The 144,179-nt window shown below is 40.2% G+C and overlaps 4 protein-coding genes and 1 pseudogene across 4 annotated transcripts in view; 2 read left to right on the forward strand and 3 right to left on the reverse strand.

Annotated features, from left to right (window-relative positions):
• The first annotated feature begins 4,100 nt into the window (after positions 1-4,100).
• Vamp7 (vesicle associated membrane protein 7) lies at positions 4,101-29,531 on the forward strand. The gene is made up of 8 exons (XM_032886355.1): positions 4,101-4,228; positions 10,886-11,040; positions 14,992-15,049; positions 16,234-16,371; positions 18,102-18,192; positions 24,114-24,181; positions 26,340-26,432; positions 27,438-29,531. Exons 2-8 carry the CDS (start codon positions 10,895-10,897, stop codon positions 27,504-27,506), a joined length of 663 nt encoding a protein of 220 aa, XP_032742246.1. The 5' UTR covers positions 4,101-4,228; positions 10,886-10,894; the 3' UTR covers positions 27,507-29,531.
• Positions 29,532-50,927: 21,396 nt separating this feature from the next.
• LOC116885150 (cytochrome P450 3A9) lies at positions 50,928-82,339 on the reverse strand. Its single transcript, XM_032886357.1, has 13 exons — positions 82,163-82,339; positions 79,745-79,838; positions 78,280-78,332; positions 75,981-76,080; positions 71,896-72,009; positions 71,591-71,679; positions 70,058-70,206; positions 67,093-67,220; positions 64,919-64,985; positions 60,853-61,013; positions 59,406-59,632; positions 52,569-52,731; positions 50,928-51,334 (listed from the first exon to the last, which is right to left on the reverse strand). Exons 1-13 carry the CDS (start codon positions 82,231-82,233, stop codon positions 51,239-51,241), a joined length of 1,512 nt encoding a protein of 503 aa, XP_032742248.1. The 5' UTR covers positions 82,234-82,339; the 3' UTR covers positions 50,928-51,238.
• Positions 82,340-102,939: 20,600 nt separating this feature from the next.
• On the reverse strand, positions 102,940-103,871 carry LOC116885886 (olfactory receptor 2AE1). The gene is given in 2 exon segments (XM_032887205.1): positions 102,940-103,043; positions 103,046-103,871. Coding segments are annotated over 2 exon segments (930 nt in total).
• A 31,612-nt stretch (positions 103,872-135,483) lies between these two features.
• Gjc3 (gap junction protein gamma 3) overlaps positions 135,484-144,179 on the reverse strand; it is an 11,065-nt gene continuing 2,369 nt past the window's right edge. The window contains exon 2 of the mRNA XM_032886980.1: positions 135,484-136,709. Within this exon, the coding sequence (XP_032742871.1) occupies positions 135,935-136,708 (774 nt within the window). The 5' untranslated portion in view covers position 136,709 and the 3' untranslated portion in view covers positions 135,484-135,934. The remainder of the gene's footprint in view (positions 136,710-144,179) is intronic.
• LOC116885670 lies at positions 142,089-142,852 on the forward strand (annotated as a pseudogene).

The following is a 144,179-nucleotide window of genomic DNA, read 5'->3' on the forward strand; positions in this document are numbered from 1 at the left end:
TTTCACTTATATATAAATTGAATACAATTATTAACATTCTACAATTTATAAAACATAGGATACACTCAACACCCAGTCCATCAATTTTGTCCATTAACTAAAGCACCTTGTCATATATCCTTAAAGACTATAATTCTATACCTGACTTCTATCCTCATTAGAGATTGTATACCACCTGAAAAACCACCCTTTCAAATTTAATATTTCTCAATGCTAAACAGCTTAGGTTGTCTACAAGACTACCAATCTTCAACCCCATCAGAAATCTGAGAATGACCAAATATTTATACACATAGGAAGCCTAACATGGTTTCCAGAACTGAGAGGTTGTAGAGAAAAATCTCCATTAGCACAGTCCCCTGTTAGCAACATGTGAGCACAAGTCTTTAGCCTTCTGGCCCAAGATCAACTGACAAACTCTTGAAATGCAGATTTTGAAGGGCTGATCACCCTGTCTTGGCAGAGTTTATCAGTCAACTAGTCTGCATAATTTGCCCTTTTCTGGACAGTATTAGTCTGCAGATGAAACAGGCAGTTTTGTCCAGTGGCTGCCTAGCCACAAAGTATTGCCTCACCTGGAGGTAGAGATGTTCAAATTCTTTGTTAAATCCACCAAAGGGGAACTGTTAGGAGCAGATATGTCTCAACAAAAGATAAATAACTTTAAATCTCAAATATTGTGGATTTCTGACATTTTTGAAAACCATCTACCTATATAAGACAAACTGTACTGTTGTCTTTATATCCTAATAATATCTTGAAAGTACTCTCACAAAGTCAGCAATATGTTTGCTATTTGGCCCTTAGCTCACATGTGTAATCAACTCAGAAGTTTGTAATGACATCAATAGAAGGACTGGCTCTAAACCTTATACTTTTAAACTTTTAACAAGTAAATTCTATATCAAAGCAAAGATATGATTTTAGCTTAGTTATCAAATGAGATTATGACTGTACAACTCAATCTAGCTAATTCCTCCCTGTTAAATTACAACCATTTCTAAATTCCTCATAAAAACAACTTTAGAATAACCACTTTCAGCCCCACAAAGTCCAGGGAATTGGGGTGACGACTCCTCTATAACTTCTTCAAGCTGTACATGGGCTTTGAGAAATCCTTAGAGGTAGGGGGTAGGAAGAATGAAGCAAATGCTGTAGCTAATGTGTCCTGGCTGGACCCAGCTGAGAGTCCTTGAGACCAGGATTCCAAGTAGGCACACTTTGTAAACTACAACTCTCAAGACCAAAGTTTAGAATTGAGATATCTTTTTGTTTGATTCTCCTGAATAAATTTTTTCAGGCAGTCTACCTCTATCACATCTGATCAATATGACTCTGTGAGGTTTCCAGAGCCTAATCATACTTTTTAAACACACAAAGACAAAATCTTTCTCCCAAAATACTGTGTTCCTTAGTCTGTAACCAGAAAAGCTTGTATCTTGCACTCTCTCCCAGAGTAATAATATAACCATAAAACTCAAAGTCGCACCCATTATGAAGATTAAACAATTTTTTAAAAAGGAAGCAAGCTAAACAATGAGCCTGATAGGCTTTTGTACCCTATGATATCAAGAAATGAACCCAAAATTCCTGTGGAGCCCACGTTAAGAGAATTCGGAGCTTCCTGTTGTGGTAAATGTCAAAAGTAACCACAAACCCTCGCTAGCCGGCATCAACGAGCCATATGGCCTTTAGCGGGGTAATTCATAAAACAAACTAAACACCTTTTATCAATTCCAATATCAATAAGCAACATATCAAACCAGGACTTTAGTCCAAAATATATCCATCTGTTAAGTTCTCTACCCAGAGCCACAGATTTTTCTTTAACCTTAGTAACTTCTATACTATATGTCTGCATTCACTGGTGTTACAGACATTTATCACAACTCTCTACTTGGAGTTAGTGACCAATTTTTCCCTATCTAAGTTCTGAACCATGGATGAAAATCCCCACCTGATTCAGGTAATCTCTTTACTCTCTTCTTTCTAAAAACAAACTTAATCACCTGTTAATAATACCTGTAATTAAGAAGTAGCTTGTCTAACTAGGATTTCAACCCAAAATTCCTGTGGAGCCCACGTTAAAAAGAATATGAGTATCCTGAAAGACTTTCTAAACAACTTTCTTTAAAAAGCAGCTTTTAATCTCTAACTCTCTGAACTGCCATTACTTATCACAGAGCAGGGGACCTACAGCCTGCCAGCCCAGGCGGCTTTCCTGTTTCTTTGTTTGAATTCCCGCCCTTGAGATATCACATGACTTAACATGGCACCGGCCTCCTCCTACTTAGAAAATAAAAACTTTCTCTCAACTCTTAGGATTACTAGTGGATTCTAATGTCATTCTAATGTCATTCTTGTGATGACATTGGTTCACCATCCATTGTTGTAAAAATGTCTTTTACCTCACTTGGTCCGGCACCTCAGTGTCCCAAGATATCTGCTGGATATCTTGGCAGAAACACATCCCAACTCCACGTCGGCCCAGAACAGCTGCGCACACCTTTTCCTACATTCAAACCGTCACGTAAAAGAACACACAACACAATAATCTTAGATCCAATTGATAAGATATAATTGCCCACTTAAACATACAAAGCCCACTACCATCCATCCCTTAAGAACATTGAATACATGGGATTTTTTTTTTTTTGGTTCTTTTTTTTTCGGAGCTGGGGACCGAACCCAGGGCCTTACGCTTCCTAGGCAAGCGCTCTACCACTGAGCTAAATCCCCAACCCTTAAGAACATTGATAACAACCTGTAAATACACAGAGCAAGATCTTTACGTCAGCCTCCATTGTCCTGCCATGGCTTCTCTCTCCCCAGTTTCCCTTCTTAAAACACCCTATACCAGCCTCCCTCCCTCTGCTTCTAATCACACTCCCCCCACCCCTATGTATCTACGCACTGCTTGCTGCCCTAGCCTTCCCCTATACTGGGGCATCAAACCTTCACAGGACCAAGGGCCTGACCTCCCATTGATTACAGATACATACGGCCATCCTCTGCTACATATGTAGCTGGAGCCATGGATCCCTTCATCTTTATTTACATTTCTAAGGTTATTCCCTTTCCAGGTTTTCTCTCCAGAAACTCCCCTATCCCACCCCACCCACTCCCGTTCTTTGCGGGTGCTCTCCCACCCACCCACCCACTCCCTCCCACCTCCCTGTCCTGACATCCCTTACACTGGGGCATTGAGCCTTCACAAGACCAAGGGCCTCTCCTACCACTGATGCCTGACAAGGCCAATCCTCTGTTACATACACAACTGGAGCCGTGGGTCCCACCATGTGTACTCTTTGGATAGTGGTTTAGTCCCTGGGTGCTCTGAGGGATCTGGTTGGTTGATATTGTTCTTCCTATGGGGTTGCAAACCTCATCAGCCCAAAAGCTCGGAACATCCAAGATGCAATGCACAGACCACATGAAGTTCACGAAGAAGGATGACCAAAGTGTGTGTGCTTCAGTCCTTCTTGGAAGGGGGAACAAAAATATTCACAGGAGGAAATATGGAGACAAAGTTTGGAGCAGAGACTGAAGGAGCGGTCATTCAGATCCTGCCCCACCTGGCAATCCAGGCCATATGCAGTCACAAAACCCAGACACTGTTGCTGACGCCAAGAAGTGCATGCTGACAGGAGCCTGATATAGCTGTCCCCTGAGAGGCTCTGCCAAAGCCTGACCAATACAGAGGCGGATGCTGACAGCCTTCCATTGGGCTGAGAACAGAGTCCCCAATGGAGGAGTTAGAGAAAGGACTGAGGTAACTTCGGGGGTTTGCAACTCCATAGGAAGAACAATATCAACCAACCAGATCCCCTAGAGCTCCCAGGGACTAAACCACTACCCAAAGAGCACACGTGGAGGGACCCATCTTCTCGTTTCCTGGGATCACAGTACAGCGTTCAATGTTGTATATGAGTTGTTGATACGACCTAATTCAGACGCGGCGCCATTACACTCAGAACTACAACTCCCAGAGTGCAGTGCGGGTCCTGGGAAGTGCGGGGGATGGGAACGCCTCGGATCCTGCACTCTACTCTGCTCCCATTGGAGGAGAGCTCATGTTCCCAGGAGGCCACGCGTAGGCGGGGCGCTTTACCCGGAAGCTTGCGGCCTCGGGTCCGGTCCATTTCTTGTTTCAGGCAGTGGACGACCCTGGGGGGACCCGCGCCCATCAGTCCGGAGCGCGAGTGCCCGCTAGGGGGTACCCGGCCAGGTAACTGGAGTGGGATGAGAGGGAGGGAGGCTAAGGTGGGACACGGGTGGCTTTGGTTTCTCTGGTGTCTAATTTTCGAGCAGATCCAGTTTGGGCAAAGTGTGTTTTCACACTGCTGTGGAGTCTCGGGTTGGAAAAAAAAAAAAAAAAACAACAACAACAACAACAAAAAAAACCTCCTGTCACCCATGTTCACCGATATCACTTCCTGCTTCATGTTTTCCCTTTGCTTGTTGGTGCTTCATTGTGAGTTCCTACGCCCCCCACCTTACACCCTTAACAAATATATATTCAGGATTATTTTCCAAAACTCATCAATTTTTCTATAAATATTTTCTGTGTCTTTAGTATTTTGAGGACGATTTTCCAATCTTCCAATTTTTTTCAGAAATATTTTCTGTGTCTTTATATTTTCAGGATTATTTTTCAAAAGCCATCAATTTTTCTATAAATATTTTCTGTGTCTTTAGTATTTTGAGGATTATTTAAAAAAAAAATCTATCCTAGAGGGATCTCCATTCAAACCTATTGTCTGAGCATGTTACTGGGTTTTTTTCCTTGATGGCCAATATTTACCAAGTTGATCGTGATCTTGGCTCTTTGGCTAATATGGCTCTGACTCTCATAACCAATGAATTATCAAGTTTTTTCCTTTGGATTTTATTAATAATACTCTGACTTGTATCACCATTCCCTTTGGAAAATTTCTTTCCCTTTGAATAACTACATCTGGAAGCCATGGACTTAACATGTATTTATTAAAGAATGAATCCATACGGGGCGCTCCCTTAGGTTCATGGGATACATTGGTAGCAAACAAGGAGGTGACTAATACAGGAATTTACATGTTTGGGGAACTGGGATAAATAGGAATAATACATCAATATGGTGGTGTGTGTTGGTAAAAGCAAAACTTAGAAGGTTTTACAGAAAAAATCCTATCCTGACCAAGTGAGAGAGATATAGTTGGACTTCAGATCATTTTTCAGGAACAACACTTGTGATAGCAACAAGGGTAATCTTAGTTGATAGCCACACTTTTCATAAACATTCTCCCTCCTTTCAAATTGTCTGGCTTGACAGCGTTTTTCCTTTGCTATCAGTTCTAAGGTTATTGCATCAAAATATGCAGTTTATTTGCCATTGACTTATTTCCTGCAGAGTCTCTCTGTCTCTGGCTTTTACTGCTGTGAACAGACACCATGACCAAGGCACCTCTTAGAAGACAACATTTAATTGGGGCTGGCTTACAGGTTCAGAGGTTCAGTTCATTATCATCAAGGCGGGAACATGGCAGCATCCAGGCAGGCACCGTGCAGGAGAAGCTGAGAGTTTACATCTTGTTCCAAAGGCAAGCAGGAGAAGACTGACTTCCAGGCAGCTAGAATGAGGGTATTAAAGCCCACACCCACAGTGACACACCTACCTACTCCAACAGGGCCACACCTCCTAATAGTGCCACTCCCCAGCCCAAGTATATACAAACCACCACAGTCTCAAAGTAAAGAGTTGTCGATTGAATAACTATCAATGAACTGTGTTACCTGAATTAAAGAGAGAGTTTGATATTAAAAATAAATACTCAGAGACACACCCAGAATACAGCAAATACATAGGCGAATGCCAGCAGCAAACCACTGAACTGAGAGCGGGACCCCTGTTGAAGGAATCAGAGAAAGGACTGGAAGAGCTTGAAGGGGCTCGAGACCCCATATGAACAACAATGTCAACCAACCAGAGCTTCCAGGGACTAAGCCACTAGCCAAAGACTATACATGGACTGACCCTAGGCTCCAACCTCATAGGTAGCAATGAATAGCCTAGTAAGGGCACCAGTGGAAGGGGAAACCCTTGGTCCTGCCAAGGCTGGACCCCCAGTGAACATGATTGTTGAGGGGAGGGCGGTAATGGGAGAGGATGGGGAGGGGAACACCCATGTAGAAAGGGAGGGGGAGGGGTTAGGGGGATGTTGGCCCGGAAACCAGGAAAGGGAATAACAATCGAAATGTAAATAAGAAATACTCAAGTTAATAAAGAATAAATAAATAAATAAATAAATAAATAAATAAATACTCTTTTTAACAGGTTCCGTATAATATAAAGTTATCTCCCAGTTACAGTATTTTAAGTGCACCCAGTGTTCAGTTAACTGTTCAATAAATATTCCTTGTCAGGTATCGTGCTGAGAATTGGGAGGCTAAGAGTAAAGCAAACATTTTAACCTCTTTTAAGGAGAAATGTTAACAATATACTGACTAAAATGCTGACAGATTGGTACCTACTCATTCCTTTCTTTTAGAATCATATATCTTATCTAATTTGATCAATTGTGATTATTCCTATATTATTCATTCTTTATACTTCATTGCATGTTTTAAAGTCTGCCTCCCTTTGTGTTATAACTTCCCTCAGTAGGAGTCCTCTCTTCCTGAGTTTCATATCTCCATTGTCCACTGCTTTGGCCATCCTATCCAGGCTGACCTTGAAATCACTTTACTGCCAAGACTCACCCTGAACTCTTGATATTCCTGCCTCTGCTTCCCAAGTGTTAGTATCACAGGTGTACACAACCACATCCGACTACAACAGTTTTCTCTAAATCCAAAAACCATAGTAGATTGCCTCATAGCTATAAGGACGAGTCTCTAATATCAGTGAGAAAAAAGACAAGGTAGCTGATTTTACACGTAGAAGGGATGTGAATTATGTGAGAAGGGGAGACTAAAGTGAATCCTGTTAATTGTGTCCTCCATAAAGTTATATTGAAGTCCTGGCTTCTGATGCCTGTTAAGATGTGGCCCTACTGGAGTAGAGTGGTCATGGTTTTGTTGATTCTTTGTATGGTCCTTTTTGTTTCTACTTGGTTGATCTCAGCTCTGAGTTTGATTATTTCCTGCCTTCTACCCCTCTTGGGTGTATTTGCTTCTTTTTGTTCTAGAGCTTTTAGGTGTGCTGTCAAGCTGCTGACATATGCTCTCTCCTGTTTCTTTCTGCAGGCACTCAGAGCTATGAGTTTTCCTCTTAGCACAGCTTTCATTGTGCCCCATAAGTTTGGGTATGTTGTGCCTTCATTTTCATTAAATTCTAAGAAGTCTTTAATTTCTTTCCTTATTTCTTCCTTGATCAAGTTATTGAGTAGGGTATTGGTTTCTGTTGCTTAGATTCCTGCGCTTGCCTCTCGCCATCAGGTTGTCGCTGGTGTTGGCTTGTCTTGCTGTCTCTGACAGAGGTTTGACCCTCATGTAGGCCTGGGTGTCAGCACTCCTGTAGACCTGTTTGCTTTCAGCTGGAAACAGTGAGCTTCCAGGTTTGTGTGTCCTGAGGCCTCCAGTTGGGTTGCTTGGAGCAGAAGGGTGGGTCTTACCTCTGCTCTCAGGTGTTTCAGTGCTCCTGGAGACTGGCTTTCAGCTCTCGGCTCTGGCAGGAACCAGAAGGATGCTGCTCCCGACTGCTCCTAGGTTCCTGTGCCCAGAGAGCACAGAGGCACTAGGCGGGTTCCTCTTGGGTCAGGAACATGGTTGTCTCCTCTGAGCTCTCAGGATGGTCCCCACTTCCAAGAGTCCAGCTCTGTACGGGATTTGGGTACAGAGAGCTGTGGGAGTGGTTCAGCCCCAGGCACATCCAGAAACTGGAAGGGCCCTGTCCTGGACTGCTCCTGGGTTTGTGTGTCCTAAGGCAGGTCACTTGGAGCAGAAGAGTTGGTCTAATCTCTACTCTCAGGTCTGTCGGTGCTCCTGGAGACTGGCTTTCAGCTCTTGGTGAAGGCAGAAACCGGAAGTAAAAACATTCCTATTAGTAATATCTGGAAAGAAAATCAGACTTGTGTTAGTATAGATGCAATATTTAGCAGTACAGATTTTAATACTTATTGAGGGGGGAAAACGAGCACTACTTTTCTGTAACTTTTATCCGCTGTACCCAGTTTTACTCTGAATAGTGTTCTCTGCTCCAGTACATATATACTTTCTATAAACTTAAAAACTATTTCACATTCCCCTTTCTTCTCTTTTTCTTAACTGTTTTTCCCCAAATCATCCTTTGTATGACATCATCTCAAGATTTCTCACATGGAGTCTCTTCCTTCTGGTTTGAATCCACTGTTCTTTGTACACAAAGAACAGCGTGTCTGACCAGCACAGCATGGAATAGTAACAGTACTTAAAGAGAGCAAATTATCCTACTTTTAAGCACAATTTAGGATTACTTAGGCGTTTTAAACAGTTACCTCAGGCCCTTGGCTCATAATAAAGTTACATCTGATGAAAGCAATCTTTTTTATATTGCTGCAAAGCTTGGTTTTCTTCTTGAAGTTTCAGAGTGACCAAAGCCATTACTTTCTCATCTAAGTACCAATTGAATTCTTATCTTTGCATCTCTCTTTGCTCTTGTCTGTTTGACTCTATGTCTCTTTCACTGTAGGCAATTCCTTATAAAATTGAAGTCATGATTTTCTAGTCATTCTTTGTGAGCTAGCACTTCCAACTGCTAACACCTGTTCCCCTTTGACCTCTTGGTCCTCTGGAGTTTTATTGGTGTCTTTACTCTTTTATCTTTCCCTCAGTTGTTGGTTGTGTCTTGGATTTTATCATTAACCCTATTCTTTTACATGCAATGTATCTTTTACAAATTGTATTTTAAATGTCAAGTCCACATATGCTCATCTGTGCTAAAAGGGCATATAATCAGTCCCCTGGGGAATCCAATATTTACTGATGAGGTAGGAGAGAAAAAGTCATCAAGGAGAAAGCCAAAGAAGCCAACTACATGGGAATAGTTAAAGAACGAGAATTAGTTAGCACGTTGATGGTTCTTGAGAGACAAAGTAAGGTGATAATAGAAACGTGACTATTATTTATTCATTTCTTATTTATTTTTCCCCATAACAAGCCAGATTTCCCTTCTTCATGGTTTAAGCTATAGAAATTAACAAATCAACTCTTCAATGTACTATAATTTAACTTCTTTGGCTTAATTAATTAACTTGACTAATTTGACTTCTTTGGCTGTCGGTGATTTGAGGAAGCATTGTACTTTGAATTGTTAAGATCAGAAGCCAAAGTGTAGTAATATAAAAGGAGGTAGAGAAGCAAAGATAACATATAGACATATGACGACAGCACAATAATACATGATCAAGAGGGGACTTTTGGGTCAAGGGAGATAAAAATTATGAAACGTTGGTTTGGAAACCAACTTCCTATGTATAGAGGAGTCAGGGGGAAAACGAAGACTACTGAAGACATAACCCTAGAGAAGAGATTTATTGAGGCAGTAGGAATGAAGAAGAGATCCTACTAGAAGACCAGCTTTTGTTCTTCCACACTGAGATTGCACTCGGGACGCAGCAGACTACCCGACCCCAAGCACTTCATCACCTTCTACTTTGTGTAATGAAGAATGGTTACGTGAATTAAGTTTTTTTCTAGGCTTCTCCAGGCCAGATTATTCGACTATAATTTTCAGAACCTGACCTCTGGTTTAAAAATTGTATTTTAAGAGATTACATTACCCAATACAAACCACTTGCTATAGTTTGAGAACCATTGATTTACTTAGTGAAATGAACATGTTAAGTTATATTACATTGAAGAGTTGATTTGTTAATTTCCATAGCTTACACCGTGAAGCAGGGAAATGTGGCTTGTTATATGAGGAAAAATCAGCATATTCCTATCCAAATGTCAGGAAAGTAATTTTGAACTCATGCCCTTTTGTTTGATAATATTTCTGTTTATGAAGATCTAACATGAATTATAAATCGCTCTTTTGGAAGTTTTGGGTGAATTTCATTTGGTTGCTTTTATATTAGAAGTAATTATCATATAGGCATAGATCATATAATATTCATATTATTAGTTCTGTACCGTCATGTGGGTTCTAGAATCACACTGTCCCCGTTTAAGTGACTATTGTTCCAGCTCTGTAATCTTGTATAAAGTAGTTAAGGAGTCAGTGCCTCAGGTTTTTTTCTAAAGTACTTAAACTAATATCTGTTACAAGGTGAGTGCTTAATAAATATGAGTCGATGTGATTGTTAACAGTGATCTCTGTGAATCCGGAGTCTAGTCTCTGCTGAATTATTTCCCTAGGATAAGTTTTCAGGATGAAATTATTTCATCGAACTGTGGTGGCATCTCTAAGCCGCTTTGCTATATATGATCATTGCTTTCGAAAGAGCATTGGTTTCTGCTATATAATCTGTAAATACAGCCCATGTGCACATTAATTTGTAACTAGAAGCAGTTTAAGTCACAAACTTGTAGAAGGTCATTCACTTTTCTCCTCATTTAAGAGGTCAAAACTTGGGTCTACAAGTGCAGGAAGCATACTTTATACCACCGAGCTGTGCCCCCACTTCCTATTAAGTTTGCATTAATTTCTGTGCTATAATGATTTTTGTTCAATGCTTTCTCTAGATGGATGTAGATACATGAGTGGGGGGAAGGTGTTCAGGATGGGGGGTTAAGGAGGGGAACAGCCTTATAAATGGGGAGGGGCAGGGATTAGGGAGCTTATGGACAGGAAACCTGGAAAGGGAATAACATTTGAGATGTAAATAAGAAATGCACAATTAAAAAACAATTAAAAATTTAAAAAAAAATTCGTGCCTGAGTAATATTCTAAATCTGTGTCCTTTTTTTTTTTTACTCTTAATAGATTGAAGTCATGGCCATTCTTTTTGCCGTTGTTGCCAGGGGAACCACTATTCTTGCCAAACATGCTTGGTGTGGAGGAAACTTCCTGGAGGTGACAGAGCAGATTCTGGCTAAGATACCTTCTGAAAATAATAAACTAACTTACTCTCATGGCAAGTGAGTTCTGACCTGCATGAGGTTGAGGGAAGGAATGAATTTTACTATGGTCAAAACGGTAGAAAACAAGGTTCTAGGTAGATTCATTTGACAAAAACGGTAACTTGACTAGCTTGAGAAATGTCTAGTTTTAGGCCAGGCATGGTGGCTCATGTCTCTAGTCCTACTGCTAGATCCCACTATGAGTTCAAGGCCAGCCTAAACCACAGAATGAAACCCTATCTCAAAACAATAAAAAGTCTGGTTTTGTTACCAATTTAACTTACGATTATTATTCTATTTTATTTATTTATTTATTACTTTATTCTATTACTTGAAATGATATATTCAAGAAAGATATGGAAATGTTAGCTATAAAAATTGCTTTTCTAAGATGTGTGAAACAATACAGATGATAACTCCTTTCATTCATTTAGTAAATATTAATACAGTATTTAGCTATCAATAGGCACTCTAGCTGGTGAAACTGACATAAGAAGAAATGCAGATAATTAATAATGACTAGACTGTAAAAAATTAATAATAATAATGATGATGATGACTTTCTTGACTTGTGATATAAAATTATAAAGTCTGGTGGGGTGGGTGGAGGTTGGGGACATCTTGGATACAGTGGAGGAGTAATGGCATGGGGACATTTTGGAAGGCAGACTAGTAGGGGGAATGACTGGACTGTGAAGAGAAGATAATAATAATAGTGATGCTGGTGGTGGTGATGATGATGATATTAACTTTCTAGACTTATCATATAAAATTATAAAGGTATTTTATTATTGCAATGTGATTCCTGAATGACTATATAAGTTAGGGTTCTCTAGAGTCACAGGACTTATGGGCAGTCTCCACGCAGTAAAGGAATTTGTGGGTGATTTGCACTCCGTCATCCAACTCACCAATAATCGTGAGCAGCAGCTGTGAGTGTTAATCCAGTAAAGTGTAAATCCAAGGTTCCAGAGCTTCAGACGCTAATAGATGGGAAAGCCTAGTAATGGTGTTAAAAAGTACCTTAACTCTCCATGTTGATGCTTAAAATATTTCCATACTTAATCTCCACATCATTACTTCTTTCTTTTTTTTTTTTTTTTTTTTTTTTTTTTTTTTCGAGCTGGGGACTGAACCCAGGGCCTTGCGCTTGCTAGGCAAGCGCTCTACCACTGAGCTAAATCCCCAACCCCCACATCATTACTTCTTATGTCAGGGGATCCGTATTGCTTTTCAGAGTTAAGCCCTTTCACACCTTAGTTAAAGCTACCGTGAGAAGACACTGAAATATAAAATTAATGTGTGTGAAACAGCCAGAGACAAGGGGTCCAGAGCTACTGCGTTGGCTCTGCCATCGACGCCTTCCAACTTTTGCCAGAAACAGTTTCTCTTATTGTCATCATGGCCACGTGATTTACCCAGTGTTTCTAAAGGCACAGATCTGAAGTTTCCTTCCTTTTTACTGTTTCAAGTTTCCGCTCTCGTTTTTTTTTTCCTCCTCATCTTATAGTCAGGTAGCCAAGTTAGTTAGAAGGGAGGCTAGGAACCATCTGCCATCTGTGTGGTCTTAGGCTGAAGTAAAGCTCTTACTCTGGAAGAATTTATTATAGCAGAGGATTCCTTTAAGTCCTCCATTTTACTTCTCTGGCCGTCAAAAAACCCGGATGAACTTTCCTTCTCACATATTAAACATACCCAACTCTGAAGACTCACCTGGTTGCTGTGTTTTGCTGTATGTCCGTAGTTCCTGGGTGATGTACAGTCCTTTGGTCCAGGAGTCCTATGGCCTGGCGACCATAAAAACAACAACAAAGAATGAAACAGAACAAGTCATCTGTTTTTCCTGTTGTCATCCTCCTACCAACAATGAGAACAGGGTCACTAGGATGAGAGTTACAAACGTTTATTTTAAAAAGAAAATAACAAACGTAGAAATCATTTCTTATTATCGGTGACCAGATACTTCATGGCCATTTGGAATGGGGTGTAGTTGGTAATTCTACTTTCTCAGAGAAACTCCTGATCATTCCTATCAGACTGCTATAAATGTCAGAGGATGTGTTGTCATCTTTGGGAATGTAAGCGGTTTTATAGTCTACACCTTAACAGTTTAGATTTAGGGGCCCAGAGATTGTGATAGAGCTTAGATAATCTGTCTTGTAAGTACGGATTTATAGTTTATTCAAAACACTTCATGCTTATAATGTATGCGTTGCTAATCAGTGCCTAGGAAAATGCTGGGGAAACATGGAATTCTTTCAGAGCGAGGAAGGGAATATTTCTTCCACTGGTGTTATTAGAGCCAAAATTTAGTAACACACCTATATCTAGCTACAAGGGAAGCTAGGAAATATAAGCACAATGTATGTTTTAGTAGAAGAAAATATACGAGGGATATACATTATATAATTGGATTCACATAAGTGTGATCTCTAAGTCTTCACCTGCCCCTCCTGTGTTTGTCAGATGGGGTTTAATCACTGACATTTTTTCTTTTTAGCTTTCCACCCTGATTTCAATCACATAATTACATTTGTCATCTCAAGATGACTTTTACTTCTGTATAGCAAAATAAAAACATCCACATCGTATATATGGGATATTTTCACTGGACACCCAGCCAGCTAAACCTAAAACTTAAGGATTATATTTCACTTCCTCACCAAATATTTACCTGTCCTCTACACGTTTGTCAGCCCGTCCTTCCTCTTATATCTCCATTTTTCTCTTCGATGACTTTGTCTTCTACTATTCCAGTCCTTGATTTGTTTTGCATCCATACATAAAAAATTTATTACTCAGTGTTAATTTTTTTGTCTCTTCATAATATTTGTAACAGTTCTTACCTTTTATTGGAGTATGGTTATCGTACCTGCTTTTAAAATTCTGTTCAGGGAGACAAAGCAAGTTTTTAAAATATTAAGTGTGATAGAAGCATATGGAGCACTGGAGCTCAGGTGGTGGGGTACGGATTGATTCCATACTGATTTTGGATATTATTATAGAATAACACTCCCCGCCCCAGGCAAAACCGTTTTGAATCTTTTCATTTTTCTCAAGGCAGTTTATCAAATTTTATATAATACAGTCTCTACTTCCTTTCCAACTGGCATCTGTCCAGGCAATTACTTTTTTCCGTATGTTCTGAACTTTCGTCATGTGAACCGATTTTGCTTTCTGATATTTATGATGTGCTCTTTCAAATCCACGTCCTTACAGTGCCTCATTCTGCACATTTGTATATTCTCGGCCGACCCCTTGCATGGCTGTTACTTATTCTTTAGGATTCAAATCATACGTCACCTTTACCCTTTGTAAATGTCCTTACCTGCTTCCTCTACGCCCCTAGGGTACTATAGAATACCCTCAATTTCCTTATCAGTCCTCAATTCCAATGCTTAAAACCACAACGTATCAACTTATTTGCCGAACTGCATTGTAACTCCTTATACTATGATCCCAAAAAAGCAAGAACTGGTGCTTTTACAATGCATGTCCTCATCATCCTGCACATTCGCTTGCTCAAAGCAGATGCTTGAATGCAGGACAAAAGCACAGAGAATTCGCTACCAAAGGTGTTGGCCAGGGAAAAAGCTAAACAAAACCGGAAAGGGGGGGAAAAAAAAAGCCTACGACCCCCTGGGAATTAATTTTAATTGTGTGTTCCTTCTAAGACGTCATCTCTCCTCTGGGCCTTAAGAATCCATTTGTTCTTTTCTAGCTGACATTTTAATGGTCGGCACACATGATTATATTCAGGAAAGAGAACTTTTTTTTCATGTTTTATTCATTCCTGTGAGTTTAACTAAAGACAGAAATGCATGAGGAGGGGGGAAATGGAAACGGATTGTATTTGTAATCGCTATGGCGAAGTTTGACACACTGAACCGGCTCATACGTGGCTAGAACTTAGAAGTAAAGCGGGTGATGCTTAAAACCACAATACGTTTTCTGTCTTTTCTTCTGCAGTTATTTGTTTCACTACATCTGCCAGGACAGGATTGTGTATCTTTGCATCACGGATGACGTAAGTAACCTGAAGATCTACTGCTGTTTCACTGTGTGTACAAATGTAGGCGATTACTAATCATCTCTACAGAAGGGTGGGTAACAGCGACACAAAAAGTACAGGAGTTTTTTTTCTTTGCTTTGCATTTGTTATAAAGAGAATCTTAGGACAAACACCGATACTAAAATGTATATAATTCAGCTCAGTTTTGATAGTTTTTGCTCAATCACTCTGAATCTCTGTCAACAAACAGAGTGTTGAAATTGGCGTCCGTGGTGGTTATTTTTGTTTTCAGACCTTTTATTTTTTATATTTTTGACTCCCATTTTTAGGAGTCCACAAAACCAAGCGCTAACCAGTGTACCGTATATGCAGAGGACCTAGCAAGGTTAGCTAGATTTGGTTTAAACGAAGCGGAAACAACTTTCAATGGCATCGATCATCACAATGGTTTGTAGCTCAGGTTTCACGACAAAGTCCCGCGTTATCTGAAAGGACTGATGCGAAAACATTGGAGTAGATGAAAATCGTCACAGAACCTCCAATGGTGTGAGTTGAGCGGCAAAATGCTTAAGCTGTGATTTCAGTCGTGAGCTGCCGGACCTGAGTGCTGGAACCTGGGTCTTCTCAAGGAGCGACGAGCACCTGTAACCACTGAGCCGTCTCTCCAGCTCTCAACCTATCTTACTTTTCTGGATTTATTGACTGTCTCCTGATGTCGGTTCTCACGGTCGGTTATCTGAAGGGACTGGAAGGATTAAAAGTCAGTCCATTATCATCAAGGCGGGAGCACGGCAGCCTCCAGGCAGGATGGTGCAGGAGGCGGTGTCAGTTCTCCATCTTCACCCGAAGGAAGCCAGGGACAGCCTGAGCACCCTCAGGCAGCTAGGAGGAGGGTCTCCATGCCCACCCCACAGTGACACACTTCCTCCAACAAGGCCACACCTTCTAATGGCGCCACGCCCAGGGCCGAGCTTAAGCAAACCATGACGGGCTCTCAGCTTTTCAATTTACTACCTGTTTGATTGATGGCAAGTTCGTTGTCTTTTGGAATCTTTGGTTTCTGATCTACGAAACATGGTTAGGGTTAGGGCTAGGGCTAGGGTCAGGGCCACGGTCAGGGGTCAGAGGTCAGAGGCATCAACCTGCCACATGTATGTGTTTAATTTGTAAATATGAGTACAATCTTGCTCATTCTGTAGGATTTCGAGCGTTCTCGGGCCTTCGGTTTTTTGAATGAAGTGAAGAAGAGGTTCCAGACCACATATGGCTCGAGAGCGCAGACCGCACTTCCCTATGCCATGAACAGTGAGTTTTCAAGCGTTCTGGCTGCACAACTGGTAAGGTTTCTCTCAGGTCGTGGTGATTTAATTTATGTTATATTTATATTATTTATTATTATATTATTTATATTTTATTTTTCTTCTTTACAACCTTCACACATTGTGAATCCAGGGGCTCTGACCTGGAGAATGTAATATAAGAAAACTTTTATATTTTATATAAGAAAACTTTTATACTTTATATAATGCACCAGACATGTCACCTGGCCTTTTAACCTATATAGAAAACTTTTTCACATCCATGAAGCAAGTTGGATTTTTGAGGCTCAAATGAATCATGGGAAAATCTGTTCATCTGCATAACTTCCTCGTTGTCAACGGAATTGATGGTGTGTGTGTGTGTGTATGAGTGTGTGTATGTGTGTATGAGTGTGTGTATGTGTGTATGAGTGTGTGTGTGAGTGTGTGTGTGTGTGTGTGTGTGTAACTCTGAAATGCTACCACAGTAAAGATAAAAAACCCTTTGATTACCATAAACTTTCCCCCATCTCCGTTCCTAGGAAGTCGCCAAACCAAATATTCTTACCCAGCAAATCACTAATCTATATTTTACTTCTGTAGATTAGTTCTGCCTTTCTAGATTTTTCTTTAAGTACAGTCAAAAAGTGGGTGCCTTGATGGGTCTTTTACTGCTCTACCCATTTGTCTGTTGCTAGGTATTTGTGTTGCCATTAATTTTTAACAATAATGAGTAAAGCTCTGTGAATCTCAAGTCTTTGTGTGGACAAATGTTTTTATTTCTCTGGGAACTCGCTAGGGATGAAATTTCTGGGCCATATGGTGAGTGATAAGTAATTTAAAAATTTATCACACTGTTTTTCCCAAAGTTATTGTAGCATTTTAAATTCTCATTGGCCGTTCCCGTGTTTTTCAACTCTGTCAACGTTTACTGTGTCCGGCATTCATTTTCGCCATTTTCTCGGGTGTACATTGGCATCTTGCTGTGTTTTTAATCTACATTTTTATAATATAAACTGTGGTCAGAGTCTTTCAAAACACTTTCCTTTTCTCTGTGAGATTATTTGAGTGCAGAGACCTGACCTCTGACTATAATTTCATAATTCATATAATTCATATGTGAATATGGAAAACTATACATTTTAGTTAGTCTTTCTCTTCCTGTTTGTAAATGCATTCTAAGCAGCAGCAAAGCCAAGCCATTCACTGGTTTGTTATTAGCTCCAAATCTCTGTGACCCTCGGAATCACTAATTTCCGCCCTGTACAGAATGGAGACAAGGAAAATATCGATATCAAAAAGTCTTATAATGGATTGAATAATAACTTCTCCGAGTCGCCTTTCATAGTGAAATATCTGTGATGTTGTGTATGAAGCACTTTATAATTGTCAGTATCGCACGACGATGTCAAACTCTATATGATCATTGGTGTTTGAGATTCGTGATCTTGTGGTCACATCCAATAAAAGAACAGATTTTTTCTAAAAAGTGAGCAAGCGTCTATGTCACCATATTAAAGAGGCGAAGAGTCGAGGGTATCTATCCTAGCCTGCCCCTCCCCACCCCAACCATAGTCATTTTCAAATTTCTCCTTCTTTTATAAGCACAGATTATATATGTCTCCTCGCTTCTGTCCTAAGAGTCTCATATATTTTATAGATTGTAACACATTCACTGAATTTCACTTAAAAGCATATATTTATACTAAAATGCATTATTATCATAAATAACACCTTGATATCATACGTTCAAACTTAATATCTCACAGAAGCATCACTCCGAGAATCAGAGCCTGGACAGAGTGACAGAGACTCAAGCCCAAGTGGACGAACTGAAAGGCATCATGGTCAGAAACATAGGTATGTTTCCATGGTGTGGTTTCACTCACAGGAACACAAACAACCTTCACTCTACAAACACAAATAACAATGGCGTAGATATCAGTCGGATTATTGTAGAGAGACCATGTAGCTCAGTGGTTATCAACCTTCTGCATGCTGGGACCATTTAATACAGTTTTTCATGGTGTGCTTACCACAACCATAAAATTATTTTCGCTGCTTCTTCCTACCTGTCATTTTGCTACTGTTGTGAACTGTAATGCAAATGTCAGATATGCCGGGTCTCCAATGTCAGATATGCAGGGTCTCCGATTTATGACCCCACAAGTTGATACCTGCTGACCTAGGGACTGATATCTTGTTGTGCCTTTGTTGGGTGTGGATTTCGTTCCTTAGTTTCTGTTGCTTTCTCTGGTTCTTAGGAGGGTGGGGTGACTATATGTTGCCTGAGAGAGAGAGAGAGAGAGAGAGAGAGAGAGAGAGAGAGAGAGAGAGGGAGAGAGAGAGAGAGAGAGAGAGAGAGAGAGAGAGAGAGAGAGAGAGAGAGAGAGAGAGAGAGAGAGAGAGAGAGAGAGAGAGAGAGAGAGAGAGAGAGAGAGAGAGAGAGAGAGAGAGAGAGAGAGAGAGAGAGAGAGAGAGAGAGAGTGTGTGTGTGTGTGTGTGTGTGTGTGTACGTGTCACTGGTTGTTAGCTCACTTGTTTTTTCCATTTCCGGTGTCCTTGTGACACAGGCTTCTGTATCCCTGGCTGATCTCAAACTCATTCCTTAGCCAAGGAAGGCCTTGCACTTCTGATTCTCCTGAATTCTTGTTTCATTTCTGTTATTTTAATAAATCCTCCAACAAAAAGAGCTTAGAGAGGAAAAAGGTTCTTTTACCTTTAATCCCTTATCATCGTCTATCACGGCATCAAAGTCACAACGTCACAAAAGTGTGAAACACTCAATGACATCACAATGACATTACACCTATGGTGAAGAATATAAAACAATAAATGCATCAATTAAAGCAATCAAGACAATTCCCCACAGAAATACCCACAATGCAATCTTACCCATAATGCAGTCTGGTCTAGCAAATATTTCATTCATAATATAATTCATAATATAATAATATAATATAATTTTTGGGTGACTCTAAGTTGTGTCAAGTTGTCAATTAAAACGACTGTACCCTGATTTGACCTCCATGGTGTTGGGGTTGCAGGAGCGTGTGTGTGCGTGTGTATATAAAAAAATACATAAATAGATAAATTGGGATATATTTTTCATATTTTTATAGAATTCATCTTGAAAAGCTGAAAAATCTTTCTTTTTATTTTTTTTTGAAAAATTCCTGAAAAATTGGCATGTATTTTTCTTAAGATATATTTTACATAGAATTCATCTTTAAAGCTATTGAGGCATTGATCTTACTCAGTTTTGAAATTATTGAATCCGGGGTTGGGGATTTAGCTCAGTGGTAGAGCGCTTGCGTAGCGAGCGCAAGGCCCTGGGTTCGGTTCCCAGCTCCGAAAAAAAAAAAAAAAAAAAAAGAAATTATTGAATCCATCTCTCTTTTTTCCCTATTAGGCCATGACCACAAAGCATATAGAATAAAATCTATATGCTTCTTTGTGACCCTTGTCCTTCTCTTATGTCTAGTTTGTTTTTTATTTTTTACTTATTTTTATTGGATATTTTATGTATTTACATTTCAAAATATATCCCCTTTTCCCTCTCTCACCCCCTGTTTCTGTGAGGATGCTTTCACTCCCACCTGCCCCCACCTCAACACCCTACATTGCAGCATCAAGCATTCATTCCTAGGACCAAGGGCCTGTCCTCCCATTGGTGCCCAACAAGGCCCATCCTCTGCTATATATGCAGTGGAGCCATGGGTCTGTCCATGTGTGCTCTTTGGATGTTGGCTTAGTACCTGGGAGCTCTGGGGGGTCTGGTTGGTTGGTATTGTTGCTCTTCCTATGGGGTTGAAAACCCCTTCAGCTCCTTCAGTCCTTTTTCTAACTTCTCCAGTGGGGACTCCATTCTCAGCCCAATGGTTGGCTGTGAGCATCCTCATCTGTATTGGTCAGGCTTTGGCAGAGCCTCTCAGGAGACAGCTATATCAGGCTCCTGTCAGCATGCACTTCTTGGCATCAGCAACAGTGTCTGGGTTTGGTGGCTGGATCCCAAAGTGAGGCAGGCTCTGAATGGCCATTCCTTCAGTCTCTGCTCCAAACTTTGTCTCCATATCCCCTCCTATGAGTATTTTTGTTCCCCTTTTAAGAAGGAGTGAAGCATTCACACTTTGGTCATCCTTCTTGAGCTTCATGTGCTCTGTGAATTGATCTTGGGTATTTCGAGGTTTTGGGCTAATATCCACTGATCAGTGAGTGCATACCGTGTGTGTGTGTGTGTGTGTGTGTGTGTGTGTGTGAGAGAGAGAGAGAGAGAGAGAGAGAGAGAGAGAGAGAGAGAGAGAGAGAGACCTCATTCAGGATGATATTTTCTAGTTCTATACATTTGTCTATGAATTTCATGAAGTCATTGTTTTTGATATACTCCATTGTGTAGATGTACCACATTTTCTGTATTCATTCCTCTGTTGAGGGACATCTGGGTTCTTTCCAGGTTCTTGATATTATAAATAAGGCTGCTGTGAACATAGTGGAGCATGTGTCTTTGTTGTATGTTGGAGCATCTTTTGGGTATATACCCAAGAGAGGTATAGCTGGGTCCTTAGGTAGTGCAATGTCCGATTTTCTGAGGAACCTCCAGAATGATTTCCAGAGTGGTTGTACCAGTTTGTAATCCCACCAACAATGGAGGAGTGTTCCTCTTTCTCCACATCCTCGCCAGCATCTGCTGTCACCTGAGTTTTTTATCTTATTCATTCTGACTGTTTGAGGTGGAATCTCAGGGTTGTTTTGATTTGCATTTCCCTGATGACTAAGGATGTTGAACATTTCTTTAGGTGCTCTTTGGCCATTCAGTAATCCTCAATTGAGAATGTTTTGTTTATCTCTGTACCCCACTTTTTGATACGGTTATTTGGCTCTCTGGAGTCTAACTTCTTGAGTTCTTTGTATATTTTGGATATAAGCCCTCTATCTGTTGTAGAATTGGTAAAGATATTTTCCCAATCTGTTGGTTGCCGTTTTGTCCTAACCACAGTGTCCTTTGCCTTGCAGAAGCTTTGCAGTTTTCTGAGATCCCGTTTGTCGATTCTTGATCTTAAAGCATGAGCCATTGGTGTTTTGTTCAGGAAGTTTTTCCCAGTGCCCATGTGATCAAGACTCTTCCCCACTTTTTCTTCTATTAGTTTGAGTGTATCTGGTTTGATGTGGAGGTCCTTTATCCACTTGGACTTAAGGTTTGTACAGGGTGATGAGCATGGATTGATCTGCATTCTTCTACATGCTGACCTCTAGTTGAACCAGCACCATTTGCTGAAAATGCTATCTTTTTTCCATTGGATGGTTTTGGCTCCTTTGTCAAAAATCAAGTGACCATAGGTGTGTGGGTTCATTTCTGGGTCTTCAATTCTATTCCATTGGTCTATCTGTCTGTCTCTGTACCAATACCATGCAGTTTTTATCACTATTGCTCTGTAATACTGCTTGAGCTCAGGGATAGTGATTCCCCCAGAAGTCCTTTTATTGTTGAGGATAGTTTTAGCTATCCTGGGTTTTTTGTTATTCCAGATGAATTTGCAAATTGTTCTGTCTAACTCTTTGAAGAATTGGATTGGTATTTTGATGGGGATTGCATTGAATCTGTAGATCGCTTTTGGTAAAACGGCCATTTTTCCTATATTAATCCTGCCAATCCATGAGCATGGGAGATCTTTCCATCTTCTGAGGTCTTCCTGAGGTCTTTCCTGCATTTCTTTAAGGGAGTTCTTTATGTCTTTCTTAAAGTCTTCCATCATTATAAAAAAAAATGTGAGTTTAAATAAATCTTGCTTTTCCAGTATGTTTGGATATCCAGTATTTTCTTTAGTGGGAGAACTGGGCTCTGGTGATACCAAGTAGTCTTGGTTTCTGTTGCTTAGGTTTCTGTGCTTGCCTCTAGCTATTGGGTTGTCTCTGGTGATTGCTTGTCTTGCTGCTTCTGAGAGTGACTTGACCCTTGGCCTCTGTGTCAGCACTCCTGTAGAACTGTTTTCCTGTTTTCTTTCAGCCTTTCCTGAGAACATGTGCTCTGATTTCAGCTGTGTCGGCACTCCTGGAGACTGTCTTCCAGCTCTAGGCACAGGCAGGAGTCAGTGGTTCCTGCCCCTGATTGCTTGTGTAGGTCCTTAACCCTCATGTGCACAGTTGGCACTATGCGATTCCCTCTTGGGTCTGGACTCTTGGCAGAGGGTATTCTCTGACTTCTCAGACGTATCCACACTTCTGAGGGTGCACACCAGAACCTCGGGTACCAGCGGCTGTCTGTCCCAGTATCCCTGTGTCCAGAGGCACTGTGCAGTTTCCCCTTGGACCAGGGATGTGGGCCGAGATGTGCAGAGGTGGTAGTCTGTCCTGCAGCCTCAGGATGTCTGCTGTGTTTTACATTTTCTTTGATGGTTGTGTCAATGTTTTCTATGGTATCTTCTACCTCTGAGATTCTCTCTTCTATCTCTTGTATTCTGCTGGTGATGCTCGCATCTCTGACCCTGATCTCTTTCCTAGGATTTTTATCTCCAAGGTTGTCTCCGTTTGTGCTTTCTTTGTTGTTTCTATTTCCATTTTTAAATCCTTGATGGCTTTGTTCAATTCCTTCTCCTGTTTCATTGTGTTTTCCTGTAGTTCTTTAAGGGATTTTTGTGTTTCCTCTTTAAGGGCTTCCACTTGTTTACCTGTGTTGTCCTGTATTTCCTTAAGGGAGTGATTTATGTCCTTCTTAAAGTTCTCCATCATCATCATGAGATGTGATTTTAAATCTAAATCTTGCTTTTCAGATGCTTTGGGATATCCAATATTTGCTGTGGTAGGAGAACTGAGTTCTGATGATGCCAAGTAGTCTTGGTTTCTGTTGTTCTGGTTCTTGGGCTTGCCTCTCGCCATCTAGTTGTGTGGTGTTAGTTTGTCTTGCCGTCTCTGTCTGGGCCTCATCCCTGCTGTGAGTCCACGAGTCTGTGAACTTAGGAGTTAGAGGAGTCCTGGGAGACCTGCTCTCTCAGGGCAGGCTCTGGGTCCAGAGAGCTGTGGGATAGCCTTAGATCTGGGCACAGATGGAGACCTTAAAGGTCTGAATCCATCTCATTGTTATATTCATATTTTAATTTAATTTTTTCAATTATTATTCATATTTTAATTTTTCAATTATTTATGTGTGGTACCCAGTCCACCATGCCACAGTGTGGATGTGAAGGTCAGAGGACAAACTCTGTGGAGCCTGTTCTCTCCCACCTTTCTGTGTATTCTGGAGATTGAGTTCAGGTTGTCCTGCTTGGTAACAAAAAAACAAAACAAAACAAAAAAATCCCTCACCTTCTGGGTTGTCTTGCTGGCCTCCAAATTGTGTATGTATTTTAAGGTGATAGAATGATTACGTTTACAGGAACAAATAAAAAATGGGAATTTAGACGATCTCAGAAAACTAGAGTGGGCTTCATGTAATGACAAAGAGCTGCCCTCTTTCTAAGCTCACTATGATCAATGACCAGAGCTGCAAAGAACACAGTTTATATTCTCCAATCTGGGGTGGGGTGGATAATGACAGGGAAATGTCTGTGTTAGGAGCAGAAAGGGCAAGTTACCCAACTCCAAAAATAAGCTGACTGGGAAACAGCTTGTCTGTTGTCTCCTTTTGCAACTTCCTGTTCTGTTGAATTGGCATCAGCTGCTTTTCTTCTGTAGTCAAACAGCGACATCCTAGGATTTTATTCTCAGTTTTGGGGCCTTGACATTGGTAGCTGGGTTTCTTCATTTCTAATATAAAATATCATTTTCATTTCTAAATGTATCTCCAGATCTAGTTGCTCAGCGTGGAGAAAGGCTAGAATTGCTGATAGATAAAACAGAAAACCTCGTAGATTCGGTAAGTATGGAAGACATTTTCCCTGGGTATCAGAATAATTGCACTGATGGTTAAGAGGATACAGCAATGTCTTAAATTTTATACCAAGGCGGTTTGCTTCTCTGTTTCCTGTGTCATGTCCGTGGTGCCATTGTATTCTGATAAGAAAGGTAGCAGTGAGACACACAAAACGACCAGTTTCTCAGTAGCCATTAGTGAAGCTTTGTTAGAAAATATATCCATTCTACAGAAATAATTTCCTTTTTTTAGAAAATATACAGAAAGAATTTTCTAAAAGTTTGCATTGAGGCAACATTTTTTGATTGATAATTCACCTCTGCTGAGGTTCCGGCCAGTTCTGACTGGTTTGGTGTTTATAGCGTTAGCTTAATCTTTTGCTTACATCAAGCCAAAGGTGTAGGTTGGAACGCACCATTAATTACTTTTTTCTACTTTCACAGATTTCTTTAGATTTTCTATGTAGTTCATTAGAAAAGCATTTTGAAAAAAACAGATCTTTAACAGATTAAAACTTTACACATTAAAAGCAATTGGTGATTGATTAATCACGGCGTTGATTACTTTCTTCCTGGCTGTGACAAAATGCCCGATAAAAGACACTTAAAGAACAGCTTGTTTTTACTCACAGTGTGGGGTTCAGTCCATCATGGTGAGGAAATCATGGAAGTAACATCTCGACGAGGGGGCTGACCATATTGTGCCCCGTATTCGGGAGGCAGAGAGCGATGAACGCTAAGTCTTTGCTTGTTTTTTCTTCTTTATTCAGAGCAGAACTCCTGGTCAGGGAGTAATGCTACCCGTATTTAATGTGGATCCTCCATAGTTAATTCCCACTTCAATTAATTTAGATAATTTGTCACAGGCATGCACTGTACTGTAAATATCACAGCAACTGTAAACCATCACGATCATGTTGTTTGTTTTGAGCAACAAGACTGCAGTAAACTTTAGAATCACACTGTCTGGATTCTAAAAATCATTTTCTAGTTGTGTGAAATAGAAGCACATGACTTAACCTCTTTCTGCCTCAATTGTCACAACCTGTAAAGTGGCAATATGCTTTTTTCCATGGAGTTCTGAGAATTAAACTATATGTAAATATATATATATGTGTGTGTGTGTGTGTGTGTGTGTGTGTGTGTGTATGTATGTATATATATATGTATGTATATATATTAAACTATATGTAAAATGCTTGACACAATGCACGTTATATTCTGACTTTAATATTGATACCGACTAATGGCAGGTTGTAGGAGTTTGTGTGGCAACTTGGGTTTTGTGGCATTTTGTAAGTTTTTCATCAAAGCGTGTGGTGACTAGAAGAATGATATAAAGATTTTTAATTTTTAGATTTTTAGGTTTTTCTTTTATTTATTTACTCTTTCTTTTTTTCTTCTTTATTGGATTTTTTTTATTTACATTTCTAATGTTATCCCCTTTCCCGATTTCCCAGCCATAAGCCCCCATCTGCCTCCCCCTTCTTCTATAAGGGTATTCCCCTTGATTTTTATGTAATAATTTGTTATGATTTATGAATACTTTGGTAGTTCCCACTTGTAGATATGAAAAGAATGGCCCCACACCTTTTTATACGGCTCTTTTGAGCTTTCACGTGATGTCTTCGATACAATACACCTAGGAGTAAGATTGTAGGTAATTAGTGCATCTCCTTGTGTGTTTACCTGTTTGCTTTAAACTGTGTGTCGTGGTGAAAATGCTTTACTCACTGGAAAATGGCTGATTTAAGAGAAGACGGATGCATGAAGGAATTATAACCCTGTGGACTTTTGACAATAAGTAAATACATATGTTCCCAGGAAAATCAAATATTTACACATGTGCAACTCTGTCTCTGTTTGTCTCTCTGTATCTCTGTCTCTCTGAGTCTCTATCTATCTCTGTGGGACTCTGTCTCTCTGTCTCTCTCCCAATCTGGTGCCCTGGGTTCCATCCTTATACTCATAAAAAATGAGAGAATCGATTAAAATTAAAACTCACAGAGACACAGAGACACAGAGAGACAGAGACACACGGAGACACAGAGAGACAGAGTCACGCAGAGACACAGAGAGACAGAGTCACACAGAGACACACAGAGACACAGAGAGTCACACAGTCAGTGTGAAGAATAAAGCGATTGATGCTTGTTTTCCAGTCCGTCACCTTCAAAACGACCAGCAGGAACCTTGCCCGGGCCATGTGCGTGAAGAACGTCAAGCTCACTGCCATCATCGTCGTCGTATCGATTGTGAGTTTTTCTCTCTTTTGTACATGAGCTCAATTTTGACTCTGAGACATTGGGGGCTGGAATTCTTTATGATGGATTAATTAATTTATCATATATGAGTGCAAAGATTTATTTATTTATTTATTTATTTATTTATTTATTATATATGAGTACACTGTGGCTATCTTCAGACACACCAGAAGAGGGCATCAGATCCCATTACAGATGGTTGTGAGGCACCATGTGGTTGCTGGGAATTGAACTCAGGACCTTTGAAAGAACAGTCAGTGCTCTAACCATTGAGCAACCTCTCCAGCCCTACATTTGCCTTCTCATCATAAAATGCATGGCCAACAGGATCTAAACCCAAATCTGCAACCCCTACCTAAAAGCATAGGCCTAGCTATGGATGCCTTCAATCCAGCATGTGCAATTTACACACATACGTCCTGGGTGCTTGTTTAGTGATACAACCTTGTTGAAAAGGCAAGCTTCACGGTCAGTCAGAGACAGGGTCTCAAAAAATATATAGGAAAACAGCAAGGGAGGGCACGGAGGGTTCTGACTTCTGCGTGTGCACAGATAGGTGTGCACACCAGACTTCTGCGTATACACTCATAGGTGTGCACACCTGTATATTCACAGACACATGCTTAGTGTGTCAAATTTCCAACCAGTTCAGTCTATTGACAGAATTCTATAGGAATCAATGTGTGATTTCATCCACTCAGCTCACATTTATGAGGTGTGTGATGTGTTGTGTATTGATCTAGGCATGATTGGAGAACCGTAGTGTGTCCATACATGTCATAGTATGCACATACATGTCATAGAGTGCACATACACGTCATAGTGTGCACATACACGACATAGTGAGCACATGCATGTGTTTGATAGTCTATAGAACTGTGACACTGCATTTCAGACACTGACAATTTTTAAAAGACAATAATAAAACCCATCTTCATAATTGTGATTTCTCATGATGGGGTCGTGGGAGTGAAATCCCTTCCTCTCTCCGTCCAGGTGTTCATCTACATCATTGTGTCTCCACTGTGCGGTGGCTTCACGTGGCCAAGCTGTGTGAAGAAATAAAGGAAAAAAATCACTGTTCACCAAGGATGTGAGCATGGAAGGAGGAAAAGCCAATGCGTGTGGCCCTGGCTTTCACTTTTCTCAGCAAACGCCATTTCTTTCATCCTCTTTCCTTTTTCTCTTTGCCCATCACACGGTTTGTGTTAACGAATTTCACATCGAGTCGTTGTGCACAGGAGAAAGGACATCGTTTGTTCCTCCGGTTTGTTAAGTAGAAGCTTCTAGAAAGACATCTTTGCTTCTAACATGCAAAGCTTTTGCCAAAGTGGAAACGGCTGAGCTCGCGACCTGTCTGTGAACTCACGACCTGTCTGCTAAACCTGTCTGTGACGTTGTGTGTGGACACAAAGCACTGGGAAACGGGTTGCATCGCTGACATCTCACTTTAGTCTCTTTCGTTGTGGGAGAATTTTGAGTGCTTCACAATAATGGAGAAATTTGGGAATTATAATAAATTACAATAAATGGTAGGTGCTGCTTATGTCCAGGAGCCCATCCGGGTAACGGTTAACATTGAATTTTTATCTCCATGAGGTGGGAAATGCCTTCAATACCTCAAGGACCATGGGTTAGCTGGATCCTATGGTCCAATGGGTAGAGCAGCCTAATGGCAGCCCAGACCTGTTGAAGAGCCGTGGGTTCTAGGCCCCACACAAGCGAGCATTTTGATTGACAGACCATTAGAAGCACAAGGATGACCCTTCCTTCTCCCAGCTTTGGCTTTCTGAAATGAAGTCCCGGACATTATTTATTCACTCTGCACATAGTTTAACACTTTCTGTTTATCCATTACCAATTCGAACTGAGATTAAGTAAAGGATTGTGGGTTTTACATATTTTCCTTCCATACATATTTGGGGCAAACGTGGTAATAAAATTCGTAATGGAAGAGAGGGGAGGCCAATGCCTCTGTGTCACCAAAGACAAAGAATGGAGCCATACTAGAAGTGCACGCATTTAACCTCACAACATACAATAATGTGGGATTTTTTTTTTTTCCCATTCTGGGAAAAGCCCAAACTGAACACGGTCAGAAGTCAACTCCTCGATTCAGATTTGACTTTTTTGAATGATGGTTTGATCTTTCTTTGTGATTTACCTAATCCTTCAATCTGCCTACTTTTGAATAATTAAATTTGAATTCAGATTACTTTTGAATTAAAACATGAAAGAGTTTTAATACATAGTATAATAATATAGAAACAATATATAATATCTTAACATATATTTATTGTCATAAGAAAATCGGAGTGTGATGTTGCTCCCTCTCCTTTGCCATCATTCAGTAGTCGGTGATTATCTGAGAAGAAGAAAATTTTTTTCCTGCCTATTATTGAATTTATTTATGAAAAGGTGAAACTGAACAGAAGTGATGTCTCATTTTACTCTCTTCCCAGTGAAACAATAAATTAGTATCTTGAACTCAGCCCACTGTTAGCCTAGTCATGTGCCTTGAATATCTGTGTCCTATAAACAGGAACCTTCCACGTTCACAATAACTGCTTGATTTGTTTAGTAATCGAATGCACACAGGAACTCTTTTGTTCATAGGGTATAATGCTGTTGTTCTTTCTAGACATTTTTATGAGCGCTGTTCATTGTAATTATGTAATTATTTCCTATTAGGAAATACATTCACTCTCAAAAGAAAAAAATTGACATTCCCAAACAATGATTTCAAATAAAGGCTTAAAATTTATTTCTCTTTCTTATAAAAACTGAATAAGATTTTTGTGCATGCTTTAGGGTTTAATTACTTAAGAGCTTCTTGTTCTATTTATGAGTAGGAATGCTTTCAAAGGCACAAGTATCCATGTGAATGATACACAAATTAAAGACTTAATAAAATTTAAGAATACTACATCGAGTTTCTTCTTGGCCAAGTACGTTCAAATCACGATGCCTCACTTCACATCAAACCACAGATAATTTGTACTTGAAGAAAGAGGTTGAGCTCAATGTTCTGATATTTCTAAGTTAATTATTATATTTCTATAATAGCAGTAAAAATTTTATGTAAAATAATTATTGACAGTTGTTGTGTAATTTTTTCCTTCTGGTTAGAAATCATGGTAAATATCAATGTAACACTTTAAGAGCAGATAAACCTGGTCCCCTGTATAACAAAATTAATTTCTGCAAGTACTGAACCTGTGAAAGTTAATTTCAAACCAGTACTAATGAGCATTCACCTTCTTGGTAAGATTAAGATTATCACCATTTCAAAAACTGATAGAACATTTGATGGGGGTAAAAATAGATGAATTTCTTTCTCATCGTGTCAAATTATTTTCAGGTCAAAATTTGCAAAGTTCTGAATCCTCAAGTCTCTGCCATTAAAGAATGGATTACAGATAACCCAAAATATCGTTTCTCAAACATATTTTGCTACATCTATCAAGGTGGATATTTGATCAATTATAAACTTCAATACCTATTGTCATTTACCCATGAGTTGTCGCTTCAAATTATTTACAAACTCCCTATATTGTCAAAAAAAAAGGACATAGAATAATTCATTAGAGTCATGATCCACTTCACAGTAGGTCACACAGGCATTTTAAACATTGACTCAGACTAATGCGAAAGAATATCTGGATCGAGAAAATTTTGGCATGCGACGTAAATTCTACATAGAAAGTTATTTAAACTTCTGTGATACTTCTTTTATTAAACCTACATAAAAGCCATATTTTTCATTGGTCTTTAAATTTTTGGAGAAATATTAAAACAGATAAATGGAAACAAATCAGGAAAAAGTTACTTCGTAAGTGTTAACTTACGAAGAAGACATTAATGATGAATTGTGAAATATAATAAGAAAATTTGGGCCGGTATTTAAAATCGGCACATTTGGCTTTAGCACGTTTATGATTAAAATTGTAAGGATTCTATTTTAGGTTTTAAGATTGAATAATATCACATAAAATGATTAAGTTAAAAGTCAAAAGACAGACAGTGGTTACAAAATCATAGGACATGTTAGAACCAGCCTGTGGCTCTGGTCCTCTAGATTTACTTTGCATTATCACAGATGCTGTGAATTAGCAAATTTCCTTATCTATTATGGGATACAAAATGATATGACCATGTTGAGCTCACAGTAGCATCTTTGATGTAATATTCCTCAGAATTCAAACTCAAAAATGGTTCCACAAATTGGAATTTAAACGACTTTCAAAAGGGACGTGCACTGCATATCTAGATATCAATGAATTCCTGTTTCGATTTTATCTCCTGTATTCTATGTAATATTAGGAAACTGAAAGAAGGCATTAAGTTTGAGTGGGTTATACTTTTTCCATACAATAACAATTATAGAGACTAATGGGGAGATATTTTATGAAATCATAATACACTTCAATGTAAGACCATCATGATCAAAGTTTTAAATAAATACTACACTATTCTAGACATATGTGGAGTGTGTCAGATATTCCTCTACAATTTACCCTTCTTTAAATTGGTTATAGAAAGTACAAGGGCTAATTTGATAGCAATTATGTTACAAATTAATGGGTCATATTGTTCTTTTTGCATATAGTCATTTGTTTATTTTTAGTGGATTCATATTATATGCAGGGTACAAAGTTGCTACATGCACAAAGGAACTCCCTAACTTCCATAAAGCCACAAGGGGAAATTTTTATTTTTCATTTTTTTATTGGATATTTTTTATTTACATTTCAAATATTATTCCCTTTCTTAGTTTTCCATTTATAAGCCCCCTATCTCATCCCCTGCCCTTCTTCTATCGGTGTTCCCCCTCCCCAAACCACTGCCCTTCCCACCTCCTCGCCCTGACATTCCACTACACTGGGGGGATCCAGCCTTGGCAGGACCAAAGGCTTCTCTTCCCACTGGTGTCCAACAAGGCCATCCTCTGCTACATATGCAGCTAGAGCCATGGATCAGTCCATGTATAGTCTTTAGGTAGTGATTAAGTCCCTGGGAGCTCTGGTTGGTTGGTATTGTTGTTCTTATGGGGTTGCAAGCCCCTTCAGCTCCTTCAATCCTTTCTCTAATTCCTCCAATGGGGATCCTGTTCTCAGTTCAGTGGTTTGCTGCTAGCATTTGCCTCTGTATTTGTCAGGCTCTAGCTGTGCCTCTCAGCAGACAGCTATACCAGGCTCCTCTCAGCATGCACTTCTTGAATTCATCAATATTGTCTAGGTTTGGTGGCTGTATATATACAACCCCAGGTGGGGCAGGTTCTGAATGATTATTTCTTCAGTGTCTGCTCCAAACTTTGTCCATATCTCCTCCTTTGCTCCTTTGAATATTTTTGTACCCCCTTTTAAGAAGGGGTTGCACTTTGGTCATCCTTCTTGAGTTTCATCTGGTCTGCGGATTGTATCTTGGATAATTTGAGCTTTTGAGCTAATACCCACTTATCAGTGAATCCAAACAGTGTGTGTGTGTGTGTGTGTGAGAGAGAGAGAGAGAGACAGAGACAGAGACACAGAGAGAGACAGAGAGAGACAGAGACAGAGATTGGGTTACCTCACTCAAGATGATATTTTCTAGTTCCATCCATTTTCCTATAAATTTCTTGATGTCATTGTTTTTGATAGCTGAGTAGTACTCCATTGTGTAGATGTACCACATTTTCTGTATCCATTCCTCTGTTGAAGGGCATCTGGATCCTTTCCAGTTTCTGGCTATTATAAATAAGGCTGCTATGCTATGGAGCATGTGTCCTTGTTATATGTTGGAGCATCATTTGGTTATATGCCCAGGAGAGGTATAACTGTGTCTAATTTTCTGATGAACCTCCAGACTGATTTCCAGAGTGGTTGTACCAGTTTGCAGCCCCACCAACAATGGAGGAGTGTTACTCTTTCTGTACATCCTCAACAACATCTGCTGTCATCTGAGTTTTTGATCTTAGCCATTCTGACTGGTCTGAGGTGGAGTCTCAGGGTTGTTTTGATTTGCCTTTTCCTGAAGACTAAGGATATTGAACATTTCTTTAGGTGCTTCTCAGCCATTCGATAATCCTCAGCTGAGAATTTTTTGTTTAGCTCTGTACCCCATTTTTAAGAGGGTTATTTGATTCTCTGGAGTCTAACTCCTTGAGTTCTTTGTGTACGGTGGATATTAGCCCTCTATCAGATGTAGGATTGGGAAAGACCTTTTCCCAATCCGTTAATTGTTGTTTTGTCCTAATAACAGTTTTCTTTGCCTTACAGAAGCTTTTCAATTTTATGTCCCATTTGTTGACTCTTGATCTTAGACCATAAGCCATTAGTTTTTTTTTTATCAAGAACTTTTCTCCAGTGCCCATGTGTTTGAGGCTCTTTCTCACTTTTTCTTTTATTAGTTTGAATGTATCTGGTTTTATTGGAGGTCCTTGATCCACTTGTGTCATAAATTTTAGTAACAGAGCATGGAAAATTATTTGTCTCCACCATTCATAAGTTTGATTATAATAATCTGAAATAATAGTAATTTGAATGTTTGAACCTAGTGTGTGTTCATGGGCTAGAAAATTGAATAAACTTCTATATTCAAATATAATGCTTTGCTAACCAATAATATCTCTTGAGATACTACAACTACATACATATTAATATTCCTACAAAGTAAATTACCATCTTTATCTGCATAGCTTCTATGTGTAGTAGTTGAATAAACTTGAATGACATATGGATTGTATTGCCTAATTGAAGATATGATGATTTTTATATGATTTGATATTTAGAAATAAAAGGCAAGCAGTTGTGGAATAATTATCAGTGACTCAGTTGAGAATGATTTAAGATCTAACAGTTTAAATCCAAAAGAATTAACACTGTGAAGTAATGTGCTATTATTTTTGGTTTACAGTTTTGTCTTCATATAGGCTTAGAATTACTTACATATCAAATACAGCCATGTTATTTCTACTAGGTTATACTCATGAGCAATGAAGGGTCATAAGACTGTATGTAGCATTGTGTAAATACATCTGATTTTGCATTGAAGAAATTAATGGGTTTTTTTTCTAGATTTTTTTCTTAATTTACAAGATTCTTTGTGTATTTTAATTTCAAGAAATTTATTGGCACAATATACTTATATGTTTTAATTCCAATCATCACATGATAAGTATTTCATTTTCTCCTTCCAATAAACATGTAATTCTTTTATGGTACCTTTAAGTATCTTTACAAAAAAAAAAAAGGTTCACCTACTCATTTTTTGCAGCAGGATATTACTGAGGTTATCTTAGAGATTTTATCTTTACAGAGGTAAGCATTATGTCATTAAGTGTAATATAAATTCTCACAGCATATATATGTGTGTGTGTGTGTATATATATATATATATATATACTGTACTTAAGCAGCACTCATTTGCATAGAAATATATAAGACAATATTAAGACATCAATATTTTACCCAGTGATCATCTCTATCATTTAATCTAATTGCTTCAATTTTCTTGAAATTGTGTGTCCATGTCTTATATACTGAGCATGAAAATTATTCTTAGATACAAGACAAGCAAATCAGTGGGAATTTTGGGCTACATGATGAGTTCACATTAATTATGTTCTGAATTTGAAACAAGAAAAAAAAAAGAATCTTCATCAGAGAAACCAATAACACAACTGGGTATGTTATTGTCACCTTGGAAAAGTTTTAGCAACATAATGATATGCTGTGAATGGTGTTTATCAGATTTATGGTATTTTAAATGATATGTTGTTAAAAATTGGCATAATTGACTACAATATCCTTAGCACTCTATGAGGAATATAACGATAAATTCTGGAAGTGTTCCCTATACCATGACACAAGAGTTGTGTGACTAGTATCAATAGAGTGTGCTGAAGCTTGCAAAAACATGGAAACTTACCCATATACAAAGAGGTTTGAAGAATCTTCAGTGTAAGCAGGTTCTCATTGGTAGCTCATGTTTCTTATCCACCTTGAAATGTAGAAAAAAAAAAAAAAAAAAACCCACATCTTACTGAAGAAGTGAGGGAAGAATATATCATCCTAATAGAGAGGCGAAAGATTCCAAATGAAAACATCAAAAATATATATTTAGTAGATAAATTCAATGTTGTTGCCAATGGAAAATTGGAGGGAAAAAAAAGCTGTCAACAAGAATCTCATTTCCCATTTGCATTTCAGAAAAATAGCAAATAGGATTCTGTAAAACACTGGAAATGTGAATTGACCTTTTATTTTTATTATTTGCATTTCATAGGTCTATGTCCTAAATGGAAGTCTTTGTGCAATGAGTAGAGTCTTGATAATTACTCCTCGTGAATTGTTTTAAAATGCTTTCTGGTTAACTCTTTCATGTTATCAACATTTAAAATATTTACATTTGATGACTTGTGTTTTTATTTTTTTTTAATTATTTACTTCCATGTACTTGACTAATATAAGAATCTCATTTGGAATAAATAGTTGAGTTCATAAAATGTTTTAGAAGTTTAAAGAGTGATCTTGAAAATTAACTGTGAAAACCTCCCAACCAAAAAAAAAAGTCCAGGGACTTAAGACTTTAGTGAAGAATTCTACCAGACCTTCAAGAAAGAGCTAATACCAACATGCCTCATAATAGTCCATAAAATAGAAACAAAAGGAAGACTACCTAATTGATTCTATGAAACCACATTTACTCTAAACCACACAAGGACTCAACACAAAATGAGATCTTCAGACCAAATTTGCTTTTGAATATCAATGCAAACTTAATCAATAAAATGTTAGCAAACTGAATCCAAGAACACATCAAAACTATCATTCAGTGCAATCAAGTAGGCATCATACCAGGAATGCAAGGTTAGATCAATAAAGGAAAATAAATTAATACGATCCACTATTAAAACAAACTCAGAGGGAAAAAAATCACTTTATTGTCTCATTAGATGATGAAAAGGCATGTGACAAAATACAATACCCCTTCATGTAAAAAGTATTGGAGATATGAGGATTCAAGGTGTCTACATAAACAAAGTCAACCACAGCAAAACAGTAGCAATTATCAAATTAAATTAAGACAGGCATGTCCCAATAAAAGAAGGAACAAAACAAGGATACCCACTCTGCCCAGTTCAATATAATATTCAAATTTCTAGATAGAGCAATAAGAACAAAAGTAGATCAAGGGAATACAAATTGGGAAAGAACAAGGCAAGATATAACTATTTGCAGATGATATGATATTATACATAACTACATGAGCAACTCAATAAATTCTACTATAGAACTTATACAAATGATAAATGACTTCAACAAGATGGGTGAATATAAATTTAACTCAAATAAATTAGTATCCTCCCTTTATACAAATGATACATAGGCTGAGAAAGAAATTAGGAAATCAATACCATTCGCAATGGTCACAAAAACTATAAAATATCTTGGGGTAACCTTAAACAAGTGAAAGGTCTAGATGACAAGAACTTAAAGTGTCTCAAGAAAGAAATCAAAGAAAACTTCAGAAAATGAAGATATCATGCATATGGATTGACAGAAATATTATAGTAAAATGGCCATCCTACCAGAAGCAATCTACAGATTCAGTGCAATTTCCATCAAAATTCTAACGTAATTCCTTGAAGACATGGGACGATCAATTCTCAATTTCATTTGAAAAACCAAAGAACCGAGGAGAGTTAAAACAATTCATAACAATGGAACAGCTTCTCAGGAAGTCAGCATCCCTGACCTCAAGTTCAGATAATTATAATATGGGATTGGTACAAAGATGATCAGTGGAATAAAATCAAAAAACCTGATCTTTTCAATCAATTGAAAATTTGGAATTTAAGAAATAAAGCCACTTTCTTACAGACACTTAATCTTTGACAGATTAGACAAAAATACACAAAGCAAAGTAGAAAGCATCTATATATTATATATATAGATGTATTATCTATTTATTATGTCTACCTGGCAGTGGATATGTATAAAAATGTGAATTGGTCTAAATTTTCACCTTTCATAAAGCTCAAGCTCATGTGGATCAAGGACCTCAACATAAAATCTGAATCTAATAAAAGAGAAAGTGGGGAGGAGCCTCGAACTCATTGGCTTGAAAGCAGTGGTAGGGATGGGGGAATGGTTGTGGTGGTTCCTAAACAGAACCCCAATGTCTCAGGATTGATGATCAAGAATTGATATATGGCACCTCCCGAAACTGAAAATCTTCAGTAAGGCAAAGGATATAGTTTACAGAAAAAAAAAAAGAAAAAAGAAAAAGGCAACCTACATATGGGGAAAAACTTCACTAACCTCACAATGGACAGAGGGATAATATCCAAAATACATAAATAATTCAAGAATTGAACATCCAAACAACCAAACAAGCCAATCAAAATTGGGGTACAGGGGTTGGGGATTTAGCTCAGCAGTAGAGCACTTACCTAGCGAGCGCAAGGCCCTGGGTTCGGTCCCCAGCTCCGGAAAATAAAAAGAAAAAAAAGAAGAAAAAAAAAGTGGGGTACAGAACTAAATGTAGAATTCACAACATTGATCTCGAATGGTAGGGAAGCACAGTAAGAAGTGTGTCTTACATGACCTTCAAGAAAATATTGGCTACCATATCACAGGGGAGACAAAGTGATCATGGAAATGCAAATGAAAATGTCCCTGATATTCCACCTTACACCAATCAGAATTGCCAACATCAAAACCCAGGTGATCGCACATTTTGGCAAGAATGTGGGCAAAGAGGAACTCTCCTCCATTACTACAGGGATTACAAACCAGAAGAACCACTCTGGAAATCAATCTCAAGGTTCCTCAGAAAATTGGAAATAGATCTACCAAAAGATGAAGCTATACCAGTCTTGGGCATATACCCAAGATGGCTCACAATGCCACAGGGGCACATTTTCCACTATGTTCATGAGGCCTCATTTGTGATAGACAGAAGCTAGAAACAACCCCATGTCCCACAAAGGCAGAATAAATATATAAAAATGTGGTTTATTTAAACAACGGAGTACTATACAGCTGTTAAGAATGAAGGCATAAAAAAAAAGAATGAAGGCATGAGTTTAGCATACAAATGGATGGAGCTTGAAAATATCATCCTGAGTGAGGTAACTCAGAACCAAAAATACATGCATAGTATGTTCTCACTAATAAATGGATACTTGGGCTGGAGAGATGGCTCAGTGATTAAGAACACTGGCTACTCTTCCTGAGGTCCTAATTTCAATTCCCAGCAACTACACAGTGGCTCACAACCATCTGTAATGAGATCTGATGCCTTCTAGCCTTCAGTCACATATGCAGGCAGAATGCTGTATACATAAATAAATCTTTAAAAAAATAAATGGATATTATCCAAAAAATACAGAATACCCAGGATACAATCCACAGAATTGAAGAATGTTAACAAGCAGAAGGACCCAAGTGAGGATTCCTCAATCCCACTTGGGAGGAAAATGAAAACAATCATGGGGGCAGAGGAAGGGAAGGACCTCAGTGAGGGTGAGGACAAATGAGGAAAAGTGGAAGATAATCAGGAATTGTAAAAAAAAAAAGAAAGAAAGAAAGTGAACCAGAAGTAAAGCCCTGAGGATCAAAAGAAAGAATGGAAACAGGCGATCTTGAGAAGTAGAGGGCGAGGTGACCATTTAGAATATTCCAGAATGTATCAGAGACCTGATAGGTAAAAGATGATTGGGACTCAGAGGGACATTAGATAAAATGTCTGACAGTGGGGAGAGGGAATTTTACTGTCTACCTCCATTAGAAGGCAGGGCATCGGGTGAAGTGATGCCATCCAACAGTCAAAAACTCTGATCCAGATTGTCCATTACAGGGGTGAAAATGGAGCAGAGACTGAGGGAGAGGAGGTCCAATTGTAAGCCCCAATGGAGATCCAGTTCAAGAGGAGGCTCCTAGGTCTGGCATTATCACTGACGCCATTGTGTACTTACAGACATGAGTCTATCATGGAGGCTTTCTGAGAGGTCAAAAGGAGGCTGAGAGGGTTATATTCAGACATTTACATGCAACCAATGTACAGAAGCCAGGCACACTTGTGGTTGAGTTGGTGAAAAACTGGAAGAAGCTGAGGAGGAAGATGACACCATAGGAAAACCAACTGTGTCAACTTACCTGGACTCCCAGGATCTCTCAGACACTGAGTCAGAACAAGGCAGCAAACACCAGATAATATGAAACCCCCATCACATATGCAGCAAAGGACTTCCTGGTCTGGCCCCAGTGAGAAAAATCCCACACATAACACTCTAGAGAATTGAGGCACTAGGGAGCGTGGAGGTCTGGTGGGGTGAGTGGGGGTTGGGGACATCTTGGATACAATGGAGAAGTAATGGCATGGGGAAATTTTGGAGGACAGACTAGTAGGGAGAATGACTGAACTATATAATAATAATAATAATAATAATAATAATAATAATAATAATAATAATAACTTTCTTGACTTATATCTACATTATAAAGGCTTTTAATATTTTATTATTGCAATGTGATTCCTGAATGACTTTATAAGTCAGGGTTCTCTAGAGTCACAGAACTTATGGGCAGTCTCTATATAGTAAAGAAATTTGTGGATGACTTAAACTCTGTCGTCCAACTCACCAATCATAGTGAGCAGCAGCTGTGAGTGTAAATCCAGTAAAGTGTAAATCTGAGGTTCTAGAAGTTTCTCAGTCCCAAAAGGCAGGCAGGCAAATAAATGCCTTTCTCCTTCCGATGTCCTTCTGTAGGTCTCCAACAGAAGATGTGGCACAGAATAAAGGTGTGTGCCACCATTCCTGTATCTGGGACCTACTTTGTCCCAATAACCCTGAACCCCTAAATCTCCTTGCCTTGCTCTCCTGGTAGTCATAGACACAATGCCTCAAGGTTTCTATGCCAAGATCCAGGTCAGAAACTTTATCTCCCAACCTCAAGATCAGGATCACAGGTGGGCCTTCCAGTTCTGGTTTGTAGTTCATTCCAGATATAGTGAAGTTGACAACCAGGAAAAGCCACTACAGCCCACACCTTGTCAATTTGATCCAGATAAAATTTCATGTGCTCATGAAACAATAACCAGGTCATGAATACACCTAACATGATATAACCAATCACACACGTTTGTAAATTTAAATAGTCCAACGTCTCTTAGGAACATTCTTTTACTATCTCATATTAAATACCAATTGATGTCAAAGAAATTGAAATAAGTACATATATTTTAATAAAATAAAATTATTCATATTACTTTATGATCCTTGTTTCTGCAATTTGTTCAGTGGACTTAGCTGGTATATATACTTGCTCTACTACTCGTTCTGTATTTCCTTCATCCTACGCAAACACCTCAGCAGGACTTGGCACTTCCTAAAGCAATGACCCATACCTCCATTATTGATGGGTCTGTGTCCGTCATCCTGCTTAGATTAGGCTGTTGTAGTCTCACATTGACTTTAATCACAGAACATGGTAGTACACAGAGGGGGTAATAGCACTAGGGGGTATCCTACACTCGAGAAATAATCCTTCTTACCTCCATTTTGAAGAGGCAATCCTATTTCCCCAAGATATTTTAGACATATCCCCCCTCCTAGCACTGTTATTCCTTTCTTAGCCTGTTGGGTTTTGTTGTTGTTGTTGTTGTTGTTGTTGTTGTTGTTGTTGTTGTTATTCTAGATGAATTTGCAAATTGTTCTGTCTAACTCTGTGAAGAATTGGGTTGGTATTTTGATGGGGATTGCATTGAATCTGTAGATTGCTTTTGGTAAAATGGCCATTTTTACTATATTAATCCTGCCAGTCCATGAGCATGGGAGATCTTTCCATCTTCTGAGATCTTCCTCAATTTCTTTCTTCAGAGGCTTGAAGTTCTTATCAAGAATCTTTCAATTGCTTGGTTAAAGTCACACCAAGGTATTTTGTATTATTTGGGACTATTATGAAGGGTGTCATTTGCTAATTTCTTTTTCTTTCTTTCTTTTTTTTTTTTTTTTCCTTTTTTTTCGGAGCTGGGGACCGAACCCAGGCCCTTACGCTTGCTAGGCAAGCACTCTACCGCTTAAGCCAAATCCCCAACCCCGCTAATTTCTTTCTTGGCTTGTTTCTCTTTTGTGTAGAGGAAGGCTACTGATTTATTTGAGTTAATTTTATACCCAGCCACTTTGCTGAAGGTGTTTATCAGGTTTAGTAATTCTCTGGTGGAACTTTTGGGATCACTTAAGTATACAATCATATCGTCTGCAAATAGTGATATTTTGACTTCTTCCTTTCTAATCTGTATCTCTTTGATCTCCTTTTGTTGTCTGATTCCTCTGGCTAGGACTTCGAGAACTATATTGAATAAGTAGGGAGAGAGTGGGCAGCCTTGTCTAGTCCCTGATTTTAGTGGGATTGCTTCACGTTTCTCTCCATTTAGTTTAATATTATCTACTGGTTTGTTGTATATGGCTTTTATTATGTTTAGGTGTGGGCCTTGAATTCCTGTTCTTTCCAGGACTTTTATCATGAAGGGGTGTTGAATTTTGTCAAATGCTTTCTCAGCATCTAATGAAATGATCATGTGGTTTTGTTCTTTCAGTTTGTTTATATATTGGACTATGTTGATGGTTTTCTGTACATTAAACCATCCCTGCATCCCCAGAATGAAGCCTACTGGATCATGATGGATGATTGTTTTGATCTGTTCTTGGATTCGGTTTGCAAGAATTTTATTGAGTATCTTTGCGTTGATATTCATAAGGGAAATTGGTTTGAAGTTCTCTTTCTTTGTAGGGTCTTTGTGTGGTTTAGGTATAAGAGTAATTGTGGCTTCATAGAAGGAATTCGGTAGTGCTCCATCTGTTTCAATTTCATGGAATAGTTTGGATAATATTGGTATGAGGTCTTCTATGAAGGTCTGATAGAATTCTGCCCTGAACCCATCTGGACCTGGGCTCTTTTTGGTTGGGAGACTTTTAATGACTCCTTCTATTTCCTTAGAAGTTATGGGATTGTTTAAATGGTTTATTTGTTCCTGATTTAACTTTGGTACATGGTATCTGTCTAGGAAATTGTCCATTTCCTCGAGATTTTCAAGTTTTGTTGAATATAGGCTTTTGTAGTAGGATTTGATGATTTTTTTTGAATTTCCTCTGAATCTGTAGTTATGTCTCCCTTTTCATTTCTGATTTTGTTAATTTGGACACACTCTCTGTGTCCTCTGGTTAGTCTGGCTAAGGGTTTATCTATCTTGTTCATTTTCTCAAAGACCCAACTTTTGGTTCTGTTGATTCTTTCTATAGTTCTTTTTGTTTCTACTTGGTTGATTTCAGCTCTGAGTTTGATTATTTCCTGCCTTCTACTCCTCCTGGGTGTATTTGCTTCTTTTTGTTCTAGAGCTTTTAGGTGTGCTGTCACTGCTGATATATGCTCTCTCCTGTTTCTTTCTGCAGGCACTCAGAGCTATGAGTTTTCCTCTTAGCACAGCTTTCATTGTGTCCCATAAGTTTGCGTATGTTGTACCTTCATTTTCATTAAATTCTAAGAAGTGTATAATTTCTTTCTTTATTTCTTCCTTGACCAGGTTAACATTGAGTAGAGCATTGTTCAACTTCCCTGTATATGTGGGCGTTCTTCCCTTAGTGTTATTGAAGACCAGCTTTAGCCCATGGTCGTCTAATAGGACGCATGGGATTATTTCTATCTTTCTGTATCTGTTGAGGCCTGTTTTATGACCGATTATATGGTCAATTGTGGTGAGAAAAAGGTATATTCTTTTTGTTTTAGAATAGAATGTTCTATAAATATCTGTAAAGTTTCTTTTATGCATGTAGGTGCCCTTGTATTTGGAGCATAGATATTTAGGATTGAGAGTTCATCTTGGTGGAATTTTCCTTTGATGAATATGAAGTTTCCTTCCTTATCTTTTTTGATGATTATTGGTTGAAAATCGATTTTATTCAATATTAGAATGGCTACTCCAGCTTGCTTCGTCAGACCATTTGCTTCTAAAGTTGTTTTCCAGCCTTTTACTCTGAGGTAGTGTCTGCTTTGTCTCTGAGGTGTGTTTTCTGTAGGCAGCAGAATGCAGAGTCCTCATTGCATATCCAGTTTGTTAATCTGTGCCTTTTTATTGGGGAATTGAGCCCATTGATGTTGAAAGATATTAAGGAATAGGGATTGTTGCTTCCTGTTATATTCGTATTTGGATGCGAGATTATGTTTGTGCTTGTCTTCTCTTTGTTTTGTTGCAAAATGATTAGTTTCTTGCTTTTTCTAGGGTATAGCTTGCCTCTTTATGTTGGGCTTTACCATTTATTATCCTTTGTAGGACTGGATTTGTAGAAAGATATTGTGTAAATTTGGTTTTGTCATGGATTATCTTGGTTTCTCCATCTATGTTAATTGAGAGTTTTGCTGGATACAGTAACCTGGGCTGGCATTTGTGCTCTCTTAGGGTTTGTATGACATCTGTCCAGGATCTTCTGGCTTTCCTCTTTGGCCAGGGTTGTGTGCAAGGGTGGGCAGTACTGGAGTTCTCTCCTGCCCTGCAGTTTCAGGAGTGCCCACCTCTCTGGGCGATGAGCCCTCTCTCCCACGGAATTTGGGAGTAGGGACCCCATTTTTAATGGAGTTATTGATTCTCTAGAGTCTAACTTCTTGACTTCTTTGTATATATTGTATATTAGCCCTCTATTGGATGTAGGAATGGTAAAGATATTTTCCCAATCTGTTGGTCGCTGTTTTGTCCTAATGACAGTGCCCTTTGACTTACAGAACCTTTGCAAATTTATCAGGTCCCATTTGTCAATAATTGATCTTAGAGCATAAGCCACTAGGTGTTCTCTTCAGGAAATTTCCCAAGTGACCATGTGTTTAAGGCTCTTCCTCATTTTTCTTCTCTTAATTTGAGGGTATCTTTTTATGTGGAAGTCCTTGATCCAGTTTGACATGATCTTTGTACAGGGTGATAAAAATGGATCAATTTGTATTCTTCTAAATGCTAACCTCCAGTTCAACCAGCACCATTTGTTGAAACTGCTGTCTTTTTCCACTGAATGGTTTTAGCTCCTTTGCCAAAGATCAAGTGACCATAGGTGTGAGGGTTCATTTCTGGGTCTTTAGTTCTATTCCATTGATTTATCTGTCTGTCTCTGTACCAATAACACGGTTTTTAATCACTATTGTTCTGTAATACAACTTGAGGTCGGGGATGGTGACTCCCTCAAAAGTTCTTTCGTTGTTGAGGATAGTTTTCCCTTACTGATTGTATTATTCTTTGCTTGACCTTTTTCCCTTACTGATTTTACTATTCTTTCTTTGCGTTGTGCATTTGGTGTTTTGACTATTATGTGATGGGAGGAATTTCTTTTATGGTCCAATCTATTTGGAGTTCCGTAAGCTTCTTTTATGTTTATGGGCATCTCTTTCTTTGGATTAGGAAATTTTCTTCTATAATTTTGTTGAAGTTATTTACTGGCCCTTTAAGTTGGAAAACTCCAACACAAAGAGAGTAACTACACCCAGGAAAGCACATGAAATTAATCATCTCACAGCAAAAATCAAAAGAAAGGCACACACACACACACAATATCACCTCCAACCCCCCCCCCAAAAAAAGGAACTAACAATCATTGGTCATTAATACCTCTCAACATCAATTGATTCAGTTCACTGATAAAAGACACAGGCTAACAAACTGGATATGTAAACAGGATCTATCATTTCACTGCAGAGAGAGAGAGAGAGAGAGAGAGAGAGAGAGAGAGAGAGAGAGAGAGAGAGAGAGGGAAAGAGAGAGAGAGGCACACGCACACAGAAAACCATAGCAACAAAGATAAAAAACTATCTCAGGGCTGAAAGAAATATTTTCCAATCAAATGGACCCAAAAAACAAGCCCATTCTAATAGCTAATAAAATAGACTTTTAACCAAAAGTAATCAAAAGAGATGGAAAAGGACACCTCATACTCATCAAAGGAAAAATCCACCAGAATGAAGTCTCAATTCTAAACATCTATACTTCAAATGCAAGGGCCTCCACATTTGTAAAAGAATCTTTACTACAACAAATCACACACTGAACTCCATACAATAATAGAGGAGGACTTCAACACCCCACTCTCACCAATGGACTGATTATTGAAACAGAAACTTAACAAAGAAACAATGAAACTAACAGATGTTATGAGCCTCATAGACTTAACAGAGACCTACAAAACCTTTCATCCAAAAACAAAAGAATATACCTTTTTCTCAGCATCTCACAGAACATTCTCCAAAACTGACCATATAATTGATCACAAAGCAATCCTCAACAGATACAAGAAGGTTGAAATAACCCCTTGCATTCTATCAGATCACCACAGATTAAGGCTGGACTTCAATAAAAACAGAAAGAAGAAAAGGCCACCATACTGATGGAAACTGAGCATCTCTGCTCAATGATCACTTTGTCAGGGAAGGTAGAAAGAAAGAAACAAAGAAAGAAAGAGAGAGAGGGAGAGAGAGAGAGAGAGAGAGAGAGAGAGAGAGAGAAAGAAAGAGAGAGAGAGAAAGGAAGGAAGGAAGGAAGAAAGAAAGAAAGAAAGAAAGAAAGAAAGAAAGAAAGAAAGAAAGAAAGGAAGAAAGGAAGAAAGAAAGAAAGAAAGAAAAAAGAGAGGGAGGGAAGAGGGGGAAGAATTTAGGAAGGAGAGAAAAAATGAATGAATTAATGACTTTGCAGAATTCCATGAAAATGAAGGCACAACATACCCAAACATATGGAACACAGTGAGGCCAGTGCTAAGAAGAAAGTTTATGACACTGTGTGCCTTTGTACAGTAATTGGAGAGATCTCTTATTAGCAACTTAACAAACAGCTGAAACAAAGAGAACAAGACAAAGAATCAACAAAACCAAGAGCAGGTTCTTAGATAAAATCAACAAGATAGACAAACCATTAGCCAAACTAACTAAAAGAGACAGAGACAGTATCCAAATTAACAAAATCAGAAATGAAAGGGGAGACAGAACAACAGAAACTGAAGAAATTCCAAAAATCATTAGGTCTTATGTCTAAAGCCTGTACTACACAAAACTGGAAAAGTTAAACAAAACAGATGATTTTCTAAACAGACACCAGCTACCAAAGTTAAATCAAGATCATGTAAAATATCTAAACAGTTTGATAACGCCTAATGGAATAGAAGCAGTCACCAAAAGCCTCCTAAGCAAAAAAGCCCAGGACCAGATGGGTTTAGTGCAGAATTCTATCAGATTTTCGAAGAAGAGCTAATGCCAATAATCCTCAAACAAAGAATTCGCAGCTGAGGAATATCGAATGGCTGAGAAGCACCTAAAGAAATGTTCAACATCCTTAGTCATCAGGGAAATGCAAATTAAAACAACCCTGAGATTCCACCTCACACAAGTCAGAATGGCTAAGATCAAAAACTCACAGGACAGAAGATGCTGGCAAGGATGTAGAGAAAGAGGAACACTCTTCCATTGTTGGTGGGATTGCAAACTGGTACAACCATTCTGGAAATCAGTCTGGAGGTTCCTCAGAAAATTGGACATTGCAATACCTGAGCACCCAACTATACCATTCCAAGGGTATATACACAAAAGATGCTCCAAAATACAACAAAGACACTTGCTTTACTATGTTCATAGCAGCCTTATTTATAATAGCCAGAAGCTAGAAAGAACCCGCATGCCCTTCAAAAGAGGAATGGATACAGAAAATGTGGTACATCTACACAATGGAATATTACTCAGCTATCAAAAACAATGACTTCATGAAAATCATAGGCAAATGGATGGAACTAGAAAATATCATCCTGAGTGAGGTAACCCAATCACAGAAAAACACACATGGTATGCCCTCATTGATAAGTGGCTATTAGCCCAAATGCTTGAATTACCCAAGATGCACAGAACACATGAAATGCAAAAAGGATGACCAAAATGCGGATGCTTCACTCCTTCTTTAAAAGGGGAACAAAAATATCCATAGGAGGATATAGGAAGCCAAAGTTTGGAGCAGAGACTGAAGGAATGGCCATTCAGAATCTGCCCCACATTTGGTATATATATATCCACCAAACTAGATAAGATGGATAAAGCTAAAAAGTGCATGCTGACAAAAACCGGATATAGATCTCTCCTGAGAGATGCAACCAGAACATGTCAAATACAGAGGCGAATGCCAGCAGCAAACCACTGAACTGAGAACAGGACCCCCGTTGGAGGAATTAGAGAAAGGTCTGAAGGAGCTGAAGGGGCTTGCGACCCAGTAAGAACAACAATGCCAACCAACCAGAGCTGCCGGGGACTAAGCCACTACCCAAAGACTATACATGGACTAACCCTGGGCTCCAACTTCATATGTAGCAGTGAATAACCTTGTTGGGGCACCAGTAGAAGGGGAAGCCCTTGGTCCTGCCAAGGTTGAACACCCAGTATAGGGGATTGTTGGTAGAGGGGGAGTTAAGGGGAGGTGGGGAGTGGAACACCCATATAGAAGGGGAGAGGGGAGGTTAGGGGTTGATGGACAGGAAACCGGGAAAGGGAATAACATTTGAAATGTAAATGAGAAATTCCCAATTTAATAAAAATGGAAGGAAAAAATGAACAAGAAATATAAACTCTAAAAAAAAAAATGCAGGGACAAACATGGAGTAGAGATTGAAAGAATGGCCAACCAATAGCTATCCCAACTTCAGACCCATCCCATGGGCAAACACCAACCCCTGACACTATTGATGATATTCCATTATGATTTCAGATAGAAACCTAGCATAACTGTTCTCTAAGAGGCTCTGGATGGAGTCAGAGACCCTTAAAAGAGTTGGGGGAAGCATTGAAGGCCCTGGAGAGAATAGGAACCCCACAGGAAGACCAACAATGTCAACTAACCTGGACCCTTGGGAGCTCTCAGAGACTGAGCCACCAGCCAAAGAGCATACATGGATTAAGGCCAAGGCCGAGGTAGCAGATATGTGACTCAGTCTACACGTGGCAGGACCAAGGGCTTCCCCTTCCACCGGTGCCCCAACAAGGCTATTCACTGCTATATATGAAGTTGGAGCCCAGGGTCCATTCATGTATAGTCTTTGGGTAGTGGCTTAGTCCCCAGCAGTTCTGGAGAGCAAAGGCTCTCCCCTAAAGCTGTAGCCTGACTGTGATATCCATTCCTCAACAGAGCTGCCTCAATGAAGAGAATGTGCCTAACAATGCAGAGACTTGATGTGCCAAAGTGAGGAAATATTCAGGGAGCCCCGCCTTCTCAGAGGATAAGGGGACGGAGGATGGTGGGGGGACTCTGTAAGAGGAAAACCATGAGGAGGGCTTTGGAATGTTTATTCATTAATTAAACACCTCATCTTAACATGAGGTTTCCCCTTGTACCTTTATAACTGCCATTTTCCTATGTGCCACATCTGTCTCCTCTCTATCCCAATGGAGAACTTTGCCCATCTGGGATAAATAGTCCTGACCTCTTTCCCTTGTTTCCTTCCCCTTCTCCTTCATCCTCCATCTCCTGTATTTTTGTCTTATTACATGACCTTTGTCCCTCTGGGGCAAATAATTCTCTGTGCTGAGAACTTGGTCTCAGATTATCTCTATATCTAGCTCCATTTACAGTTTTAGAAGGCAAGAAACATGTATTCATATCCCTATTTATAACATTTTCAACTCACATATATATATTAATACAATATATTGTATTAATGAATGAAAAAATAGTTGACCGATCAACACACTGGGCATCAAGGGTAAAAGACGTGATCTGATTCAGCAAAAGTCCAATGTGCAGAATTCTTCTACTTTTTACTTTGCTCACAAAGAACTGAAGTTACACACCACTGTGAGCTGTCTCATTAATATGCTGGGAACTTCTTTACATGGAAGCCGTAATTAATTTCCCTGTTTAGCTGTCTTTTTGAACAGTCTAGAAAACAAAAAAGTTTACAAAGAGGGAACATGATCTAAACACATTTGTTAGCATAGATTCCATAGAAAACAGACCGCAGAGAAAGTGCTGTGCACATATTAATACATTGTGTGCACACCAGGGAAATTAAAATGTAGGTCAAAATTATTTATATTTCATCACGGGCTTACTAAGAAAATCAGTGAAGCAATTAATCTCCCCTAAGATTAATGAGGTAGCTCAATGGGTAAAGAAGCTTGCCACCAAGCTGGAGGAATTGAGTTCGATCCCCAGGAACCAAGTGGTAGAAATTGAGAACTGGCTGCCACAAGGTCTCCTCTGACTTCTGCATATCCACTGCAATACAAGTCTACCCATGTAAGCACACATACCCATAGAGAGTGGGAAGATAAAGAGACAGACAGAGAGAGAGAGAGACAGACAGAAGCACTAACTCACATGCAAGGTGCACACAAAGTAAATAAATAAAATGTAAGACATTCCTCCCACCATTTTCCTTTTCCTTTTTCTTTTTTTTTTTTTCAGGAGCTCTAGTAGCAGAACACATGTTCTCAATTGCTGTGTGATACTGTTCTGCTATAGTACATGAACAGAACCAGTGGAGTTATATGTGAGTTAGGAAACAGCTGTTTAAGAAAATAAGCACCTATGTCTGTTTCTTCCATAAATAATAGCAAACCAGATGAAAAGTTTGTTCCAGGAGCTATTTTTCCTGAATCGTCTGAGGCTAAATGGCCAAAATGGTATTTATAAGCTCTTACATTCCTACAAACCAGTTGTATTAATAGTTTTCTGTTATTTGTCTTGTAGCTGCAAAAAAAAAAATCTGTACCAAAAAATATTTCACAAGCACATGAAAACAGGTTGGAGTCTTTAAAACAAGGGCCTACTAGTCAGTTTTCTGTTCCTGTGATTAACAAGCCAAGTAAACTTTTAGAAGAGTTTGTTTGGGTTTCTGGTATTTGGTGGATTAGAGTGCATGTGTCAGGGAAACAGAGAAGCACGCTGTAGGAGCAAACACGAAGCACAGTGAGGGAACTGAGAATGATGTGAAGCTTATTCTCTCAAAGTTCACCTGTAGGGCCATACTTCCTCAAGCAAGGCAATAACCACTGCACCTCCTCAAACAGCACCACCAACTGGTAACCACATGTTCAAAAGCCCTTGACCATGGGAGACAGTCTTCCTTCAAACCATTACAGCCTGAGATGAGGACTCTGGTGAGGACTCAAGATGGACTCTTGAGAGGACTCTCGGGAGCATATGTGTGAGAAAAACAAGTCAGGGAAGGAAGGAAAGGCTGATAAAGATGTGAGGCCCCACCCCCTATAATCTACATGGAGCTAGCAATAGTTCACGGAAAGATGTTTTCTTCAGTGGTGTAGCCCACTGGTAGGTATCCCATGTTGCTGTAAATGACCCATTACCTACACTACCTATAAACAACACTAATTACACTCACATGCACACAAAGACATAGGGGCTGGTTAAGAAAAGAGATTAGTGGGACAATGGCAAAGGAGGGTAATGGAGGTAAATACAATCAAAATATGTTAAACATGTACATAAGGTGACATAATGAAAGCCATTATTATGTATAATAAATATGTTCTAATAAATACATAAATAAATTAACTGAACAACAAAAATAACAGGTTCTAGTTGAGTTTATTAACCCATCCTGTTGTACAGCTTTCTTCCTAAAAGTGAGAATATCATTTAGGGGGGAACACATTAAGATTTAGAATCAACTAAGCAGGGCTCATAGGGGCTTATAAGGAGTAAGCTGACATTCAGAGCATCTGCATAAGACTGCACTAGGTCCTCTGCATAAATGTTATGGTTGTTCTTGTGGGGTGTTCTTGTGGGACTGCTAACAGTGGGAGTTGGAGAATCTCTGACTCTTTTGGCTGTTCTTTCCCTCCTTCTGGGCTGCCTCAATCAGCCTTGATATAAGGGCGTGTGCCTAGTCTTTTGTAACTTGTTATGCTGTACTTGGTTGCTATTCCTAGGAGGTCTGTTCTTTTCTAAAGGGAAGAAGAAGAGGACTGGATAAAGCAAGTAAGGTGGAGTAACAGGGAAGAATGTAGAGAGGGAACTGGTCAGGATGTAATGTAAGAGAGAAATGTAAAAAAAAAAAAATCAGAAGTAAATGAACCTTAACCAGATTTAGGATGAAAACAAAGTTCACAAGTCTTATGAAGTTCCTGAAAAATACAAGAGTCCTCAGTTCCCAATTCCCAGGTTACATAAGCAGTAGCAATTTCAGGGACTTCGGGTTTGATCACCCATACATATGTAAGCAACTCCTCACCCATGAACTGTAAGTACGCCTTGAAAGGCAATGGCTCACTAAGCTTGGGTAGAATTATTCCTCTGATCTCTCATTAGTGCCATATCTTAAATAAATAGCTGTTCTTTCACAATGCTCTAGGAAAACTCACTACCACCATGTTTATTGACTTCTCAGCTTAGTACTTCATTGTAGTGTGCTGCAAATAAAAAGATTTGGTAAAAATTCGGTCACTAGCATGAGTATAAAATGCACATTTTCAGTAATACTGGTGATAAAACTAGTAATTGATGTTTATTTATTTTCTCCTCAGAAATCAGAGTATTTGGTGGTAACAATGAAGGTAACATAGGCCATCCCACAAGAACCACGAGTTGAATATATTTATCTTGGATTTATGTCATTACATCCTTATGTTCCACAGAAGACAACTTGCACAGAGGCTGAGAAAGCTCAAAGAACACCCAGAACCCCCCAGGAGTGAACAAAATTACTGCAATCTTCATCTCTGGATTCATTCACAATATGAACTGGTTTCTGGTCCATGTGATACAACACCACTATAGGCCATTCTACATCAAGCTCCATTCACAGACTCATCTCTGGACACAACTTTTAGAAGCAGTGGCTTTTCTGGTTGAAGAAGTCCTTGTTTGCTCAATTTTAAAGGGATCTGTGGCAATTAAGCAAGCACAGAAAGCAATGAATGAAATGACAACGACTACAAACGCAAAGAGGAGACTCACAAACGCCAAAAGTGCACACTTACAAGTGCATAAAAACTACGTTTACTGCCAGGGTCCTTCCTTAGGTGCTATCTACTTTTTGGTGGACAGGGATTCTCACTGGCCTGGAATTTAGAAACTAGGCTGGCTGCTTAGTGAGCCGCAGAGATCTACTGATCTCTGCCTTTGCAGTGCTGGGAGTTGGGATTACAAGTGCACACCAACAACTGGTGGATATTAAGTGGATTGGTTGGTTGGTAGCTGGGTTTATTGTTGGTAGATGGGTTGTTTGGTTGTTTGGTTTGTTGCTTGCTTGCTTGCTTGCTTGCTTGCTTGCTTGCTTGCTTGCTTGCTCCCTTGCTTGCTTACTTGCTTGCTTACTTGCTTGCTTGCTCACTTGCTTGCTTGCTTGCTTGCTTGCTTGCTTGCTTGCTTGCTTGCTTGCTTGCTTGCTTGCTTGCTTGCTTGCTTGCTTGCTTTCGCTTCAAAACACTTACTTGCTTGCTTGTTTGCTTGCTTGCTTGCTTGCTTGCTTGCTTGCTTGCTTGCTTTGTTTGCTTGCTTGCTTGCTTGCTTGCTCACTTTGGGTTTTGCTTGCTTGCCTGCCTGCCTGCTTGCTTTTTTGCTTGCTTGCTTGCTTGCTTTGCTTGCTTGCTTGCTTGCTTGCTTGCTTGCTTGCTTGCTTGCTTGCTTGCTTGCTCGCTTACTTGCTTGCCTGCTTGCTTTGGTTTGCATGGGTTATGGTGATTAAACTCAAGCCTATGTGCTTTCAAGGCAAAAACATTACTGGCTGACCTGTCCTCTAAAGTCCCTTAATTTAGACAAGTTTTCCATTTATTTATTTATTTATTTATTTATTTATTTATTTATTTATTTATTTATTCATTTTACATCCCAATAGCAGTCCACCCCTTCCAGTCACCACCTCACAGAGTTCCTCCTCCTATCTGTCCTCCTTTTCTGCTCTGAGAGGGTGGAGGGTCCCCTGGGTACAAGTTTAGAGAATTTTTATACTTAGGCCTTTTTAAAGCAAAACATACAACTCTAAAATGGAACTACTTAACCTCTGTGATAGGTGTTGCAAAAAATTCCTTAACTCAAAATGCTTTTCTGCAAATCAATGCCCCAGTTTAAAAAGCAAAACTCACATAAAAACATAATTTACTGAAAATTTCCACTCACCTGAGTTTCCTTACAAGGTTGGAAGGAGAAGTTCTGCAGGACTCTGACAAGAGCGACTTTCATGTTCATGAGAGCAAACCTCATGCCAATACAGTTCCTGGGTCCATTCCCAAAGGGCAAGTACATATAAGGATTGATGTTATCCTGATTCTTCTTGCTGAACCTTATGCCACAGGAGTAGATAAAGGCACATTAATGAAGCATTAATGAAGCATAAAACCCACAACAGCCACTTGTTTGATATCTCTTAGATACCTATAAGCAGTAGTAGACAGGACAATTGCGTGGACTGGTTTTGAAAATCCTGGTATGAATACAGTTTCTTGCTTCTATACAATGCAATGTCGCCATTTCCCCGTCCCATATTAATTTCTAATATGCCCTCACCAACATTCTCTTCTTCACAACTTGTGCCTCCCTATTTTCATGTCCATTTTGTATGAGTTGTTCACTGGTGATCACAAATTTTGTGTGTCCATGATGGTGATGGCCATGTTCTAGCTAGAAGACAATATTAGCACACCTCCCCAATTCTTTAGGTCCCACAGTTTTGTTTTTTTTTATTAACTTGAATATTTCTTATATACGTTTCGAGTGTTATTCCCTTTCCCGGTTTCCGGGCAAACATCCCCTTCCCAAAGTATTTTAATACATACCACATGTAAGTGTGATTTCTTTCTTTTTTTTTTTTTTTTTGGTTCCTTTTTTCGGAGCTGGGGACTGAACCCAGGGCCTTGTGCTTCCTAGGCAAGCGCTCTACCACTGAGCTAAATCCCCAACCCCTGGTCCCACAGTTTTTCTATCCTTTCATTCATGGTGTTCCCTGGGACATAGAATGGGTAGTATGCCATAGGAATTATATAAGTCTTCCACTTATTTCCCATGACAGAGATTTTTAGTCATGTTGAGGTGACAAGTTTTCCATTTGCCTACTGTTCAAAAGAACGTTTATCTTTAAAACACGGTCGTTGCACGTAGTGTGATATGTTTGTTCTGTGAAACAAGAAATGAGACCAATTGAAGAAAAGTATGGGATTGGCTGAACTCTGACTCACTGAAGTCAGAGGACAAAGTCGGAGGATTTGGTACCAATACTAAAAATGTTTTCCTAAAATGTTTTCCTTTCTCTCCTCTCTGTTATTCTCTTTTCTCTATTATTCTGTTTTCTATTTTCTTCCTCTTAGTTCTTTCCCATTGACTTCTTTATATCTCTCATTTTGTTCCTTCCAACTTCCAATCTTCCCTTCCTCCACCCTTCTCTTCCTTACCTCTCTTCCTTCTTTCTTTTTTCCTCATCCTTTTCCTTTCTTCCTTCCTTCTTTCCCTTTTTTCTTACTCTTCCCTTGGTAATTTACAAAGATATACAATGCTACTCTAATACAATATAGTCATTAATTTATCTCTCTCTTGGGTATAAAAATCTGAATGGGCAGAAAATTTTTATTTAAACTAGATACATATAAATAATACTTAAGAGAAAAAAATACTACTTTATAGGAAAGTGGCAATTGTAATATGACCATGTATTTTAAGTGTTTTATTCTGATGTATATTAGGGTATTGTAGTTTCAAAAACATAATGAGGGTTGTATGTGAATAAACACCATGCATAGGTGAATGGTTGCTGGTCACATAGAATTCCATTAGAAGTGCTCTAGGTACTGATTTGTTACTTTCTCAAACATTCTCTGTTGTAGAAATTTATCAACATAATGATTTATAAGTGTTTGGAGTAGTCTCTCATGCACAATAAACTCTTGTTATGTGGTTTCATTATTAAGTGAAAGTAACAGAAGTACAGTCAATCATATGGTGTCACAAAAATATAGGAGGTAGAATTGCTGAAACTGGAGGGAACACAGAAGCCACCTGGTCTAGAACTAGAAGACAGAAGAACGGGGTTGGGGATTTAGCTCAGTGGTAGAGCGCTTGCCTAGCAAGCGCAAGGCCCTGGGTTCGGTCCCCAGCTCTGAAAAAAAAAAGACAGAAGAACTTCTTCAGCGTGTGTGTGTGTGTGTGTGGGTGGGTGTGTGGGTGTGTGTGTGTGTGTCCAAATTACACATTGTGATTAACAACATAAGCTACCAGAAATAAAGAGATGCATAGTTAGAAGCAATGACTGTTTAGATCCTGGGCTTTTAAGCTTCCTAGCCTCTGCCCTAAAAACACCATTCTTTATTTTGCTTGCCAAGAAAACAGGTAGACTGTAAAACTGTGACTGAAGCCTGATCTTGGCTCCAGTTTTCCAGAAGAGCCCTCTTGAACTATCTCCAAAGAAGGATGTCTCAGACTTCTAGACAGCAAGAGACATGGCTTTGGAAAAGTCATATAGGGAAAGATAGCTGTCCAGGACAACAGAGGGATTAATGGAAGGACTCATGGTCTCCTCTGTCCTCAATCAAGCTGTTCAATCCAGGCCCTTAGGTGACACCATTTGTGACACTGGAAGACCCAAGAGGCAGTCTAGTCAAAAAGAAAATGTAAATGTTCTTCAAAGGTAATAGGAGCAGCTGAAGGAAGAGCAAGGAAAGTCTAGGAATGAAAAGTCTAATACAGCACCTGAAGCTGAATGGCTCCCACAGCTGTCTGTACCCAAATCCCGAGAAAGAGAAAGCTGGACTCTGAGAACTGCAGACAATCCTGAGAGCTCAGAGGAGACAACTACTTCTGCTTACATTCCTGACCCCCCCCAAAAAACCCTGTCTAATGTACTCTGTGCCTTCTGGTCATAAGAACCTAGGAGTAATTAGAGGCGGGACACTTAGAGTTTCTGCCTGCTCCCAGAGCTGGAAGCCAGTAGCCAGGAGGGTTGACACACCTGATAACAGAGGTAAGACTAACTTTTCTGCTCTGAACAACCCACCTGAAGCCCTCAGGGCACAAACCTAGGAGCAGTCTGGAACAGAACCATTTCAGGTTTTGAATGAACCTGGAACAGACCCTGTGACACAGCTCTCTCTACCCAGATCCCACTGAGAGAAAGTCAGTCTCCAGGAGTGCTGACACACAGGCTTACAGGAGGATCAAGTCTCTGTCAGAAATAGCAAGACAAGCCAACACCAGAGACAAACTGATGTCAAGAGGCAAGCACAGGAACCTAAGCAACAGAAACCAAGACTACTTGGAATCATTAGAGCCCAGTTCTTCCAGCAAAGCAAATACTAAATACCCAAACACAATGGAAAAGCAATATTTGGATTTAAAAATCACATGTCATGATAATTATAAAGGACTTTAAGAAGGACATTAAAAAACCTCCCTTAAAGAAATAGAGGACAACATAGGTAAACAAGTAGAAGTCCTTAAGGTGGAAACACAAAAAATCCTTTAAAGAATTAGAACCAAACAGGTGAAGGAATTAAACAAAACCATGCAGGATTTAAAAGTTGAAATAGAAACAATAAAGAAAGCACAAAGGGAGACAACCCTGTAGATAGAAAACCCAGGAAAGAGATCAGGAGTCATAGAAGCAAGCAACATAAACAGAATACAAGAGATAGAAGAGAGAATCTCAAGGGCAGAAGATACCATAGAAAATATTGAGGTAACCATCACAGAAAATGTAAAATGTAAAAAGCTCCTGACTCAAAACATTAAGGAAATCCAGGACACAGTGAGAATATTAAACCTAAGGATAATAGTTATAGAAGAGAACAAAGATTCCCAACTTAAAGGGCCAGTAAATATCTTCAACAAAATTATAGAAGAAAATATCCCTAACCTAAAAAGAGAGATGCACATAAACATACAAGAAGCCTACAGAACTCCAAATAGATTGCACCAGAAAAGAAATTCCTCCTGTCACATAATAGTCAAAACACCAAATGCACAAAAGAAAGAAAGAATATTAAAAGCAGTAAGGGAAAAAGGTCAAGTAACATGTAAAGGCAGACCTATGAGAATTACACTAGACTTCTTACCAGCGACTGTGAAAGCCAGAAGATCCTGGGCAGATGTCACACAGACCCTAAGAGAATACGAATGCCAGCCCAGGTTACTGTATCCAGCAAAACTTTCAATTAACATAGACAGAGAAACTACGCTATTCTATGACAAAACCAAATTACACAATATCTTTCCACCAATCCAGTACTACAAAGGATAAGAGATGGAAATCTCCAACACAAGGAAAGAAACTACATCCTAGGAAAAGCAAGAAAGTAGTCTTCTTGCAAAAAAACCAAAAGAAGAGAGACACACAAACATAATTACACTTCTAACAACAAAAACAACAGGAAACAACAATCATTATTCCTTAATATCTCTTAACATCAATGGACTCAATTCTCCAATAAAGAGACATAGACTAACAGACTGGATATGTAAAGAGGACTGAGCATTTTGCTGCATACAGGAAACACACTTCAGAGACTAAGACAGACACTACCTCAGAGTAAAAGGCTGGAAAACAAATTGCCAAGCAAATGGTTCCAAGAAACAAGTTGTAGTACCAATTGAAATATCAAATAAAGTCTACTTTCAACCAAAAGTTATCAAAAAGATAACGAAGGACACCTCATATTCATTAAAGGAAAAGTCCATCAAGATGAACTCTTGATCCTGAATATCTATGCTCCAAATGCAAGGGCATATACATATAAAAGAAACCTTACTAAAGCTCAAAGCACACATTGTACATCACACAATAATAGTAGGAGATTTCAACACCTGACTCTCATCAATGGACAGATCATGGAAACAGAAAATAAAGAGAGATAAAGAGAAACTAACAGAAGTTATGAGCCAAGTGGATTTAACAGATATCTATGGACATTTCATCCTAAAACAAAAGAATATACCTTCTTCTCACCACCTCATGGTACCTTCTCCAAAATTGATCATAAAACAGGTCACAAAACAGGCCTCAACAGATACAGAAAAATAGAAATAATCCCATGCATCCTATCAGACCACCACAGACTAAGGCTCGTCTTCAATAACAATAATGACAGAAAGCCCACATACACATGGAAGTTGAACAATGCTCTACTCAATGATAACTTGGTCAAGAAAGAAATAAAGACCTTATAAAATTTAATGAAAATGAAGGCACAATATACCCAAACTTATGAGACACAATGAAAACAGTGCCAAGAGGAAAACTTATAGCTATGAGTATCTCCAAAAAGAAATTGGAGAGAGCATACATTTGCAGCTTGACAACGCACCTAAAAGCTCTAGAACAAAAAGAAACAAATACACCCAGTTGGAGTAGACTGCAGGAAATAATCAAACTCAAGGTGGAAATCAACCAAGTAAGAACAAAAAGACCTATACAAACAAACAACAAAAACAGAATCTAGTCCTTTGAGAAAATCAACAAGATAGATAAACCCTTAGGCAGACTAACTACAGCACAAAGACAGTATATAAATTAACAAAATCAGAAATGAAAAGGGAGACATAACAATAGAATCTGAGGAAATTGAAAGTTCATCAGACAGATGCTACTACAAAAGCCTATACTAAACAAAACTGGAAAAATTTCGATGAAATGTCAATTTCCTAGACAGATATCAGATACCAAAGTTAAATCATGAACAGATAAATGATCTAAACAGTCCCATAACTCCTAAAGAAATAGAAGCAGTTATTAAAAATCTCCCAACCAAAAAAAAAAGCCAATGGTGTTCTTCTATACGATCAAGAATTAACAAATGGGACCCCATAAAATTGCAAAGCTTCTGTAAGGCAAAGGACACTGTCATTAGAACAAAACAGCAACCAACAGATTGAGAAAAGGTCTTTAGCAATCCAACATCCAAGGACTAATATCCAATATATACAAAGAACTCAAGAAGTTTGACTCCAGAGAGCCTATTAAAACTGGGGTACAGAGCCAAACAGAATTCTCAGCTGAGGAATATTGAATGGCTGAGAAGTACCTAAAGAAATGTTCTAAAGTCTTAATCTTAATGGAAATGTCAATCAAAACAACCCTGAGATTCCACCTCACACCAGTCAGAATGTGTAAGATCAAAAACTCAGGTGACAGCAGATGCTGGTGAGGATGTGGAGAAAGAGGAACACTCCTCCATTGTTGGTGGGATTGTAAGCTGCTACAACCACTCTGGAAATAAATCTGGTGATTCCCCAGAAAATTGGACATAGTGTTAACTGAGGATCCAGCTATACCACTCCAAGGGTATACACCCAAAAGATGTTCCAACATGTAACAAAGACACATGCTCCACTGTGTTCATAGCAGCCTTATTTATAATAGCCAGAAGCTGGAAAGAACCCAGATGCCCTTCAACAGAGGAATGGATACAGAAAATGTGGTACATCTACACAATGGAGTACTACTCAGCTATCAAAAACAATGACTTCATAGGCAAATGGATGGAACTGGAATATATCATCCTGAGTGAGGTAACCAATCACAAAAAACACACATGGTATGCACTCACTCCTAAGTGGATATTAGCTCAAAAACTCAAATTACCCAAGATACAATCTACAGATCACAGGAAGCTCAAGAAGGATGACCAAAGTGCAGATGCTTCCCTCCTTCTTAAAGGATAGAGCAAAAATATTGATAGAAGGAGATATGGAGACAAAGTTTGGAGCAGAGACTGAAGGAATGGCCATTTTAGAGCCTGCCATCTGGGGGTCATATATATATATATATATATATATATATATATATATATATATATATATACTTTTGTCTTAAATTTTGAATAGGTAGATGAATGGATAGATAAATGATAACCAGACACACAGACAGACTGTTATTGTTACTTAAGTGCTTAAGTGTCTACAGCACTGGGATACAACACATCATGAGTGGACTGGACTGGATCTGGATAGTTTTTCTTTCCCACATCCTTGTACCTTTCAGGGCGGAATTCCTCAGGCTCTGGCCAGTAATTCGGGTCTTTGTGAAGAGCAAAGGTCGGTATCATCACCACAGTCCCTTTGGGAATGAACACCCCATTGATTTCAACATCTGTCTTACAGACCCTCTCAAGCCTTCCAGCAATTGGGTATAATCTGAGGGTTTCATTCACCACCATATCTAGATACTCCATTTGTAGCAGGGTATCATAGGTGGCATGTGCCTGCAAAGAGACACAGAGATTTTCATAAATTAAGTAAACTAACTTTCATCTGTGGTGAACTAAGTTATTGCACTACCCAAGAAAAGTCGCATTGATGAAGGATCTTAGCATTTAAAAAGTATTTTAGTAACTAACAACCTTCAACCTGATCAATGAATCTTTAATAAATGTAGGATAATTATGAAAAACTAAAAGACTTTATCACAGTCCCAAACCCAGAACCCGAAAACATCAGCCCTTACTATACACTACATTTTCTTTTAATTTGAGTAACCACAACTAACATATCATGATAATTACAGTAAACAAAAATTTAACACACGTGGTTACAATTCCACAGAGGCCAAACATGTGTACTTGAAAATATTATATACAACGTAGAAAGAGAACAAATCCCTAATGTATTTATTTGAAAAATCCTATATGGCTATTCTTTTGGCTATATATAAAGTTTGGAAACATTGATAGGAGAAGATTTTAAATGGTCTGAGGAGATACTGGTCTCTTCTGTATAAAAGGTAACAAAAGACATTTCTACCACCACGGTGCTTAATTTCATCCCTGGTAAAAGTCAAAATAAGAATAGGATCCACTACTCAATCCCATTCTCTGTTGCTATTCCAAGCTGCTGGTTGTTCGTTCAGGACTTGCCTATGGGCTCTGAAGAGAATGATAAGCCAGATAGACCACCCCATAAATGAGGTAAACTCATACCCCCACAGTTCGAACAGAATTATAAAGAACAATGTGGGAAACTTGTGACTATTACTATATGAAGTTTTTGGACAGGCCATAGTATAGGGTTAAGTGTATGACTTGGGGGGTCACCTATGAGTTGAGAGAGATGTGTAGGGCAGCACTAAATCAATCTGCCTACCCTGGCCCAGCCAAGGCCAGTCACACTCAGGCAGCAAACAGTATAATGCGTGACATCAACAGAATGTCTAGACACATGATATGCTCCCACTTCCATATCACTGTGATTTTGTAGATGTTTCTAGGTAGTTTTTCATGACAATCTATCCCAACATTTTTCTATTGTTATTTTCATGAAAAACATCATCCAATGTCTGATTCCCACTCATTTCTCTTTTCAGAAACCTTCTTAAATAAAGGCGGTGAAGGACTCAATGCTTTTTTCTCACTGCATGGGTTAAGTAGCCATTTGTGCCAGTGCTCCTTCTCTTCCCTTCCTCCCTCCCTAGATCGCATCCCCTTACCTTATTGGGGAGAGCTGCATCAATTTCATCCTGCAATTTCTTCTGTATGTCAGGGTGAATGGCCAGCAAATACAAAACAAAGGAAAGAGCACTGCTAGTGGTCTCATAGCCGGCAAAAATAAAGATAACCGACTGGGCCACAATCTCCACATCGGATAATGCTAATGGGAAAGAGAACTCATATTATATTATATTATATTATATTATATTATATTATATTATTATATTATATTTATTATATCATATTATTATTATATTTAATGGGGTTTGTATATGTATGTGTAATGTGTGTGTGTGTGAGTGTGGAAGGAGAGAGACAGAGAGACAGAGAGAGAGAGAGAACAGAGAGAGAGACAGAGAGAGAGAGAGAGAGAGAGAGAACAGAGACAGAGAGAGACAGAGAGAGAGGAGAGAGAACGCCATAACATTCTTGTGGGAGTCAGAAGACAACTTTTAAGAGTGAGTTCTCTTCTTGTAACATTTAGGTCCTAGAGTCTGAACTCAGGTCTTTGGCTTGGCAGCAAGCGCCTTTATCTTACCAATATGGCTTGCTAATATTTCTGGCCCAATTTTAGATACGATTTAAGTAAAGGAGATCAGTATTTGAAAAATTGTTTGGATAAAAAACAATCCAAATAATATTCCAAATCCCTAAAAAGATCATGAAAAAGAAATTCTGAGTCACACTGCAGGGGACTTCATTCTCACACTGGTCTGACAATGGATTGAAATGGAAAAGCCATTTCGTCCGGCTTCCCTAAGGTCTACACTCCTCTTGACCATCTCTGCATTCTGGCATCCTCAAGATCTCCCCACCTGAGAAATTGCAAGAGGAAGCATTTCTGGGTAATGTACATGGTTTCTTCAGGATGCTGTATGGATAACTAGAAATATACCTTGTTTTGTTCAATTTTAACATTGTCTCTTTGTAAGAATTGAAAACATAACTGCTCAATTACTAACAGGCTGGTAACAGCATTTTTTAAACTTTCAGTCTGCTCCAATTTTAATTTTTTGTTAAGTTTTATTTGCATGTGTGTGCATGCATAGGTACACTCATATACATAGTGTATATGTGTAGGACCCAAATGCAGGTGCATGTGGACAGACCCAGAACAGAACTTCTGGTGTCTTCCTTCATCATTCTCTGTACCATTACTTCAGGACAGAGTTTCTTGATGAAGTAAAATCTCATCATTTTAGCTAGTTTGTCTGACCACTGAGCTCTGGGTCCTTCTGTCTTCATTCTCCAATTTTGTGGATATATAGGCACATGTAGCCATGACCTCAAGCTAAGTTTTAGACAGAATAACTTCAATTTTCTTAAAGGAAAATATTATCACCTATTTTACTTAGATGAAGCATCTTTCCCAGGGTGAGGGAAATAGTTCAGTAGGTAAAAGAATTTGTTTTGTAAGCATGGGGGTTTTAGTTTGATTCCTTGGCACCCACATAAAAACCCTGAAATGTTTTGAATGAGTATGCAATAGAAAAGCTTGAGCATACCCATGAACTATACCTGTCTTTAGGAACCTGTGGCAGTAGGACTCAAAGTATGGTGTATGGACCAGTAGCAACAGCTGGGAGGTCCTTGGTAGTCTCAAAAGCACCCTATATCGCCCTGGTCAGAATCTAAATTTTCAAGAGCTATAGTATTTATATGTGTAATCTATTGGACAAACAAGAAATGCCAGTCTTTAAAATTTGCAATTCAGAAATTAGAGGAGCTACAAAGGAAAAGGAATAAACATGGAGAATTGAGTAGTAGGCTGGAGAAATGGTCAGCCTATTAAGAGAGTAGGCTGTTCTTACAAAGGACCTGAGTTCAGTTATGGACAGCTCAAACCACCTGTAACCCCAGCTCCAGGGGATCTGATACCCTCCTCTCACCTCCCAGGCACCTAAATCCATACCTTCTCACAGACATATAGACATACACTGATACAAATAATTCTTGAATTTAAAGGGTAATGACTAACAATATTTTAATAACTTTATCCTCGTTAGAAGAAAGTTCAAGTGGAAGTAACCTCGCCAGCAACTAAACTGTAGTTGTGGGGTGCTGTACCCTGACACTGTAAACTGGAGCTCTGTTCCACAAAACCAAAGATTTTGACTAAAGCTGAACTTGGACCAAGTAGAACTGTCTCTGCGTGTTTGCTCCTTATTTGCATGACTCTTCTTTACAAGACAGGGATGACAACAAAAATTACACGCACGATGACTCATGTTAACTTCTTATAAATTATAAACTACCCAGTCAAGTATAAACTTGCCCACAATCATAAAGTATGAATCACACGCAATGAAACCACATATAATGGCACGCATTGTCCAAGTTCTTTAGAATGGAGACTCTCTCAGAACATTAGCCTGTGCTTCAGACAGTACTCTAGTTAACTCACGGTTCCTCTTACCCCCTTACAATTCACTCAATAAACTATTCTTCCTGTTTGGTCCAAATGGTGAATTCATTCCCTCCTAATTCTGTTCTCATTACCATTGACAGAGAGAGAGAGAGAGAGAGAGAGAGAGAGAGAGAGAGAGAGAGACAGAGACAGAGACAGAGACAGAGACAGAGACAGAGACAGAGACAGAGAGACAGAGACAGAGACAGAGACAGAGACAGACAGACAGAGAGAGACATAGTGAAACAGAGACAGAGACAAAGAGGGAGAATGAATATAGGAGATTATATCATTGAATGTGGATACAGAAATGATTCTTCCAATCTCATAGCCCACATAAATATCAGATAGGCACAGAGGCCTTTCGTGTAATTCCAGCCTTAGAAGGCAGAGATAGATAATTACAAAAACAAGCTGGCTAGTGAGAATAGTCAAATCTGTTAATTCTTGAGCTTTGTTGAGAGACCCTTCCAGGATTAGGATAGAAGAACAATCAAGTGTGATCCCTGACATCAACCCTGGGCCTCCATAAACATGCACACATCTGTGGGCCTATATACCAGCAAACATGTATACACACATTCATATCATACACATACACAGACAACAAATATACACATGCACGCACATACAACACACATGTAAAAAATTTTAAACAGATGTTTTTCTATGTTCCATAGAATCATACTTCACTTTCATAATTCTGTTCACAGAAAGAATTCTAAGTCCAAAGGAGAATAATTACATCTAGGTCCCATGTCCCACATTGGGAGTTGAAATTTCATTTCACACTGAAATTGGAAAGTTTGAACATATCTGATATGAGACCTATATGGAGAAATTAAGCAGAAACCAGAAATACCTTGCAACAAAAAGAAGGAAGATGATTTATAAAGATGGGAAAATGACACAGGGTGGGAATATATAAAAGTCTATATATATTCAGCTGAAATTGGCTATATGCTTATAATTTCTCTAACCCTTGTTAACTACTTGTGAAGTGAAACCAAAAAAGAGGGCAGCTTGTCCCTTTCTTACATGGAACATAACTCAAAGCTTCATGGGACATAATGGAGTTAGAAAGCCATCTTGCTTCAACTATCACAGAAATGGTTTCCTCAAAAGCCATCCATGATGGAAAATGAGTAGGTGAAAAATTGTGAAGAGGAGTAGATATGTGCTTAGTACAAAGTCTTTCTCCACACATTCCTTATCAACTAGACCAAAAAAAACAAACAAAGCTTGACTGTAAATCCAGTGCTGGGTAGACTTGCACCCTGCATTTCCAGTGGCCATCACCACTGTGTGTCTGTGCCTACTCACTGGATATCTAGATGCAAATCTTCAGGCACAGCTTCTGACCCAGTGGGTCTAGATGAAGCTGAGATGGTATTTGTTCTGTGGTACAAGATCCAGAGACCTCTGATGACCTACAGGCCTGAAGCACATGCCCCTCAGGCTTTGAACACAGTAATAATCCTGTGCTTCTATAAAGTTCTTCTGCTGCTGCTGAATATACTGTCTACATCTATGGTTTGGGTTAGATTTGGTTGCAAAAGTTGTAATTGTTTGTTTTCAATTTGGAGACATAGTGATCTACTTGAAAAGCCTCCTGCATATTTCTAGAACAAACTCCCATCACTAACATCCTTGTTTACCTTTATGAGAGTCTTTGATTTTGGAATTCTGGGAGTTTATCATCAGCTGAAGAAAGTCCGTTCTTTGCTGCAAAAAAAAAAAAAAAAACAATTTTGAGAGATGCAAGGTTAGCTGAGAGGTCAGAGTGACTCACAAGTTCAGAACAAGCAACCATTCTGAGAACAATCCTTATTTAAAGTCCAAAAGTCTAGCTAGAGTTCCCAAAGTCAAAGATAAACAAAAATATACATAGGTACATTTTGAGGAACAGAACGATTTCCTGAGTGAACATTGGCTGTGTGTCCCAAGACTTTGGTCCTTCCTACCCTTGATAGAACCTGAGTTCTCTGGATTCTGAACATTCTTAGTTAGCCCCTTCTCTTCACATGTATGCTTACACAGGAAGAAGTGGGCTTCAATCTTGTATCCTTCAATCTCAGTCTCAAACCATTGTCCTTATAGATGACATTCATCCTATTTCCAGATCCCATAAGTAGTTTGGGGGAGAATATCTTTAAATGTCCTACCCACCAAGCAAGAATGCTCAGCAATAGTGGGGGTACCCAGTCTTGCTCCCCTTCCTTACTCCCTAGTCTGTTTGTATGGAGCAAAGCCTGACTACCAAGACAAGCACTATGCCACTCCAGGTCAGGAGGGGCTCTAACTTAATCCAGACCAGCCAGATGTATCAGCATATGCCTATAATCACAACTCTAAAAGCATAGTAACTTAGAGAAGCAAACCTAGGCTCCATAGCAAGACTGTGTCTCAAAACAATAAAAATTACAAATAAAGCAGACTACACTGGGACAGGTAGGAAAAAATGACTTTGCTGAAAGTGTGTAAAATGATAAACTTGGAAATGAAATGATTTCTCGACATCGTGAGGTCCAGGGAATTAAAGTATCAGAAAAGAGATGTTTAAACAAAATCATTGTCCTTTTACAAAGGGAAGTGGTGAATTTTGTCTATTTTTTTTAAATTTACATTTACCGATATATTTTTGAAATGTGCATGACAACTGAATGAACTGAAAATTTGATACATGTGTATACTAAATGTTGCTTGAATCAGGTTAAACATATTTTTCTCAACATCCATTAAGTCATTCATGATAAGAACTTTCAAAGTCCATTTCTCTGTAGCTTTTGGAATGTTTTAAATGGATTTAAAAAGTGTTGGAGTACCAATGTCTCTCACACAAGCTTATGCCTTTATATGACTATCAGGAAGACTGATGGGTCACATGGGAGTTCTATTTTTAACATTTTGCTCATCTTTTCCCTCTGGAATAAACTAAGATCACAGAAGACTTAATCCTTGATAAAATAAGCCATTAATAATGGTTGCCTGTTAGGAGGATCTCCTGATCCAACATCAAAATCATAAACCCTGTTCTCAATATGAACTCTAGAATAAGATTAAGTGATACAAAGGGCAACTTGGACCAATGTTCAAGGATGACACATTTGCTAATCATGTGCAAGGGTCTTAGTTTTATCCCCAGCACTGAGAAAATAATAAACTTTAATTTTTGACATAGAGTCATAGAGTTTTCATAATACTCCCCATAAATTGTATGCAAGAAATCTCTTTTTTCTGTCATATGGTAAAGTTCTTGCCTTAAAAATATTTATTTCATGTCAGGCATATCATTTAATTGTAAATGCTTTTTTTGGCTCATTTTATTTCTCAATTCCCAATCTCTATAATCTTCATTCTTTTTAGAATATCCAAATTTCCTATCCTTAAACTGCACTCCTCCATCTAACTTTTAAAAATACAGAGGAAGCGTGTGTGTGTGTGTGTGTGTGTGTGTGTGTGTGTGTGTGTGTGTGTGTGGTGTGTGTGTGTGTGTGTGTGTGTGTGTGTGTGTGTGGTGTGTGTGTGTGTGTGTGTGTGTGTGTGGTGTGTGTGTGTGTGTGTGTGTGGTGTGTGTGTGTGTGTGTGTGTGTGTGTGTGTGTGTGTGTGTGTGTGTGTGTGTGTGTGTGTGTGTGTGTGTGTGTGTGTGTGTGTGTGGTGTGTGTGTGTGTGTGTGTGTGTGTGTGTGTGTGTGTGGTGTGTGTGTGTGGTGTGTGTGTGTGTGTGTGTGTGTGTGTGTGTGTGTGTGTGTGTGTGTGTGTGTGTGTACCTGCATACTTGTTTTATTAAGAGAATTGGAAACACATTGATCCTCATGTGATCAGTTATTACCTTTTCTTTCTCTTTCATGCGATTCTCTTTCATTCGTTCTACTGAAGTTTTAAAAAAGTCGATGACATCTCTTGGAAACATGGAGACATTTAGTGCTTCAAATAGTGGGGTAAGGAATGGAAAAAGTGCTAGAGGGAAAAAAAAGAGAAACCATGGTGAAAATACAAAAATCTACCTGGAGAAGTTACACATATTCTGCCAATCGGAAGAGTAAGTCATCAGGATCTCCACTGAGACTTACTCCCTCTTGCTCAGGTTCCAGACCACTTGCTGAAATCAACATACAAGTGATATAAATCACGCTTGCTGCATTGTTTCAGGGTTAAATTTCTTTGCTTCTCACCTTTTATGTGTCAGACTAAGAGGGTTTGGGAGTTGTGAATTTTGTTGTTGGTTTGGTTTGGTTTTTTTTTTTTTTGATAAATCAGGCTTTACCCAGTGCCGCAGCTAATCAAGGTGATCAAAAAAGAGCTTTGGGCATGCGAGAGATGGCTCAGTGGGTAATGTACTTGCCTTGCAAACGTGAGAATCTGTGTTCAGTTCCTACAACCCATGTTAAGGGTGAGTGCAGTGGCTCAGAATGGCACCATGAGAGGTAGGAAGCTTGATGCCCGCTTCGGCCAGCCTACCTGGAGAAGTTCCAGGCCAGTGAGAGAGCCTGCCTCAAACAAAGGGTGGCAGATGCCTGAGGTTTTCTTCTGAGGTTTACCTCTGTATACTTATGTGCACCTATATATACAAGTACCTACCCACCCATGAATATATACACACAAAAATGATAGTAATGACAATAATGATGATAACTTTAACCTACCCACCCATGAATATATACACACAAAAATGATAATAATGACAATAATGATGATAACTTTAACCAAAAACACAAAAACAAAGTTTTTTAAGATGGAGGCAAAACAATAGTCAGACAGGAGTTTGTGGTTGAAAAGAAAAGCTGGTCTTTCACATAACAAGACTTCCTAGCCTGTGCCACTAAAAGAAAAAAGAAAACGCAATTAGACAGAGAGAGTGGATACTTCAAACCAAAGTGAAAACTAATGAAATAAAAAGGATGAAGGGGATCGACGAAAACAAGGATGCTTCTGTGAAATATCTTCAGAGTTAGCAAAGTGTTCGCTGGAATTGTTCTAGAAATAGGATGATGACTCAGATTTCTAGCATGCACAGTGAAGTGGGAGGGGAATGATCTTATGGAAAACATAAGGGCATATAAAGGAACTATATTAATAAGTGGAGGGCTGGAACAATGGCCTCAATTATGTAACTTAGCTAAAATGAATGGATTCCTAGAAGTTCACAAACCATAGAAGCTGACTCAAAAAGAAATGCATGCCATGCATAATGGACCTGTGGCATGAGAGAGTATATGTTGAAGAGCAAATACCCAGAGACTCATAACATCTCTCACAGTCTAGAGTAAATGGAGAACTATGATAAAAGAAGATTATCTTATAAATGTGTTCCTAGGTCATTTTGAATCTTTACCTCCTACTACCTTGTCTTATGTACAGATTTAAAAGTATCCCTGGTTTAAAAAAAACATGCTGTCCACAAGAAAAACCTAAGACCAGAAGGTTTCAATGCTGAATTTCACCAAATGCCTAAAAAAAGCATATGCCATTTCTTCCCAAACACTTCCAAATTATAGAAAGACATGAATGAAAGCATCTCCAAAATTCTCCACGAGAAAAGTTGTGCCCTGGTATTACGACCAGACAGAAGTCTCACATGAAAACTACAAATAAAGAACGCTTGTAAATATGGCAAGAGAAGATTTTCAACACAGTATAAGTATACTGAACCAAGTGAGTATAAAAGCTATCTTACTCTAATTAGGTAGGATTTACCTCAAAGATGCTCTGCTATACAACTGAGCATATCAGTGCAAATGAAAATGAAAAATGATCCTGAGAGACACAGCCAGAATACGACAAATACATAGGCAAATGCCAGCAGCAAACCACTGAACTTCCAGGGACTAAGCCACTACCCAAAGACTATACATGGACTGACCCTGGACTCTGACCTCATAGGTAGCAATGAATAGCCTAGTAAGAGCACCAGTGGAAGGGGAAGCCCTTGGTTCTGCCAAGACTGAACCCCCACTGAATGTGATTGTTGGGGGGAGGGCGGTAATGGGAGAGGATGGGGAGGGGAACACCCATATAGAAAGGGAGGGGGAGGGGTTAAGGGGATGTTGGCCTGGAAACCGGGAAAGGGAATAACAATTGAAATGTAAATAAGAAATACCCAATTTAATAAAGATGGAGGAAAAAATGAAAAATGAACAAAATAAATGAATAGATGCAAACAATTTTTGAGAATAGACAACACCCTTTGTGACAAAACAGTTCCTTCAGCACTCTGTATTAGACATTACTGTACAACTCAGCACTTCTCAAGTATACATCCAAAACAACTTAAAACATGTTCAGACCCAAACTTGTGCTTGTATGAGTATTCATAGCAGCACTGTTCCCAACAGCCAAAAAGTCAAAACATTCCAAATATAGAAATGTCACAAATAAATAGAACATGTTTTGTCCTTACAATGAAATGAGATTCTGCCATAGGAAAAAAAATAAGTACTAATGCACATTTCCAGATGCACTAATTTTCAAATCATACTAATTTGGAAGACAGACACAAAAGGGGAGAGCTTGTACATCTTTTTCATATAAAGTGTTAAGAATATGCAAATCTATACAGTTAGGAAGTAGACTTACTGCTTATGCATGAGGGAGGTAAGGAATTGGTCATTAAAAAGTACAGAGTTTCTAGGATGACAAAGATGTTCCACAGCTGACAACAGTAATGACGGGAAAATACTGTAAATATACTTAAAACCAAATACTGGCCTGTTTAAGTGGGCTACTCACAACGTATGTGGATTATCTTTCACTACACTGTTGCTTAAAAAGGCAGAATGAAACATGAGGTTACGTACTCACTGAGAGGAACAATGGATCAAAGACATCAAATTTTAAGAGCTTCTTGATTTTTTCCACAAAAGGATCCTGTGGGTTGTTAAGGGAATCAACATTCACTCCAAATGAGGTGGCTGTGATCACATCCATGCTGTAGGCCCCAAAGATGCTGAAGAGAGATAGAAAGTAACAATTAAGCATCTTCTTAGTCCAGCTAAGTTTCGTACAGTATGAAGCAGGAATAAATTCATTATGTCCAGACAAGACAGTCACAACATCATAAAGAAACTGTCTACCATGCCCTTGCTTCTGTCACACTCATTTGTGAGATGTTTGTCAGATGACAGTGTTGTGCCTGTCTTTGTGCTGTGGGATTCTATCTATGACTGTTAGCTTTAATTATCAAAATGACATAATCTAGAATCACCTGGGGAAAAAGTCTCAAAGAGAAATTGTTTCTACCAAGGTGGACAGGCCAGTGAGGAGTTACACTGATGTGTTAATTGATGTGGAAAGACATGATCCACCACTATGGGTGGTAGCATTCCCTGGGTTTGGTTCTGCAGTGTGTAAGTATGGGAAAGATAGGCTAAATTCTAAGCATGTGTGTACTCATTTTATTTTGTTCTTCATTGTAGATGTCAATTCTCTCCCACTCCCAGAGATCCAATTCAGCTGGCCCTAACCCACAGAACTATCTTTCCAGCCCACAGAAGTATTTACTATTTCACTGATAGTCTCAAAAGGTCTATGACAGAATATAAGTTGTTTGATGTTTTAACTTTCCTGGTATACACACAGCATCCTAATATGTGCCAAGTACTTTCTTCACTCTTTTCTCTTGAATCTACACTAACAACTGTTTAGATTATGTTCCTTCTTTCTAAACAATCTTTTTTTCTAGAATTTCAACAATGGTAATGGAATAGACAAGTTAAGAATGAATCCTGAATACAGAGGTGAGACTCATTCTCTATCAGGCACCCTACTTTCTCATAGGAGACATTCCTTTCAAGGGTGGCCTATTACAGTCCTTATGCTACTGCAAAGATGTCTCCAATTTCCTCTGGTCTCAACTCCATTCCTAGTCTGAGCTGTTGTAATCAGTGGTAACAGCATACCACCCACTTTTGACTAGTCCTGGCGTGACTGCAATTAACAACTTAACAATGGGAACTTCAGCTCCCCAGTCTTCTATCACGACTGATATGATTTGAATGTGCAGAGGACTGTGTGTGTGAACCCTTAGTCCCAAGCTAGTGCCACTGTCTGGGGAAAGTGTGGCAACTTTTGGAGGTAGAGACTCATTGGAAGCAGGTCCCTTTCGACAGGTTTTGATATAGCCTGGCCTTCCTTTCTTCTTTCTGACTAGATACGGTGTGATCGGATAGCCTCCCGCTCCTGCTGCAAGTCTTCCTGTCATGATGCACTGTATCTCCCTGGAACTGTAGCCAAAACGAAATATTTCTTCCTTCAGTTGCTTTTGTTATTTTGTCACAGCAACAGGAAAGTAATTTAACAACCAAGCACCCAACGACTGTGTTAGTACTCACTCTTTCATGCTGGTGGGCTTGCCTTCCTCCGATCCCTGCCTCATGTTTCTCACCAACACATCTGTATACTGGTTAATGATGGGGAACATCTGCACACAAAACAAAATCCATGTACAGCAAATGAGGGACTCGATTCCCAGTGGACACAGCCTTCCCAAGGATGAATCAGCAAGTCGCATCAACACAAAAGACCACTGTTAGAAGGTTTTGTCTCAGAGGACTAGGACTGGAAAAGGGCTGTGATCCTCCATTCTCCTCCAGATCTGTTCGTCATGTTTCCAATGAAAAGCTTACTACTTCATTACCTCCTTGAGCTTCCCGCTGGTGAAGGTTGGAGACAGCAGGGCTCGAATTCTCTTCCATTCTTCATTCTCAGAGATGGAGATGGCTTTTTTCAAAATACCCACTGGACCAAAGTTCTAGAATTCAAAGAAAAAGAGATGTTGCCATATATAGGTTTGGAGAACTCTACAGTTGTGGAAAAATATATATATTGACAGGCATGACTTACAAATTATTTAGAATTATAATGTCATTGAATGGCCCAGATAAAAAAATGTATGTTTCAAATGTCTCACTCCCTAGAAGGCTGGAGATAAAGGGGGTGGTTTCAGTTGTGGAGGTTTGATAAAAGTTGGCTTGAGTTGATCAATGTATCAATATGCATGCATTTCAATATAATGCCTAACTCCGCTAGTATGTTCAATACTATTGAAATAGAATACATTTTTCAATGAAAAATTTAAAGTGTGTGTGTGTGTGTGTGTGTGTGTGCGTGTGTGTGTTGCACAGAAAGTTACGAAAACTTAGGAGCAGAAGTTAAAATTGTTCGAAGTCCTTAGTCATCAGGGAGGTACATGCAAATCAAAACGACCCTGAGGTTCCACCTTGAGATTCCACGTTGCACCAATCAGAATGACTAAGATCGAAAACTCAAGTGACAGCACATTTTGGCGAGGATGTGGAGAACTGGTATGACCACTCTGGAAATCAATCTGGCAGTTCCTCAGAAAATTGTAAATAGACCTACCTGAAGACCCAGCTATACAACTCATGGGTACATACCTAAAACATGCCCCACCATACCAGATGGACACATGCTCCTTAATGGTCATAGTGACCTTACTTGTAATAGCCAAAAGCTGAAAACAACCCAGATGTCCCACAATGGAAGAATGGATACAGAAAATGTAGTTCATTTACACAATGGAATACTATTCAACTATTTAAAGCAAAGACATCATGAATTTTGTAGGCAAATGTATGGAACTAGAAAATATCATCCTGGGTGAGGTAGCCCAGACCCAAAAGGACGTACATGGTATGTACTCACTTATAAGTGGATATTAGCCAAAAAGTACAGAATACCTAGGATACAATACACAGAAATTAAGAATTTAAAAAGCAGGGGTTGGGGATTTAGCTCAGTGGTAGAGCGCCTGCCTAGCAAGTGCAAGGCTCTGGGTTTGGTCCCCAGCTCCGAAAAAAAAAAGAAAAGAAAAAAAAAGAATTTAAAAAGCAAAAAGGCCAAGTAAGGATGCTTCAATCCCACTAAGAAGGGGAAAGATCATGCAAGGGGAAGGGAGGGAGGTATCTTGGTGGAAGAAGGGGGTGGGACGGTAAAAGGGAAACATGATCAGGTATGGAGGGGGGCAGGAGAGAAGCCCAGAGGGACAGCAGAATGAATGGAAATATACAGCCTCAGAAGGGAGGAGGTAGGGAGACCTTCTAGAAAGTACCAGGGACCTGGGAGGTGAGAGACTCTCACGACTCAAAGGGAGGGACCTTAGATGAAATGCTCAATGGTGGGGAGAGGAATCTCGAAGAGTCCACCACCAGTAGAAAGACAGGGGCAAAATAAGAGGGATGGTGTTACCAACCCACAGTCACAAACTCTGACCCAGAATTGTTACTGTATGAAAGAACTACAGGGACAAAAATGGAGAAGAGACGGAGGGAAAGGCGGTCCAGTTACCCACCGAACTGGGGATCCACCTCACGGGGAGACCTCAAGGCCTGACACTATTATTGATGCTGTGATGTACTAGCCTAGTACATCCTTGATGACAGGAGCCTAGTAGGGATGTCCTCTGAGAGGTCCAACCAGCAGCTGACGGAGACAGATGTGGAGACTTATACCCAACCATTGGACTAAAGTCGGGGACCCTTATGGTTGAATTAGAGGAAGAATGGAAGAAACTGAGGAGGAGGACAATCCCATAAGAAGACCAGCAGACTCAACTAACCCAGACCCTCGGGAGCTCCCAGACACTGAGCCCCAACCGAGCAGCATACACAAGCTGGTCTGAGGCCCTGGACGCATACATAGCAGAAGACTGCCTGGTCTGGCCTCAGTGGAAGAAGATGTGCTTAATCCTTGAAAGGCTGGAGGTCCCAGGGAGGGGGAGGCCTTGTAGTGGGGGATCATCCTCTCAAGGAAAGGGTAGGAGGAATGGGATGAGGAACTGTGGGAGGGGGGACCATGAAGGGGGCAATGGGTAGATTTATAGATAAATTTTTAAAAATCTTTAATAAAATAAAAAATTGTGTCGAATTGTGTGGAAGATTAAAGTTTATATGCTTTAAAGTAAAGTTCAACATTGTATTAGAGGCCCCAGCTAGCACAATAAGCTAAGAAAGATAAAATAAAATGTATATAGATCAGAAAGAAAAACACTCCTTATTTTTATTAAAATAATGTCAAGTTAGAGAATTCATAAAGTACCGTGAACAAGCAAACATCTGGAATTTACAAATGAGTCGATTCACAAAAAATTCAGGCATACTAGTAAAGTACGTGAAAAATATACAAAACCACATTAAATGCGCAATGACTTTCACAATCACACCAAAGAAAACTAAATATTTTAGGTATGAATTTGACAAAAGCAATAAAAATGCTCATAAGTCAACGGCAGTGGTAGAGCGCTTGCCTAGCAAGCAAAAGGCCCTGAGTTTGGTCCCCAGCTCAAAAAAAAAAAAAAAAAAAAAAAAAGATAAGTCAACGGAAATTTGAAGGAATGAAGAAACACAAAGCATTCTCAGATCAAATCCTTCTACTGGGGAGGTGGCTCACAAGGTAAGACCCAAACGTGAGAACCTGGGTTTGAATCTTCAATAGCCACATTTTGGAACATGGCCATAGGTACCAATAAGTCCCTGTTGGGGAGCAGAGATGGGCAGATACCAATAGCTCACTGGCCCTCCAGACTAGCCAAACAGCAGAGTAAGAGTCGGATATCTAACATCCTCCTCTGGTCCCCTCAGGTTTACACAGGCACACACATGGACAGACATATATGTAAGTCTCACAAACACAAGTATTTAAATACTAAAAACATGTGTGATACACACATACACACTCTCTCTCTCTCTCTCTCTCTCTCACACACACACACACACACACACACACACACACACACACACTACAGGGGGTTGTTTCAGCCATAAAGAAAAACAAAATTATATCATTACATCATTTGCAGGAAAACAGATGGAACTGGAAATCATCGTGTTAAAGGAGGACAAATTCAGAAACACTAGTATCACCTATCAGTATTGATAATAGATTTTTACTATATACATATAACAAGACATTATAAGAATTGAAGACAATGCTCAGCAATTAAGAAGACTTTCTCTTCTTGCAGAAGAATGAAGTTTGGTCCTCAGCTCATAACACCAGTAGCTACAGCTCTAAGGGATCCTGCACCCTCTTCTGTCCTCTTTGAGCACCTACACACATTCAAATAGACTGTGGCGAAGGAACAATTTTGTGGTTTACATAGTTGCATAACTATGCATGGAGTTGCACACCTATATGCACATACTACCAAATCCATGCATGTAAAATTAATACTGAATAAACTATATGGGCTAGGTACATTTTCTGTCATAGAAACATACTAAATTTAGTTATGTAAAACATCACCATTGAGACAAAGAAGATGAAGATCCATGGGTGCTTGTAGTACATTTGGGCCAATGCCCTACAAAATTATAATTATTCGATAGCAAAAGAAAGCTCTGAAAGGACGGCTCAATAAGAAAGAATACTTGCTGTATAAACATAAGGACCTGAGTTCTAATATAAAACACATCCTTAAGAAAGCTGATGTGGCTCTGAGCACCTGTAACCCCAGCTCTCTGAGGAGCAGAAACAGGAAAAATGGTAGTACTTGCTGACTAACATCTTAGCTCCAGGTCCAGACCCTGTCTCAAGGCAATATAGAGAATGATAGAGTAGGGCAGTCAACGTTCTCCTCTGGCCTGTATGTGTGTAGGTATGTGTGTCTGCATGTGCACATACACCACATGCACGTAAACACACATCAAAAAGGCTCTAATACATAAACAAACAGAGATGAAGGTATTTTACATAGATGCCTACCCGTCGGTTTGTGAAGGTAGAGTAACATTCCTTCACCAGCACTGTTTTGATTATGTCTGGATCCGTGATCGCTAGCACAGGCTGCCGACCATCATACAACCTGCATTGGCAAAGCAGAGAGGATTAAACCCAGCCAGGTGGATTTTATAGCTGGAGGCATGCCCAGAAATACAGAATCTGATCCAGACGTTACATAATACACACCTTAGTTACACAACAATATGCCTAGTTACACGGCAGCGTGAACACCTAGATCACTGGCATCTCGTGAAATGAAGTATAATATAGCCTATGCTGGGAAGAGGCAAACGCAAAATAGCTCTACAAAGAGATGATAATTAGCACTAAATTTGAACATTTGTTAAGTGTGGATGGTGCATACATGAATATTGCCTATACACACTGATTTTCATAACCTTGTGTGATCAAAATATTACATCACCGGAAAGGATATTGATTCAATGGAAAACCGAAGGTGAGAAATTTAAGTGCAAATGGATAAGCCATGGGGGTATCCAGTGTTAGTGTGCTCTGAGCAGGATCACAAGGTCTTTATGGGCTGCGTTTACTCAGCAGACCCTGTGGCCAGCCCTTAGTTGTCTGACGATGTGTGAGAGAAGTTAAAGAGGTATGAAGAGGCTACGCCTCCTCACTTGTGTGTAACACGGCGCACAATGCTGGCACCTCTTGCAATGTTCTCAACCAACCTCCAGTGGTCCTGAAATGGAATAATTCATTAGATTTCATTAGAACCCGTTGGTGAAGTATGAACAACGGTTTCTCTAGAAGGATAGGCAAAGAAAATAGAAGAAGGTAGTCACATAGCACAGCTTAAATGTCTCCTATTAATAATTAATACTGTTCCACTATCAAAAACAATGACTTTATGAAATTCATAGGCAAATGGATGGAACTGGAAAATATCATCCTGAGTGAGGTAACCCAATCACAGAAAAACACACATGGTATGCACTCATTGATAAGTGGATATTAGCCCAAATGCTCAAATTACCCTAGATGCACAGAACACATGAAACTCAAGAAGGATGACCAAAATGGGAATGCTTCACTCCTTTAAAAGGGGAACAAGAATACCCTTGGGAGGAAATAGGGAGGCAAAGTTTAGAACAGAGGCAGAAGGAACACCCATTCAGAGCCTGCCCCACATGTGGCCCATACATATACAGCCACCAAACTAGATAAGATGGATGAAGCAAAGAAGTGCTAGCCAAGTTCCAAGATCAAAAACTTCATTAGTCTACAGGGAACATGGTGCTGTGACCATATCCCACACTTACTGTAAAAAAATCTGTATCATGAAGGGGCTGAGGAGATGACTCAATGGTTAAGATCATGGTTGTGCTTCCAGAGGTACTGGGTTTGATTCCCAGAGCCCACATGGTGGTTCACAACTGTCTGTCACTCCAGCTCCAATGGATCTGACACTTGGCCTCTATGGCAATGTGTGTGTGAATGTATATGCATGCAGGTAAAATACTCATACACATAAAATAAAAATAAATAAAATTTTAAAGTCAGTATCATGAGCTGAACATGATGGTGTATGCTTGCCTATTAAAAGTCCAGCATTCAAGGAGTAGAGGCAGAAAGATTAGGAGTTCAAGGCCAGCTTCAACTATATAGAAAGATTATCTTCCCCCACCCCCAGAATATATTTAAGCAGCTAAGATCTAGCAAGACTGTCTTGTGTTAGATAGGACGTCTGACTCCAAATAAGACAGCAAGAATCAGCAGAGAACATAATCATACATATCATACATATTTCTATTGAGCAGCCTTCCCATCATGAAGATTTTGAATAAGTGAAAAAAGTCTTTAAGAAGATGGATTCTTAAAACCTAGATGTGTTTTCAATGTTTTGTGATTGCTCACAGTCTTTCTTGGAAGCATAAACTAGATTCAAATTGTAAATAAATTTTTCTCTAAAGTAAAAATAACTAAATATGAGATACAGAGAGATACACATCTTTAGAGGTTTCAGGTGAATCATTATATGTTATTAGAGAGGCACACAGAGTAGAACATTGGAAGAGTAGAATATCCAGATACTGAACTAAAACTCAGATGAACCATTCCTGACTCATCAAGTCCTGAGAAAATCAAAATATACAACTTTTTTAACCAAATTCCACATATGAATCATGACACTGGAAGTTATATGGGGACTTTGACAGGAAAAGCTTCCATGAATCTTTATAATACATCACTTCCACTCAACATCCTGTGGACTTTTGTAAATGTTTCAAATCTACTCAGCAGAATTTGCTATAATACTTACCCCCATATTTTCCCATATTTTTTATGGCAGTATTTGTCAAATTCCCAGAAGCCCTAGAAAGGTAAAGAAAATGAAAATCCATGAATAGTTTAAATATAGTGTTCTTATCTCTGATTGGGGTATAGATGGTTTGACTTTTACAAAATCAGGCTTACTATCCCTCAGTGGCAGTGAGACATTCTTATTCATAAGTGTTTGAGTAGAAGGGAGGTTAAGTTCTAGAGGCATTTGAAATGGAGTTATTAAAGTTTCCTGAATTTCCTCCCAACACAGCACATGCACAAAACCCTCACCCTTGTTTTGGATAATCGCTAACTGCGTTGCACGTTCTCGGCCACTTACTCTTCACTATGAATAATAGCTAGCACCCTGTCTCTCTCCAAAGCTCTTACTTCTTTACACATTGTCCTTAAAACCCTCCAACTCTCTGAATTGTTCCTTCCATAGGCACAGGGTGGAACAGAAGCCGAGGGAAAACCAATAAAATCCATGTAACTCCATATTCAGCCGCTTTTTCATTTATCTCATGACCTATCCCTAGAAGACTAATAAATAGCATTAAGACACTGAAGAAACCACTGGCCTCTTTTCATAGAGCATTTAGTCTCAGGTAAGTTGCTGAGTGAGAGGGCCAGTGAATAAGAATGACAAGAAGGAGGATAGAAAGTGGGCTCAGGGTTGAAGAGCACCGCCTCCTATTCCAGGGGACCAGGGTTCAAATCCTAGTACCTACATGGCAGCTCTCTGTGATTCCAGTTCCAGAGGGACACCTTTGGGCACCAGGTACTCATATACAAAACATGTATGCAGGCTATACATGTTAAGAATATTTTTAAAAGTTAATAAAAAAGAATTTGCCTTCGTGGCTCACTCTCAACACGGAAAGATAGGGAGATGCCACCTCTACACGCAATGCAGCAAAGAGTAATATTTCTCCTGTACACATAACTGGAAATTAGACACTTGCTTCGAGTTGTCATTTTTGACACTTAAAAAGAAATCTCCTGCTAAGTTTTAGTCACAAATTTTAAAAATGTGAGTAAAAATTCCCAAAGCATAGTTTCCCCCTTGCTAGTGTGAATAAATCAGTATGAGGCACATATAGACACATGATAAAAGTCTCAAGTGACTTACTGTATATTATGAAAGGGGTCCACATACGAGAAAATTGGGAGAATGGAATAAAAGTATATTGCCTTTAACAGGTCACAGATCTGAACATCAAGTCCTCAACGTAAGCGTTGGCATTTCAGAGAGCTGAGCTGATCAACTGTGCCAAACAAGATTTTCCAAAGACCAGCAGCAAAGCCTTGAGGAAATTGATCTTGCTTCAGGGGGAAGCCAAATAATGGTTTCTGAAATTCCACCTGCTTCTACTCAAGAGCTTGTCTTTTTATTGATGGAACTAAGCCAGTCTCGGCAACCACAAGAAGCAAGCTAGGGAGCTCAAGGAAAACCCACTCACCTTCCTGTAAGCAAGAATCGTCCCCAAGAAAGGCAAAGGTTTGGGCCCAGGAATTCCCAACTTTTTAAAAATTCCATGTGAATGAGTTCCATATCTATGAAGCAAAAGAGAAAGCTAGTATGTTGGGATTGCTTATTGTAGAGACTCACCAATCGTGGATACAGGCACTATAAAATTCAAGCAGAGGAGGCCACGTGTAACCAACAAATAACAATAAAATCTCCAACAGCAATTACTATTTTTGGTCTTTACTTCTCTTGAGTTCTCTGTGGGACTCCCAAAGACCACAAAGGCTATCTTAATAGGCGAGTAAAACATTTGTGCTCTAAATCCTAAAGTTAATCATTAATAAGTGCCTGTAACTTGAATGTGGTGGTCATATGAATTCTTTTCTGTCGTCTCTTTCACTTGCTTTTATTTAGGAAATTGATTGGATGCGATTCATCTGTCCTTCTAGTGATCTCCAGTAGAAGCCACACCCCACAAGTGTTTTTGAGAGGTCTCTCCTGAGAGAAGATGTGTATTCTCCACTTCCTGCCAACTCATACCTGAAGGTATTCTATTTCATCACTGACTCATCCTCTTCCTTACCCACCTCTATTAAGGGATTTGAATGACCTGACAAACAGGTATATCCAACAATGGTGAATTTTTTAAAACCTGATAACCAAGTTTATTTCAAAGCATGCATGCAATCCATGCCATGTATCTGTTTATGTATTATGCTCATATTCCTGACACTATTATAAACAGATGAAGTTATTGTAAAACTGTCACAAATATTGAAAGCAACAGACCCACTTTAACCTTTTAAAAGAAGGTCCTGGGATTATCTTAAAGAAATTCTAATGCTGAATAGAAAGAAATGAAAGATTTCAGTTAATTATAAAATATCATAAGATGGAAAAGGTATTACCATAATACGTTAAATACTTACTATTCCTTTAAAAATAAAACCAAAATTAAATTTTACATTTTCACATTACTGTGAGTGTGTACCTTTTCTTAAAGCCTAATGATAAAAGAAGTCGAATATGATGTATGTATGTGTGAAGGGAGAGCATCTACCACCCACAGATTCATAGGTGCACACACACACACACACACACACACACACACACACACACTCATGTAGGGGTGATTAGAACAGTGGTTCTCAACATTTCTAATGTTGTGACCCTTTAGTCCTGTTGTTATGATCTACAACCATTAATTATTTCATTGCTATTTCATAGTTGTAATGTTGCTACAGTTGTGAATCATGACGTAAAAATTTAATATGCAAGATGTCAGATATGTGACTCCTGTGAAAGGGTCTGTTGACCCAAAGGATTAAGACCTCACAAGTTGAGAACCACTGTCACAGAATGGGTGGGGTGGCCACATATGCTGTTAATTCTGGAACTCAAAGTAACCTTTCTCCTCCCCTCACTTGTACTATTACACAGTAATCTGTTTATTGAAAGGCAGTCCTGAGATGAACATATTCACTGATGCTCCCAGTGGAACATAGTGAAAAATATTTAACATCCTAACTGTTTCAGAGTTCTGCCCTTTGTGGATGCCAGTAGATTTCATAGCAGGGGAAGAAGAATTCCCTCTACTGCTGGTAGGGAATTTGACAGAAAATGGTGAAGGGAAAGAATCAAAGTCAGGTCTTCTTTGCTCTAAAGATTCATCATTTATGGGAGCTAGAGAGGTGGCTCAGTGGTTAAGAGCACTTCCTGCTCTTCAGAGGACCAGGTTTCAATTCCCAGTGCCCACATGGTGGCTCACAGTCATGTGTAACTCCAGTTCGAAGGCATACAATGTCCTCTGCTGATATGCATGGGCACCAAGCACTCAGATAGTGCACATACATGCATATATGCAGGCAAACACTCACAAAAATAAAATGATCAAATGTAATATACTAGGGACGTTGTATAAATGGTCCTAGAAGTGGGACAAGGAAGCAGAATCTAGGCATGTATACATGGGGCAACACTCCACATCTCCAGCATCAGAGAAAACAGAGGTTAAGACAACACAAAAGCTCTTCCTGTCCTCACAATACCCACAATCCTGAGACCATGCAGAAGAGACCTGCCATCAAACACAATGACTATCCTTTTATAATATGCACACTGAGCCCTGGCTGGTTAATTTGGGGGGAAAATCTGAGACTCATTTTGGGGATAACCCAGGTCTAATTGAGGTCAACACCATCCTCCTATAAACAAAAGGTGTAGTTTAGTAGAAGAAGAGGGATTTGCATAAGATCAAAAGCAACATCTTAAGTCTTTGCACATCCCAGGCTCAAACAATGCCCCCTTCATTTTATCTTTGGATTTTCCAAGCCAGTAAAGGGAAGAATTATCTGATTCACAAGCCCCAAATCCTGATCACTGAGGAGAAGAGCCTGGGCAGTTTACTCACAGGTAGAGGAGCACCAGGCTGGTAGCCAGGAGCAGCCAGGTTTCCATGGAAAAGTTTGGGATCAAGTCCATTGCTGTTTTCTTTAAACAAGTCTCTCGCCAAGCTTTACTCTCAATTTTGTGTACTGCCCCTTGCAGGGCTGAACGTGCTGAGCTCCCTTCCCTGCCCAGCTGTGTGTGACTCAAGGAAACCACCCTGTAGTGCTTAAGAACAGGGAAAGGAGGTGGGGCTGAACTTGTAGCCAATGGAAACACCCACAGTTCTGAGTCAAGTGTACTCTCTAACCTAGCAGTTGGCAAAGGATCATGGACGTACCCACTTTGATCTCTGAATTCATTTGGTAAGAAACATTGAGCAAAAAGGGGCCAGTGTTATCACTCTCACGAAGTACAAAGGTTATTGCTTGTTATCAGAAACTCAGGGGAAACCATTGACTGTAACTCTCCTAGTGCATTTCTGTCCTAGTTTTCTCTCTGTTGTTGTGGAGAAAAAAAAAAACACTGTGAACAAAAACAACTTGGGAGAAAGTTCAACTTGTATTACAACTTAAGAGTTGGTCCATCATGGAGGAAAGTTAGGACAGAAAGTCAAGGTACGTATCTGAAGACAGAAACTGAAGCAGACCCCTTGGCTGAAAATTGCTTCCTTCTTCCACACTGAGGCTTTGTCAGCCTTCTTTCTTCTTTTTCTTTCTTTTCTTTTCCTGGAACTAACTCAAGTCCTCTGGAAGAGCAGCATTCTCTCTTAACCACTGAGCTTTCTCGGCAGTCTTTCAGCTTCCTTTCTTATCAAACCCAAAAGTACCTTCCTAGAGGTAACACTATCCACTGTGGTCTGGGCCCTCCCACATTTATCATTAATCAAGAATATTCCCCCACTGAGGTACCTACAGGCCATTCTGGTGGAAACAATTTCTTAACTCTGATTCCCTCTTCCTGGATATAACTAGGTTTGTGTCAAATTGAAAAAAGCGACCTTTGGTCCTTTTGTCCCAAGCTGCTTCAATTTCGAAAATCTTGAAATCTACCCGAATGAGCACACAAAATCAACAAAAAGGAACTGATTCTTAAATAAATAAATAAATAAATAAATAAATAAATAAATAAATAAAATAAAATAAAATAAAATTGAGAAATCCTTAGGCAATCTGACAAAACCAAAGAAATCCAAAGTTCATTGGGGATTGCAGTGGAAAAACTGTACTCAGAAAATCTGGATAACCCAGAAGAAATAAAAGGATTTCTAATGGATATCATCCACCTGATACATTACAAGCCATGAAATGGCAAAATCCTGCCATCACAGGAGAGACCACCAGTAATGCCCACCCTTACCCATATCCCTGACCCAAAAGGAAACTATATATGGCCTCTGGGAACAGGAAGATAGGGGCACTCAAGCTGCAGGTCCCCTGCGGTCCAGACACTGCCTGGATCTGAAGGGACGAGGTCAAACAGCTCCCTGCACCCATATCCCGGGGGAGGGAGAGCTAAACCTTCAGAGGGGCAGACACGACTGGGAAGCTAGAAAAGACTACACTCTGCCCACATTTCTGACTCTAGAGGAAAATGCCTAGCGCTCTCTGGGCCCCCTGTGAACAGGGACCCGAGAAAAGGTGGGGCAGGCCCTTCTGGTTACTGCCCTCACAGAGAGCTGAAATGCAGTCCCCCAAGGAGCGACTTCAGGCCAGAGACCAGAGGTAAGACCAACCTCTTGGAGCAACCAGCAGGTGGTCCAAGTGACCTGCCTGGTGGACTCAGGACACACGCCCACAAGAACAGCTGAAGAGCAGTAGACAGGAAAGACTACACACCTGAAAGCAGAATAATATGTTCCCATAACTGGCTGAAAGGAAACAGGAAAACAGGTCTACAGCACTACTGACACACAGGCCTATAGGACGATCTAGCCACTGTCAGAAATAGCAGAAAAAGATAACACTAGAGACAACCTGACAGTGAGAAACAAGCACAGGAACCCAAGCAACAGAAACCAAGACTACATGGCATCATCGGAGCCCAATTCTACCACCAAAGCAAACACTGAATATCCAAACACACCAGAAAAGCAAGATCTAGATTTTAAATCACATTTGATCATGATGATGGAGGACTTCAAGAAAGACATAAAGAACTCCCTTAGAGAAATGCAGGAAAACATAATAAAAAAAATTAGAAGCCTATAGAGAGGAATCACAAAAATCCCTGAAAGAATTACAAGAAAACACAATCAAACAGCTGAAGGAATTAAAAAAGGAAATAGAAGCAATAAAGAAAGTAAAAAGGGAAACAACCCTGGATATAGAAACCCAAAGGAAGAGACAAGGAGCCGTAAATACAAGCATCACCAACAGAATACAAGAGATAGAAGAGAGAATCTCATGAGCAGAAGATTCCATAGAAATTATCGACACAACTGTTAAAGATAATGGAAAATGGAAAAGGCTACTGGCCCAAAACCGACAGGAAATCCAGGACTCAATGAGAAGATCAAACCTAAGGATAATAGGTATAGAAGAGAGAGAAGACTCCCGGCTGAAAGGACCAGTAAATATCTTCAACAAAATCATAGAAGAAGGGGTTGGGGATTTAGCTCAGTGGTAGAGCGCTTGCCTAGCAAGCGCAAGGCCCTGGGTTCGGTCCCAAGCTCTGAAAAAAAAAATAATTGAAAAAAAATCATAGAAGAAAACAAACCTGAAGAAAGAGATACCCATAAATATACAAGAAGCCTACAGAACTCCAAATAGATTGGACCAGAAAAGAAACTCCTCCCATCACATAATAGTCAAAACACCAAATGGACAAAACAAAGAAAAATATTAAAAGCATAAAGGGAAAAGGTCAAGTAACATATAAAGGCAGACCTATCAGAATTACACCAGACTTCTCACCAGAGACTATGAAAACCAGAAGTTCCTGGACAGATGTCATACAGACCCTAAGAGAACACAAATACCAGCCCAGGGTACTGTATTCAGCAAAACAATCAAATAAAATAGATGGAGAGACCAAGATATTCCATGACAAAACCAAATTTACACAATATCTTTCTAAAAATCCAGCCCTACAAAGGACAATAAATGGTAAAGACCAACACAAAGAGGCAAGCTACACGTAGAAAAAGCAAGAAACTAATCCTTTTGCAATAAAACAGAGAAGACAAGCACACAAACATAATCTCACATCCAAATACGAATATAACAGGAAGCAACAATCACTATTCCTTAATATCTCTCAACATCAATGGACTCAATTCCCCAATAAAAAGACACAGATTAACAAACTGGATACGTAATGAGGATCCAGCATTTTGCTGCCTACAGGAAACACACCTCAGAGACAAAGACAGACATTACTTCAGAGCAAAAGGCTGGAAAACAACTGTCCAAGCAAATGGTCAGAAGAAGCAAGCTGGAGTAGCCATTCTAATATCGAATAAAATCGGTTTTCAATCAAAAGTCATCAGAAAAGATAAGAAAGGTCAATTCTTATTCATCAGAGGAAAAATCCACCAAGATGAACTCTCAATCCTAAATACCTATGCTCCAAATACAAGGGCACCTACATACATAAAAGAAACCTTACAAAAGTTCAAAGGACACATTGCACCTCACATAATAATAGTAGGAGATTTCAACACCTCACTCTCATCAATGGACACATCATGGAAACAGAAATTAAACAGAGACATAGACTAACAGAAGTTATGAACCAAATGGACTTAACAGATATTTATAGAACATTCTCTCCTAAAACAAAAGGATATTCCTTCTTCTTACCACCTCATGGTACTTTGTCCAAAATTGACCATATATTCAGTCATAAAACAGGCCTCAACACATACAGAAAGAAATAATCCCATGCATCCTATCAGACCACCATGGGCTAAAGCTGGTCTTCAATAACAATAAGGAAAGAAAGCCCACATATACATGGAAATTGAACAATGCTCTACTCAATGATAACCTGGTCAAGGAAGAAATAAAGAAAGAAATTATACACTTCTTAGTATTTAATGAAAATGAAGATACAGCATACCCAAACTTATGGGACACAGTGAAGGCTGTGATAAGAGGTAAACTCATAAGCTCTGAGTGCCACAGAAAGAAACAGGAGAGAGCATATATCAGCAGCTTGACAGCACACCTAAAAGCTCTAGAACAAAAAGAAGCATATACAACCAGGAGGAGTAGAAGGCAGGAAATAATCAAACTCAGAGCTGAAATCAACCAAGTAGAAACAAAAAGGACTATACAAAGAATCAACAGAACCAAAAGTTGATTCTTTGAGAAAATCAACAAATAGATAAACCCTTAGCCAGATTAAGCAGAGGACACAGAGAGTGTGTCCAAATTAACAAAATCAGAAATGAAAAGGGAGACATAACTACAAAATCAGAGGAAGTTCAAAAAATTATCAGATCCTACTACAAAAGCCTATATTCAACAAAACTTGAAAATCTGCAGGACATGGACAATTTCCTAGACAGATACCAGGTACCGAAGTTAAATCAGGAACACATAAGCCATTTAAACAACCCCATAACTCCTAAGGAAATAGAAGTAGTCATTAAAGGTCTCCCAACCAAAAAGAGCCCAGGTCCAGACGGGTTCAGTGCAGAATTCTATCAGACCTTCATAGAAGACCTCATAGTATCCAAACTATTCCACAAAATTGAAACAAATGGAGCACTACCGAATTCCTTCTATGAAGCCACAATTACTCTTATACCTAAACCACACAAAGACCCAACAAAGAAGGAGAACTTCAGACCAATTTCCCTTATGAATATTGATGTAAAGATACTCATTAAAATTCTTGCAAACCGAATCCAAGAGCACATCAAAACAATTATCCATCACGATCAAGTAGGCTTCAGTCCAGGGATGAGGGAAAGGTTTAATATGTGGAAAACCGTCAACGTAATCCACTATATAAACAAACTGAAAGATAAAAACCACATGATCATTTCATTAGATGCTGAGAAAGCATTTGACAAAATTCAACACCCCTTCATGATAAAAGTCCTGGACAGAGGGGTTGGGGATTTAGCTCAGTGGTAGAGCGCTTGCCTAGGAAGCGTGAGGCCCTGGGTTCGGTCCCCAGCTCCGAAAAAAAAAAAAAAGGAAAAAAAGTCCTGGACAGAAGAGGAATACAAGGCCCACACCTAAACATAGTAAAAGCCATATACAGCAAACAAGTTTCTAACATTAAACTAAATGGAGAGAAACGTGAAGCAATCCCACTAAAATCAGGGACTAGACAAGGCTGCCCACTCTCTCCCTACTTATTCAATATGGTTCTCGAAGTCCTAGCCAGAGTGATCAGACAGCAAAAGGAGGTCAAAGGGATACAAATTGGAAGGGAAGAAATCAAAATATCACTATTTGTAGATGATATGATAGTATACTTAAGTGATCCCAAAAGTTCCACCAGAGTACTACTAAAGCTGATAAACACTTCTGCAAAGTGGCTGGGTATAAAATTAACTCAAATAAATCAGTACCCTTCCTCTACACAAAAGAGAAACAAGCTGAGAAAGAAATTAGGGAAACGACACCCTTCATAATAGTCCCCAAAAATATAAAGTACCTCGGTGTGACTTTAACCAAGCAAGTAAAAGATCTGTACAGTAAGAACTTCAAGCCTCTGAAGAAAGAAATTGAAGAAGATCTCAGAAGATGGAAAGATCTCCCATGCTCATGGATTGGCAGGATTAATATAGTAAAAATGGCCATTTTACCAAAAGTGATCTATAGATTCAATGCAATCCCCATCAAAATACCAATCCAATTCTTCAGAGAGTTAGACAGAACAACTTGCAAATTCATCTGGAATAACAAAAAAACCCAGGATAGCTGAAACTATCCTCAACAATAAAAGAACTTCCAGGGGAATCACTATCCCTGAACTCAAGCAGTATTACAGAGCAATAGTGATAAAAACTGCATGGTATTGGTACAGAGACAGGCAGATAGATCAGTGGAATAGAATTAAAGACCCAGAAATGAACCCACACACCTATGGTCACTTGATTTTTGACAAAGGAGCCAAACCCATCCAATGGAAAAAAGATAGCATTTTCAGCAAATGGTGCTTGTTCAATTGGAGGTCAGCATGTAGAAGAATGCAGATCGATCCATTCTTATCACCCTGTAAAGCTTAAGTCCAAGTGGATCAAGGACCTCCACATCAAACCAGATACACTCAAACTAATAGAAGAAAAAAAGTAGGAAGAGTCTCGAAACACATTTCCTGAACAAAACACCAGCGGCTTATGCTCTAAGATCAAGAATCAACAAATGGGATCTCATAAAACTGCAAAGCTTCTGTAAGGCAAAGGACACTGTTCTTAGGACACAATGACAACCAACAGATTGGGAAAAGATCTTTACCAATCCTACAACAGATAAAGGGCTTATATCCAAAATATTCAAAGAACTCACGAAGTTAGACTGCAGGGAGACAAATAATGCTATTAAAAACTGGGGTTCAGAGCTAAACAAAGAATTCACAGCTGAGGAATGCCGAATGGCTGAGAAACACCTAAAGAAATGTTCAACGTCTTTAGTCATAAGGGAAATGCAAATCAAAACAACCCTGAGATTTCACCTCACACCAGTGAGAATGGCTAAGATCAAAAACTCAGGTGACAGCAAATGCTGGCGAGATGTGGAGAAAGAGGAACACTCCTCCATTGTTGGTGGGATTGCAGACTGGTACAACCATTCTGGAAATCAGTCTGGAGGTTCCTCAGAAAATTGGACATTGAACTACCTGAAGACCCAGCTATTCCTCTCTTGGGCATATACCCAAAAGATGCCCCAACATATAGCAAAGACACACGCTCCACTATATTCGCAGCAACCTTATTTATAATAGCCAGAAGCTGGAAAGAACCCAGATGCCCTTCAACAGAGGAATGGATACAGAAAATGTGGTACATCTACACAATGGAATATTACTACTCAGCTATCAAAAACAATGACTTTATGAAATTCATAGGCAAATGGATGGAACTGGAAAATATCATCCTGAGTGAGGTAACCCAATCACAGAAAAACACACATGGTATGCACTCATTGATAAGTGGCTATTAGCCCAAATGCTTGAATTGCCCTAGATGCACAGAACACATGAAACTCAAGAGGATGATCAAAATGCGAATGCTGCACTCCCTCTTTAAAAGGGGAACAAGAATACCCTTGGCAGGGAATAGGAAGGCAAAGTTTAAAACAGAGGCAGAAGGAACACCCATTCAGAGCCTGCCCCACATGTGGCCCACACATATACAGCCACCCAATTAGACAAGATGGATGAAGCAAAGAAGTGCAGGCTGACAGGAACCAGATGTAGATCTCTCCTGAGAGACACACCCAGAATACAGCAAATACATAGGCGAATGCCAGCAGCAAACCACTGAACTGAGAATGGGACCCCCGTTGAAGGAATCAGAGAAAGGACTGAAAGAGTTGAAGGGGCTTGAGACCCCATATGAACAACAATGCCAACCAACCAGAGCTTCCAGGGACTAAGCCACTACCCAAAGACTATACATGGACTGACCCTGGACTCTGACCTCATAGGTAGCAATGAATATCCTAGTAAGAGCACCAGGGGAAGGGGAAGCCCTTGTTCCTGCTAAGACTGAACCCGCAGTGAACATGATTGTTGGGGGGAGGGTGGTAATGTGGGGAGGATGGGGAGGGGAACACCCATACAGAAGGGGAGGGGGAAGGGTTAGGGGGATGTTGACCCGGAAACCGGGAAAGGGAATAACAATCAAAATGTAAATAAGAAATACTCAAGTTAATAAAGAAAAAAAAAGAAAAAAGTTAAAAATAAATAAATAAATCTTTAAAAAATGTATAATATTAGGTGAGGGCACATTCTTTCAGAGGGAATAATAAACCACATATTCTCCTTCATATACAGATCCTATCCTAATACATATGTATGTAAACAAATGTAGATGTGGGTACCATGGATAGAAAATACAACAAGAAAAAGGTGAATGCTAGGTGGTAAGGAAGGAACTGAGTGGTGGATAAGGACTGAACACAGGTACAGAACCCTCAGACCATGAAAGAAGATTAAGAGTTAAATGTTTTTCTAATCTCAACTTTGTCACTGATCTTCTAGGGTTTGGGGGTGGATATGTACATAACAATATATTTTATAGCAATGGTATAAAATCTAATGTGAAACTCCAGGGCTTCAGAATGGCTTTTCTAACCATATAAAAGTTCACTTAGATATGTAAACTTTTGGTCTGTTTAATTTTGGCTGTGTGGATCATTTTTTATTTGCCAGTTCTCTATGATAAAATTTTCATTAGAAAAAAAGATACTTAATTTAGAAACTTAAATTTCAGTTCATTTTTTTTAATTTTTGTACAAGAGACAAAGATCAAGTCTTTCCCATCAAAGTGGAAAGCCAAGCTAAAGGAACAGTGGGAACTAATAGGAATGATGGTGGCACAGAAGTAGAAACAGAGGATGGGGTGGACTCAAAATATAATATACTTATATTAGAATGTCTGTGTGACCCTGTATTATTTATAACAAATGTTCATAGCAAACACTTTAAAGTGTTAAATTTGCCCCCCAAAAAAATCCCACAATAACAGAAAAAAAAAAACCTTTCACTCTTTCCTAAAGCCATTTCCTAAAAAGGTTGTCTGTTCTTCAATGTGAATTTTATTGTCACCTTTATCATAAACTAGGGGGTGTGTCATATGCTTGAATCAAAGAGCAAAGGGCACTCTCCAAGAGTTTCAGGTTGTTATGTACTGGAATTGGATTACAGGCACATAGGTACTGATAAAAATATAGACAGTGTGATAAGAAAGGAAAAGACTGTCAAGAACGAAAATGGCTCAGAGAGCTGGGAAAGAAGGCCCAAAGGCTCAAAGGCCCTGGGACATTAAAGTCCTCCTCCTTCACAGATTATTTACATGGTGCTTTCTGGATTTTTGTAGAGTGTGTGTGTGTGTGTGTGTGTGTGTGTGTGTGTGTGTGTGTGTTTTCATTCTGTTTTGTTGCACGAGCCCATGGTCAAAGAATGTGGTAATTTAGGTGAGAATGTTCCCTGTAGACTCATCTGTTTGAATGCTTATTCCACAGTTGAAACTATTTGGGAAGGATTGGGAGGTATGTATCCTTATTAGAGGAGGTTTGTCAAGAGAGTGGAGTTTAGGGTGCCTAGAACCTACACCATCTACAAGTCTCTCTCTCTCTCTCTCTCTCTCTCTCTCTCTCTCCCACTGCCCCTTGACTTTCTCTTGACTTTGGATCAGATGGAAAATCTGAGCTACTGCCCCAGTGCCATGACTACCCGATGGCCATGGACTCATTCTCTGAAACTGTAAGCAAGCTCCCAATTAAATATTTTCTTTTCTTTTCTAAGTTTCCTTGGCCATGGTGTCTCTTCATAGTAGTTGAGCAGCAACTAAGAAAGAGGGGGCTCCATCCTTCTATCATTGGTTTCTTCATGTGTCAATCTTAACGCCTCTGGAAATGTCTTATCTGCTGTTCTCCTACATCAGGTATGGCTGCGTAGGATTGTTGCCACATCCTTTCCTGTATTCCTGTCATTGTGAGGAAAATGGATGGAACCAGAGATCACCACATTAAGTAAAATAAATCAGGTTCAGAAAGACAAACATTGCAAATCGATTCTTTCTCGGTTTTACTTTATTTTCAGTCACATTGGAGGTGAGTGTCTTTCACATCCATATATAGGTACCTGCCGAGGACGGAAGAACACACTGGGTACCTAGAACTGTAGTTGCAGGCAGGCGTGAGCCTCACCCATCAAGACAGGCTCCATGGTATAAAATCTAAAGTCATTTGAAAGATTGCTTCGAGAGCTTCAAGGCAGCCTGCTCACCCAAAGCAACCTTGTTGTGTGACAGGTTTAAGCAAAAAAAAAAAAAAAAAAAAAAAAAACACCTATTAACCCCATAAAAGGAACTGATGGCAGACCAAAATAAAAATTACACCAAAGTTCAACTTGACAAAACAGCTGATTTATTGGGATTCCTTGCAGGAGTGGGGGGTGAGAAGTTTGGGGGTTTTTTAATTTTATTTTTCTTGGCTATTTTATGTATTTACGTTTCAAATGTTATTCCCTCCCCCCTCACGTATCCCCTCTCCACTTACCCTACTTCTATGAGGATGCTCCCACTCCCTCCCACCCACCCACTCCAACCTAAACGCCATGGCAGTACCCTACATTGGGGGGAAAGCCTTCACAGGACCAAGGGCTTTTCCTCCCATTGATGCTGGACAATGCCATCCTCTGCTACAAATGTGGGTGGAGTCATGAATTCCTCCATGTGTACTCATTGGTTGGTGGTTTAGTCCCTAGGAGCTCTGGAGGGGTCTTGTTGGTTGATATTGTTGTTCTTCCTATGGTGTTGCAAACAACTTCAGCCCCTTCAGTCTTTTCTCCAACTCCTCTATTGGAGTCCCTTTGTCCAGCCCAACGGTTAGCTGCAACCATCCTCATCTGTATCATAGGGCTCTAATAGAATCTCTCAAGAGACACCGATATCTGGCTCCTGTCAGCATGCACATCTTGGCACCAGCAATAGTGACTGGGTTTGGTGGCTGCATATGGGAAGGATCACCAGGTGGGGCAATCTCTGGATGACTTTTTCTTCAGTACCTTCTCCACTCTTTGTCCTTGTATTTCCTCCCCTGAGTATTTTATTCTCCCTTCTAAGAAGGAATGAAGCAATCACATTCTGATCTTGCTTCTTTGTGGGCTTTATATAATCTGTGAATATTTTCTTAGGTATTCCAAGCTTTTGGGCTAATATCCACTTATCAGTGAGTACATATGATTTGTGTTCTTTGGTGACGGGTTTACGTCATTTAGAATGATATTTTCTAGTTCTATCCACTTGCCTAAGAATTTCATGTAGTAATTGTTTGTAATAGTTGAGTAGTGCTCCATTGTGTAAATGTACATTTTCTGTATCCATTCCTCTGCTGATGGACATCTGGGTTCTTTCTACCGTCTGGCTATTATAAATAAGACTGCTATAAACACAGTGGAACATGTGTCCTTGTAATATATTTGAGCATCTTTTGGTATATTCCCAGAAGAGGTATAGCTGGGTCTTCAGATAGTACTATGTTCAATTTTCTGAGGAACCTCCAGACTGATTTCCAGAGTGGTTGTACCAGCTTGCAATCCCACCAACAATGGAGGAGTGTTCCTCTTTCTCCACATCCTCACCAACATCTGATATCACCTGAGTTTTTGATCTTAGCCATTCTGACTGGTGTGAGGTGGAATCTCAGGGTTGTTTTGATTTGCATTTCCCTGATGACTAAGGATGTTGAACATTTTTTATTGAATATTTTTTATTTACATTTCAAATGCTATTCCCTTTCCCAGTGTCCCATCCATAAGCCCCTATCCCATCTGCCTCCCCCTTCTTGAGTAAGGGTATTCCCTCGTTAGGTGCTTCTCAACCATAAGATATTCCTCATTTGAAAATTATTTGCTTAGCCCTGTACCACGTTTAATAGGATTATTTGATTCTCAGGAGTCTAACTTCTTGAGTTCTTTGTATATATTGGATATTAGTCCTGTATCAGATGTACATTTGGTAAAGAACTTTTCCCAATCTGCTGGTTGCCATTTTCTCCTAATGACAGTGTTCTTTGACTTACAGAAGCTTTGCAACTTTATAAAGTCCCATTTGTTGATACTTGATGTTAGAGCATAAGCCATTGGTGTTCTGTTGAGGAAATTTTCCCCAGTGCCCATGTGTTTGAGAATCTTCCCCACTTTTCTTCTATTAGTTTGAGTGTATCTGGTTTTATGTGGAGGTCCTTGATCAACTTCGACTTGAGCTTTGTACAGGGTGATAAGAATGGATTGATTTGTATTCTTCTACATGCTGACCTCCAGTTGAACCAGCACCATTTGTTGAAAATGCTATCTTTCTTCCACTGTATGGTTTTATCTCCTTTGTCAAAGATCAAGTGACCATAGGTGTGTGGGTTCATTTCTGGGACTTCAATTCCATTCCATTGATCTACCTGACTGTCTCTGTACCAAAACCATACAGTTTTTATCACTATTGTTCTGTGATAAGCTTGAGGTCAGGCATGATGATTCTGCCACAAATTCTTTTATTGTTTTGGATAGTTTTTGATATCCTGGGTTTTTTGTTATTCCAAATGAATTTGCAAATTGCTCTTTCTAACTCTATAAAGAATTGAGTTGGAATTTTTATGTGATTTGAGTTGAATATTTAGATTGCCTTCAGGAAGGCAGCCATTTTTAAAATATTAATCTTGCCAATTCATGAGCATGGGAGATCCTTCTAACTTCTGAGATCTTCTTCGATTTCTTTCTTCTTGAAAGAAATTGAGACTTGAAGTTCTTGTCATACAGATATCTTTCACTTGCCTGGTTAGAGTCACACCAAGGTATTTTATATTATTTGTGACCGTTGTGAAGGGTGTCTTTCCCTAATTTTCTTCTCATCCTATTTATCCTTTGCATAGACAAAGGCTACTGATTTGTCTGTGTTAATTTTATATTCAGTCACTTTGTTGAAGTTGTTTATCAGCTGTAGGAGTTCTCTGCTGGAACTATTGGGATCACTTAAGTATATTATCATAACATTTGCAATTAGTGACATTTTGACTTCTTACTTTCCAACTTGTATCCCCTTGACTTCCTTTCATTGTCTGATTGCTCTGGGTAGGACTTTGAGTACTATATTGAATATGTAGGAAGAGAGTGGGCAGCCTTGTCTAGTCACTGATTTTAGTAGGATTGCTTAAAGTTTCTCTCCATTTAGTTTGATGTAGGCTACTGGTTTGTTGTATATTGCTTTTATTGTGTTTCGGTATGGACCTTGAATCCCTCATCTTTCCAAGACTGTTAACTTTAAGGGATGTTCAATTTTGTCAAATGCTTTCTTGCCATCTAATAAATTGATCATGTGGCTTTTTTCTTTGACTTTGTTTATATAGTGAATTACGTTGATGGATTTCCATATTTGAACCATCCCTGCATCCCTAGGATGAAGCCTACTTGATCATGATGGATGATCGTTTTGTTGTGTTCTTCAATTCAGATTGAGAGAATTTTATTGAGTATTTTTGGGTCGATATTCATAAGAGAAATTGATCTGAAGTTCTCTTTCTCTTTTGGGTCTTTGTGTGCTTTAGGTATAAGTGTAACTGTAGCTTCATAGAAGTATTTGGATAGTGCTCCATCTGTTTCTATTTTGTGGAATAATGTGGACAGTATTGGTATTAGGTCTATGAAGGTCTGATAGAATTCTGCACTTAAACCCATCTGGTCATCGACTTTTTTTTGGTTGGGAGACTTTTAATAACAGCTTCTATTTCTTTAGGAGTTATGGGACTGTTTAGATGGTTTATGTGATCCTGATTAACTGGTACCTGATATTCTGCCTAGAAAATTGTTCATTTCATCCACATTTTCCAGTTTTGTTGAGTATAGGCTTTTGTAGTAAGATCTGATGATTTTTTTTAATTTCCCCGCTTTCTGTTGTTACGTCTACCATTTCATTTCTGATTTTGTTAATTTGGATACTCTGTGCCCTCTGCTCAGTCTACCTAAGGGTTTATCTATCTTGTTGATTTTCTCAAAGAACCAGCTCTTGGTTTTGTTGATTCTTTGTATAGTTCTTTTTGTTTCTACTTGGTTGATTTCAGTCATGAGTTTGATTGTTTCCTGCCATCTACTCCTCTTGGATGTGTTTGCTTCTTTTTGTTCTAGAGTTTTCAGGTGTGCCATCAAGCTGTTAGTGTATGCTCTCTACAGTTTCTTTTTGGAAGCACTCAGAGCTATGAGCCTCTTAGTACTGCTTTCATTGTATGTCATAAGTTTGGGTATGTTGTGCCTTCATTTTCATTAATTTCTAAAAAGTCTTTAATTTCTTTCATTATTTCTTCCTTTACCAACTTGTTGTTGAGTAGAAAATTGTTCAGCTTCCACGTGTGGGGGAGGGGGACTTTTGTTGTTTTTGTTGTTATTGAAGAACAGCCTCAGTCCGTGGTGATCTGATAGAATTCATGGGATTATTTCAATGTTCTTGAATCTATTGAGACCTGTTTTGTGACTGATTTGAGAAGGTACCATGAGGTGCTGAAAGGAAGGTATATTCTTTTGTTTTAGGATGTAGTGTTCTATAGATGTCTGTTAAATCCACTTGTTTCATAACTTCTGTTAGTTTCACTGTGTCTCTGTTTAGTTTCTGCTTCCATGCTCTGTCCATTGATGAGAGTGGGGTGTTAAAGTCTCTTATTATTGTGTGTGGTGCAATGTATGCTTTGAACTTAAACAAAGTTTCTTTTATGAATGTGGGTGCCCTTGCATTTGGACACAGATGTTCAGAATTGAGAGCTCATCTTGGTAGACTTTTCCTTTGATGCGTATGAAGTTATCTTTTTTGATAACTTTTGATTGAAAGTCGATTTTATTGATATTAGAATGGTTACTCCAGCTTGTTTCTTGGGACCATTTGCTTGGAAAACTTTTTCCCAGCCTTTTACTCTGAGGTAGTGTCTGTCTTTGTCACTGAGGTGCATTTCCTGAATGCAGCAAAATGCTGGGTCCTCTTTATATATCCAGTCTGTTAGTCTATGTCTTTTTAGTGGGTAATTGAGTCCATTGATGTTGCAAGATGTTAGGGACAAATGATTATTGTTTCCTGTTATTTTTGTTGTTAGAGATGGAATTATGTTTGTGTGGCTATCTTCTTTTGGGTTAGTTGAAATTAGATTACTTTCTTCCTTTTGCTCAGGCGTAGTTTCCCTCTTTGTGTTGGAATTTTCCATCTATTATCTTTTGTAGCGCTGGATTTGTGGAAAAATATTGCATAAATTTGGTTTTGTCATGGAATAGCTTGGTTTCTCCAATCTGTAGTAATTGAGAGTTTTGCTGGACATAGTAGCCTAGGCTGACATTTGTGTTCTCTTAGGGTCTGTACAACATCTGCCGAGGATCTTCTGACTTTCATAGTCTCTGGTGAGAAGTCTGGTGTAATTCTGATAGGTCTGCCTTTATATGTTACATTTTTCCCTTACTGCTTTGAGTATTCTTCCTTTGTTTTGTACATTTGGTGCTTTGAATATTACGTGATGGGAGGAATTTCTTTTCTAGTCCAATTTATTTGAAGTTCTGTAGGCTTCTTGTATGTTTAAGGGCATCTCTTTCTTTAGGTTAGAAAGTTTTCTTCTATAATTTTGTTGAAGATATTTACTGGCCCTTTAAGTTGGGAGTCTTCCCTTTATTCTATACTTATTATCCTTAGGTTTGATCTTCTCATTGTGTCTTGGAATTCCTGAATGTTTTTGGTTAGGACCTTTTTGCTTTTTTGCATTTTCTTTGACTATTACGTCAATGTTTTCTATGGTAGCTTCTGCTCCTGAGATTCTCTCTTCATTTTCTTGTATTGTTGGTGATGCTTACATCTATGACTCCTGATCTCTTCCCTGGGTTTTCTTTCTCCAGGGTTGTCTCCCTTTGTGCTTTCTTTATTGTTTCTATTTCCATTTTTAGTTCCTGGATGATTTTGTTCAATTTTTTTGCCTGTTTGGTTGTGTTTTCCTATAATTCTTTAAGGGATTTTTGTTTCCTCTTTAAGGACTTCTATTTGTTTACCTGTATTGTTTTGTATTTCTTTTAGGGAGTTATTTGTGTCCTTCTTAAAGTCCTCTATCATCATTATGAGATGTGGTTTTTAAATCCAAATCTTGCTTTTCCAGTGAGTTGAGATATCCAGTATTTGCTGTGGTGGGAGAACTGGGTTCTGATGATGCCAAGTAGACATGGTTTCTATTGCTTAGGCTCTTGTGCTTGCCTCTCACCATCTGGTTATCTCTGATGTTAGTTGGTTTTGCTGTCTCTGACTGGAGCTTGTCCCTCCTGTGAGCCTGTGAAACTGTGAGCTTTGAAGTGAAAGCACTCCTGACAGACCAGCTCTCTGCTGGCAGGTTTTAGTTCTAAGAGCTCTGGGTGCAGATGGAGATAAGAAGGGTCCTGTCCTAGGACTCCCTGTGGGCTCCCAAGCCCTGTGCACTCCTGGCAGGTCTCCTTTTGGACAGTCAGTAGAGAGAAAGTGGGGTCCTACCTGTGGGCTGAGGGCTTAGGAGGAAGAGTACTCCTGGCAGTTCAGCTCTCTACAGGCAGGTTTTGTGTCCAAGGGCTGTGGAACAGCTCCAGCTCTGGGCACAGATTGAAACGATCTTTTTGTAAGCCTGGATAGCTCTAGGTTGTCACCCATAGCTCATCCCAGCAGGAGTGACAAGTCAAAAAACCTTGAACTCTGAAACTTTCTGTACATTTTTAGGCAACTTAACAGCTCAGGGAATCTCCTGTCCTCAATAATCCTTAGTGCTTATAAAGCTTTGAGACGAGGGACCTCAGGTATCTGATTAATTTAAAGGACTAACAGACTTTGGAGTTGTTTAGTGTCTGAGACTTAATGAGCCTTCCTTTAGAATTTTCTCAGTGTTATGCAGGCTCAGTTTAGAATTTTCTGAGTTTTAAGGTATTTCCTTCTAGGATGAAATGACTCAAAGAAAAATGCTACACAGACATTCCATGCAAAGTTTCCACATTCAACCATTTGACCATACATAGGATGTCACAGCCGTGATCAAAATTTAACCACAGTATCTGTTAGCAGAACTTGTCAGTATCTGAATTTTATAGGGATGCAGATTGTAAGAATTGGAGGAGGGGCACAAAGGTTTCTATGATACTTCACAGGAAAACTGAGAGGCCAGGGATTGTGTTCAGGTCATGATTTCTACAGGCAGTTCCTGAAAAGGCAACAGGTAAAACTACTGTGAGACTGAAAATAATATTGTAGTAGAGACCCACAGATGCTAGGGATGAACATCTACAGCATCTGCTGAGAAGAGACAGCAGAAAGCAACATGGATGGGCATCACAGATGCCCCTACAGCATTAAGACAGGATTGTGTATGCTACCATGTGACCTGAATGACAGATATGGAGCCAGAGGACTTAACACAAGGTCCAATGTCTGAATATCATGTGGATGTTCTTTTCCAGGAGCTGACTAGGTGAACCAATGTCCTCTTTCATAATAGCAGTATCTCTAGAGAGGAAGGTGAACTTGATTGAAAGTTCACATATGCTTCACCTCTGAAAGCTCTGGGATGACAGATTCCTACACAAAGATAATTAAGGAACGAAATGGAGGTGAGCTTGGATATCAAAGGCATATATGAGAATCTGAAAGACATCAGATGATTGAGAGTGAAACCCCACTTAATTTCCATACATTTCTGTCACATTTTTACTTCACTATCCAATGGCAAGTAGAGTCATGTTGCCATTGTTTTAGGGACAACAGCAGCTCTGCGATAGCAATTTTTAATTATTAATTTTTTAAATTGCTTTCATTTTATATGAGTGTTTTACCTCATATGTATACATGTCCAGCAAAAGCACACCTGATGGCCTAAGAAATCAGAAGAGGGCATCAGATCCCATAGAATCAGAATCACAGGTGGTTTTGAGATACCATGTGGGTGCTGGACACTGAACCTAAGTCCTCTGTAAGAGCAACAAGCATTCTTAACTTCCGAGTCATCTCTCCAACCCACATACCAAATGTCATGGCCACAAAACATCATATATTAAGTGAATATGGAAGGAGATTTAGAATTCCTCTAGTTTTGACTGGCTGAGATATTGTTCGATTAAGAGAATGCTTGCCTATCATGCCCAAGGCCCTGGATTTGATTCAAGCACTATATATAACCTGGCCTGATGGCACAAACCTGTAATCTCTTGGGGAGGTAAAGGATCAGGAGTTCAAGATCACACTTTTACACATAGTAAGTTTGAGGCTAACCTGGCATCCGTGAGACTCGAACTTTAAAAAAAATGGGAGTTGAGTGATGGCTCAGTTAATAAAATGGCTGCCACACAAGCATCAAGACATGAGTTCAGATGCTCAGAACATATGTAAAAGCCACATATAGTTGTGTACATGCAATTCCACCCTTGTGAAGGCAGGCAGCTCTCTGGAGATCTGCCTAGCCTAATCAGTAAGCCTTGGATTGAGGGAGAGATACTGTTTCAAAAAAATAAAGATGAGGTATACAGAGAGATGGTTCAGTGGGTAAGGGCATTTACTGGTATCATCATCATCATCATCTTCATCTTCATCATCATCATCACTATCATCATAATCATCATCATCATCATCATCATCTTCATCATCATCATCACTATCATCATAATCATCATCATCAGACAGAATCTTACTATGTAGTCCTCACTATTCCCAACACCACTATGTAGACCATAAGGCTGACATCTAACACACAGAAATCCACCCACCTCTGCCTCCCAAGTGCTGGGATGAAAGACATGGGCGACTACACAGGGCAGGTTTTCTGTCCTTGCAGAAAATTAGAATTCGGTTTCCAGCACTCTCCACAGGTAACAGGTAACTCCAGCTCCAGGAGATCTAGAAATTTGGGCCTCCTTTGTGCAACTGTATACATGTGGCATATGCCCATAGACATAAGCATACAGATTAATAATACAATCATCTTTCAAAATTAAAAGTGGAAAATTATTGCGAAAAGTGACTGATGTCTAAGGACTCTACACACATACACACATGCTCTCATATGCACTCATACCTGCACACATACATGTACTTAAAACACATGCACACCAAGAATTGCTGTGGTACTCTAACAGCCTATCCCACTTGCTCACAAAAATCACTGTAGGAGGCAGCTAAATATTCAATATCGCAACAGCAATTTGGGTGAAGTTGAAATTCTTGCCTGTGACGCCCCCATCAGCAGATCCCACATGTGTCTTCTAGAACCAATACCCAATTTCATCCTGGTAGGGATAAATCAAGAGTCACAAGTCAAGCACTGTAAAGGATAGTATGAACATGCTCCATGGTTATGCTCCCAACTGAAGAACACAGAATACACAAAAACCTGAAGAGACTGCTGTGTCCTGTATGCTGACAACTTAATTAGCTCATCCAAATTCAAAGCCTCTTACATTTTAAAATGTAAAACCAGGCTAGGAGAAACCTCAATGAATGAAGTGTTCACCATATAAATTTGAGAATATAAATCAGAATCCCTAAAATCCAAGCACAAAAGGCCACACCTGTAACTCCACGGGAGACAGAGACAGGAGGATCCCTTGGAGTTACTGGCCTGTCAGTGTAGCCAAATCAGCAAGTTCCAGATCCATTGAGAAACACTGCCTCAAAAAGTGAGGTAGAGGGGTTGGGGATTTAGCTCAGTGGTAGAGCGCTTGCCTAGCAAGTGCAAGGCCCTGGGTTTGGTCCTCAGCTCCAAAAAGAAAAAGAAAAAAAAAGTGAGGTAGAGAACAATTGAGGAAGACACTTGATGTTGACTCTTATCTCCAAACATGTACACACACACACACACACACACACACACACACACACACACACACACACACACACACAAACACACACGTGCAAACAGACATACGACTAGGTTCATACACACAAACACACATAAGATGTAAAGCCTTTCGAGAACTAACCACGTTTTGCTCTGAAAAACAGAACTTAGTTAAGAGGATCTTGTAATTATATATAATATGACCTATACTCTGACAGGGTGGGATAGCCTAGACACTTCTTGAGACTAAAACCCAGGCAGCATTAAGGCTAAACCAATGTGTAAGGTTTATAAGAGGAAAGATGCTTTTGTGAACCTTGTTTATGTAAGGTAATATCTTTCAACGTGAAGAAACATGTACAGTAAGAACTAAGCTGAAGATGAGATGTACCAGAAATACATCCTAACCTCTGACACTTATTGATGCATACACTTCCTACCTTTGACTGGCAGCTACAAGTCCTTAGAGGAGACAGATGACTCACAGTCAGGCATAAGTCATAGATGAGTAACAGCAAATGCAACTCTAATTAGAGACAGGTACATATGATAACTATAGAACATTGATCTGAAATTAATCATGCAGGTATTAAAAATACATAACCTTATCGAGAATGAATTTGTTTGTCTTTTTCTGTGTTCCCAACAAATCAAAGTTCAGTTTTAACAGCAATAAAGAAAGGATTGGGCTCAGACATAAATATAATCATGCTTATTGACCGGTTTTAGTACAAAAGCCTGGACCCTGGGAATCCCAGAAGAGGTTGAGCAAGAGAGGACTCAGCGGTTGTATTTATTCATTTATGCATGTTACAAATATAATAAAAGAAAAATGCTTTCGACTCGAGAGTAGGAGATGTAGTGGGGCATTTCAAGGGAGGGTTGCTGGTGGGAGTTGGGGAAAGAAGAGGGATAAATGAGTGATTACAATTCTATTTAAATAAAAAATAAAAATTTCATAATTTTGTTTTAGGTTTTCCAGTTTGGTGGTATACATATTTTTATGGTATTCTTTGTGTTGCTTTTTTTTTTTAATTTTACTAATTTTAGACCTGAGTGTGTTTCTTCCAATCTACTCCTTTTTGGTATTATTTTTTTCTGAGCTTTCAAGTTTGTCATTAAGTATCATCATTTACCCACCCTGACTGGCATCATGCCAGAGATTCAGAGACAGTTCAACACACATAAATATTATCCACCACATAAGCATACTAAAAGAAAAAATTCCACATGATCATCTCATAAGAAAAATCCACCATTCCTTCACAACAAAAGCCGTGGAGAGACTAAGGACACAAGGAACATATCTCAACATAATAAAGACCATTTAGAGCAAGCCGACATCACTCCTCAATATTTTCTTTGGAGCCTTAGCAACATTCTTATTCCGGAGAGTATAAATCAAGGGATTCAGTGTGGGAGCAATAATGAAAGGAACACAGAACCAACTTCGTCTTGCAATGGGGTAAGCTGGGACCTGGGCCTCATATAGGAGAATATACAGGCACCATACCAGAGAGAAACCGCAACAAGATGAGAGCTGCACATGGCAAAAGCATTCCTCTTACTCCCAGCTGATCGCATCTGGATGACACTGTGGAGAATGAATCCATAAGATATAGAGACAAGGATTATGGGGAGAAGAAGAAGTATAATAGTGCTGGTGTAGACTGTGTTCTCATACACAGTGATGGCCCCACACACCAGCTTCAAAACAGCTAGAAATTCACAGTAGAAGTGGTGGATGATTCTTGACCCACAGAAAGAGAAGCTCATCAAGATGGCCATGTGAATTAAGGAGTTCACAGATGCACTCAGCCATGACATGACAGCCATCATCACACCCACTCTTCTGCTCATGAGCTCAGTGTGGCATAAAGGGCGGGAGATGGCAACATAGCGGTCATAGGACACGAAGGCCAGGAGGAGAGACTCTGCACCACCCGGAGATAGATACAGGAAGTGCTGGATGGCACAGCCCATAAACGAGATAGACGTCTTGCCAGACAGGTAATTGCTAGCCATCTTGGGGATGGTTGTAGAGGTGTGTATCAGATTGATGAAGGAGAGCTGGCTGAGCAGGAGAACATTGGTGTGAAAAGAGTCAGTACAGATGAGAAGGATGGTGAGGTCGTTGCCACTCACTGCAGTAAGAAAGACCAACGTGACCAAGAGGAAAAAACAAAGGTGGCTGAAGGAGTCATCAAAGAGCCCTTGAAAGATGAAGTCTTCCAGAGAGGTATGGTTCCACCACCACATGCTCTCTTCTCCGTCCCTAAGGGAACACAGAGAGGACAGTAATGTGGTACAAGAACTATCACTTCACAAAAAGCGATTTTTCCTTAGGAAAAAATGTGAAGAATTTTTTCTCTTTAATTTACATTTTTTTAATTTTGTATAGATTCATTTGATATGATAGTGGGTCACACATGAACATTTTTGTACAGGTGTATAGCTACTTCAAATTGTCCAACAACTCTAATTATTCAAATGATACTTTTAAAAAGAGAAACCTAAAAATCTCTCTTGAAAATGATCATCACTGGGAAATTCCAGAATATCTACAGGCTATTGAAAGCCCAACTTAAGCGCTGAGACGATATCTCCAGAAGTATAATGTAAGATATCATGCAAGCCTGACTTCCCAAGGTTGATCCCTGAGACTTAGGTGAAAATTGTCAGATGTCCATGGGGAGTGTTGCAACATGCTATATTTTGGACATACGGCTGTCACACTCATGAGCTCACTGCAGTTATAATTAACTTAACAAGATCAAGCCAGCAAAATCAACCAGCATTCCACCAAGGAGTGTGAACCAGACTAAGCTACAAATGAAAGAGGGGAAGAGTACATAAAGGTGAGAGACGGACATGGAGGAGGAAGGAAAGGAAGGAATCAGTGTGGGTATCACCAAGATACATTGTCAATACACATGGAATTGTCAAGAGGGGAAATCGGTGTTTCTACCTCCTTCTTTTCTTAAAAGATTAGCGAGTTTTTGGCTCTATACAAGGTAGCCCTGAGAGTCACTGTATTTCATATTGTTCTTATGTAGAAGTCAAGTAAAGTTTAAAGCAGTGATTCTCCACATTCCTAATGCTGCAACCCTTTAATATAGTTCTGACCTCCAGCTGTAGAAGTATTCTTGTTGCTATTTCATAACTGTAATTTAGCTACTGTTATGAGTCATACTATAGATATTTTTATCACAACTCACAGGCTGAGAACTGTTGGTTTAAAGAAACATGTGAGTGATAAGATAAAATATAGCAAGGAAGCTAGATCCATGCTCCCAAACAATGAGCCAGAGCTGTCTCCTGCATATATTTGTACCCATCAAATTGTGAGTCACAGACAGGAGAAACTAGGATTGTAGCATTTCATCAGCCAAGCTTCCCTATCTATACTGTATCCCGTTCTCATCTGAATACTAATAAGATTGGCTACTTAATTTCCATAGTGAAGAATGACTCAAAAAAAGAGAGAATGCTCTAAATTGGTATTACAAGTATTACCCTATCTTTATTTGCTTTTTTCCCCCCTCTCCCTATGATTGTATAGCAATTTCCTTCTAATGGAAACACCACCTCCATGAAGGAGAGAACAACTCAAGAAGTCAACAATTTCACACATCTAGGGAAGCTTGAGAGTCCCTTCCCAAGGATATAAAAACAGTAAAAAAAAAATTGCTGGACCAGGAGACTCTAACCAGTTGCTAAGAAGAGACTCCCTTCACACTGAGCCAGACTGTAGGTCATGCAGAGAGCTTCAGGAATCTTCATAAGTGTTGGGATGGACTCTTCTGTCAAGCAGCTACTTTTCAGTTCTCCCTGCTCCTGCAAGTAGTCACTTTCCCACTCTCCAATAAACTCATTGGCTCACCAAATTGAACCTAGGTATACTCATTGCTTTGGTCTGTCACGAATTCTGGGGTAAGAAGAATATATATATCATGTCTCCCTGGGGAAAAGTTTCACACAACGCATAGAAAAGATCTCCTAAGATCATCATATATTCCAGATTGTTTATATTTTCAAGCAAAGAACTCAGAACCAAATGCATTCTTCAAAGTGGGATTTAACCAATGAAGAGACACATTTCTTATGCTGTATGCTAACAAAGGCAGTTCAACATCTCATCTTTACAGCTATCAATTTACTTCAATCTCATCATATGTGGATTAACATATGAACCGTAAGTCCAGAAGGTGGTTCATTGGTTGAAGGAATCTTCCTCCGAGCTTGGCAATCCAAATTCAATCCCCAGGGTCCAAATGATGGGATAAGAAAAATGAACTCCTACACATTGTCCTCTGACTTCCATACACAAATCACAGACATATCATGTATACACATACATGCATAAATTAATACATACTACATTCATACATAAAGAAATTTTTAGAGACATGCGGTTCTCCCATGCTGCTTCTAATTATTTCTGCAGTTGAAAGATCTACATGCATACATACTTAGCCATACAATTCTCAATTCTTATTCCTTATTCTTGTCCATCCAATGATTTCAGAGAGTACCCACGTCAGAAACACCTTTCTAATTCAGCTCAAGAACTTGGGCAACAGGAATTTGAAGAGATGTGATACAGTTTTGATTATCACATTCCCAAAGCTAAGAAAAAATTATTTGGATCTCCCTGCTATTTTGGATAACTAAAGCTCTCTTTTTATATGTATTCTCTTCTTCTGTTATTAAGGTTGAATTCAGTATGCCCAGTCAAGAAGCCTTTTTCTGACTATACAAATGTTTCCTTGACAGTAACTAAAGACACCAGTATAGACTTGCCCTGCCATGAGCCAGTCCTGAGGGAAGATAAGAACCTTGTGTGAGAAATGAAACCTCTCCAAGCCCAGAGGTCATGTGATGCCACCTGAGCTAAGCTGAAATCACTAAATTGATAGCATAGGGACTTTCCCACGTCGCACACACCCTGGATATCTCCTGGGAACACCTAGCACAGACACCAGCTATTATGTGTTCTGCCCATTGAGAAATTAAGTCACTAATACCTTATTTACTTGGAGTTTGTGGGGTGAGAGGGAAAAGGTATCTGGGAATAGTTGACCCTGGAGATTATGCAAGAATATTCTCACTAGGGATCAATTAACCAAGATGAACCATAGCTAGAGTCATGTTTTCTTGTTTTGAAATACGGATCTTTCTTGCTGCTTCCCATCCATCCTTATTGACAAAATCTAAACAAATGTGTAAGAAGGGGGGTGTCCCTGGAGTGTTAAGAGGCAAACAGAACATTGATCTTTGTATTGAAAGACCCAAGAGAATCAATCAGGCACTATGTCTGCAAGCCTCACTGCTGGCAGATACTGCGCAACTGTAAACTGTCCTGTGGGACATAAGAAGCTTTGTCCTTAGCTCAATATATTAGGTAGGCTCAGAGCTCTCCATCTTGAGTGGATATAAACTTCAGAGGGAAGGTAAAGTGATTGGCAATTAGCCAGACACGAGTTTTTTTTTTTAAAGATTTATTTGTTTTATTTATGTGAGTACACTGTAGCTGTTTTCAGACACACCTGAAGAGGGCATCGGATTCCATTACAGATGGTTGTGAGCCACCATGTGGTTGCTGGGATTTGAACTCAGGACATGTGGAAGAGCAGTCAGTGCTCTTAACCGCTGAGACATCTCTCCAGCCCCCAGACACAAGTTTTTAACTCTAACTTTCCATAAGAGTGTACCAGGTGCTGGACCTCCACTCTCCCCACAGATGACAGTGCCCTGAACACTGTACCCTAACAACCTAATCTTATAGCTCCTTGAAGTTTTTCTTTCCTTGTTTTATTGGATATTTTTTATTTACATTTCTAATGTTATCCCATTTCCCAATTTCCTATCCATAAACCCCCTATCCTATCCACCCTCCCCCTTCTTGTATGAGGGTGTTCCCCCCACCCAACCACCCAACCCTTCCCCCCCCCCCCCCCCAAAATTCCCATACATTTGGGGTCCAGCCTTGGCAGGATTAAGAGTTTCTCCTCTCATTGGAGCCCTAAAAGGCCATCCTCTGCTATATATGCAGCTGGAGCCATGGGTCTGTCCATGTATACTCTTCGGATGGTGGTTTAGTCCCTGGGAGCTCTGGTTGGTTGGTGTTGTTGTTTGTATAGGGTTGCAAACCCCTTCAGCTCCTTCAATCCTTTTTCTAACTCCTCCAATAGAGACATCATCCTCAGTTCGATAGCTGGCTGTGAGCCTTCATCACTGTATTTGTCATGCTCTGGCAGAGCCTCTCAGGAGACAGCTCTATCAGGCTCCTGTCAGCATGCACCAAAAATATTGTCTGGGTTTGGTGTCTGTATGCATATGGGCTGGATCCAGGTGAGGCAGACTCTGAACGGCCATTGCTTTTAGGTCTTCTATGAAGGTCAGATAGATTTCAGCACTAAACCCATTTGGTCCTGGGCCACATTTAGTTGGGAAACTTTTAATAACTGCTTCTATTTCTTTAGGAGTTATGGGACTGTTTACATGGTTTATTTGATCCTGATTTATCTTTGGTACCTGATATCTGTCTAGGAAATTGTCCATTTCATCCAGATTTTCCAGTTTTGTTGAGTATAGGATTTTGAGGTAGGATCTGATTTTTTTTAATTTCCTAAGTTTCTGTTGTTATGTCTCCCTTTTCATTTCTGATTTTATTAATTTGGATACTGTCTCTGTGCCCTCTGGTTAGTCTGACCAAGGTTTTGTCTATCTTGTTGATTTCCTCATAGAACAAGCTCTTGTTTTTGTTGATTCTTCATAGAGTTCTTTTTGTTTCTACTTGGTTAATTTCAGCCCTGAGTTTGATTATTTCCTGCCATCTACTCCTCTTGGGTGTATTTGCTTTTTTGTTCTAGAGCTTTTAGGTGTGCTGTCAAGCTTCTAGTGTATGATCTCTTCTGTTTATTTTTGGAGGCACTCAAAACTATGTGTTTTCCTCTTAGCACTGCTTTCATTGTGTCCCATAAGTTTGGGTATGTTGTACCTTCATTTTCATTAAATTCTAAGAAGTCTTTCATTTCTTTCTTTTTTCTTCCTTGACAAGTTATTGTTGAGTAGAGCATTCTTCAGCTTCCATGTGTATGTGGGCTTCCTGTCCTTGTTGTTGTTATTGAAGACCAGCCTTAGTCTGTGGTGATCTGATAGGATGTATAGGATTATTTCAATCTTCTTGTATCTGTTGAGACCTCTTTTATGATTGATTATAGGTTAATTTTGGATAAGGAATCAGGAGGTGCTGAGAAGAAGGTATATTCTTTTGTTTTAGGATGAAATGTTCTATAGATGTCTGTTAAATCCATTTGTTTCATAACTTCTGTTAGTTTCTCTATGTCTCTGTTTAGTTTCTGTTTCCATGATCTGTCCATTGATGAGAGTTGGTTGTTGAAGTCTCCCACTATTATTGTGTGAGTTGTGATGTGTGCTTTGAGCTTTAGTAAGGTTTCTTTTACAAATGTAGGTATCCTTGCATATGGAGCATAGATATTCAGGTTGAGAGATCATCTCAGTGTATTTTTCCTTTGATGAACATAAAGTGTCCTTTCTTATCTTTTTTGATAACTTTTGGTTGAAAGAAGACTTTATTCAATATTAGTATGGCTACTCCTCCTTGTTTCTTGGGAACATTTGCTTGGAAAATTGTTTTCCAGCGTTTTACTCTGAGGTAGTGTCTGTCTTTGTCGCTGAGGTGTGTTTCCTGAATGCAGCAAAATTCTGGGTCCTCTTTACACATCCTGTCTGTTGGTCTATGTATTTTTATTGGGGAACTGAGTCTATTGATGTTAAGAGATATTAAGGAGGGCTGGAGAGATAGCTCAGAGGTTAAGAGCACTGACTGCTCTTCCAGAGGTCCTGAGTTCAATTCCCAGCAACCACATGGTGGCTCACAACCATCTGTAATAGGATGCTCTCTTCTGAAGTGTATGAAGACCAACTACAGTGTACTCACATATAAATAAATCTTTAAAAAAGAGAGATTAAGGAATAGTGATTGTTGCTTTCTATTATTTTTGTTGTTAGAGGTGGAATTATGTTTGTGTGTCTCTCTTCTTTGGTGTTGTTGCAAGGAGATTATTTTCTTGCATTTTCTAGGGTGTAGTTTCCCTCCTTGTGTTGGAGTTTTCCATCTATTATCCTTTGTAGGTCTGGATTTGTAGAAAGATATTGTATAAATTTGGTTTTGTTGTGGAATATCTTGGTTTCTCCATCTGTGTTAATTGAGAGTTTTGCTGGATACAGTAGCTGGAGCTGGCATTTGTGTTCTCTTAGCGTCTGTATGACATCTGTCCAGGATCTTCTGGCTTTCTTTGTCTCTGGTGAGAAGTCTGGTGTATTTCTGATAGGTCTGCCTTTTTGACCTTTTTCCCTTACTACTTTTAATATTCTTTCTTTGTTTTGTGCATTTGGTGTCTTAACTATTATGTGACAGGAGGAATTTCTTTTCTGGTCCAATCTATTTGGAGTTCTGTAGACTTCTTGTAAGTTTATGGGCATCTTTATCTTTAAGTTGGGGAAGTTTTCTTCTATAATTTTGTTGAAAATATTAACTGGCCCTTTAAGTTAGGAGTCTTCACTCTCTTCTATCCTTAGGTTTGATCTTCTCATTGTGCCCTGGAGTTCCTGAATGTTTTGTGTTAGGACCTTTTTGTATGTTACATTATCTTTGATGGTTGTGTCAATGTTTTCTATGGTATCTTCTGCTCCTGACATTCTTTCTTCTATCTCTTGTATGCTGTTGGTGATGCTTGCATCTATGACTCCTGATCTCTTCCTTAGGTTTTCTATCTCAGGGTTGGGTCTCCTTTTCTGCTTTCTTTATTGTTTCTATTTCCATTTTTAAATCCTGGATGGTTTCATCCATTTCCTTCACCTGTGTTTGGTTGTGTTTTTCTGTAATTCTTTAAGGGATTTTTGTGTTTCCTCTTGGAGGACTTCCATTTGTTTACTTGTGTTGTTGTGTGTATTTCTTTAAGGGAGTTATTTATGTCCTTCTTAAAGTCCTCCATCATCATCACAAAATGTGATTTTAAATCTGAATCTTGCTTTTCCAGTGTATTTGCTTTGATGATGCCAAGTTATCTTGGTGTTAGCTTGCCTTGCTGTTTCTGAAAGTGGCTTGGCACTCCTGTAGGCCTATGCGCCAGGACTCCTGTAGACCTGTTTTATTTCAACTGGATCTGGGAAAAGGAAGCTCTGCTCTCAGGTGTGTAGGCACTCCTGGAGACTGGCTTTCAGCTCTCGGTGTAGGCAGAAACCAGAAGGGTCCTGTTCCTGACTGCTCCTAGGTCCCTGTGCCTAGAGGGCACAGATAGCACTAGGGGATTTCCTCTTGGGTCAGGAATGTGGACAGAAAGTATTTGTCTCCTCTGAGTTTTCCAGAGTGTCTGCACTTCTGAGGGTCCAGCTCTCTCTCCCATGGAATTTGGGTGCAGGGAGCTGTGGTACCAGTTCAATTCAGTTTCAGGAGCAGCCAGAAACTGGAAGTATCCTGTCCAAAAAGACTTCTGCCTTTGTGTGTTCTGAGTCCACCAAGCAGTTTGCTTGGATCAGAAAAGTTGGTCTTACCTCTGCTATCAGGTATATAGGTGGTCCTGGTGACTGACTTTCAGCTCTCAGTGCAGGCAGAAACCTAAAGGGTCCTGCCCCTGACTGCTCCTAGGTCCTTGTGCCCAGGGGGCACAGATGACACTAGACGATTTCTTCTTGAGTCAGGAATGTGGGCAGAAAGTATTCATCTCCTCTGGGTTCTCTGGAGTGTCCACACTTCTGAGGGTCTAGCTCTCTCCCCCATGGGGTTGGGTGCAGGGAGCTGTGGTACCGGTTCAGTTCAGTTCTGGGCACAGGTAGAAACCAGCTGTTTTCTGCCACTGACTGTTCCTATATTCCTGTATCCAGAGGCCTGGAATGTGGACAGAAGTGGGCAGAGGTTGCAGTCTGTCCTGAGCTCTCAGGATTGTCCGTACTTCCAGGAGTTCAGCTCTCTCCTACATGGGATTTGGGTACAGGAATGGATCTTTTAATCTTTGTATTGTGTCATATTGCTGGCCCCTCCATCCCCTGCTCCCTAGTCTTTGTTGTACAGGTGCAGATAGGTGGCTCAGCCTGGCCTGTTAGGGCCCCAGATCCAGGGCCTATGCTCCTAAATGCCAGTAAAAATAAAAAGAAATAAAAAGGAAGAGTAAAGAAATCTTGTGGAAGAGTTGTGGAAGGATTGAAGAACCTGAAGGGTTCTTCACAAAGAAAGACCAACAGAATCAAGTAACCTGGACTCTTAGGTGCTCCCAGAGACTGAACCCCAAACCAAAGAGCATACAAAGACTAGACCTTCAGTAACTTGAGGTGCCAGGATTCATTATGCAATTAAAAACTATACCAGGTGTCTCTTAAATTCTTTTCAAGCAATTCTATGCTCACAGGTTTTCCACAAGACAGCAATAGTTGCTTAGACATTGCCAATAATTTGCTCAAAGTCTGTGAAGATCTAAAAAAAAAAAAAAAAAAAAAAAAAGCTTTGTTTCTCCAGTCCCTGCCAAGGATTTACCACTTGTGTGAATACTCCAGAAGAAAGGGGTTCCCTGCATCAATGTCCCTCTGGGTACAGAGGTCTGACCTCTGTGGAGGGAATAAAGCCCACGAGCATCCTGTCTGTATCTACCCTGCTGGATATGCTGGAAGGCCTCACATAAGAGAACATGCAGGCACCATACAAGAGAAAAACCACAGGGAGGTGAAAGCTGCTCGTGACAAAAGCATTTCTATTACTCCCAGCTGAGCGCATCTGGATGACACTGTGAAGAATGGATCTATAGGATGTAGAGACAAGAATGATGGGTACACTATGGTCTCATGCAGACTGACATCCCCACACACCAACTTCACAGCAGCAGGACACTCAACAGTAAAAGTGGTGGATGATTCTCAGCTCGCAGAAAGGAAAGCTCAGCAAGATGGCCGTGTGGATGAGGGAGTTCACAGATGCACTCAGCCATAACGTGATAGCCACCATCACACCTACTCTTCTGTTCATGAGCACAGTGTGGTGGAAAGGGTGGCAGATAGCAACATGGTGGTCATAGCACATGAAGGCCAGGAGGAGACAGATATAGGAGGTGCTGGGTTGCACAACAGGTAGTTACTAGCCTGGGAAAGGGGTGGCTATGGTGAGCCTATGGGGTGACAATAGCTGAGATCTCTACCAGCAAGGAATATAGAGACCGAAGTGGCCACTTCTTGTAGCCAGATAGGCTTTCCAGTGGAGGGAAGGGGACATCAACCCCTCCCCACAAAACCTTCAACCCTTCAACAAACCTTCAATATGTCCCTCCTGCAAGATGTGCAGTGATAGAGATGGAGCTGAGACTGAGGAAATGGCCAACCAATGACTGCCCCAAATTGAGACCTACCCCATGTGAGAGAGGCAACCCCTAACACTGTTAATGATGCTCTGCTCTGCTTGCAGACAGGGGCCTAGCATAACTGTCTCCTGAGGGGCTTCATCCAGCAGCTGATGGAAACAGATGCAGAGACCCACAGCCAAACATCAGGCAGAGCTCTGAAAATCTTGTGGAACAGTTGAGGGAAAGATTAAAGAACCCAAAGGGGATAGGGACTCCACAAGACCAACAGAGTCAACTAACCTGGGCCCAGGGAGCTCACAAAGACTGAATCACCAAGCAAAAACAAACATGGGCTGGACCTACGCCCCACACACATTTGTAGCATGTGTGCAGCTTGATCTTCATGTGGATCCCCTAACAATTAGAGTGGGAATTATCTCTGACTCTGTTGCCTGCCATTGTATCCCCTCCCCTACCTGGGCTACATCCTTGGGCTTCAGAAGGAGAGGATGTGCCTAGTCTTACGGGGACCAGATGCCTGGGGTAGGGTGGTACCCAAGGGGGCTTTCCCTTCTCTGAGAAGAAGGGAATGGGGAAATGGGGAGGGGGATTTGTACGGGCAAGACTGGGAGGAGAGGATGGAGAGGAGACTGTCATCCAGATGTAAAGTGAATTTAAAAAAATATATTGGAAAAAAGGAGCCCTTGAAGAGTGAGGTCTTCCACAGAGGTCTGGTTCCCTGGTTCCATCCTCAAATGTTCCCTTCTTCAGCCCCTGGGTGAAGAGGGAGAGGAAAAGAATGTGATGGAAAACACACACACACACACACACACACACACACACACACACACACAACTTCAAGAAATAAGTCAGAAAGTCAGGAAGATATTTTCTCATTCCTTTTATAAATTTTCATCATCATGTGTATTTGTTATATATGCTGAGTACTGTTACACGTGCACATTTTCTTCTTATCATTTTACTTTATATGTGTGTGGATGTTTCTCCTGCCTTTATTTCTGTGTGCCACATACATACAGTGCCTGTGGAGGCCAGAAGAAGGCATTGGATCCCCTGGAACCGAAATTACAGAGGATGGTGAACCACAATGTGTGTGTGTTGGAAATTGAAGAGTAGCCAATGCTCTTAATTTCTCAACATCACAGCCCTTGAATATAGACATTTACATACACATTTACATCTGTTTCTAATTACTTATCATCTCAAATTACTCAAATAATTACATTTTGCAAAACATGACCACTCTAAAATTCTAGAGCATATAGACTTTACAAGTATTTTCTCTTCTCATTATGAAATACAGATACGTCTGTCTATTTAGGTATGTATACCTATGTATTTACACTGTGCAATGTTTGCTTTTATTATTCTTTATTGTTTCACACATGTATATATAATGAATTTTAATCATTTTCACCTTCTCATTTCCGTACCTTATTCCTCTCCCTCTCCCACTGGACCCGCCTTTTCTCAAGGAACTTCCTCTCCTATTTTCATATCTTCTTTTTCTGTGTGCCTCAGTGGGAGTTTTTTAGTGAAACAAGAGCAGTTTATCTGTGGCTACACTGGTGAAGAAAATTACACTGTTAATTGTCAATAGTCTCTCTGGTGACACCTCACGGGCCAGTCCCCATCTGTGATGGAATGTTGACAGGCCCAACCTCATGAAAGTCTTGTGAGTTCCTTATTACTTATTTTATCATACGCTTAAACTCCAGAGTTCCAAGTGGTACAATACGCTTACACACACATTTGGGTATAATGGGTCATATTGTAAAATATTAGTCTTACTTAATATGGAAGCTAGGTAAATGGTTTACATGCAACTGTCAGATTAAAATTCAATGGGACACAGGCTGGCATGAGGATTTGAGTTCAATCCCAGCATCTACATAAGAAAAAGCTTAATGTGGCAACACTGGCTTGTAATTTGAACACTGGGGAGACAGAGTCTGGCTGATCCAACTAGCTTAGCCTAATCAATGAGCTCCCAGTCCCAGTTAGAGTTTTGTCTGGGAGGGGGAAGGGATAAGGAGGGTAGGAGAGAGACAAGAGAGAGGTCCAGAAAACCAAGAGAATGAATGGAAATATACAGTTGCAAGTAATGAGGGGTGAAAGGGACATTTAGAAAATCCCAAAGACTTGGGATGGGGTAGGCTTCCAGGACTTAACGTGGGTGACTTTAGCCAAAATGCCCAACAGCAGGGATATAGAACCTGAAGAGACTGCCTCTAGTAATCAGAGAGGAACCCCCCCAGGGGAGTGTAGGCTTAGATTTCTCAAAACCTACTTTTAATAAGGGTTCTTAAATGCTTTAACGTCCCCTCTAGCCCACCACCCACCAGAGGCAATGAAAAGGAAAAGTTAATAGAGCAAAGGAGGTTGTGGACCTCTTTAGAAATATCTCTTTGGAGCAAATCAAATCTGCATTGTCAGGGTATCAGTAGCTCAGTTCACACACATCAGCAGCAGCAGCTCAATCCATTCATAAACACCATTCATGGATCATCAATAGCAGGTTGATCCAGAAAAAAAAAACTGCAAGGCTCTGCCAATAGGCCCGAATCTGCAGAAGCAGAAAGCTTCCAGAACACCACTAGAAGTTTTTGCTGCACTTCTCTTTATGAAATCATAACAAACAATGACCAACAAAGATCGTTAAGGTATACCAATACCGTGGAGCATAGTCCACTGACCATTGGGCTGTATTTATATCCTTTCCAAACATCATGTGTTCTCTCAGGCATCTGCTCCAGCAAAACATCACCTGCCCTTTTTCTAGGCTGCCTTCAAAAAAACACCATGTGTCTGTTCTTGGCAAAATATCCTCCCACGTATCTGCTTCACAAACACATCCTCTCACAAAGCAGTTTCCAGAAAAACATCACATAACACAACTGAGTCTCCAAAGAAACCAGAAATTTCCACTTTAATAGAGGGATGAGGACACCAGGCCACCTACAAAACTTTCATCCCAAAATTGTTCCTGTCTGAAAAAAAAAGTGCAGGGACAAAAATGAAGCCAAGACTGAAGGTATGGCCAACCAGTGACAGGCCCAACCTGGCATCTATCCTATGGGCAGGCATCAATTCCTGACACTATTACTGATGCTGTGTTGTGCGTAAAGCCAGGAGCCTAGCATGGCTGTCTTCTGAGAAGCTCTACTAGCAGCCGACTGAGAGAGATGCAGATTCTCTTTCAAGCCAAGCATTGGACAGAGGGAAAAGACTGAAGGAACTGAAGGGGAATGGCAACCCTACAAGAAAACCAATAGTGTCGACTAACCTGGACCCCTGAGAGCTCCCAGAAACTGAGCCACCAACCAAAAAGCATAATACAGGCTGGTTTGATGCCCTGGGCACTTATGTAGCAGGGGGCTGGCTGGTCTGGCCTCACTAGGATGTACCTAATCCTGTAGAGACATGATGCCCCAAGGAGAGGTGACATGGAGGGAGGGGTGTCCTCTCAGAGGCAAAGGGAGAAGGACTCTGGACTCTGGGAAGGGGGACTGGGAGGAGGCAACATTTGGGATGTAAATAAATAAAAAATTGATTAATAATAATTTTAAAAGACCAACATAGATTATCTCTGAAGAAGAGCACCAGAGGTTGATCTTAGACATCCACAATCGAGCACACACACACACACACACACACACACACACATATACTCATGAGATATCATGCATGTACACACATGCACACACACATACACACACACACACAAACCATAAGATGAGCAATCAGAAAAGGAAATCAGCCAAAATAATATCAATTTCTCCAGACTAAGCAAAAGATATTGAGTTGCTACTGCAGTCAGAATGAGGAGGAACTTGTCTGAAATCAGAAGGTTTCCAAAGATACTTCTTTGAACTCCTATGACCTATGATGTAAGTTAATAGAAATCCAAGGGCTAGGAAGGTTGCTCAGTAATTAGAGCACTTGTGAGTATGAGGGTCAGAGTTTAGATCCTCAGATCCTCAGAACCCATGTATAGATCAGGTGGGCATAGTGACCTATCTGCAATTTCAGTCCTGCAAAATGGAGAGGGAAATCTCCAGAGCAAACTGACCAACAAGATAACCAAATTGGCAAGCTCTGGGTCTGATTGAAATACCTTGCCTTAAAGAATAACATGCAAAAGCAGTTGAGAATAATTCTCAACATCAACCTTGGGCCTCCACAAATACATGTGCACACGCACACACACACACACACACACACACATGCAATCATATAAGCATACATGCAAAAATGGAAAAAATAAAAAACCCCAACTCACACAGGAATGTGAATGACCCAGATCTCTCCAGAATCTAGACTTGAGTCATCTCATCAAACCACAAACCATAAAAAATTGTGGACAAAAAGAATGTGGAATGGTCAGGGGAACCACTCATATATGTGTACACACAACACACACACACACACACACACACACACACCCCTCCCAAATAAAATTTTAAAAAATAAGTATCACTTATGATCATGTGTACACCTATAAGAATAAAAATTGAAATGCTGTAAGCATGTTTTCATAATGCTTTATGAATGTTATATATTAGTACTGTGAATTATTTATGTTTATTTCATACACTTCGTCATTTTTTTTGAAACAAGGTCACACAATGTAGCCTTGTCTAATGTGGTATGTGCTATGTAGACCAGGCTAGAACCCACAGAGATCTGCCTATTGAGATTAAAGCCTTATACTATCATACTCAACTTGTCATTCTCTTACCAAACATAGGTGATCTGAATAATAGTTAAGATAGTTTCTTGTGGTAAAGAAACTGGATGTAAGGTGCACAGGGACCCAGAAGAAGGAGGGGCAGGCCCTTCTGGTTGCTGCCCTCATAAAAAGCTGAAACCAAGCCCCGAGGAGTGACCTCAGGCCAGAGACCAGAGGTAAGACCAACTTTTCTGGTCCAAGTGACCTGCCTGGTGGACTCAGGACACTCAAAGGCAAAATTCCTCTGGTGCCAGACACTTCAGTTTCTAGCTGGCGCCCAAACCTCACTGATCCTGGTCCACAGCTCCCTGCCCTCAAACCCTGTGGGAGAGAGAACTGATCGCCCAGACATGTGGGCAATCCTGAGATTGCAGAGCAAAAGAGACCGAAACTTCTACCCACCTTTGCCCACATCCATGACCCTAAAGGAAACTGTATAGGACCTTGGAGCACAGGAAGATAGGGGCAGTCAAGCTACAGGAGCCCTGTGGTCCAGAATATGCCCAGATCTGAACAGACCTGGTCAAACAGCTCCCTGCACCCATATCTCATGGGAAGGAGAGTTAGACCTTCAGAGGGGAAGACACGCTTGAGAAACCAGAGGCAACTACTCTCTGCCCACATTTCTGACTCTAGAGGAAAACGCCTAGCACCATCTGGGCCCCCAGCACACAAGGACCCATGAGAAGTAGGGGCAGGTCCTTCTGGTTACTGCCCACTGGGAAAGCTAAAAGCCAGTGGATAGGAACGACTACATGCATGAAAGCAGAACACTCTGTTCCCATAACTGGCTGAAAGAAACATGAAAATAGGTCTACAGCACTCCTGACACACAGGCCTATAGGACGGTCAAGCCACTGTCAGAAATAGCAAAACAAGGTAACACCAGAGACAACCTGATGGCGAGAGGCAAGCACAGGAAACCAAGCAACAGAAACCAAGACTACATGACATCATCAGAGCCCAATTCTCCAACCAAAGCAAACACTGAATATCCAAACACACCAGAAAAGCAAGATCTAGATTTATAATCATATTTGATCATGATGATGGAGGACTTTAAGAAAGACATAAAGAACTCCTTTAGAGAAATACAGGAAAACACAAGTAAAGAAGTAGAAGCCCTTAGACAGGAAACACAAATATCCTTAAAAGAATTACAGGAAAACACAATCAAACAGGTGAAGGAATTGAAAATGGAAATAGAAACAATAAAGAGAGCACAAAAGGAGACAAGTCTGGATATAAAAAACCAAAGGAAGAGACAAGGAGCCGTAGATACAAGCATCACCAACAGAATACAAGAGATAGAAGAGAGAATCTCAGGAGCAGAAAATTCCATAGAAATCATCGACACAACTGTCAAAGATAATGTAAAACGGAAAAAGATACTGGCCCAAAACATACAGGAAATCCAGGACACAATGAGAAAATCAAACCTAAGGATAATAGGAATAGAAGAGAGTGAAGACTCCAAATCAAAGGACCAGTAAATATCTTCAACAAAATCATAGAAGAAAACTTCCTTAACCTAAAGAAAGAGATGCCCATAAACATACAAGAAGCCTACAGAACTCCAAATAGATTGGACCAGAAAAGAAACTCCTTCCATCACGTAATAGTCAAAACACCAAATGCACAAAACAAAGAAAAAATATTAAAAACAGTAAGGGGAAAAGGTCAAGGAATATATAAAGGCAGACCTATCAGAATTACACCAGATATCTCACTAGAGACTATGAAAGCAAAAAGATCCTGGGCAGGTGTCATACAGACCCTAAGAGAACACAAATGCCAGCCCAGGTTACTGTATCCTGCAAAACTCTCAATTAACATAGATGGAGAAACCAAGATATTCCATGACAAACCAAATTCACACAATATCTTTCTGCAAATCGAGCCCTACAAAGAATAATAAATGGTAAAGCCCAACACAAGGAGGCAAGCTACACCCTAGAAAAAGCGAGAAACTAATCATTTTGCAACAAAACAAAGAGAAGCACACAAACATAATCTCACTTCCAAATACGAAGATAAAAGGAAGCAACAATCACTATTCCTTAATGTCTCTCAACATCAATGGACTCAATTCCCCAATAAAAAGACACAGATTAACAAATTGGATATGCAATGAGGACCCAACATTTTGATGCCTACAGGAAACACACCTCAGAGACAAAGACAGACACTACCTCAGAGTAAAAGGCTGGAAAACAATTTTCCAAGCAAATGGTCTGAAGAAGGAAGCTGGAGTAGCCACTCTAATATCGAATAAAATTAATTTTCAACAAAAAGTCATCAAAAAAGATAAAGAAGGACACATCATATTCATCAAAGGAAAAATCCACCAAGATGAACTCTCAATCTTAAATATCTATGCTCCAAATACAAGGGGACCTACATACATAAAATAAACCTTACTAAAGCTTAAAGCACATAATTGCACCTCACATGATAATAGTAGGAGATGTCAACACCCCACTCTCATCAATGAACAGATCATGGAAACAGAAATTAAACAGAGACGTAGACAGACTAACAGAGGTTATGAACCAAATGGACTTGACAAATATTTATAGAACATTCTATCCTAAAACAAAAGGATATACCTTCTTCTCACCACCTCATGATACTTTCTCCAAAATTGACCATATAATTGGGCACAAAACAGGCCTCAACAGATACAGAAAGATGGAAATGATCCCATTCGTCCTATCAGACCACGACAGGCTAAAGCTGGTCTTCAATAACAATAAGGAATGAACACTCACATATACATGTAAGTTGAACAATGCTCTACTCAATGATAACCTGGTCAAGAAAGAAATAAAGAAAGAAATTAAAGACTTCTTAGAATTTAATGAAAATGAAGGTACAACATACCCAAACTTATGGGACACAATGAAAGCTGTGCTAAGAGGAAAACTCATAGCTCTGAGTGCCTGCAGAAAGAAACAGGGGAGAGCATACATCAACAGTTTGACAGCACACCTAAAAGCTCTAGAACAAAAAGAAGCAAACACACCCAGGAGGAGTTGAAGGCAGGAAATAATCAAACTCAGAGCTGAAATCAACCAAGTAGAAACAAAAAGGACTATACAAAGAATCAACAGAACCAAAACCCTTAGCCAGACTAACCAGAGGACAAAGAGAGTGTGTCCAAATTAATAAAATCAGAAATGAAAAGGGAGACATAACAACAGAATCAGAGGAAATTCAAAAAATGATCAGATCCTATTACAAAAGACTATATTCAACGAAACTTGAAAATCTGGAGGAAATGGTCAATTTCCTAGACAGATACCAGGTACCCAAGTTAAATCAGGAACAGATAGACCATTTAAACAACCCCATAACTCCTGAATAAATAGAAGCAGTCATTAAAAGTCTCCCAACCAAAAATGGCCCAGGTCCAGATCGTACCAATACTATCCAAACTATTCCACAAAATTGAAACAGACGGGGTACTACCAAATTCCTTCTATGAAGCCAAAATTACTCTTATACCTAAACCACACAAAGACCCAACAAAGAAAGAGAACTTCAGACCAATTTCCCTTATGAATATCGACGCGAAAATACTCAATAAAGTTCTTGCAAACCAAATGCAAGAACACATCAAAACAATCATCCATCATGATCAAGTAGGCTTCATCCCAGGTATGCAGGGATGATTCAATATACAGAAAACCATCAATGTAATCCACTGTATAAACAAACTGAGAGAACAAAACCACATGATCATTTCATTAGATGCTGAGAGAGCATTTGACAAAATTCAACACCCAGTCATGATAAAAGTCCTGGAAAGAATAGGAATTCAAGGCCCATACCTAAACATAGTAAAAGCCATTATACAGCAAACCAGTGGCTAACATTAAACAAATGGAGAGAAACTTGAAGCAATCCCACTAAAATCAGGGACTAGACAAGGCTGCCCACTCTCTCCCTACTTATTCAATATAGTTCTTGAAGTTCTAGCCAGAGCAATCAGACAACAAAAGGAGATCAAGGGGCTACAGATCGGAAAAGAAGAAGTCAAAATATCACTATTTGCAGATGATATGACAGTATATTTAAGTGATCCCAAAAGTTCCACCAGAGAACTACTAAAGCTGATAAACAACTTCAGCAAAGTGACTGGGTATAAAATTAACTCAAATAAATCAGTAGCCTTCCTCTACACAAAAGAGAAACAAGTCGAGAAAGAAATTAAGGAAACGACACCTTTCATAATAACTCCCAAATATTATAAAATACCTCGGTGTGACTTTAACCAAGCAAGTAAAAGATCTGTACAATAAAAACTTCAAACCTCTGAAGAAAGAAATTGAAAAAGACCTCAGAAGATGGAAAGATCTCCCATGCTCATGGATTGGCAGGATTAATATAGTAAAAATGGCTATTTTACCAAAAGCGGTCTACACTTTCAATGCAATCCCCATCAAAATACCAATCCAATTCTTCAGAGAGTTAGACAGAACAATTTGCAAATTCATCTGGAATAACAAAAAACCCAGGATAGCTAAAACTGTCCTCAACAATAAAAGGACTTCGGGGGGAATCACTATTCCTGAACTCAAGCAGTATTACAGAGAAATAGTGATAAAAACTGCCTGGTATTGGTACAGAGACAGGCAAATAGACAAATGGAATAGAATTGAAGACCCAGAAATGAACCCACACACCTATGGTCACTTGATTTTTGACAAAGGAGCCAAAATCATCCAATGGAAAAAAGATAGCATTTTCAGCAAATGGTGCTGGTTCAACTGGAGGTCAACATGTAGAAGAATGCAGATCGATCCATGCTTATCACCCTGTACAAAGCTTAAGTCCAAGTGGATCATTGACCTCCACATCAAACCAGATACACTCAAACAAATAGAAGAAAAAGTGGGGAAGAATCTCGAACACATGGGCACTGGAGAAAATTTCCTGAACAAAACACCAATGGTTTATGCTCTAAGATCAAGAATCAACAAATGGGATCTCATAAAACTACAAAGCTTCCGTAAGGCAAAGGACACTCTTTTTAGGACAAAACAGCAACTAACAGATTGGGTAAAAATCTTTACCAATCCTACAACAGATAGAGGCCTTATATCCAAAATATACAAAGAACTCAAGAAGTTAAATGGCAGGGAGACAAATAACCCTATTAAAAAGTGGGGTTCAGAACTAAACAAAGAATTCACAGCTGAGGAATGCCGAATGGCTGAGAAACACCTAAAGAAATGTTCAACATCTTTAGTCATAAGGGAAATGCAAATCAAAACAACCTTGAGATTTCACCTCACACCAGTGAGAATGGCTAAGATCAAAAGCTCTGGCGACAGCAGATGCTGGCGAGGATGTAGAGAAAGAGGAACACTCCTCCATTGTTGGTGGGATTGCAGACTGGTACAACCATTCTGAAAATCATTCTGGAGGTTCCTCAGAAAATTGGACATTGCACTACCTAAGAACCCAGCTATACCTCTTTTGGGCATATACCCAAAAGATGCTCCAACATATAACAAACACACATGCTCCACTATGTTCATAGCAGCCTTATTTATAATAGCCAGAAGCTGGAGTGAACCCAGATGCCCTTCAACAGAGGAATGGATACAGAAAATGTGGCACGTGTACACAATGGAATATTACTACTCAGCTATCAAAAACAATGACTTTATGAAATTCATAGGCAAATGGTTGGAACTGGAAAATATCCTGAGTGAGGTAACCCAATCACAGAAAAACACACATGGTATGCACTCATTGATAAGTGGAAATTAGCCCAAATGCTTGAATTACCCTAGATGCACAGAGCACATGAAACCTGGAAGGATGACCAAAATGTGAATGCTTCACCCTTCTTCAAAAGGGGGGAACAAGAATACCCTTGGCAGGGAAGAGAGAGGCAAAGATTAAAACAGAGACTGAAGGAACACCCATTCAGAGCCTGCCCCACATGTGGCCCATACATATACAGCCACCCAATTAGACAAGATGGATGAAGCAAAGAAGTGCAGGCCGACAGGAACCGGATGTAGATCTCTCCTGAGAGACACAGCCAGAATACAGCAAATACATAGGCGAATGCCAGCAGCAAACCACTGAACTGAGAACAGGACCCTCATTGAAGGAATCAGAGAAAGGACTGGAAGAGCTTGAAGGGGCTCAAGACCCCATATGAACAACAATGCCAACCAACCAGAGCTTCCAGGGACTAAGCCACTACCCAAAGACTATACATGAACTGACCTGGGCTCCAACTGCATCGGTAGCAATGAATATCCTAGTAAGATCACCAGTGGAAGGGGAAGCCCTTGGTCCTGCCAAGTCTGGATCCCCAGTGATAGGGATTCTTGGGGGGAGGGCAATACTGGGGGGAGGATGGGGAGGTGAACACCTATATAGAATGGGAAGGGGAGGGGTTAGGGTTAGGGGGATGTTGGCCTGGAAACCAGGAAAGGGAATAACAATTGATATGTAAAGAAGAAATAATGATGGGAAAAAAGAAACTGGATATAAAAGAGCGAAAGCAATCAAATAGAGTTTCTGGCCCCAAACTGCCTTCTAAAAATTTACATTTGTAGACATAGAGATACACTACTCTCCACCTTAATCAAAGACATTTTTTGCAACCAATGGCAGTGAATGCAGAGACTCCTGGCTGCTCAAAAAGGCTGAGAGTGAATGATAGTCCAGCGCTCACCCCTAAAGAGAACATTAATGCCACTCCTTCTAAGACTCAGGAAACATCCTGAAAGGGCAGGGCTGGGGATGAAAGAGACAGACGATAATGGAAAGTTCTGCACATTGCAATCACAATCACAGCATCCAGATGTGGCGGCACAGGCCTTTAATCCCTCACTTCTGAGGCAGAGACAGGCAGACTTCTATGATTAGAAATCTGGTCCTACACACTGAGTTCCAGGACTGCAGAATAAGTCTCTCCCTGTCCCTGTCCCTGTCCCTGTCCCTGTCCCTCTCCCTCTCCCTCTCCCTCTCCCTCTCCCTCTCCTTCTCCCTCCTCATTCCCCTCCCCCTCCCCCTTACTCCCCGCCTCTCTCTTTCTCTCTCTCACACACACGCAGGAGGGGTAAATAAAGAAAAAATGAAACCCTCTTTCCCCAGCTTTATTGAGCCAAGGTATCGACACATAATCTTTTGAATCAGTTTATACCTAGACCTCCAGCCCTTCACCTGTGTGCAACTCTATAAATCTCTACCACAGAGATTTTTCTTCATCTCCCTCTTGTCTCTCTTCCTACCTTAGGGAACTTTCTGAATAAATTTCCATCCCTGTTTGTAACCCACAAGTAACCTTTTTCCCTTTCTTCTTGGACAGCCTTCTTTGGATTCTGACCAAATGTCACCCTTTGACTTAAACCATAAGCTAACAATTAGCTAGCAATGCTTTCCAGGATGCTTCAACCCCCAGTATTATCTTCTCTGGAATTTCTTCTGCAGGTACTGGTAGGCAGAAAAAGCATATAAGTTCCTCACAGGCATGCCCATTGCCTATTGATCATACCAACACGCCTCATCTGAGGTGTTAATCAGACTTCCTTCTTCAACCCAGGAAATCTCCATTTGCTATTGGAATGGAATAGAAACACAGTCATCATTGCAACAATTACGTGAGTCACAGCCTTCCAGGACCAACAGGACATGTGACTCCATGAAATTTCACCATCCCTGCTCAGATTCTGAGCCCTCTCAGCCCACAGTAATGCAGATTCTACAACTGAACTGGTTTCACCTCTACTAAGTTAGTCTTGGAAGCGTCCAGATGTTGCCTCTGGTTTTAAACATGCATCTCATACACCTTCCCACCCCAATTTCTTAGCCTATCCAACAGGACTTCTTGTTACTATTTCTTTATTGAGATGCTGTGGCGGTTTGAATATGCTTGTCCCAGGAAGTAGCACTATTAGGAGGTGTGGCCTTGTTGGAGTAGGTGTGGCCTTGTTGGAGAAAATGTGTCACTGTGGGGATAGGCTTTAGAAACCCTCCTCCTAGCTGTCTGAAAGCTAGCCATCTCCTGTCTGCCTTTGGTTGAAGGTGTAGAACTCTCAGCTCCTCCAGCCTCATGTCTGCCTGGACGCTGCTATGTTCCCGCCTTGATGTTAATGGACTGAACTTCTGAGCCTGTAAGCCAGCCCCAATTAAATGTTGACCTTTGTAAGAGTTGCCTTGGTCAAGGTGTCTGTTCTCAGCAGTAAAACCCTTACTATGGCAGATGCTTGACATAATATCAGATCATCAGTTTCCAAAGTCAAAGGAATTTTTTTTTCATTTTTATTGGTTATTTTACTTATTTACATTTCAGATGTTTTCCCCTTCCCCAGTTTCCCCTCCAAAAGCCCCCATGCCCTCCCCACTCCCCTACCTCTATGAAGGTGCTCCCCCACTTGCTCACTCACTCCTGCCTCAGCAACCTAGCATTCCCCTACCCTGGGTCAAGTCCCCACATGACCAAGAGGCTCCCCTCCCAGTGATACCTGACAAGGCAACCCTCTGTTACATATCCAGCTGGAGCCATGGGTCCCCTGTGTACTCTTTGGTTAGTGGTTTAGTCCCTGGGGGTTTTGTGGAGTCTGATTGGTTGATATTGTTGTTCTTCCTGTGGGTTGCAAATCCCTTCAGCTCCTTTGGTCCTTTCTCTAACTCCTCCATTGGGAACTTTGCACTCAGTCCAATGTTGGACTGTGTGCTTTTGCATCTGTATCGGTCCAGCTCTGGCAGAGCCTCTCAGGAGACAGGTATACCAGTCTCCTGTCAGTAAGTACTTCTTGGCATCAGCAATAGTGTCTGGGTTTGGTGTCTGCAGATGAAATGGATCCCTAGGTGCAGCAGTCTCTGGATGGCCTTTCCTTCAGTTTTATTCATATTTTCTGCTGGTCGTGGTTAACCTTCATTGTTTTGTACTCATTCTCATGGAACAAAAAATTGTAATTTTTATTTTACTGTCAGGGATCCCCTTCCTAACTAACAATTGTTTCCTCAATGGTAAAACAGAGTTGTCCTGACATGAGCCAAGTACAAGGGAAGAGGGAACACCATCTGTGAGAGATGAAATGTTCCCTGTCCTGAAGGACCTATGATTGCAGCTGAGACAAAGAGATGTTGGGTAAATGGCAAAGGGATATTCACCAAATGACACACCTTGGATCTCTTCTGGGAGATATCACCCAAGATACCAATTAATTTATGTCCCACACAGAGATAAACACCCCTAAAGATTTTACTCAAAATTGGTATGTTGGGGTCAGGGGAATGATACATTTTGGGGATGTGTACTTTGTTGATAACAGAGGAATATTCTCTCTGAGGGCCAATTATCTACACAAACAATTCCTGAATCGCAGACTTGCTTTTCATTTTTAATTACAGGCCTTTCTTGTAACTTTGCATTCGATCCTTTAAAAACAATCTGATAGAGAACTAGTCTCTCTCACCTCATGGACCATCTTGAGAGTTTCTCTGGCATTTCTATTGTAGAAAAAGAAGTCATAGAGTGGACACAAGTCATTTCCACCCTCACTTTTAATTATATTCCAATTGTATAGGATACATGTCATGATCCCTTGTCTAGAGGTAAAACAAGTAAATATTATATCCCTTCACCACCCACCCACAAAACTTTCAACACCAAATTTATCCTGTCTACAAGTAATGCAGCTGCAGGGATGGAGTAGAGACTGAACGAATGGCCAACCAATAATTGAGACTCATCCCATGGAAAAACACTAGTCACTGACACTATTAATGATACTCTGTTATGCTTGCAGATGGAAGTCTAGCATGGCTGTCCTCTGAGAATATCCTTCCAGCAGCTGACTCAGACAGATGCAGATACCCACAGGAAAATAATGGATGGAGCTTAGGGACTGTTATGAAAGAATAGGAGGAAGGATTGCAGCTCAAAAGGGATAGGAATCCACAGGAAGACAAATAGTGTCAACTAGCCTGGACCCTTAGGGCTCTCAAAGTCTGAACCACCAACCAAAGAACAAACACAGGCTGGACCTAGGCCCCCTGCTCATATGTAGCAGATGTGCAGCTTGGGCTTCATGTGGGTCCTGAACAACTGAAGTGGGGCTATCCCAAAAGCTGATGCCTGTACACAGAATATGTTCTTCTGGCTGGGATGCTTTGTCTGGCCTCAGTGGGAGAGAAAAAGCCTAGCCCCAAAGGGACTTGAAGTGCCAGAGTGGGGGGATACCCAGGGAGTGCCCCACCTGTTCAGAGAAGAATAGAGAATGTGGGATGGATTGTGACTTGGAGAGGGGCAGTGAGCAGGATGTAAAGTGAATACGTTTTTTAAAACTAATTTTAAAAACTCCACATACACACTCATACACATAATTAAATTTGTTTTCAAAATATATTGTTACTCTATCATTTGAATATTAAATAAGTGGATTGGCCCCATATTTGTCACTTATTCTTCAAATAGATTAAATGCATCATCACTTTCTTTGAAGAATTTCTTATTTTGTGTGTTTGTTTGTTTGTTTGTTTTCTCAAGATGGTTTCTCTGTGTAGCCATGGCTATCCTGGAACTCGCTCTGTAGACCAGATTGGCCTCAAACTCAAAGATCCACCTGCCTCTGCCTCCTGAGTGCTAGAATTAAAGGTGTGTGACACGGCCATCCAGTTTATTCAATAACTTTTAATTCTTTGATCTGTTGCTCTTCTTCAGGCAAGAATATAGTATCTCTCTAGCTGAGATATTCCATCTGTATCACTCACTTGTTTATTGATGAGTATCTGTTCTATTCCAAGCTCTGCATTACTGTTCAGCATTTGTGGAATCTTTAACAAACATACAGTTCTTCCCCTAATAGGACTTGAGAGATCACGATAATCACCCTACAATGATCTGCGGCACAGTTCAGCTATAAAGCATCTGCCTGGTATTCTAGAAGCCTAGATTTGATCCACAGCCATGAAAGCAAAAAGAAACGTCCCAAGAAGGTGCAGAATTTGTGTTTCCGAATCCGAGTTATTTTGCTGGACACACTGACTGCTGGGTGCGTACATTTTCTACTAGTACCATGAATTCGTCTTCTGTGCAGCTAAATAAAATTCCATTCTACATAAGGGTTGCATTTAGCAACTCATCTGTTGACGGCCATATAGGATGGTACCATTTCCCAGTAATAGTGCAGCCATAGACAAGGATAAGCGACCATCTCTTCAGTCACACACCCAAAAGAACTTGTTTTTGTTTCTTTGGTTGGTTGGTTGGTTGGTTGGTTGGTTGGTTGGTTGGTTGGTTGGTTGGTTGGTTGATTGGTTTGTTTTTCAGGATAGGGTTTCTCTGTATAGCCCTGGCTTACTTACATGCATGGAATGAAGGAGAAGGTCTGGTGACATGTGGAATCTTGTCTTCCCTCCGGTTTAATGATGCTACTGAGTCTGTGTTGGACACATGCTGCCTTCCACAGAATGCTGTGTCCCACAAGAACTCCCTTCACTTTAGTAGCTTTTCTTCTTTGCATGTCAGTGACCTCTGCTGGCCACACTTAGCTTTCCACAGTCTGGGCAGGTTCTCTAACTCATCAGATCCTACCCACTGAGTGAACGGTTGTTCTAGCTGGGGCTTGGAAATGGGAGTGCCTCCTGATGTATCACAGTTGTGAGAAGTAGCCACGGCACTGAAAACTGAAGAGAGGATCTGTGTATTAATCACCCTGAGGGTGGGTATGTTGTGCATACAAGCTGAGTGACCACAGAGGCCAGAAGAGGGTGTCAGATTCCCAGAACTAGAGTTACAGCAGTTGTGAGCCTCCCAACTCTGGCACTCTGCAAGAATAGCAAACACTCTTAACCACTAAGCATAAGCCCTTGTATCACCAGCCCTTGGGTTACCTATCAATGTATCACACTACGTCATTTTTTTCTGGAATTTTCACATATTCTAATGCTACCTTTGTAAGTTTCTGATGCTGTTTCTCTCTTTCTGCTGGATTAAAGTTTATTTTTTCTTGTTCTGACTCTTCCTTTACTGGGTCCCCTGGAACGACTTTCTACACTGCGATCTTACTCAGAAGCCTCAAAGTGGATTTAAAAGCAAGGAATAAAGTCATTCCCTAATGATTAAGAAAACTGTTGCTGTTGAGGACTTTACTTGTGAATACATTAAATTCCACGTGCCTTATTCCTGGCTATTAATATAATCAATGAATTTAGTAGTCTATGGGTCTCCAAAGAAACAGAACTAATAAGATGTCTCTATAACTTGCATGCTTACACCTACATGAGATTTATCATAAGGAACTGCCTCCCTTGGTATGTGTAGGGGCACGGAGAACTCTGTGCTCACAGATAAGCACAGGGATTGGAGGGGCTGGAATGTTAAGAACACAGGGCTGTTCTTTCAAAGGAATGAACGTAATTTATCCTCCCAGAAGGCTGGGAGCAGTCATGCTTGCTAATCTGGTGACCTTTGATAGCTTTGGTGATCTGCACCCAGAGACAACACTGAACTCTCCTCCAGTCCTTAAGCTCACTCAATCTATAGAACCAATTTTTTATTTTATTTTTCTTGGATATTTTATGTATTTACATTTCAAATGTTATCCCCCTTCTTTCCTCTCCCTTACCCCCTACCCCCTACCCCTGCTTCAATGAGGACACTCCCACCCCCACCCACCCACTCCCATCTCAACACCCTGGCATTCGCCAACATTGAGGAAACGAGCCTTCACAAGACCAAGGGCTTTTTTTCCCCATTGATACTGGACAATGCCATCCTCCACTATATATGTGGCTGGAGTCATGGGTCCCTCCACGCGCACTCATTGGTTGGTTTAGTCCCTGGGAGCTCTGGTGGGGTCTGGTTGGTTGTGTTGTAAGACCCCAAAGTGGTCTTAGCTCAGGAGTGCAACCCACAGAACACAATATGACAACAGACCGATGCAATGGTAAGAGGTTTATTGATCCATGCGCATGGGGTTGCTCATCCTCGCAGGGAGAGGCAACCTCGAACTCAAAAAGCACACATCTTTTATACTTTACAGAGTTCAAGACCTCAGCAACAGAGTTAGCTGGCTTACACTCTGATTAGTGGAACACAGGACAAAGGATCTCATCGGGCATTGGTTGGTTCACTCAAGGGGCTGTTTTTGGCTTAATTAGCCGATTTCCTCATCCTGCTCTGCACCTGGCCTCAGAAAGTCCCTGAGAAAGGGTGGGGGGAGCTGGGTGGTCAGATAAGGTCAAGCTGACACATCTGGCGGTTTTTCTCGGAATTTATCACAGGGAGGGGTAAGGGGGTCTTTTTCCGAGAACAGCTTTGTTTGTTTTGGCTGGTCTCAACTTAAGCCTGGTCACTCTGACCACCAAAACCTTGTTTCCATATTCCCAGAACCTTGTTCTTACAACTTTGTTTCTCATATTTATGAAACTTATTTCTTCAGTTGATGCCGTTGTTTACAACCGATTTTTATGGACGTCATCACATACACTTTACAGAGAGTTTCAATGTAGTCACATCCCATCTTCATTTAGCTTACTTTGTGCTTTATTGTGCACACAGGATTGATTAATTATTACCAGGAAAATGTTGAGCCAAACCAACACCTTAATGAACTTGCAGAGAGGTTATGGGTAGAAGGCAAAAGGGCAGTTCAGTTCAACATGGTTCAGTAGGTAATGGCTCAAACTCCAAGAGTCTGATCCTGAGTGGTTTATTTTAAGCATAGTTAAGCACAGCACAATCTGGAGATGGTTATGGACTCCAACCCTCTGGAACTCTGAGTCCTAGATAAAACACTTAACGAATTGCTTGGTCATGGTAGTTTATTTATTTACTTCCCAAATGCTGGGAAGATCCCCTTCTGGTCCCCCCTCACAGAATTGGTCCTCCATACCCCTTCCCATTCTCCTCTGAGAAGGTGCCCTACCCCCGATATCACCTAACACTGGCATATCTATCTCTGCAGGTCCAGATGCATCTTCTCCCATTCAGGCCAGTGTTTTATCCCAGCAACAGAAAAGTAACTGAAACAGTAGGTCACCAACACTTACGGAAATATTGGTCATCTGTAAGCATTTAGCTTTTGATTTTACTTACAAATGCATTTCTTTATTTTAAAAATGTATCTATTTCATTGTATTAAAAAAAGACACAATTGTCCTAATTGAACTTTTTTAACTGACAAGTAAATATTTAGCATATACAACATGATGTTTTGATGTGGGTACATGTGTAGGGTGGTGGAACAAACCTACTTAATCTATTAACCTAATTTACTTTTTTTTTTTTTTTTTTTTTTTTTGGCCAAAACACCTAACAAAACTCAAAACCATAACTTTGGTCCCTATGGTCTACAATAGAGTTTTTGAATTTTTTCTTCTTGTTTCACTGGAATTTTGTGTCATTTGACTAACATTTCCCCAATCCTTCCATGGTCCAGTCTCAGGTAATAAACATTCTATTCTTTCTTTCTATGAGCTTGAATTTTCAGTGTTCTACATGTTATGTGTTTACCATCACATCTGCTCTTGTGTCTTATTTCACATAACATATACTTTCCAGGGTCCTCCATGATATTACAGAATCCCCTATTTTTTTTTTTCTATTCTTTTTCTCTCATTTTTGAGACTGAGCAATATTCCACTGTATATGCATTTTCCCCAATCCTTTTGAAGAACATTTACATTCTTTATTTTCTTTTAGTGTAACCATCTAAGTTTATTTATAATTCAGGGATTGGGTGTTTGTTTGTTTGTTTTTAATTCAAAATTATTTTTATTCTTCTCTCATATTTTACATCCTGACTGCAGTTTTGCTTCCTCTCTCCCCAGCAATCTCTTCCCAACACCTCCCTGCTCCCACACACCCCCTCCATCTCCACTCAGAAAAGAGCAGTCCTCCCAGGGACATCAACTAAATACTGTATAACAAACTAAAATAAGACCGTGTACATCAAGACAAATGCCTTTCTTTTGCATTTACTTTTGAGAGTCAGTTCTGTCAATCATGGGACTCTAGATTAACAAGATTTTTTTCCTTCTTACACTTCAAATATTCTGCTCATTTACACTATTTCCAATAAGAAAAATAATGTCATCCTTTGTCTTTTTTCCCCACTCCATAAGAGATCAGAGACATAAATGTAAGTTAAAGGTATGCAATTCTTAGATGGAAGCACAAAGTGTAAATTCATAGTTTTGTATCAAACAATGGTCACTTAAATGTAGCACCAAAATCACAAACACCAAAAGAAAAAGAAGTAATTATATTTCATCAAAATGAAAAGGTCTTGTACATCAAAAAAATATTGCCAACTCCCTCCCGGCTAGCCTTCCTAGTCATCAAAACTCTTTCTGATCTGTTGAGTTACAACAACCAGCCTCACAAGACACAGCCATGGGTGCAACAGTGGTTTAGATGTTACAGGAGTAACCAACTGCTTTCTGATTAGATTGAGGATCCACTCCATAGGAGAAAACCCATGCCTAGTACTACAGATCTGGCCAAGAACCCATCCTGGGGAGCTCAAAGGCCCTAAAGAAAATGTAGGGAGCGGTGCAGTAAAACAAAGATGGCGCCGACATCCAGCCCCATCTGGATGTACACAGCTCATTGCGCATGCGCAGGCTTGTCCCCTTGCTGGAGCGGCTGTAGGATAATGAGGTGATCCGGCGCCCTCCTGTGGTGAACACCAGTACTGCGCTTGCGCAGGTTTTCACCTGGTGTCAAACTGGCTGGGGCAGTACTATGCTAATGGGGTGGTTCATGCTGCGCCAATCTCTGGAGGACAAGTAGCTGGGGTGATAGTGGGGTGATAGTGGGGTGATCCGTGCTCCGCCAATCCCTGAAAGATTATTAGCATACTGTTGTGTATATAAGGCGAGCGACTTTGCCGCTCGTCATCCCCGTATCAGCAAAGAGGTGGTCCTGCAATAAAGGCTGTTGAGAAGAATCCGACCGTGTTGCGTCTTCCTTGCCGGCGGAGGTGGGTGCGACAAGAAAAGTTTATTATTATTAGTTTGCTAAATTGACACAGTATCAAACTGTCTTCTAAATGCTTCTTGATACAGATTAGGTCAGTTTTCAGCACAGACCACAGAAATTTCGTTTTACAGTAGGCAGTGGCCAATATACAGACTCACAATTTGTGAAAATGTGGGAAAAGAATGTCTATGGAGTATTCAGTCCCAAATGAGAGATCTATATCACACTGTTGCCCCCAAAGCTTAAGGGAACATTAGAAAAGATAGGGAAATGAGAAAGTAAAATTTTAAAGAGCCAGATCTCTGGGAGATCTGCTATGAAACAGAAGCTTCTAAACATGGCAGGGAGTTGCACTCATAAACTCACAGAAGTAGTGGTTGCCTGCACAAGCTCAAGACATCCGCATTACAGCATGAATGAGTGAGGGACAGCCCACAGCTGAGGAACTGTTAGCAGTTGATCGATGCTGGGAGAGGAAGACGCCATCTTCTTCAGAGGTATGGCATCAAGTAGATTGACCATGGTCCAGTAGATGGCTTCACACCATGCACATCTGAGTAGCCCTGATTTTCTTCTCAGCGGGTTATAAAGAAAAGAGGACATGGCACAGGGGCATGACAGGAGACCCAAGAGCAGTTAGAGAGGAATATGGGGGTAGACATGATCAAAGTACACTGTAAACATGTAAAGAATTAAAGAAATGCTACTCAGAAAAAAATGAAGATGACCCATGGGATAGAAGAGACTATTTTGAAAGGAGTCACTTGATAAGTACCTAAAATTATAATATATAAAGAAGTTTTTAAAATATTTTTAAATGTATTAATTCTTTTATGTTATGAGTACACTGTTGTTGTGTTCAGACACACCAGAAGAGGGCATCAGATCTCATTACAGATGGTTGTGAGCCACCATGTGGTTGCTGGAAATTGAACTCAGGACCTTTGGAAGAGCAGTCAGTGCTCTTAACCACTGAGCCATTGCTCCAGCCCCCAAATAAAGAGTTTTTACAATGCCAAAAAAAAAAAAATTACCTGATTTTAATTGGCACAAAAACATGGTCATTTCCATAAAGATATACAAGTGATTAACAGATATAGTGCATGATTCCACCTCTATAAAAAATCACAGATTAAGATAGATAATCCATTAGAACAGAAACTAGGTTGGTATTTGCCTATGTTTAGTGGAGAAAAGGATAGATAAGTTAGAAGTGACAGCTAATTGATGCAGGAGGTTTTGTTGTTTTGTTTTCTGAGATTTTATTATTTTATTTATTATTAACGTGTGTGTGTGTGTGTGTGTGTGTGTGTGTGTGTGTGTGTACGCTCTCCAAAGCATGCATGTGGACATCCTGTGGGAGCTGGTTTTTCTCCCTTCTCCCTGTGGGTTCTGGAGATCAATCTCAGATCATGAGGCTTCATGACAAGAGTCTTTACCCACTGTACCATCTCCCCAGCCAAAACACTGGATGTACTGAAGAAGATCAAGTTCCAGAGTTTTCTACAGGCAAACCAGGCAACTGTATAACTCTGCAAAGTAGACACCAAGCAGAAGCTGAAGACAGGGAAGACAGAGAGTGCACAGACCATGGTCTACTGCACAGAGATGGGAAACTGATAGGGATAGGGACTGGTAAACAGTCTGGGGTGGTCATCAAAATACAGCTGCCTCAGCCACACGTGGGGGCTTGTGCTTTTAATCTTAGAACTTGGGAGCCAGAGGCAGGTGGTTCTCCATGAGTTCAAAGCCAGCCTGATCTACATAGCAAGTTCCAGGCCAGCCAGGGCTACGACGTGTTTCATATATAAATATAAATGCCTTCTCCACCATGAGAGACTGTGCCCTCAAACTGTGAACCAAAGTAAACATTTCATCCCTTTAAAAAAAATACATCTGGGATCTGGAGAGATATTCCAGTGATTTAGAGTGCATACTCCCCTTGCAAAGAAACCAAAGAACCCAGTACCCACATTGGACAGCTACCTCTCTCTGGCCTCCACAGGCACCTGAATTCACACACACACACACACACACACACACACACACACACACACACACACACACACACACACACACACAATTTAAAGTAAAAAGTAAATAATTTTTAGAAGGTATCTACTTGGAGATCGATTATCTACACATTATAACGTGGGGAGCTGTTCACCCCAAAGGACAAGGGTGGGGACTGCCGACACAGAGACATCAGAGGCAGGGACAGATGACTGTCAGGAGGGTTCTCACCTGCTTCTCAAAATGGCTCTTTTGTCTCCACCACTGACAAGTCATCGGGTGTGTCCTTGTGTCTTACCGAGCGCTCTGAGGTTGACAAGTTCTTAAAGAGGGGAAGTTTGTGCCTGTACGTCTTCCAAACCCTCCCTAAACCCAAAAGCACAAGCTCCAAGAAAATAAATAAGAGACAGGCCCCGCTGATCCCAAACATGGTGTTGAGGAGGATGGTCTTCTCAGAAGGGTGAGACTGGAAACAGGTTGTGCTGCCAATACAAGGATCCTCACGACATATAAAAGTGCTGGGCATCTTGAAGCCATATAGATGGTACTGAACTCCTAGAGCTGCTCCCTCAAGGATCAGCCGCACCCCAAGGTGTGCCACATAGGCCCAGAGAAGTTTGAGGCTCATAGCCCCTGAGACATCCTTGCAACGATCCCCTTTGCAAATATGGGCCTCTTGCTCTTTGTTCTTGCCTGGTACCTCCCAGTATCCAATCACATGATACAGGGTGAAAGCCACATAAATGGCGCTGGGTACAGCCATCAGGATGACTTGGAAGGCCCAGAAGCGCAACGGAGAGAGAGGGCGGAAGACATCATAACAAATGGTCTTGCAGCCTGGCTGCCCTAAATGACACATGAATTCGTTCTCATCATTGCCGAAAACGCCAGGTCCACTGGAAACCAGAATCAGGAGACGGAATCCCACGAGCACCGGAAGAAGGAAGCGCCCCACCGGGGTGGAGTGCTGGCTCTCCTGAGCCAATAGCTGTCTCAGGAAACTGCAGCACATCCTGCCACCAAGCAGAGAACAATTATCAGTGCAGCTGTCTCACTGACTTTTAGAGGAGGCTTCAGTCTGTCGAGTTCACTGCTAACCCACAGATCTGCAAAGCAAGCTTTTTGCTCCTCTCCAAAAGTGATCAAACACCACTTAGCCATCTTTATATTCCTACAATGTAATGTCTGAGCTAATTACCTTTATATACACAAAAGGTTTGCTTACACACAGTTGTGTAGGTTTGAACTCGAAATAACATAGCACAGATTTGGTGAGGGTTACTCATTGAATGAACATATCATGTCTTGGATGGCAATGAGAAGATTGGAGCAAAAGGTCTCAACCCAAGGAGACAAGAAGATGGACAGAATCCCACAAGCCCTTTCAAGAGTACATTTTTGTAAATGGTAGGTTTGCTCAATCAGCAAAACACAAGCATAAAAACCTAAGCTTAATCCTCAAAACCCCTGTAAAAATGCATGAGGTGGTTCATGCTTGAAACCCCATTACTGGGGAGACTGGGATAGGAAGATCCTAGCCAATTGGAGAGCCTCCAACCAACAAAAGATCCTGTCTCAAATACAAATACAAGGTGGTTGACTCCCAGAGAATGACACTGAACTCCAGTCCATATTACATATGGAGAGAGAGAGAGAGAGAGAGAGAGAGAGAGAGAGAGAGAGAGAGAGAGAGAGAGACAGAGAGAGAGAGAGAGTCAGACAGAGACAGAGACAGAGACAGAGACAGAGAGGTCTCCAATGATTTAAAGACTTCCCATTAGTCTCCTCTTCTTATGTTTATTTTTCATGCGTGTGTGTGTGTGTGTGTGTGTGTGTGTGTGTGTGTGTGTGTACCTGTCCATAGAGACCAGACAAGGGCATCAGATCCCTTTGAGCTGGAGTTACAAGAGGTTGTGAATCAACCATGATTCACATGAATCATGAATCAGACATGAACGGTGAGAACCAAACTCAGGTCCTCTAAAAGAACAGCAAGCACTCTAACCACAACACCATCTCTCTAGCCCCAGAGAGTACAGAGACAGACAAGAAGATCAGCGGAAAAGAACTGAAGATCCAGAAATGGACACATGCACCTATGGTCACTTGATCTTTGACAAAGGAGCTAAAACCATCCAATGGAAAAAAAGATAGCATTTTCAACGAATGGTGCTGGTTCAACTGGAGGTCAGCATGTAGAAGAATGCAAATCGATCCATTCTTATCACCCTGTACAAAGCTTAAGTCCAAGTGGATCAAGGACCTCCACATCAAACCAGATACACTCAAACTAATAGAAGAAAAAGTGGGGAAGAGCTTCGATCACATGGGCACTGGGGAAATTTTCCTGAACAAAACACCAGTGGGTTATGCTCTAAGATCAAGAATTGACAAATGGAACCTCATAAAACTGCAAAGCTTCTGTAAGGCAAAGGACAGTGTCATTAGGACAAAACAGCAACCAACAGATTGGGCAAGGATCTTTACCAATTCTACATCTGATAGAGGGCTAACATCCAAAATATACAAAGAACTCCATTGAAAATGGAGTCCAGAGCTAAACAGAGAATTCTCAGCTGAGGAATATCGAATGGCTGAGAAGTACCTAAAGAAATGTTCAACATCCTTAGTCATAAGGGAAATGCAAATCAAAACAACCCTGAGATTTCACCTCACACCAGTGAGAATGGCTAAGATCAAAAACTCAGGTGACAGGAGATGCTGGTGAGGATGTGGAGAAAGAGGAACACTCCTCTATTATTGATGGGATTGCAAACTGGTACAACCATTCTGGAAATCAGTTTGGAGTTTCCTCAGATAATTGGATATTCCACTACCTGAGGACCTAGCTATACCTCTCCTGGGCATATACCCAAAAGATGTTACAACATACAATAAAGACACATGCTCCACTATGTTCACAGAAGACTTATTTATTTATAATACCCAGAAGCCGGAAAGAACCCAGATGCCCTTCAACAGAGGAATGGATACAGAAAATGTGGTACATCTACACAATGGAGTACTAGTCAGCTATGAAAAACAATGACTTCATGAAAATCATAGGCAAATGGATTGAACTATCATCCTGAGTGAGGTAACCCAATCACAGAAAAAGATACATGGTATACACTCACTGATAAGTGGATATTAGCCCTAAAACTCAAATTACCCAAGATACAATCCACAGACCACATGAAGCTCAAGAAGAAGGATGACCAAAATGTAGATGCTTCACTCCTTCTTAAAAGGGGGGAACAGAAATATTCATAGGAAAGGATACGGAGGCAAAGTTTGGAGAAGAGACTGAAGGAACGGCCATTCAGAGCTTCCTCACATGTGCCCCAAAAGCTAAGATGAAGCTAAGAGGTGCATGCTGACAGGAACCAGATATAGATATCTCCTGAGAGACACAGCCAGAGCATGTCAAATACAGAGGCAAATGCTAGCAGTAACCCATAAGAACAACAATGCCAACCAACCAGAGCTCCCAGGAACTAAACCATTACCCAAAGAGTACACATGGACAGAACCATGGCTCCAGCTGCATATGTAGCAGAGAATGGTCTTGTTGAGCACCGAAGGAAGGAGAAGCCATTTGGTCTTGCCAAAGTTGGGCCCCCAGTGTAGGGGAATGGGGAGGGCAAGAAAGGGGGCTGGATAGGGAGGGGAACACTCTTATTGAAGAAGGGGAGGGGGAGGGCATAGGGGGCTTATGGATAGGAAACCGGAAAGGGAATAATTGAAATGTAAATAAAATAATATCCAATAAATTTTTTAAATTAAAAAAAAGCTCTTTCAAGTCCACAACACATTCTAATAACACTACCCTAAAGGCTAAATCTTTATGTATGTATTTCTGTGAGGACACTCATTCAAACCATAATTAATACCAAGTCTCAGACTCCCCTTATTTACCAGTTAAAGAAATGTAAGTGAATAATATGAATTTATGTAGCTATCCTAGTTTAATTTCTAGTCATGAAAAAGAAAACAAGGAAGAAGGATTTATTCCAGCTTACAATTCCAGGATACAGTCCATCCCAGCAGGGAAGTAAAGGTGGCAGGAACTTAAAACATCTGTCCACATTACATCCACACTCAGGAGCAGAGAAAAGGAAGGTGTGGTGGTCTGAATATGCTTGGCCCATAGGGAGTTGTACTGTTAGGACCTGTGGCCTCATTGGAGGAAGTACATCCCTGTTGGGGTGGTCTTTGAAGCTCCACCCAGTGCAGAAGAGTCAGTCTTCTCCTAGCTGCCTTCTGATCAAGATGCCAGAACTCTCTGCCCCCTCTCTCAGTACCGTGTCTGCCTGGACGGTGCCATGCTTCCTGCCATGAATGGACTGAACCTCTGAAACTGTAAGCTAGCCCAATTTAAATGTTACCCCTTAGAAGAGTTGCCTTGGTCATGGTGTCTCTTCACAGCAATGGAAATCCTCACTAAGACAGAGGCATGCATGCTTAGTGATTAGCTTGCCTTTTCTATGCTTATACAATCCATAACCCAAACCCAGAGAATGATGCCGCCCACCTTCAAGCCGAGTCTTCCCAAATCAATTAAAGCAGTGAGGGCAAACTGCCTCCCACACACAAAGACGTGCTCACAGACCAAGCTGATCTAGGCAATCGCTCACTGAGACTCCCTTTCCAAGTGACTCTAGTTTGTGTCAAGTTGACAACTAAGGTTATCACCACAGAGGGCTGGAAAGATGACTCATTGATTAGGAGTACTTGTTGCTATTGGACAGGGCTTGGATCAATTCCCAGCACCCACAATGGTGGCTCTCAACCATCTGTAACTACAGTTCCAGCAGATCCAATGACCTCTTCTGATCTCCATGGTGGCATGCCTGAGGTGTACATACGTATATGCATGCAAGTTCACACTCATACACACAAAATAAAATAAATCTTAAAAAAAAAAACCTAAAACTAAAACAGAATGTATAAGTTGGTGATTTAGAAACCAATGTGAATTCCAGTGCTTACTCTAGTCCAGTGTTCTTTATATTTTACCAGCTTGGGAACAAGAATTTGGCATAATTAAATGTCACAGGGTTTGGGGGCAAACCAAAATGAGGTTAGAAATTCAAATCTCTAATCTCTGTTCTTTGAATGTTTATCTCCCTCGTGACGAGGAGTAACCATTATCAAGGACAAACTTCAGAAATTTCTCAGTGGTCTGGTCATAATACCAAGTGCGCTATCTTTATTTCTGCCCCAATAGGTACCTTCTTCCACATCTTCCTGTCTCACTCCCAAACGATCATGTGTTGTGCTCTAACTGTTGGTGCCTTTACCAACAGTTGGGCCTAGCGATGAGTTGAGGCTCAGCAGTATAGTAATGTCTTCACTAGAATTCCCCAACGACAAGTTGGGGACACATACCTGCCTAGCATGCAAAGGCCCTAGATTCAACCCCAGAACTAAGGAAGAAAGAAAGGGGGGGGCAGGAGAGGAAGAGAGAGAGAGGCCTTTAAGTCATGAATGGGTTAAAATCTGAGGGAGCCCTTCAGCCCCTTCCTCAATTGAAGACACAGAGACATCATCATCCATGAAGTAAAGGCCTAATCCAGATACTTTGTCTGCTAGTGCCTGCATCCTGGACTTCCCGGGGCCTCCAGAACTGGAAAATAAAAGAAAGTTCTGTGGATCACAAATCAATCATTCAAAACTATTTTATAGCAGTTGTGTCCTATTAAGATACTATGCAAACCTCTTATTCTAGAAAGTTCCACAGAGTTCTTTATATCTGCTTTCCCTTTTTTGAGAATTTTATACATGAGCACTATATTTATGTTACTTCTCCCCCTCTTCCCTACTTTACCCATGTCCTTCAACTACTTCTCAAAGTCATGGCCTCTAATTCTTTGTTCTCTCTCTCTCTCTCTCTCTCTCTCTCTCTCTCTCTCTCTCTCTCCCCCCTCCCTCCCTCCCCTGTCCCACACACGCACACACACACACACACACACACACACACGTTACACACACACTTATCCTGATATCCGCAACTAAGTACAGCTCTCATCTTTCACCAGAGAAGCTTCTTTTTGCAGCAAATGGAGCCTTTATAGAAAGCTCCATCTGGACTAGGGGGATAAGCTCTGAGTCGTTTGAAGTGTGGCTCTGGGAAGAGGCCTGGCTTTGTTGAAGAAAAACCCCCGCTGCAAGTTAAGTGATTTAGTGACAGATAGGAAACTACATTTCCCAGCATCCTTATGGTGAGAGAACTTCATTGTCCGAAAGCCTCTGCTAGAATCAACACCATCCCGCTTCCCTTTGCTGATCCGGAGCTCAGAGAGTAAGAGGAGCCGCTGGATTCTGTGATTCCTTCGTCCTGAGGGCAGCGGAATCCGCTGGATTTCAACTCCCCACGGGTGTCTGCCCTGCGGAGAGTTTTCTTGACCACCACAACTAAATCGGGTTATGATAGAAAACCAGTGGGCATAACTCCTTTAGAATAAAGAAAATTAACTTTTGATACCCATGCGTGGGTGCAGGACTTGGAAACTCACGGATTTGACAAAACACAAGCACAGGTGATTGTATCGGTACTAAGTACGTTATCAAATGTCTCCTTGGATACGATCTACAAGGAAATGGTGAGTAAAGCTCAACAGGAAATAACCGTCCAGCAGCTAATGGCTCATTTGGATTCTGTAAGAAAAGATTTGGTCATCCTAGAGAAAATTGAATTTGCAAATCCGAGAGCAGCAGTGAATGAGAAAATGAAAACTGAACTAGATCAAGTGAAGCAGCAGTTGACTAATGAAACCACTCGAGTCAGAGCGGACAATCAGCTGGACATCAACCTGGAACGGAGCAGAGCGACAGACAAGTTCACAGATCAAGAAAAGCAACTTATGGAAGCAACCAATGAGTTTACCAAAAAGGATACACAAACCAAAAGAGACCAGTAATAAAAATGACACTGAAATCTCTTCCTTAAAAACGCTGATGGAGTCGAGCAAACCTGAGACAGTTCGTTATCTTGCAGCCTCCGTGTTCAATTGCTTGGCAATAGCATTGGGGTTTTATAGGTTCTGGAAGGAGAACTGACACTCCTGTTGCGGATGACGATTACTCCACAGAATGTGCTTGCTACAAACTCTTCAAAGAACTTGTAGACTAAGTGAAGTGTTTTGGTATTTTATTTTCATGTTGTGCGTCTTTATGTTGAAAGCTCTAACTCGAAGCCTGGCTTGAGATAGAAGTGCACTTGGTCCTTATCCTCGGACAACTCTAGCGATAAAAACAGTTTTGCATCTGAGCTTTGTAAGTGAAGTAGGACTCGTTATCAGATTACATTCTTGAAAACAGTTCTGTAATCTATACACTTACTGGATTTTACTTTCTTGGTTATTATTGCAGTTAGATTTTTGTATAAGATAAAATACTATAGCAAAAGAAAGGAAGGAAAGAAAGGAAGGAAGGAAGAAAGAAAGAAAGAAAGAAAGAAAGAAAGAAAGAAAGAAAGAAAGAAGGAATGCAAACTAGCTCTATCTGGTCAAGATGTAGATTACCACTGACTACAGAATGCCCAGTCCCAGTTGACACACCTACAATACAGCCTTACACCTAAGACTCAGAGCACACCTCACAAGACCGGAGCAGAAAGATTGTAGTAGCCGAGGGCCAGAGCATCTAACTTCCTGTGCAAGCTCAATAATGTGGTTGTCTAAACAAAACCTGAAAGGTGACAGCAGCAGGTAATGAGCTACTGTGCAAAGAGGAAATGTCACAAGGCCTCATTTCTAGACGGGGTTGCAGGCAATTAAAGGCTTCTAAAAGAGAGAATTAGCCTTTTCCAGGGACAGACGGCCTATGTTATCTAATCCCAAGTGGACATCTGTAAACATCCATACATACAAGTAACGATACAGGGACTTAACAGGTTCCGTGTGTGTGCCTGTGTGTGTGTGCGTGGGTGTGGGTGCCTGTGTGTGTGTGTGTGGGTGTGTGTGTGTGTGTGGGTGGGGGTGTGTGGGGTGGGTGTGTGTGGGTGTGTGTCTGGTGTGTGGGTGGGTGGTGTGGTGTGTGTGTGTGTGGTGGGTGTGTGGTGTGTGTGTGGTGTGGGTGTGGGTGTGTGTGTGTGTGGGTGTGTGTGTGGGTGTGTGTGCCTCTGTGTGTGTGCGTGGGGGTGGGTGCCTGTGTGTGTGTGCCTCTGTGTGTGGGTGTGTGTGCCTGTGTGTGTGCCTCTGTGTGTGTGTGTGTGTGTGTGTGGGTGGTGTGTGGGTGCCTGTGTGTGTGCCTCTGTGTGTGTGCGTGGGTGTGGGTGTGGGTGCCTGTGTGTGTGTGTGTGTGTGTTGTGTGTGTGGGTGCCTGTGTGTGTGCCTCTGTGTGTGTGCGTGGGTGTGGGTACCTGTGTGTGTGTGTGCCTCTGTGTGTGTGCGTGGGTGTGGGTACCTGTGTGTGTGCCTCTATGTGTGGGTGTGGGTGTAGGTGCCTGTGTGTGTGTGTGTGTGTGCCTCTGTGTGTGT

The sequence above is a fragment of the Rattus rattus genome, chromosome 16, assembly GCF_011064425.1.
Source record: "Rattus rattus isolate New Zealand chromosome 16, Rrattus_CSIRO_v1, whole genome shotgun sequence".
In the NCBI taxonomy this organism is placed as follows: Eukaryota; Metazoa; Chordata; class Mammalia; order Rodentia; family Muridae; genus Rattus; species Rattus rattus.

Bases quoted from the DNA above. Each gene is read 5' to 3' on its own strand.
- Vamp7 (XM_032886355.1), top strand. From the start codon at position 10,895: ATGGCCATTCTTTTTGCCGTTGTTGCCAGGGGAACCACTATTCTTGCC. The intron at 16,372-18,101 runs GTAAGGTTTCTC...AATATCTCACAG, and splicing joins GCGTTCTGGCTGCACAACTG to AAGCATCACTCCGAGAATCA. The intron at 26,433-27,437 runs GTGAGTTTTTCT...CTCTCCGTCCAG, and splicing joins TCATCGTCGTCGTATCGATT to GTGTTCATCTACATCATTGT.
- LOC116885150 (XM_032886357.1), bottom strand. From the start codon at position 82,233: ATGGACTTGATCCCAAACTTTTCCATGGAAACCTGGCTGCTCCTGGCT. The intron at 70,207-71,590 runs GTGAGTACTAAC...ATCTCTCTTCAG, and splicing joins AAGCCCACCAGCATGAAAGA to CATCTTTGGGGCCTACAGCA. The intron at 59,633-60,852 runs GTAAGGGGATGC...GTCTCTTTGCAG, and splicing joins ATGCAGCTCTCCCCAATAAG to GCACATGCCACCTATGATAC.